The 144,179-nt window shown below is 41.6% G+C and overlaps 4 protein-coding genes across 6 annotated transcripts; 2 read left to right on the top strand and 2 right to left on the bottom strand.

Annotated features, from left to right (window-relative positions):
• Positions 1-52: 52 nt before the first annotated feature.
• LOC149468630 (saccharopine dehydrogenase-like oxidoreductase) lies at positions 53-12,136 on the top strand. Its single transcript, XM_089669679.1, has 4 exons — positions 53-120; positions 3,468-3,579; positions 9,460-9,541; positions 11,833-12,136. The coding sequence occupies exons 2-4, from the start codon at positions 3,468-3,470 to the stop codon at positions 11,936-11,938; spliced, it is 300 nt and encodes a 99-aa protein (XP_089525805.1). The 5' UTR covers positions 53-120; the 3' UTR covers positions 11,939-12,136.
• Positions 12,137-16,389: 4,253 nt separating this feature from the next.
• Positions 16,390-73,810, bottom strand: LOC149468631 (kinesin-like protein KIF28). Its single transcript, XM_089669828.1, has 21 exons — positions 73,697-73,810; positions 71,888-71,923; positions 67,486-67,710; positions 61,949-62,103; positions 58,101-58,212; positions 55,954-56,021; positions 54,104-54,246; positions 53,465-53,586; positions 49,622-49,712; positions 47,247-47,301; positions 45,385-45,508; positions 45,131-45,275; positions 41,749-41,867; positions 41,323-41,430; positions 39,883-40,154; positions 36,405-36,539; positions 35,183-35,349; positions 33,174-33,280; positions 30,987-31,137; positions 20,948-21,144; positions 16,390-16,734 (listed from the first exon to the last, which is right to left on the bottom strand). The coding sequence occupies exons 1-21, from the start codon at positions 73,793-73,795 to the stop codon at positions 16,573-16,575; spliced, it is 2,793 nt and encodes a 930-aa protein (XP_089525954.1). The 5' UTR covers positions 73,796-73,810; the 3' UTR covers positions 16,390-16,572.
• An 18,311-nt stretch (positions 73,811-92,121) lies between these two features.
• PDCD2 (programmed cell death 2) lies at positions 92,122-107,738 on the top strand. Its single transcript, XM_089669680.1, has 6 exons — positions 92,122-92,443; positions 95,777-96,022; positions 97,630-97,776; positions 99,215-99,336; positions 102,778-102,891; positions 103,914-107,738. The coding sequence occupies exons 1-6, from the start codon at positions 92,155-92,157 to the stop codon at positions 104,073-104,075; spliced, it is 1,080 nt and encodes a 359-aa protein (XP_089525806.1). The 5' UTR covers positions 92,122-92,154; the 3' UTR covers positions 104,076-107,738.
• Positions 107,739-115,703: 7,965 nt separating this feature from the next.
• TBP (TATA-box binding protein) lies at positions 115,704-139,550 on the bottom strand. Of its 3 annotated transcripts, none has more exons than XM_089669682.1 (8): positions 139,432-139,550; positions 130,206-130,350; positions 129,539-129,861; positions 126,227-126,314; positions 125,987-126,078; positions 124,550-124,717; positions 118,847-118,941; positions 115,704-116,533 (listed from the first exon to the last, which is right to left on the bottom strand). In XM_089669682.1, the coding sequence occupies exons 2-8, from the start codon at positions 130,254-130,256 to the stop codon at positions 116,454-116,456; spliced, it is 897 nt and encodes a 298-aa protein (XP_089525808.1). In that variant the 5' UTR covers positions 130,257-130,350; positions 139,432-139,550; the 3' UTR covers positions 115,704-116,453. The 3 variants fall into 3 exon arrangements, with proteins under 3 accessions (XP_089525808.1, XP_089525807.1, XP_089525809.1); XM_089669681.1 differs by having other exon boundaries at positions 139,438-139,548; XM_089669683.1 differs by lacking the exon at positions 139,432-139,550 and adding an exon at positions 132,956-132,978.
• Positions 139,551-144,179: the final 4,629 nt, after the last annotated feature.

Consider the following 144,179-nt stretch of genomic DNA (forward strand, 5'->3'; position numbering starts at 1 on the left):
CGTATGTACTAAAAAGAAGATAATCCTGTCTTACGTTTCAATTTGTGTTTATTGTTTTAACAGTACCCCAAATTTTTTTCCTTTGGCTATTTCTCCAAAGAGGGACCAACACCAAAACAGGTAACCAAAATGCGCATATATAATATATTGCGTTTCTTTTTCATGAAATCTGTTTAAAGTAATATATATATATATATTTTTTTTTTACACAAAATTGTAGCAGTTGCATGTTTGTTTTTTAATGAACAGCAAAATATTTTTTGCAATTTATGGCTACAATATTGGGACCAATTTGCTCTTGTCCTGGTGAAGTAAGGTAGCAATAGTAGTGCTGATGGCACATGCTGTTATCAGATAAAATATATATATTTTTTTTTCATCCTTTTTAGAAGTTCTCAGTTTCCAGTTTATTTAAATTGATATGTTTTGTGCCTGTAGAAGACAGAAGACCTGTATATTCTGACTAATTGTTTGCAGGCAAAATTTTGGAAGTTCTAGGAGTGGGGAGCGGTAAATAAACCGCAGGTACAACGTTTACACCATGTTTCTGTGCAGCTTGATTTTATTTATTTATTTTTTTCTTATGCAGCCAAGTACAGCAAGTAGGGAATGGTAAATGATCCCATGCACATTAAATGATAGTGTCTTGATCCATTAGTTTTCACTAAACTGTGGAAGAGGCTATCAGACAGGTTGGAAAACCTTATGCTTACCCTGGCTCTCTTTGGCTAAATGTCAATAATTCCACAATACCACTAGTTCATGCTTAGGGGAAGTGTGAGAGGATTTTGTTGTCTGAGGGTGGACAGATGGTGCTTTTCATCTGTTTGCCCCTATAATGAAATGGAAAATATTTTCATAACTATAGAGCAAAGAAATAAATACCCAACTATGTGTTGGGCAACCTCTAGTGCCTAAGCCTAGACTTGACCCTATGACAACCATCCTTGTTATGACTGATACTTGGCTCGAAATCCTGGTACTGAGGACATGTACTATTACCCCTATCCTGCCACAGCCCAGTACGCAATCCTTGAGGATTATTTGTTGGCATTTTTTTCTGGGTGGCAGCAGGCAGAGCAGAGGCCAAGTTGAAGCCCAACTGACCTTTCAGTCTCAATCAACTAAATATATTCTGGCTGCATCAATACACAAGTGATCAAAGTCTTACAGTTCTTTTACTTGAAAAATCAACTAAAGGCCAAGTAGAAAGTACTGAAAATTGGATGCTGGGGGGAGTTAAAAACGGATGGCTGAGCTGCGGTTTTACCACTCTCAGCCACCCACCTAAAGTGTAAAATCTTACCATAGGAGGCTGTTCACATGCCATGGCTGTGATGCTTTGTATTGCGAGCGTGGCAAATTGAATGAGAAACTTGCCTGTTCGTCGTCATGCACACTGGACATTTTTTACAGCTGCTGTTTCTGGCTTTTGACGTTTTTTTTTCTACAGCTAGTAAACCCCCCCAGCATGTTATCCTATGTGTCCATGTACACATAGACTGTAATCAAATTTTTTGGCTGGGTTTCTAGAGGAGCTTTTTAGCTGTAAAAACGCTCTTAATGCAGTAAATCGCAACAAACCAGTGTTTTTGGACGTTTAGAAACTGCGAAAGACGCAGCTAAACGCTGAAAAACTCACATTTTTAAAGTCTAGTCAATGAGGCTGTGTTCAGAAAAATAAAAAGGGCATTCAGGAGGTAGTAGCATCGCCTCCTTAAATGCATGACAGCAGCTGCTTAGCCAAACTCTGAAAAGCGATCAACTGTGGATCACTTTTCGGAGTATTGACTTGTGTTAAGCCAGCCTTACTGTCTGTGTTTACTCTGTGCAGAGGTCCTGCGTGCTCCCTGCTAAGTTAGACCTATAGCTGCGCAATCACCTTTGCTTATGCTCTCATCTGATTGGAGAACTCTAGCTCTAACTCTGCAGGAAGCATGGTGTGTGACTTTGCACCTCTTTGTTTTTATACACCCGGAATGTATTTAACGGATTCAAGCTGAAAGTTCAGTTGGACCTCTAGGTATGGCTACTTTCACACTGATCTGTAGCAAAAATGTGGCATTTGTGGTGCGTTTTTACAGGGCATGTGACTCCAAAACCGCACTAGAAACACAATGCAGGTGCGTCTTTGATGCATTTTCCATTAACTTCAACGGGGAGGTGCATTTTTTTTTTTAACCACACCAAAAATGCAGCAAACCCGCAATAGATCAGTGTGAAGAGTTCCATAGGATTATGTGGTCACGTGTTTTTCTTCCGCTTGTGGAAGGATGTGTACCCTTTTTTTTTTTTTTTTGCTCTCCCCACTACCCAATTGCAGGTTTTCTTTAACCCCTTCATTATGGAAGGTAAAACAAATTTTAATGTATGAACACAGTTTTGCAGCTTTGACATATCTTGGTAAAACTGGCACAATATAGTTTAAAGAAAACAATTATAATTTTTTTTAAAATGTAGTTGAATAATTCTTGCCAGTAGCATGACCTACCACCAAAGAACAACCCAAAATAAATTCCCCCTGCTCATGACAGTTGCAGCAATATTTTTTGTTTTTTGTATCCATAGTAGGGCCCATAAACAATAGTACTGTTTTTTTTTTTTTTTTGCTCTTATTTTAAATATCCTAACTAAAACACACTAACAATGATACTAAATTGAAAAATGTGTTTTATGCCTTTTTTTTTTTTTTTTTTAATCCTACCTAAAACATTGACCGTAATCTGAACAGTGACATAGACCTAGGTCAAGCCCTGATCTAGCCATTTTATGCTTTTTTTTTTTTTTTTTTCCTTGTTTTACATTTTTCTCTTCTAGCAAGGAAAAAGATGCATTGTATATTTTCCTTCATTCAAGAAGTGAAAAAACAGAGGGGTGGACTGTACAGCGACTGATCACTGTGATAACCAATCACAGGTTCTCACAGTGATCATGTGATTGAGAACTTGTATTTCCGGTTGTTAGTACGAGACCCATTTTTGTCAGTGACCGCTCGGTCTCTGTTCTGGGAGCAGCTGTGCAATGTGCTCTCAACACAAACACAGAAACACTTATATGCAGGCCTACGGATAATGAGCCACTTCCGTGAGGCCGCACATATGTGATTGCTTGGTGGGAAGGAGTTAAAACTAGAAAGTAACCCTCTGTGCTTTTACTTTAGTGATTATAAAGAAGAGATGGACTATTGATGTATTTTAGCTTAGTGTAGTATTTGTATAAATATCAGATTATATATAAGCAACAACAAAGAAGGGAAATCCTGAAACGATCAATCAAGCATGCAAAGGTGCCCAGGACTAGGAATGTTTGTTTTTGAATCCTGCTAACACTGTTCTATGCATTTCATATGCATGTGTGCTGATTTTTATGGTTTGGTCTGTATATTCATTTCAGCAGTTGCAACAAATTTAGCTTTTAAGTGTCCAAACAAAATGATTTTTGCAGTATCATATTTGATATGTTCACAGATGGCAGAATCCTCTTTTACAATGACATTCTTTGGTGAGGGCTACAGTCAAGACCAGGATCTCCAGCAAGGAAAGCCAAATATAAAAATATGTACACAGGTTTCGGGACCAGGTAAAACTTTGTTTCCTCCTTTTGTTTAGAAATGGCTTAGTAACGGCCAAATTCACTAGGAAGTGGCATCTTGCACACGACTAAAAAAAGGCAGGCAGCAATGGACTAGTCACAGAACTGGCTTTGGCTCCTCCACATCTCTTATTTTCCCCATTACTGATATACCATGATTTGTTCTGTGTGATGGAGACTTTCATGGTAGAGGGTGGGCTTTTCTTCTTGTCAGAGCCTTCAGAGAGGAGAGAAGTGAGCAGCACAGTAGTGACCTCACTAAATTCTACTCCAAATCTCCTGAGACTAGCAGATGTTGGCATCAGTGACTTGGATTTCACATTTGCATATACACTCACTGGCCACTTTATTAGGTACACCTGTTCAATTGCTTGTTACACAAATTGCTAATCAGCCAATCACATGGCAGCAGCTCAGTGCATTTAGGCATCCAGATGTGGTAAAGACGACTTGCTGAAGTTCAAACCAAACATCAGAATGGGGGAATAAAAGGCATTTAAGTGACTTTGAACGTGGCATGGCTGTTGGTGGCAGACGGGCTTTTCTGAGTATTTCAAAAACTGCTGATCTACTGGGATTTTTACGCACAGCCATCTCTAGGGTTTACAGGGAAGGGTCCGAAAAAGAGAAACTATCCAGTGAGCGGCAGTTGTGTGAATGGAAATGCCTTGTTGAGGTCAGAGGAGAATGGGCAGACTGGTTCGAGATGATAGGAAACCGTAACTCCAAAAACCATTTGTTACAACCAAGGTATGCAGAATAGCATCTCTGAACGCACAACACTTCGAACCTTGAAGAAGATGGGCTACAGCAGCAGAAGACCACACCAGGTGCTACTCCTGTCAGCTAAGAACAGGAAACGGAGGCTAAAATTTGCACAGCCTCACCAGAATTGGACAATAAAAGATTGGAAAACTGTTGCCTGGTCTGATGGGTCTCGATTTCAGCTGCGTCATTCAGATGGTAGGGTCAGAATTTGGCGTAAACATGAAGACATGGATCCATCCAGCTTTGTATCAACGGTTCAGGCTGATGGTGTGTTGGTGTGAGGGATTTTTTCTTGGCACACTTTGGGCCCCTTAGTACCAACTGAGCATCATTTAAACGCCACGACCTACCTGAGTATTGTTGCTGACCATGACCATCCCTTTATGACTACAGTGTACCCATCTTCTGATGGCTGTTTTGTTGGAACTATTCTGTGCTTACAGAATTCAACTGTAAGGCCTGAACATATCATTCCTACACAATGGAACATGGGTATACTGGAAGCCATTTTGTTCTTTATATTCTATTAGTATACAAGGTGAATTTAAGTTCATGGTTTCTGAGCAAAGACTCTCCCAGGTTGTAAATTTGGGGGGTATGGTTGTACCAGTCAGTCATGAGATGAGGACTGATCATGGTATCCGTTTGCAAGATTAATTGAGGAGGCCATGTCTCGGACTTAACAAAGAGGAGAGAAGTGTTCATGATGGGGGATTTTTTCATCAACATCTGGAAAAGAGCTCATAATAAAATTTACCTTGTATATGGTGTTCTTATTAGACAGGACTATTGTAATCAAAAATATCAATTTTATTATTATTGCATGAGGTGATGATTTACCAAATTAAGTAATTTGATTTTTATATTCCTATCTTATCTGTATTAATTGGTTTTAGCAATTAATACATATTGATATATTATGGATACATATTGGTATATATTTTGGATATTATGTTTTCAACATTATAATAAACTCAAAATAATTATTTGTTACATCTGTATGCAACGGAAGAATTTAGGTAAATAAGAAATCTCAGTACAAATGACCTCAGCGAATGTCTGTAAGATGTATAGATAGAAATGTTTTCATCATCTCTTAGGTAATACATTATATTTTAAGTGACACTAGTCCGAGTTTATCTAACCAGTTCTGTCAAAAGAGTGATTATCTCTTAAGTTTATAGCCTTCTAACAAGCTGAATGTTAGAAGTTTAACTCTTGACATGGAACAGGAGTTTTTAGGAAAAATCCAAAATTCTTATTATTGCCCGCCTAGGGTTTTTTTTGGTGATAAAAGCTAGGAGATAGTTGGAACAAGGGGAAGCAAAGACAGGAGACAACAGACACACACAAAAGTGAGCTGACCTAAAGCTGACATCACTATACTATAGAATCTATCTTGATAACGTGTAACTTTCATTTTTCTGCAGGCAGTTGGCACTCACTTTATATCTCCAGCTAAACCATTTAGACTGATAACGGTTATGGTTAGCACTGGAAGAATTTGAACTGCAGTATGAATTATCTTCATTTCTATCCTTTGGGGGGGGGGGGGGGGGGGGGGGGGGATTCTTTTTTAAATATCCTCGAAGCTGATTTCAGCTTCTAGTCAATGGTTTAGTTGGTGTTCTATAACAAAATAGACAACTTAGGGAACATTTGTGAGATCATGTGTTCAATATGCATACCCTTTGCTGAGTTACTGAGTTTCATGCGCTGCATTTTTTTTTTAGACAATGCAGGTGAAACTCCAAAAATTAGAGTATCGTGCAAAAGTTCATTTATTTCAGTAATGCAACTTAAAAGGTGAAACTAATATATGAGACTCATTACATGCAAAGCAAGATAGTTCAAGCCGTGATTTGTAATAATTGTGATGATTATGGCTTACAGCTCATGAAAACCCCAAATCCACAGTCTCAGAAAAATAGAATATTGTGAAAAGGTTCAATATTCTAGGCTCAAAGTGTCCCACTCTAATCAGCTAATTAAGCCATAACACCTGCAAAGAGTTCCTGAGCCTTTAAATGGTCTCTCAGTCTGGTTCAGTAGGAATCACAATCATGGGAAAGACTGCTGACCTGACAGTTGTGCAGAAAACCATCATTGACACCTTCCATAAGGAGGGAAAGCCTCAAAAGGTAATTGCAAAAGAAGTTGGATGTTCCCAAAGTGCTGTATCAAAGCACATTAATAGAAAGTTATGTGGAAGGGAAAAGTGTAGAAGAAAAAGGTGCACAAGCAGCAGGGATGACCGTAGCCTGGAGAGGATTTTCAGGAAAAGGTCATTCAAAGTGTTGGGGACTTTCACAAGGAGTGGACTGAGGCTGGAGTCAGTGCATCAAGAGCCACCACACACAGACGGATCCTTGACATGGGCTTCAAATGTCATATTCCTCGTCAAGCTGCTCCTGAACAACAAAGTCAGAAGCGTCTTACCTGGGCTAAAGAAAAACAGACCTGGTCTGTTGCTCAGTGGTCCAAAGTCCTCTTTTCTAATGAGAGCAACTTTTGCATCTCATTTGGAAACCAAGGACCCAGAGTATGGAGGAAGAATGGAGAGGCACACACTGCAAGATGCTTGAAGTCCAGTGTGAAGTTTCCACAGTCCGTGTTGATTTGGGGAGCCATGTCATCTGCTGGTGTTGGTGCACTGTGCTTCATGAAGTCCAGGGTCAACGCAGCCGTCTACCAGGAGATTTTGGAGCACTTCATGCTTCCTTCCACAGACTAGCTTTATGGGGAAGCTGACTTCATTTTCCAGCAGGACTTGGCACCTGCCCACACTGCCAAAAGCACCAAAACCTGGTTCAATGACCGTGGGATTACTGTGCTTGATTGGCCAGCAAACTCGCCTGACCTGAACCCCATAGAGTATCTATGGGGCATTGCCAAGAGAAAGATGAGAGACATGAGACCGAACAATGCAGAAGAGCTGAAGGCCGCTATTGAAGCATCCTGGTCTTCCATAACACCTCAGCAGTGCCACAGGCTGATAGCTTCCATGCCACGCCGCATTGAGGCAGTAATTGCTGCAAAAGGGGGCCAAACCAAGTACTGAGTACATATGCATGCTTCTACTTTTCAGAGGTCCGATATTGTTCTATGTACAATCCTTGTTTTATTGATTGCATGTAATCTAATTTTCTGAGATTGTGGATTTGGGGTTTTCATGAGCTGTAAGCCATAATCATCACAATTATGACAAATCACGGCTTGAACTATCTTGCTTTGCATGTAATGAGTCTATCTCATATATTTCACTTTTTAAGTTGCTTTACTGAAATAAATGAACTTTTGCACAATATTCTAATTTTTTAAGATTCACCTGTATTTGTTGCTTTGAATTTGTAACCATTATTTTTTATTAGATAATTGAACTGCTATTTTGATTTGATTATTTATCATCACTAATTCTATTTTGAATTACCATTTTGCACTGATGTTTATTATTAATATATTTTTGCACATTATTGCTTTTTATTTAGTCTTCAAATTAGCGCAAAAAAAGAACTCGGGTTATTGGTTGGTTTATGAAAATTTGTAGGGAATCTGCGTAATCAGTATATAATTTATGAAAACGGGAAGGGATCTGGAGTAATTTTTTTGTCAGAGCTAACGTTCTGACAACTTCATCAAGATAATGCACCATGTCACAAGGCTCAAATCATCTCAAACTGGTTTCTTGAACATGACAATGAGTTCACTGTACTCCAATGGCCTCCACAGCCACTAGATCTCAATCCAATAGAGTAGCTTTGGGATGTGGCGGAACAGGAGATTTGCATCATGGATGTCAAGCCAACAAATTTGCAGAACTGTGTGATGCCATAATGTCAATATGGACCAAAATCTCAGGAATGTTTCCAACACCTTTTTGAATCTATGCCACGAAGAATTAAGGCAGTTCTGAAGGCAAAAGGGGGTCCAACACGGTACTTGCAAGCTGTACCTAATAAAGTGGCTGCTGAGTGTACTGTGTACATTTATGAGACTGTAGATGCAGTAGTGCCTAAGCCCCCCCCCCCCCACATACCAGCAAGTGCACTGTGATATTCTTCAGGATGACATGGAGATAAAAATGTATTTTTAGGATGCTACTTAGGCATAGTTAACATTTCTGAATGCTCCCTATACTTATTGAGTTCAGGTCTACTTTTAACACTTTACCCACTGCTCTAAGAGAAATCCGAGGGCCAGAAGGACTGCTTCACCTAGAGGAGCCTTCTATCTATGTAACAGTCTTTGCAGCACTTAAAGTGTTACTAAACCGATAACAATAAAATCAGTCTGTATATGCAGTAAAGTATGCTTGTTATACTCTGTGGAACCAAAGGGGTTAATCCTCCATATTGTGTAAAAAGGATATTTGATCTTTTCTTCTTGGATCCTCCCTTTCTACTGTCCCCCATCCATCGGCTGATAGAACGGAGCCTTGGAGACAAGCTGCACAAGCTCAGTTTAGTGTGTATTGCTAGAGAGTTTTCTTGGGAGCATGTATGTGACCAGCACAGGGCCAATCAGCGCTGTCCAGAGAGAAGGTCAGGGGTTATGCAGCCTCATAAGGAAAATCGGGGGAGAATGAAAACTACTACAAGTGCTCTACTGGACACTGATAGCAGTCATAAGACTGCTCTTACTTCTGATGTTAAAAGGTATTTAGCAATTTATATTTACTAAAATGTTTACTAAAATAATTGCATTTCCATGTTCTGTGTACTGAGAGGTCACAGATATAGTGAATGCAGGTTCCTGGGTTTAGTAACACTTTGAGACGTATTGCTGTATCAGCACCGTGTACGGATAAATAAGGATTGCTCTGTCTTTGTCACATAAGGCTGAGGGTTTAAGATCAGTTGATCAGTAGACCCAATTTAGTTCACTGTTTTATTCAAATTTGATATGCCTGATGTAAAGAATGAAAATTTGTTCTCACAAGTTCAGATTTTCAATTCCGGATCTGATATTTCCTTAGGTAATTGAAAAGGCAAGGTTTATATTTGTTTTGGTCTTTTTTTTACTTAATACATATTCTGTAAAGCTCCCCAAGTGATGCATACATCATTTTATAATTGAATTCAATGTTTCTTCACTTCACAGAAGTTGCCTACGTTGCCACACCAATTGCAATGGTACAAGTTGGACTAACTATTTTAAAGGAAACAGACTCTCTTCCAAAAAGGTTTGTGTGTTGTCATGGGTAGGATTCTTCTGTGGCATTATTCCTTTTACAGAGCTGTGTGTTATTGGGTCATTTATTACTTCTCTTGTATGTACAGTTGTGGCCAAAATTATTCAACCCCCACTGAAATTGAGTGTTTTGGCCAGTTTGACATTGCTTTTGATCATTCAGTCATCTTGCTTACATTTACATTAAAGAGGCACTTGTAGGTCAGACAAATATAACATAACAGTTATAATGAAATAACCACAAATGTCTTTTCTGTGCTCACAGCATTATCAGTTTTATTCAACCCCCAAGTGACATTCAATCTTAGTACTTAGTACAGCATCCTTTTACAGTTATAACAGCTTTTAAACGTGAAGCATAGCTTGACACAAGTGTCTTGCAGCGATCTACGGGTATCTTCGCCCATTCTTCATGGGCAAAGGCCTCCAGTTCAGTCACATTCTTAGGCTTGCGCACTGCAACTGCTTTCTTTAAGTCCCACCAGAGGTTCTCAATCGGATTTAAGTCTGGTGACTGCGATGGCCACTCCAAAATGTTCCAGCCTTTCCTCTGCAACCATGCTCTAGTGGACTTGGAGGTATGCTTGGGATCATTGTCCTGTTGAAAGGTCCAACGTCTCCCAAGCCTCAGGTGTGTGACGGACTGCATCACGTTTCCATCCAATATCTCCTGGTACTGAAGAGAATTCATGGTACCTTGCACACGCTGAAGCTTCCCTGTACCTGCAGAAGCAAAACAGCCCCAAAGCATGATTGACCCTCCACCATGCTTCACAGTAGGCAAGGTGTTCTTTTCATCATAGGCCTTGTTCTTCCTCCTCCAAACATAGCGTTGATCCATGGGCCCAAACAGTTCTAATTTTGTTTCATCAGTCCACAGAACACTATCCCACAACTTTTGTGGTTTGTCCACATGGCTTTTGGCATACTGCAGTCGACTCTTCTTATTCTTTGGAGACAGCAAGGGGGTACGCCTGGGAGTTCTGGCACGGAGGCCTTCATTACGCAGTGTGCGTCTTATTGTCTGGGCTGAAACTTCTGTACCCACATCTGACAAATCTTTTCTCAGTTCCTCAGCAGTCACACGGGGACTTCTCTCCACTCTACGCTTCAGGTAGCGCACAGCAGTCGAAGTCAGCATCTTCTTTCTGCCACGACCAGGTAGCGTTTCAACAGTGCCCTTTGCCTTGAATTTGCGAATGATGCTTCCTAAGGTGTCTCTTGGTATGTTTAACATCTTTGCAATCTTCTTATAGCCATTGCCCTTCCTGTGAAGAGAAATCACCTCTTCTCTTGTCTTCCTGGACCATTCTCTTGCCTTCACCATGTTTGTAACCACACCAGTAAATGTCTAGAAGGAGCTGAGTATCACAGTCATTTTAAAGCTGCCTAATTGGTGCTTATTATGCTTGATTGCTGCTCGGTGACATCCACAGGTGTTTTCAATACCTGATGGAAAGCACCTGTATGAACCTCTGTTCTTCAGAGTGGTAGTCTTTAAGGGGTTGAATAATTGTGGCAATGAAGAAACCACATAAGAACCATTTACTACTGTATTACATAAACAATTGATGTCATTTTAGTTGCATTTGGGTAGTTACAACGTCCTTGTAGGATTTGATTCTGAATACAATTCCAAATGTACACTATAGTCCCTAAACCCCTTTACAGCATTGGGGGTTGAATAATTTTGGCCACAACTGTACAACAAATGCTGAGTTGTGTGGAGAGACATTTGTTAGAATTTGCTATTTTGTGATTTGTGTTTTACATTTGACCGGAGAAATTAAGCACATTTTTTGTTATATGAATCCTATTTCACATACTTTTTTTTTTTTACAAAAGTAGACCTGTAATTGTCCTGTTACACATCCAAGACCATGTCAACCAACTCCATCAGCCAAAGGCGTATGAGATAAAAACAATAAGTTGGAGGGATAAATGCCCAATCATGATCCTATACAAAATGCATATACAGTTAATACCATAACTGCAGAAGGCTCTTTGAGGCAGGATGCCCAAGGAGAAGGAAAACTCCTTACTTAGCTAGGACAGAAGTCCTAAGTCTAATTTCAATAACCTAAAATTATACACTGACCTTGTGTACTAAATCCACATTTTGTCTCGAGTGTATTTTCTGGAGAACAGGAGAGTGTCTTTGATGGGAGTAAGGTCTTATTCTATTTTGTATCCTCCCCTGTAGAAGAGACTGAAACTGACTGTGCTATATCTAAGTGCTATATCTGGTGAATTATTTTTGATAAAGTAAACTTTGTTTTCTAGGGGAGGTGTTTTCACACCTGGAGCAGCATTTTCCAAAACCAAGCTTATTGACCGACTGAACAAAGCTGGCATTCACTTTAATGTCATTAGCAAGAGTGAGATGTGAGCATTTTGTTGGCACTGATGCTACTTGCATGACTAGAGGGTAACTAGAGCACTTAGACTTAAATATGTATAATGCTTTCTGTCTTTTATATGTATGATGAAGCTAATTGCACTAATAAATGGAATAACAGAATGCTTTCTGTATTTTTCATACCTATGCTTTACAGTAATTGTTCAGCCTATAAAATATTGTAATATATGTTCCCGTGTGTGACGTCTTGTTTATTTCTTCTTATACGGTTGGCATTAAACAAACATACATATTTCCAACAGGCAATTGGTTGGGAACTCTGTCTGTCTTCATATGTTGTGACACTGACTGAAGCCCACAAACCTTATGTCTGTGAAGAGTGGTTAAGTACTGGGGCCCACTATGCAAATTTACTAGCAGGTGTAGTAGAGTAATAGAAATCCAACAGACCCAACAGTCATGACATGCATGCTGCTGATTCTGTGTAATTGAATCACTAATTGAAAGGGGCATGTTCAAAATAATAGCAGTGTGGAGTTCTATTAGTGAGGTCATTCATTCTTTGAAAAACAGGTGGCAATTATTGCCCCTATTTAAGGAAGGAAGGCAGCAAATGTTGCACATGCTGGTTACAGTGCATTTCTCTCTGAAATTTTGAGGAAAATGGGTTGTTCCAGACATTGCTCAGAAGAACAGCGTACCTTGATTAACCACTTGCCTACCGGGCACTTATACCCCCTTCTTTACCAGGCCAATTTTCAGATTTCAGCGCTGTCGCACTTTGACAATTGCGCGGTCATGCAAGATTATACACATATGAAATTTTTATCATTTGTTTCTCACAAATAGAGCTTTCTTTTGGTGGTATTTAATTGCCGCTGGGTGCTTTACTTTCTGCGCTGTAAACAAAGTGTGCAAAAAATTTGAAGAAAAAATGTTTCTTTGTTTCTATGATAACATTTTTCAGACAGGTAATTTTCCTCCTTCACTGATGTGCGTTGATGAGGCAGCACTAATGAGGCGGCACTTGTAGGCATCACTGAGGTGTCACGGATAGGCGGCACTGATGATGGGTACTGATAGAAAGCACTAATAGGTGGCACTGACTGATTTCACTGCTGGGCACTGACTGGTGGCACTGACTGGCAGAACCGTGGGGCACAGACTGGGCAGCACTGCTGGGCTGCATTGGTGGGCACTAGTGGGTGCCACTGCTGGGCACTGGTAGGTGGGCGGAGCTAGTGGGTGGCACTGCTGGGCACAGGTGGGCGGCGCTGCTGGGTGCCGATCATCAGGGCACTAATCAACAGTGCCCTGATGATCGGTGCCGATCCCTGCTCTGACAACTGCCGGTTCTTGGCAGTGCTTTCCTCACGCTCTGACAGCATGAGGAAAGTGCAGCCAAGAACTGGCAATTGCATTTCCCGGTGATCAGCGTGTCATTGGACACGGCTGATCATGTGGTAAAAGGCCGCTGTGATTGGCCTTTTACCACATCACGTGATCAGCTGTATCCGTAGGACCCGGGGCGCGCAGGAGAGCGCTTTCTGGGAGGACGTCATATGACGCCCTCCCAGAACTAGCCGGCCGCAATGTAGCCGTCATTCGGCTATCTGCGGTTGGCAAGTAGTTAAAAAGTTGATTGGAGAGGGGAAAACATATAAAGAAGTGCAGAAAATTACAGGCTGCTCAGCTAAAATGATCGCAAATGCTTTAAAATGGCAACCAAAACCTGAAAGACGTGGAAGAAAGCAAAAAACTACAATTTTGCCAAAGAGCACATTGACTGGCCTAAAGAGAAATGGCGCAACATTTTGTGGACTGATGAAAGTAAGATTGTTCTTTTTGGGTCTAGTGGCCGGAGACAGTTTGTCAGACGACCCCCAAACACTGAATTCAAGCCACAGTACACTGTGAAGACAGTGAAGCATGGTTGCGCAAGCATCATGATATGGGGATGTTTCTCATATTACGGTATTGGGCCTATTTATCGCATACCAGGGATCATGGATCAGTTTGAATACATCAGAATACTTGAAGAGGTTATGCTGAAGAGGAAATGCCCTTGAAATGGGTGTTCCAACAAGACAACAACCCCAAACACACCAATAAACGTGCAACGTCTTGGTTCCAGACCAACAAGATTGACATTATGGAGTGGCCAGCTGACAGTTGGCAAAGTGCTTGTGTCTGCACGTCAAGCTGAATACACTTTTTCACCCCTCTTATTTTGAGGAATGCTTGGGAGGCATGGCATGTCCCTTTTGGTGACCCTACACAGAGCTTAAATCAATTTTGTCTTGGATGAATTAGCCATTTCTCTTCTGGCATAGCTAGAGCTATACCAGGGGTAATATAGCCATCAGATGAATAGTACACTAAATGCCAGAACATTACTGAAATTACCCTCAGAGGTCTGGCTGTGCAGTGCCTCATGGGATTTGCAGTTTCACCACAGCTGGAATACAAAAGTTTCTTATCCCTGTAATATTTGTGGCATAGTTAGGAGGTTTGGCCATTATGTATTTCAAGGAGCTGCAGACATGTTCTCAAACATTCTGCCAGTTCTGATTCTTGGCCACAAATTTGTGCACACTGGCATTTTTTTCATTACGGCTTTTCTCCTTAACCGCATCCCACCCGCCATATAAGGTAATGACAGGCGCAAGGCGGTCCTCTCATTCTGGGAGGACGTCATATGACGTCCTCCCACTCTAACCGCACATGCGCGGCGATCGGTGGTGCACTGTGTCGCTCGGACACAGTGCACCACCGATCAACGGAAAGAGCCGAAAAGGTCGACTCGGTCATGTGATCAGCTGTGTCCAATCACAGCTGTTCCCATGTAAATAGGGAAATGCCGGTTATCGGCATTTCTCTCCTAACGAGCTGTCACCTGCCAGTGCCTCATCCATGCTACATATCAGTGCCTACCAGTGCACATCAATGCCACATATAATATTAATACCACCAAAAGAAAGGTCTATCTGTCTCAAAAAAATGCTACAAATTTCATATGGGTACAGTGTTGCATGACCGCACAATTGTCATTCAAAGTGCAACAGCTTTAAAAGCTGAAAACTGGCCTGGGCAGGAAGGAGGTATAAGTGCCCTGTAGGCAAGTGGTTAAACAATTAAAAAAAAAAAAAAAAATGCAAAAGCAGCTTTATTTAGCTTAGGACATCCCATGTTCCTCAGATGGAAGTCGGTCATCTTTGCCCTTTCTACCCACGCTCTAAAGCAGGGGTCCTCAACCTTTTAAACAGCGAGGGCCACTTAAGAGATTTGGTAACAGGTCGGGAGCAACAATGCATTTCACATTTTTTATTTTGAATAGCATAATGAACATTTTTTTTTCCTCTTGCAACTGCTGAATGCCAGCTTGAGGAGGAGGATGAGAAGCCAGTTTTTAGTAGCTTCAGGAGGAAAATGGAGAGGATCGGTCCTTTATATGTGGCCCCTCCTGTCCCAATGTAAAAGAGAATACGATGCCATTGTGACCCCTGATGCTACACCAGTGGTTGGGGGGTGATGGCGGCAATAACACGTCTCAACTGTAGGGTGGTTTTACTGACCCCCCCGACCGCAAATGTAAACAAAGTCTTACTGTCCTGAGCCGCCTACAAGGCTGCTTTCACACTGATGCAGTTTTTAAGCCTACCAAAACTCCTGCATTCAGGAGTTTTGGTGCACTTTCAGAACGTGCACCAAACCTGCACCATATAATAGGAAGCCTAATGCTCAGTGCAGCTAACCCGCCAGAGCCTGCGCTGCCCCCATTGATCAGTGTGAAAGCAGCCTTATAGTTGTTAACCCTTTTGTGCTAATATGCCCATTGCAAAACGCAGTGTATGTGTGGTTTAGTACATTGACCTTCTTTTCCAGCTTCTACTGGCATTGCTCTTCAGGCTGCCAAAAAGCTCCCAGGCAAAGTGCACTTGAAATTACTCCGCCTGGGACAGGAGCTGGTGCTACAAAGCAAGCATCCTCTTATGCTGCTCCTGCTCCCTCTGCACCTGCCTGCTTCCTCCGGTGCCAGTGCTGGCTTGATGCACTCTGATGCTCTGGGATGGTGAGTTGGCAAGCCCAGATTGCAATCAATGGGTTGCTGACCCTGGCCATGTACTTCCCTGGTTTGAGGTTGTGGGCCACATCAGAAGGCTTTGCGGGCCACAGGTTGAGCACCCCTGTTCTAAAGGTAAGAGTGTAAGCTCTGGCTGACTTTTCTCAGGTCCCCTTTACAGACATGCAGAGATACTTTTATATACCCTTTTCAATACCAAGGAGTTGCACAGACCTGTAGCATTTTTTTTTTTGCCTGACAATATAGATTCCTGTACAGTGTCTCAGTTGCTGCCAGCTTTTAACAGGTTCCTGAATTCCTAGCCAGACACTTTTAAAGGATAAACTCAAACCCAGTTAAACATGAGAACATTTCAATCAACCTGAGAGCCATTCAGCCAGTCTACAATACCCTTTATTGTCACCACCAGAAATGAGCACAGACCTTGTTACTGCGCCACCTGGCTTTTTCATCAGAATTGTTCTTTCCACTCAGAGCATGCTATTAATAAGTAAAGGTACTCAGTAGACTATTACCTGATGGGAATTTGAGAACATGTAACTAAATAAAATACTTGGTGGTTTCCCTTTTTGTTCTAAACTCAGCTTCTGCTATATGCCACCTCTTGTCTTTTTTTCTTTACAATGGCTGCAACATCGTTTTTCAGCTTGCAGATACAAGACTCAAGTTGTTGCCAAAAATCTTTGAACATTTGTGACTGCTTCTCTGTGAAAAGCCGCAGCAGATAAATGTTCTCTTCTTCCTGGAAAACAAAAGTGCTTTGAGTTTTATACACATATTCTCCATATAATGGCATTAAGTTAAGTGTACATATACAGTTGTGTTCAAAATAATAGCAGTCAGACATCACTAACCTGATCAGTCACTGTTTTTGGTAGAAATGATATTTCTACATGGCAAATAATTTATTAGCAGGTGTAGTAGAGTAATAGAAATCCAACAGACCCAACAGTCATGACATGCATGCTGCTGATTCTGTGCAATTGAATCACTAATTGAAAGGGGCATGTTCAAAATAATAGCAGTGTGGAGTTCTATTAGTGAGGTCATTCATTCTTTGAAAAACAGATGGCAATTATTGCCCTTATTTAGGGAAGGAAGGCAGCAAATGTTGTACATGCTGGTTACAGTGCATTTCTCTCTGAAATTCTGAGGAAAATGGGTCGTTCCAGACATTGTTCAGAAAAACAGCGTCACTTGATTAAAAAGTTGATTGGAGAGGGGAAAACATATAAAGAAGTGCAGAAAATGATAGGCTGCCCCGCTAAAATGATCGCAAATGCTTTAAAATGGCAACCAAAACCTGAAAGACGTGGAAGAAAGCGAAAAACTACCATTCGAATGGATAGAATAGCCAAAATGGCAAGGACTCAGCCAACAATCAGCTCCAGGAAGATCAAAGAAGGTCTAAAGTTACCTGTGAGTACTGTTACAATTAGAAGATGCCTATGTGAAGCCAAGCTATCTGTAAGAAGCCCCCGCAAAGTCCCACTGTTGAAAAAAAGATGTGCTGAAGAGGTTACAATTTGCCAAAGAGCACATTGACTGGCCTAAAGAGAAATGGCGCAACATTTGGTGGACTGATGAAAGTAAGATTGTTCTTTTTGGGTCTAGTGGCCGGAGACAGTTTGTCAGACGACCCCCAAACACTGAATTCAAGCCACAGTACACTGTGAAGACAGTGAAGCATGGTTGCACAAGCATCATGATATGGGGATGTTTCTCATACTACGGTGTTGGGCCTATTTATCACATACCAGGGATCATGGATCAGTTTGAATACATCAGAAAACATCTTGGTTCCAGACCAACAAGATTGACGTTATGGAGTGGCCAGCCCAATCCCCGGATCTTAATCCAATAGAAAACTTGTGGGGTGACATCAAAAATGCAGTTTCTGAGGCAAAACCAAGAAATAGAGAAGAACTGTGGAATGTAGTCCAATCATCCTGGGCTGGAATACCTGTTCACAGGTGCCAGAAGTTGGCTGACTCCATGCAACACAGATGTACAGCAGTTCTCAGAAACGGTGCTTATACAACTAAATATTAATTAGGTGATTCAAAGGAAAGCAAAATCTTCAAACATTTTTCAGTTTATATAGTGAATGTTTGAGTTTGTAAAGAAGAATACAAACACTGCTATTTTTTTTAACAGTCTAATATTCACTTTTCTTCAATTTGTTTAGAGGAACAACACAAATTTGATATATTTTTCTTCATGTTTTGATTTGGAATAGAATGTGTAGTGTTCCCAATGCATTTGCGTGTATGGGAATAAAAGCTATTAGAAGGATTTTGAGCTTTATTCACTTTTTTCAACACACTGCTATTATTTTGAACACAACTGTACCTTTTCCATTTACTGGTACACAAAGGTTGGTAGTACAAATGGACATGTTGATGTGGATTGCATTCTATTTGCTATAGCACATAAGTAGATAAAAGCTTCTAGTATTGAAATGAAAGTCCTGAAAGAAGACACAATCTAAAGGCAGCCTTCTCGACAATATTTTACACCGTTTGCTGAATAGAAGATTCGTAGTAAATAAAGCAACGTTCCTCATACTTTGTTTCTATAGATTGTCCATTGTTTCCCATGCATAACCATTTCTTTCATTGAAAGCAAATCACATTCTTAGTTGGAGTATATGCTGACTGAATTCTACAAAGTAAAACTGTAAAAATAAAGAGAATTGAGGATGCGGATCCTGGTTGAAATATAGTTATAGTACTCTGGTACTAAGTAATAAATGTGAAATGTCCCCCCCCCCCACCCCACCATTTGTGCGTATAGGGGATCCCACTCACAGCAGACACCCATTTATCTCAGTATCACTGTACAGCTCCAGATCTGCCAGTCAGGTTTCATTTGGACCCAGAAGTGCACCGTATGTCATCTAGGGACCTTTCTACTTCTGCATTCTCAGCTTCTGCTGATCTCCGTGCATTGAGTATGAATAGCAGTGGATCATAGTGAAAATTAGGGAGAAGCGATGGGTTGTTTAGGTCAGATCACCTAGCTATAGATTAAAGAATAACTAAAAGAAAATATTTTTAATTTTGGATAGCGTAAGGGAGGGTTATAACCCGTCCTAGTTTTTTTTTTTTGGCCATCTGTATACCATAGGGTGATTTCCTTTAACTAGCAGAAACAGGAAGTGAGTGGAATCCCTTCAAAGTGAGGGAATGACAGGTTGTCACCAGAACTCATGTCTCCATGAAAAGATTTCTGCTCTATTCTTATTCTGATGTCAGCTCAGAATTTGGGATTTTCTTTTTACTTTTGGTGATGATGGTAAACAGAACAAATAGGGGGGGTGAATTTCCCTAATGGGGGCACAGACAGAAATTATCCCTTCCCATTCTATCCAAAACTGGAAAAAAAGGTTTGCCTTTAGTTATACTGTACTTTTAAGTATTTAGTAGCTAATACATTAGGAAAAAAGGGTTGAAAATGACAATTTTTGCCATTTTAACACTGGATGCATGCTTATATTGGTGTCTCTTTTTTTATTTTTGTTCAAAATAAGTTAAGTAAAATACGACAAAAATATACAAAAAAAGTGACTGACCTAAAAGTTATGTTTATGTATGTAAAATATATTTTTTTAATTTACATTTTTGAATGGATTGGTTTGTTTTTAAGCAAATCCATTCATAGTTCTGATCTCAGAAAGGAATAGATCAGCTACCCTTGTTCTCACTTCAGCTTTCTACATTCATATGAATGGCTTTGTTTACCTTCAAACCCATTCATACATAATAATGAATGGGTCTTATGATAAAGCCTTTCATACCAGTGATTCCAGAGGACAGTGCTGCCAGCTTGTTAATACAGGCGCACTGTCAGACCAGTACTTTGCAGGGTTTGCTTAGACGCCTCCTACCTACCATTTTCTGCTGGACAGGAGCAGTCTGAAGAGGAGGTGGCCAGGGGTGTAAACTGACAAAAAGTGGATTAGGGTTGGAGGCAGGTAAACAAATCCCTGCACAGTCCTAATCTGCCAGCAATACTGTACTAACAAACTGGCAACCGTGTATACACCAACACAGGAGCACTGCACTGGCAGGAAGGAGGAGCTGGGTGGGGCTAGAGAGCACAACCCACACTTCCTCCTGGCTGTCTCCTCCTCTTCTGGACACATTTATTCTGCTGCGGGCTGTGTTCTTTCTCTCCCACAGCTTCTCCTTCCTGCCTCTGCAGCACTTTTGTATTCCTGTAAACACTTACAGTGACCGGATTGGTAATACTGCTGCGCTACAATGTGAGGAGGGAAGAGCTGGGGGAGGTAAAGAGAACACAAGTGGCACCTCCTCCCGGCTCTCTTCTCCTCTCCTAGGACCTGGCTGACAGGATTAGTGATGCTACCGTGACTATTCCAGTAAGCAGGTAGCACAAAGAACGTGCAACAGTGCTTCCTCCTCCCCCCCCCTCCCCCTTTCCACACTCACAATAAACTGCTAGTCCTCGCCCTGTTGCTGGCTGAATCCCTTGATTCCAAAAGAGGGTTTCATGTCTTCTATGGTTATTTGTTCCATATATTTTCAGTTCCTACTGCCTGCTCTGTAGAAGAAGAGTGGGGAACTCAAAGATGACAACCTCATTGGTGAGGTACTTGAGAGAGGTAAGCTTGCTTGTTCCTTCATCCTGCCTATGTCAACCTGTAACTCTAAGGGCAAGCTGATGGTTATGGGCAGATTGGTTTGGGATGCTTCTGAGAGGAATTGGAAATCACTGACAGGTGGATTTGACACTCTTGAACCTGCTTGAAAACTGCTTTTGCAATTCCATAGCCTTACCTGAGGAGAGATACAGCTCTGATGTGAACAAAAGCCCATCAACATGGTCTCTAATTTAAATTGAATGTGCTTCCTAAACAATAAAGTTGTATATACAGTAGTACATCCTTTTCTGCTCAGAGCATTTGCTAAATTAGTTTTAAATGTTCTTACTGGTGGCTTGTAGTGTTTCAACCGTAGGAAATGTCCTCGGATAGTGTTCATGCTTTGATAGAAAACTTTAAGAGCTTTAGCAAAATCTGCATCATAGCTGGCCCTGTGCACCTGAGTTCTCACAACTTCCTTCGAAGAACCTGCAGAATGAGAACTTGCAGCTGAGCTGTTGTGGCCTCTAACAGCCTTATCACAACCTGAAAAGCAGGAACAAAGCAAACACGTTTTAATAAAATCCAGAAAAGAAGAAACTATGTTACTGGATACATTGAATATTTGCTGCTTTGTGTATGTAACTGCAAAATGTTGAAACATATTGTATTGTAAGTATTCAGCCTGGTACTTTGTAAAATCTACTGAATATACTTCCATGGAGAAGGTCAGCTACCCATTCTAGGCAATCTTGTAAAATGTGAGTTGATTTAACTTCTAAGGATTACTGAGCCCTTATGATCCTTCCGCAAAGTCTCTTACCACCTTTTTTAATGATGTCATATACAGTTGTCTAGTTTGTTGTTTTGTAAATACTGAAGCGTTAGAACCAGGGGTGGACTGACAACTCATGGGGCCCCCGGCAATAGGGATCATGGGGCCCCTGTGTCCTTGCCCAAACTCAAAAAAGACTATGAAAAAGGTACCAGGGGCATCTCATGGGGCCCCCTACTGACCCCGGGGCCCTCGGGCAGTGCCTGAGTTTTCAAATGGTCAGTCCACCCCTGGTTAGAACGTACTACCACTTGGAGAATGTATATCTGCCAACAGATTAGATATGGACTCCCAGGCATATGTGACAGCAATTCATGAGTGAAGTTTAATTTAAAAAGAAAACCTATCCTAAGTGCAATACATGGGCTGTTATTTTCAGATTTAGGTGTGTCTTTCATGGCTTAACAAAGGAAAAATGTTACACTTTGCCCAAAAATCTAAAGTCCAAGAGACCAATTATAAACTCCTCACTCGGTATCGAGTACTCGCCAACCGTCACTGCATTTTGACACTGTTTTCTAGTACATGCTGGCGCTGTGGGGCAGATAGTGGCACATTTTTCCACATTTTCTGGCAATGCCTGAAGCTTCAACCGTTCTGGCGAGGGGTAGCTGGCATAATCAAACAACTTTCCAATGTGGATATACATGACGACCCAGCGGTCTGCCTCCTGCATTTGTCAGGGAGACCTATCAAGAAATATAAGGCCTACCTCACCATTCAGCTACTTAACATGGCCTTTATCCTCCTTCAGTGTAAGTATGCCCACCGTCCCACACTCTCTGGTTCTCCAAGGTGAATGAACTTAGGGACATAAAGAACGTCACAGCCACTCTGTGCAATAAAGAAGAGACCTTCCATGGCACTTGGCGCCTCTGGCAATACTTTGTATTTACAGATGCATATTTAACTGAACATAGGCTGCTATTGCTGATCTCCTTTTCATAATGTTAGCTGTCTCTAAATTACTTCCTGATTCACTGTCCTGGAAAATGCAGATTAGATTTCTGTTTAACTACTCTTATTTACATTGACTTAATTTACATTGATTAAGATGGCCCCCCTTAAAATAAATATGTTTTGACTTGTCATGCGACTTTATGGGTTTATTTACTAAAGCTGGAGAGTGCAAAATCAGGTTCACTTCTGCATAGAAACAAATCAGTTTCCAGGTTTTATTGCCAAAGCTTCACTGAACAAAGTTAGGTTAGAAGTGAGCCCAATTTTGCACACTCCAACTTTAGTAAATAAACCTGTGTGTCATCAGTGTCACCAGGGCTTAAACAATAATGCAACATTGTATTAAATATCTGGTTCTAATTAGGGACAAAATAATGGTATCTTCACACATACACAGCATTTGTGTTGTGTTGTGATGAGCTGGGCAACATTGTCCAACGCAGTCCTACAGCAAAGACAAGGCAATTCGCCTTTGTTTCTTATGGTGTCAGTTCACAAAACTGCATTGCTGTGCGTTGAAAAAAGTATTGCATGTCATACTTTTTATTTTCCCAGTGCAGTGGAAGTCACCACATTTCAGAGCTCCTCTGTGAATAATAATTAATGTAATGCCCCATGTGACATTTCAATAAGGTTCCAAAAAAAAAGTGGTCTGACAATTCCGGAGCTCTCCACGGACCAGGACAGAAAACCTGCCAGTAGAACCTCTCCGCCCAGCCGGTTTCTCATGCCAGGGGACCGGATGCCTCCCAGACCACCGGGAACGTTAGCGGAGGTGAAATCACACACTACTTTCTCCGGCAGCCTCTCCCATGGCCTGCTCTAAGATGGTGCCGCCATGGCTCAGCTCCACTGGCTCGGCCTCACGCAATCCATGGGCACCTCCTCTGATGCGGGGGTAACCGCAAACCCCCACCCGGTCTCCCTGATTCTGTCACTGGCTCGCCCTCAAGAGAACTCTCAAACAAACTCTGGTCAGGCTGGGGGACCGGACGGCCACATGGTGGACAGCCACATGGCGGGGACTATTAGAGATCTCATGGCGGACTTTCCAACTAACCTGTATTGTTAATGCCCTCTCACGTGAACTACATGACCTCCGCCAACAGGTTGACACAGTGGAGGAAAGGGTGACAGACCTGGAAAATTCCACTACTGCCACTGACACCAGACTGACCACCATAGAAGCCGACCAACAGGAATTCCACCGCCTTCTTATTAATGTGCACCTTCGCCTAGACAATGGAGAGAACCGCAATCGGTGGAACAATCTCCGGCTTAGTGGGATCCCAGAGGCCACCAGTGGGGCGAGCCTACATGCTACCGTGACAGCTATCCTCAAACAAGTACTGGGGAAGCCCCCCACAGCGGAATTGGAACTTGACCGGGTGCTGGGTCCCCGTTGGCCCCCATCATCTCAGGTGGTATCCACCTCTCTACCCCCACTGCAAGATGTCCTTTGTAGGGTCCACTTCTATACAGTGAAGGAGGAAATTCTACGGCAAGCCTGGACCACAGGTCCCATAGACTTTGACGGTGCCATGATCCGTGTATACCCAGATATTTCTAGTCAGATTCAGGCCATGCGGGGGATGCTTCGGCCCCTGTTAGAGGTGATACGGGAGGCAGATGTAACGTACTGTTGGGGCCATCCCTTCCATCTCATCGTACGCAAGCAGGGCACTGAATTCTTCCTGCGCTCTCGAGATCAACTGTCGAAGCTGTTCGATTTCCTGGGCAAGCAAGCAGTGGTGGTGCCTAACTGACTGGACTTTTTTCTACATCCTGACACACCAATTGCTTCCATTCCATGGTCCCAGAGGATCCGAAGACCCGCCTCCAGCCGCAAGACGTCAGACAGAGGCCTCCAAGGCCTCTCCTCGAAAGCCTAACTAGCCTTGCTGCTGATTTGAACCTCAGACTTGGCCTCAGGGGCAGGGGGGGGTTCTCTTCCTGTTTCCCAGACTCATTGCTTACCTTGAAGCTCTCCTCGTTCTGATGAGTCGGATTCCAAAATCCGGGCTGGGGCTTGAGGCTTGTGACCCTATCTGCTGTGGATGGTGTCTTGGGGATTATACTTACCTCTCCTTGCCGTGCCCCTCTGCCATTCCTGGCATGAAGGGGATAGTAGGTTTTCTATTGGGAAATGTCTTTAGGGCCGTGGGTGGACACCCTCTTCCCCCCTCTATTTTGCTTTTGCTGCACTCAGTCAGGTCTCTGGTTCTGACTTAGTGCATGCTTACTCCCCATTTTCCATTGTTTCCCCACCCTGCTTTCTCCCCCCTTTGTGTATTTCAGTGGGAAGTTTTATCTGGGGGTTATGGGGTCAACCCAGCAGTCGTCTCATTATTGTAGTTATGTTTTATGTGCTATATGTTTTCCCATATAATCTCTGATGTAATTGATTTATGATGTTCCATTCCTGTGTTCAGTCCGGGGGAGGGGGGGTGCATTACGCCTTTTGGCACCTGGGTGGTGGACGGTCGGCTGCACCTTGTTACCTCACAGTTGACAGTTTCCTCCTAGGGTTAGCAACATATGTAGAGTTTAGGAGAACTATCCGTGAGTGCTTTGTACCCCCGTTAGGGCAGTTCCTTGCAAGAGTGCCTTGTACTCTCTTCCATGGACCCAAGATTTGACTTCCTACTGTAGACATCTCCCATCCTTTCATACTCCACCTCCTTCCCCCCCTGCTCACACTCGTTCCCCCTTACCCCTCTCTCCATTTTCCTTCCTTCTTTCTTTTCTGGTCTCACTTTCCCTTGACTTTTCCATTTTTCTCCTTTTCCCTATTCTTCCCCTCTCTCTATCTGTCTTTCTTCTGTATCTCTAGGGGCTTCAAGTTAATTTTTTTCTGCGGTCTCTCTCTCACCTGGGGCCCCCGGATAAGTCCATAGACACCTGTTGGTAGTGGGGAGGCGTCCTCCCATTTTGCTATGGGCCTATTAAAGATTACCACTCTCAACACAAGGGGTCTGAACACTCCAGAGAAGCACTCACGGCTTCTGGCTGATCTCCGGAAAAATAAGACCCAGGTCGCTCTTTTTCAGGTAACGCATTTCAAAACAAAAGGAGTGAGTATCCTGACTGGCAACTCTGTGCCTTGGTTGTGTGGTTCAGTGCAGTCAGACCCCCGGGGCCGTTTCCTTCTGCTGAAAGGGATGATTCAGAACATACAAATCACCTTTGTAAACGTCTGTTTCCCCAAAGTGGACAAGGTCCAATCTTTACAGGACTTGCTACCATCCCTTTTAAATTTTGCCAAAGGCACTTTTGTCTTCGGGTGAGATCTCAATTTTGCTATGGACCCTTTATTGGATGTCTTATCATATCATATCTTTATCATATGCATACCTCAGACGTTTGAAAGGTGACTTACAGCTTCTTTGGCTAGTGGACCCACGGCGATTACTCAAACTCCCAGAGCCGTGACTACTCATTTTTCTCCCTGGTTCATCACACCTATTCTCACCTTGACTAACTTTTAATCTCCCATCAGGCACTTCCTTCTGTAGTCTATGCACAAATTGATGTTATCTCTTTCTCTGACCATGCCCCAGTTCACCTTACTCTTCAGCTATACTCGACTGTGCGTGGCCCAATCCCCTGACAATTGTGCCATGCTCCGAGCGGCTCTTGAGGAGTATTTTGCGGTCAATTGCGATTCTGTTGACAACCCTCTAGTAGTGTGGGAAGTGCACAAACCGGTAATTCGGGGCATTTTGATCCGTATCGGGACACACCTCAAAAAGGAACATTCCCGTCAGATCGACGGCCTCCTGACTGAATTGCGCACACTTGAACGATCTCATAAAGCAACGTTGGCACATACCACCTACCAAGAACTCTCAAGAGTCCTGGAGGACCTGCGGTCCCTCCACCATAAAACGAAGCAAAAACTGCCATGGGCCCATAGTTCTATGTATGAATTTTCTAATAAGCCAGGTACCCTGTTGGCTCAGGCTTTTCGAGGCCCATGGGCAAAAACCTATATTCTGCACATACAAACCTCCTCTGGACAGAAGCTGACGATCTCCACTGATTCCATAGATTCTATCACAACCTTTACAACCTAGCCCACTGTGCTTTGGCTGCTTCTCTGCCGCAAAGGCTGCCAACAATTCAATTTTACATTTCGGCCTAGGGCATGCCTCCTCTCCCTCCGGAGGTTTGTACAGAGCTGGAAGAGCTAATCACGATGGAGGAACTTGGAGTGGCGCTGGCTCAGTCCAAACCTAAAAGGGCCCTAGACCTAATGGCCTCACTCCTGCCTACTATAGGACCTTTTTTGATGTTCTCTCTTCCCACTTGGTCCCTGCATTAAACATCATCTTTCAGGGACAACCCATGCCAAGAGATGCTGTTCAGGCCTATATCTCGTTAATACCTAAAGAAGGCAAGAACCCCTCCAGGTGTGGAAATTTCCGGCCAATAGCCCTATTAAACTCTGACTTGAAATTATTTGCCAGGATGGATCCTGGCCAGTAGATTACTCTCACATCTGCAGCATCTTGTTCACCGGGACCAGGCGGGTTTTGTTTCTATACGGGAACCAAGATACAACACGATTAGAGTCTTCAATCTAATACATGCGGCCAAGACCTCCCGCCTCTCTCTTCTTTTGCTGTCTATGGACGCAGAAAAGGCTTTTGATAGGGTCAACTGTCAGTTCATCCAAGCAACTCTACAATATATTTTGTTGGGGGCCTGCTATGCTATCTTGGATCTCCTCCCTTTTATTCCAGCCTGTTGGCCGCTGTTAGAGTTAACGAAACCAGGCTTTCATTGGAACCTTTCCTCTGCACAATCAGACAGGGGCTTGGTATCCCTGCCTATGTGAAGGCTTCAGGGACTTATAAGGTGGCAGCCTTTGTGGATGACTTGATATTCTTCCTGACTGACCCTCTTACATCCTTGCCAACCCTGCTACACTCTGTGTGTTCGGGACCCTTTCATATCAATCTATCTAAATCATCGGCCCTCAATATTTCAGTACCACAGGATGTGGTGAGCCAGCTTCACCCTCTGTTCCCTTTCCATTGGGCCTTTGACTTCATTCGTTATCTGGGAGTCAATATTACCCCTGACCCGAACACTCTTTATCTGGCCAATTTTAAACCGTTAATGCAGCTTACACGTGCAGATTTGCTCTGTTGGCACTCACTCACCCTCACATGGTTTGGGTGCTGTAATGCGCTCAAAATGACTCTGCTTCCTAGGCTCCTCTACATTTTGCAGGCTCTCCCCATCCGCATCCGGCCCTCGTTCTTCAAAAGGATTCATGCTTTTTTTCAGGGAATTCATCTGATCACATCAGAAACCTTGTCTTCAACTTCAGCTTCTTCACCTCCCCAAGCGTCGGGGTGGACTAGGCCTTCCAGATGTCTGAGCCTTTTACAGAGCAATTCATTTGACGAGGTTGGTGGGTTGGCATTGCCATGCGGAGGCGAAACATTGGGTGGCAATGGAGTTGGAGGACTCCCAGGGCACCACCAAAAGTTGGCTCTGGATTTCATCGCAGGTGACTAGGGCTCTGGAGGACCATCCCACGCTTGGCAGCACATTGTTGGTCTCCCGGGAGACCTTTCGTAACTCCCCCCTCTCCCCCTTGCCATCTCCTATGATCCCCATTCTAGGGAATCGAGAATTTCAACCAGGATTGGATAACCCTCAATGTCAATGTTTGGCTTCCGCCGGACGTCTCCATCTCTGGGATTTCTTGGGGACCCGATGGCAATCTTGCCATCCCTGCACTGGCGGCTGCCGCCGATCCACTGTTAGATTTTTGCCACAATCTATAACTTCGGCATTTTCTTTATCAATGTTCTTGTTTCCCGGTGCCTTACAGAGCTGGAAAATATCTGTCATAAGCGGGCGCCTATCCGTCATTGTCTCTCCATTCTTTACTCTGCCCTGGTTAGTCCACAGGACAACTTTACTCCCACCTTTCTCTTTAACTGGGAAGCTGACCTGGGCATTCATTTTACGAACACACAGAAGTAGAAAATTCTCCACTTTGCACAGAAATCTTCCATTGCTTCTAAGGTCCAGGAAACTGGCTATAAAATTTTGACCAGGTGGTACAGGGTCCCTACGACCCTACATCGTATTTTTCCCCAGATCTTGGACCTGTGCTGGAGATGCGGTTCTGACCAGGGTACGATCCTGCATGTCTTCTGGGCTTGCCACAAGATTAAATCATTTTGGCAGATAGTGACCAGCACCATCAGGGATTTGATGAGGCAAATGACCCAGCGGCTTGCCTGTTGCACCTTACTGATCGTCCTATTAAAAAGTATAAGGCCTCGTTGACAATCCAACTGCTCAAGCTTGCATTCCTTTGTATTGGAGGTCTTTACACCCACCTACAAGGTCACTTTGGTTTTCCAAAGTTAACAAGCTAAGAGATATGGAGGACCTTACGGCCTCTTTATACGACCGCAGAGAGATTTTCCGAGACACCTGGAGACTGTGGCAATACATTGTATATACCGACCCCTATCTTCAGGAAACCCCTCGGCCTGTCTGACAGGCCCCATTTTGACTTGATGTGGGCCCGGGGTGGGGGAGACGTTTTGCTTTGCTTTGTTTTCTTTTACCCAGCTGGTTCTCTTTGTTTACTTTCTGCTCTACTCCTGTCGTCTCTGCGGATTCTTGACTGTGATCTTTTTTCTTGCTCTAGAACCCATTTCCCCACTTTCTCTCCCCCACACCTTCCCTTTTCTTACCCTCTTCCCTACTCCCTGCCTTCTCCTTTAATTTGTTCCCCTTTTCCACTCTAGTTCTGCTCATTGGTTCCCTACTTTATAGAGCGATTATATACCAGATGTGCCTTTCCTGTGCTGTGCCTGATTCTCTGAACAGGCCCCCCCCTTCTTTTTGGGTTTACAAGACACCTTCGGTGACCAGGCCACTCTTTTAGCTCTGTATATGGTTGTGTTCGCATGGTCCCTGTCCTCAGGTGCTTCCTGGTAGGCTATTTGGAGACACACATACTGATCTATTATGTTGTTGTTTTGTATCTGCTTGTAACATAATGCTGACAGTTTACTCTTGCACATAATTTGATTCATTTAATGCCATTTGTCTTTACCTTTTTGTATACATTGTATTGTGTAGTCCCTGGCTATATAACCAAATAACTAAATAAAAGAATTACAAAAAAAAAAATCACTTGATACAAATATTATGTGTTGAGTTAGAGTTCAGTTAGTAAAATAAGTATTTGATCCCCTACCAACTAACAATAATTCTGGCTCCCACAGATTGGTTATGTGCTCATGTGGTACACATTAGTCCTGTCAATTTAAGAAGGTGCTCCTAATGACAACTAGTTATTTGTATAAAAGATATCTGTCCACAGAATCTCTTTCTTCCATTCAAACTTCACCACCATGGGCAAAACCAAAGAGCTGTCAAAGGATGTCAGGGACAAGATTGTAGACCTGCACATGGCTGGAATGGGCCATCAGCAAGAAGCTTGGTGAGAAGGAGACAACTGTTGGAGCGATTATTCCCAAATGGAAGAAATACAAAGTAACCATCAATCGCATTTGGTCTGGAAATCCATGCAAGATTTCACCTAATGGGGTATTGATGATCATAAGCAAAGTGAGGGATCAGCCCAGAACTACATGGGAGGAGCTTGGAATGATCAAGGCAGTTGGGACCACAGTTACCAAACCATTGGTAACACAATACGCCACCATGGGTTGAAATCCTGCAGTGCCCGCAAGGTCCCCCTCCTGAAGAAGGCACATGTACAGGCCCATCTGAAGTTTTCCAATGAACATCTAAATGATTCAGAGAAAGATTGGGAGAAAGTGCTGTGGTCAGATGAGACCAAAATCGAACTTTTTTGCATTAACTCGACTCGCCGTGTTTGGAGGAAGAAAAATGCTGATTATGACCCTAAGAACACCATACCTAGAGTTAAGCACAGAGGTGGAAAACGGTATGCTTTGGGGCTGTTTCTCTGCTAAAGGTACAGGCCGACTTTGCCGCATTGAGGGGCCAATGGACGGGGCCATGTATTGTAAAATCTTGGATGAGAACCTTGTTTCCTCAGCCAGGATACTGAAAATTAGTCATAGATGGGTCTTCCAGCATGACAATGACCCAAAACATACAGCCAAGGCAACAAAGAAGTGGATCAAAAAGAAGCACATTAGTCCTATAGAAAATTTATGGAGGGAGCTAAAACTTCGAGTTGTCAGAATCTCTCCTGAGATGTGTGCAAACCTGGCAACCAACTACAAGAACCATCTTACCTCTGTGCTTGCCAACAAAGGTTTCTCAACCAAGTACTAAGTCATATTTTGCTTGGGGATCAAATACTTATTTTACTCACTGAACTGCAACTCAATTTATAACATTTTTATCATGTGTTTTTTTCTGGATTTTTGGTTGATATTCTGTCGCTATCATTTAAAATACACCTATGATAAAAATTATAGACCCTATGATAAAAATTATAGACCCTTTATTTCTTTGTCAGTGGGCAAACATACAAAATCTGCAGGGGATCAAATAATTATTTTCCCCACTGTATTATTGACCAAGGCAGCATGCAGATACATCCAATATAACTTACCTTGTAATTTCCATGTCTCTGCCTGTTTCAGTGACTCTTTCAGGAAGATGTTCTCTTCCCTTAGGGCTCGGTTGATGTCCCTTAAAAGCTCAGTCTCTTGTTCCAATTTTAGTAATTTCAAATAGATCTCAGACACATGGCTATCTGAATCCTGAAATCCAGAAAGAGAAGTATTCTTATACTAAGTGTATTGAATAAATCACAGCTGATCTGTGGAAACTGACCTGTTGATGGAAACTAAAAATAAATAAATAAATAAAGATTGCCAAGCGGTTATTTATGTTTGTACATCTGCAACCTGGGCAATATTAGATGGGTAATTCTGCCACTGCCAATACATCAGCAACAGAATCACCAAGGTGGAAGAACGATTTACCCAAATGGAGTCGCTCCCTCGTTGACCTGGAGTGCCCAAAAATCAGCCTAACCAGTGTAGGTAATCATCTCACCAGTCCAGCTTGCGAATGAGAGGCTTCATAGGAAAAGGTAATTGGTCTGATGAGTTGTTACTAGCAACGGATTATTTGTCCTCTGTCTGAAGTGGACTATATAATCTGATTGTACAATCTCTTTTAGAACAACCACCAACTATGCATTGTAAGAACCTTGCAATTAAACAAACTGAACAAATTGTTTAGGTTTGTCCTCATACTATGTAGTTATGGTAAATATAAAGGAGATCGTACGGAAATTGTCCAATCAGTTTGCAATGTTCCTGGCCACCCCAAAGCTTCACAACATTCTTTCAGTTTACTTTAATAGAGCATAAAGCAATATGCATACTGCAGTAGCCCATAGTAACCACCTAAACTATATGATTCCGGTAAACTAAAATGTGTTTCCATTTCATAATATCACTGCTTCTTCGCTTTCCTTTATTACATAAATGTAATGATATACTTTTAAATATTTAATATTGAAATACTTTTGAAAATTTGCCATCCTGACTCAATAATCCAGTTTATGCATGGTTAAGTTAAAATAATAAAAAAAAATTAACTTGATGGCACCTAATAATATTTAAACTCCTTTCATCTAATATTATTGATAGACTTGAACAATAAACTGCACTAGCATGGAAAAAAGTCTGCAGTCATGTATCTTTTCAGTCCCAAGCCCACTTTATTCTGTGTACAAGAGGAAGAGGGGTCCTCCTCTGGGTGTCCATGTGACCACCTGCATGATAGACAATTTCTTTCCTAGGGAATTTCTCCCAGAGCTTAGTGATTGTGGTTATATTTCACTTTGTAAAGAATACCCAATCATGAGCAAGAAAAAAATCTTGCTTTCACATGCTTGGATGAAGGAAGTTAGGAAAGGTTCACCTCTTTCAAAAGACTCTGGGGAAAATTCACTTGCAAAAAAATTACCAGTCTGCTTGCCTTTAGTAAATCATCCCCAACAATCTCCACATGCCCCTAAAGCTGCCCATAGATGAATAGTTTTTTTTTCTTCATTCAACCAGCATGCTGAACAGAAAAAAAAACAAAAGGATTCCCCCATCCACACAAGCGAGGTGGATGGAGGAATCTTCCTTGCTGGGCCATCTGCTGGCTTGTCAGAGTTTTCTGAATTGCTGCGTCCCCTGATCTCACATTGCGCTGGGAAGAAACTACTTTATGTCACATGACCGTGGTATGTGGCTGTGAAAAAAAACAGTATATATATATATATATATATATATATATATATATATTTTTTTTTTAAGTGTGCTAGAGATGATTGATTCTAATAGATTTCTGACGTTCCAACTGAAGTTGTTACAATAGGTTTAATGACACTTTAAGGCCATCTAAGATGGGGTAGTCATTAAAACCCTGGAGTTGCTTCCTTGCTGGCCTAGAATGCTTTGAATCTCACTCATTAGGAAACATTGTCTCATTGTTTAAGCCAGAGAGTGAAGTTCTTCGAAAAATGATCTTGTCACTATGGCGATATCTCAAGAGACAGGATCGCTTGTCCCCAGAATTATGTCCCTAACTCTTACAGAAGAAAAGAGGTCTAACCTTCACAAGAACACATTCCATGCAGTGTGTTTTCCCTGTGACTGTTTCTTGGGTTTATTCTGGGCACTCAGGTATTTGTGAAAATGACTTTAAAAGCTTTATACTAAAAATTCATGTATGCAGCAAGAAGTGATATTGTATTATGACTGTAATCAGTTAAACGTGAATTTAATGTACATACCACCAAAGTAGATGCAGGGAGTAACGTTTTCATGCAGTCAATTAGAATATAGTCTTCCTTGGTACATTCTATATCTGGCAGTGACCAGTCATGTTCAGGACAGCCTTCTGCAAATCCATAAGAACATATGTTTCAGTTTGAGTCTGTTAATTTTGGTTCTGGAGAAGTAATGTAGCCAGAGATAGTGAAGAATTGTCTACAGCCTCATCTCTTTACAGTTAGAGATGAATGAATAAATACATAAGCAATATATGTTTTTGTGATATCTCCTAGGTCCTAATTTACTGGTATTAAATATCTGGGCTTTATAGTAGAGTGGCTAGATGACCAAACAGTTCAGTCTTGCTTTCATCAGACCACAGAATCTTGTTCCACACAGTCTGAGAGTCCTTCAAACTGAGGAGAGGCTTCTGTCTAGCCATTCTGCCATTTAGCCAAGATCGTTGGAGGGCTGCAGTGATGGTCGTTCTTCTGAACTTTGTCCCGTCCACACACTGGATCTCCGGAGCTCAGTCTGAATGACCATTGGGTTCTTAGTCACCTCTCTTACAAAGGCCCTTCTCTCCCAATTGCTCAGTTTGGCTGGGTGAACAGCTCATGGAAGAGTCCTGGTTGTGCCAGGCTTCTTCCCTTTGAGAATTATGGAGGCCACTGTGCTCTTGGGAACCTTCAGTGCAGCAGAAATATTTTGAAGCCTTCCCCAGATTATTGCCTCACAATAATTCTGTCTCTGAGCTCTGCAGGCAGTTTCTTGGCTTTTGCTCTGATACAGTATGCATTGTCAGCTGTGAGGCCTTTTATAGAGAAGTGTGGGCCATTTCTGATCATGTCCAATCAATTTAATTTACCACAGGTGAACTCCAATCAAAGTGTAGAGACATCTCAGCAATGGTCAAGAGAAATGAGAGGCACCTGAGTTAAATTTCAAGTGTTGTTGCAAAGGGTCTGAATATGTAATGCAATGTGATATTTCAGATTTGTATTTTTAATAAATTCACAGACATTTATAAAATTCCGTTTTCATGTCATTATGTTGTCTTTATAGGGTACTGCATGTGGATTAATGATTCAAAATTAATTAAAACAACTGTAGTATCAGGCTGCAACATAATGAAATTGAAAAAATGAAGGGGTTTGAATACTTTTGAATGCACTGTGCATGTGTGTATATACAGAGTGTTTGTATGTATATATATATATATATATATATATATATACACACATATATGTATATATATATATATATATATATATATATACCTACATACATACACACACACACACTGTATTGCCAAAAGTATTGGGACACCTGCCTTTACACTCACATGAACTTTAATACTTTAAAAGCATCCCAGTCTTAGTCTGTTGGGTTCAATACTCAGACTATATGTGCATTTGCATTGCTCCCGATGTGCTACTGACGTTAGGCGAGCCAACCTGAGAGAGAATTAGTCACTGTTCTTAGAAAGATATATTTTCACATCTATGATGGGTCCCTGATAGCAGGAGGTCTGCTCTTCAGGCCTTCCCCAATATCAAAGAATCTTGAGCACATTTGAAGTTGCGACCTGAGGACATAAGGAGGTTGATTTCCAAAGGCAAATAGACTTTGCGCTTATTTTCCTCAGAGCTTAGCGAAAGTGGTGAAGCTCTGCTGCTTTTTCATCATCCAATCATGTATAGGAAAAAATGCAGTTTTTTTTTATTTTCCTTGTACCTGATTGGGTATTCTTTACAAAGTGAAGCTTCATCACATTCTCTAAGCTTTGGGGAAAATTAGTGCAACTGCACTTGCAAAGTGAATAGTCTATTTGCTTTTTGTAAATCATCCCCTGGGACTACATCACTTGATTCTTGACATGATCATAGTTTAAGGTGGTCCAAAAACATATATACAAATGTGTATGAAATGTACCAGAATTTTATCAATGCAACTATTTTCCTATTTCCATATCACTTCTAAGTTAATAATAACCAGTGAAAACAAAATATCTGTAGAAAAGCTTTACCTTGAAGGCCCCAGAGATCTACAACCAGTGCATTTTTCTGCAGGTAATTAAGAAATTCATTAGACACATTCAAGGCAACAAAGTGCAATCTGTGATCAATCACAGGATTTACTGTTTTCCAAACTGGCTTTGTATACAGCGGCTGAGGGACGTCATAAAAGCAATACCTTAAATACAAAATGAGAATAGATATTAGCCCAGATTCATTAAGGCTTCTTTAAAGTGGAACTTAACTCTCTCAATCAACATTGACTATTTTGAATCCACATGCTGCCAGCATTAGTAAATTGATAGGAAAATATATCCTATTTACTTGTTTTAAACAGTTTTTTATATTTCCTTACTTATTTCCTAGTTTCCATGCCTAGACAAATGATGTCATACATGCCAGGAGGGAGGGTTCTCAGCTCAGCCAATGCCTGAGCTAAGGGCAGATGGATTCCAGGAAGTAAATGCTACATTAATCATCTGCCCTTACTCAAGATGGGCACGGGCAGAAATGCCAGGGGGTGTTTTTCTAAGTGATTTCTCAGCAAAATAAAACATGGAGACATGGATGGAGGGGGAGTTTGTTTTGAATTCTAAAAATGAATTAAATAGCGCTTTTGGTGCTTAGATACAGTGTTGTTCCGCTTTAAGGCTCTTCAGGCATTCTAAAGTGGCCTCTCAATCAATATTATTGCATGACATTTTAGTATGACCTAAGTTCTTTTAACACAGCCTAAGTGCTATTGCAGTTTGATGAATCATGGCCATTACATTAAAGACATCATTATTATTATGCACTATGTTCTGATATAGAAACCATAGATGTAGGCTTATTAGCCTATAAGGCTGGATTTCTATCACTGTAGCCTTTGATACTGCACAGTGTAATAACCACTCCCAGGATCTATCTAAGCTAAAGAGCGGTGCCCAGTGACCGAAGCTGCAACCCATGTGTGGGAGCTGCATCATCAATGGCTCCCACATAGTTATTGAAGGAAGTTGTCGGAAGTGGAGACATTTTCACAAAAAATGTCACCAGTGGCCATGGAGCGGCATAGAAGCTGTTAATGATGGAATAGGGCAAATGCAGAGGTTTGTTCATATTGCAAGTTCTCCCCCCTCCCTCCCTCATTAACTTCTGCTTCAGCCAGCAAACTAAACCAAAAATATATCTTGTTGAAGACACTGTTATATTTCACATCATAACAATTAGGCCACCAAACATCTTACATACCCAAGTTGTATCCCTCTGTCTGTGGCTTCCTTTAACCATCGGACTCCAAGACACTGTTGGATATGAATTTGGAAAACTATGTTCCTTCCCAGCAATTCCAAAGGATCAATAACAATGTCTTCTTCACTTAAGGGCCTATACAAATATAAGATGAAGGTTTTAGCTGAAGCTACTTATTAATGGTTTTTAGATGACATGTTACCTTATCAGTCTGCCAAATTGAAATAAATAAAATCCAGAACTGTACTTTGCTCAATTTGGCTGAGAATTTTGAGAAACCAATTACATCTACAATTTCAGGGCCAGAATAATATAAAATCTCTGGAACTATCTCCATGATTTTTTTACTCTATAATACACTGTTCAGACAAATATAATAATAATTTTCTAACATACAGGTAAAGTAAGTATTGAACACATCACCATTTTTCTCAGTAAATATATTTCTAAAGGTGCTATTGACATGAAATTTTCACCACATGTTGGTAACAACCCATGCAATCCATACATACAAGGTTTTATTGGCCTCTTCTATGAGCGCTGATCTTTAGTTCTTTCCATAGATTTTAATCATGTTATGTCAATAGCATCTTTAGAAATATATTTACCTAGAAAAATGGTCACATGTTCAATACTTATTTTACCTGTTGTATGTTTATTTTTCCTGACATGTTTTGCATACTTTTTTTCTTTTGAATCTTAATGAAGTTTTAATGAGAAAAGATGCACTTAAAACATACTAAGACATACAACCAGACTAAGTACAGCATGTACACAAAATAGTGAGCTCCATCGTACATTGACTCCATATCACTGCACACGAACATATTAGCATTTTCGGCACTATGCCATGAATCCTCAATGGTAGCCGAGGACAGCATAACACCAACAACATATTCAGACAAGGGATATAGCAAAGTGATTAGTTCACAATATCCTATCCAAAATAAATACTACAGGGGACAACCCCAGCGTGTCCAACCATGGGAACCATGAAGTATTAATTTTACCAGATTATGTTGGTGAATGTATTTTTCAAGATGTTAACATATCGCCCATTTGAATTATCCATTCTTTCAACGAGGGCGGGTCAGCTGACTTCCAATGTTTGAGAATTAATTTACAGGCTTGAAAAAGAGCCCTAGCAATTGCTTGTTTAGACAGGTCTTCCACCTGGAGATCAGGCAGAATACCTACTATAAAAGGCATTGTTTAGGGTCCTCACTGAGGTTAACCTGAAATACCTTAAGGGTATTATTGACTCCCACCAATAAAGGTGTAGTTTGTGGCATCTCCATAAAAGGTGGATTAAATCCCTATGATCTCTACAGCACCTGGTACAGATAGGATCCTCTCTCACCCCCATTTTAAACAGCCTTGCTGGTGTAAGGTGGACCCGAAGGAGAATATAGACCTGTGAAAGACATTGGGTAACATTAAAAGAGCAAAGTTGCACTGCCTGCAGTGTCTCCCCCCACACCCCTTCCCGTTCCTCCTCAAAGACCACATCTCTTTCCCATCTACTTGCAGCTCTTGAGGGATAATCTTTCAAAAAGATACTCAGTAACATGGAGCAACTACTGGATATAAAGCCCTTATAAGAGATAACATCTGATATGAAGTTAAATATGGGAGAGGCAATTGAACCCAGAGGTCAATTCCTGACTGCACTCTAATAGCATGTTGTAATCGTAAAAAGTGAAATAGCATGTATTGTGGGAGGTGACATTTAGCTTGCAAATCAGGGAATGAACACAGGTTACCACTGGTAAAAATATGAAATGTGTAATGCCATAGCATTTCTACTTGGCCCCATATTTCAAGGATGTCAACTCCAAATAGCTACCATTACCGCTGATAGGGCTAGTGAATCTAGTGAAACCAGAAACATCCTGCAGTTGCCTCACCTTATTCCATATTTTGTGCATAAGAACATATGTAGGAAAGAGTTTATTATAGTTACAAAAGGATATTGCCTCTAAACCCCTATATCATCCACTTTTGCCACATGTTGTAATAAGCTAGTAGTAGGATCTACACAGATATCATCTGTGGTGGATATCTTAGGCATGATACTTGCTATATGGTGCAGCTGAGCCGCAAGGTAGCAAAGCCATGGGTTGGGCAGGGCCAGGCCACCCGCATCATTAGGTACTCGGAGCTGTTCGTATTTTACCCTAGGAGGCTTAGTATGCCATAGGAATGAGCAAAAGATGGAATTGATGAAAAAAAAACATTTTCAAAGGGACTTGTGTAGGATATATAAAAGCTGTGACATGAGGTTAGTTTTCCTCACTAAAGACAATTTAAGTCTATTCCATACCTTGACCTTGTCCCAGATATGGACCAATAAGGGCATCAGAATAAGATGGACATATTCAGAGACAGAAAATACTTCATCCAAATTGAAAACACTCTTCGAGTGTTAATAAAATTAAAATGAAATATTCAGAGACAGACAGGAATGTCATGTAGATCATGTAGATTTGAATTATTGTCCAACAGCATAATCAAAGATTTGGACCAATTAATAATTAGTCCAAAATATATCCCAAAATTTGTAATTACAGACATCACCTCTTGCAGAGACGTGGAAATGTCACCCCAGAGGAGGAGCACAGTGTTATTTGCATAAAGCATAATTTTATCCTGTATCTCTCCATATTTAATCCCACAGAGTGGGGCTGGAACAGATAAGGGCATCAAGTGACTTGATGGCAATGGCAAACAATAGATCGGGGCAATGGACATCCCTGGCTGATGCCTCTATGTAGGGAGAAAGTTGGATGTTTTGGATACTTATACAGCAATAACTACTACTCTCCAGAAGAGAATTTTGGGTGTTCCCACCCACCATTACACATTTCAGTATCTCCTGTTGCTTTCTCTATAATATAAAATATGTTGTACATTTACAAACCCAGGAAAAGTAAGAAACTCTTATAGTGACCATCTCATAAACTAAAGTCAGACAGTTTAAGCCTACATCACCAGCCAAAAACTGAAATAGTGGACTGACCCAAGAATGCATTTGGTAAGATGTTTTTAGATGCATTTCATTTCAAGTTTTTTGTTTCAGGAATGTTTGTTTTTATAATGGTTATTGAATGTTAAAAGCAAATAAAATTTTGAAGTACTTTCAAGCACAAATTTACTAAGAATTTTCGTATAAATGGTTGTCCATAAACTAATACTGTATGGCCAACTTTTGACCTATTCTATGCCCTGGTGGAAAAGTAATCAAAATGTATTACTGTGTCCATAACATAAACAATGTGTAGTATGCAGTTCTATCTCTTCAGGTAATAAGGTATTAATATGAGACTGCCTTACAGGTCTGTATGTGTTGCTGCTAACAAGAAACATTTCAGTTTATTGCTTGGATCAACTAAACAATGTACACGGGTTCACTCTTTGTAGCCCCAAAGATTTTTAAACATTATAATAATTGTGCACACCAACATGAGCATAAATGTACCTTCCACAGCTGGAACAGGGGGTAATATTTATCATGAGAACAGCTTCCTCTGCCCCTTCGGAGTCCAGTACTTCTGTCTGTTCCTCCAGTTTCATACTATAAGCTAAAGACTGAAGCCAGATGTGAGAAGATCCTAAATGTATAACCTCTACCGGGTCCCAGAATGGATCACTTTTGCGGTCAAAGTTGATGTCTCCATCCAGAAATCTCTGATACAACTCTTCCATCAGAAACTTCCTATTGATGAACTTGGATTTTGACCACATCCATACCTCAAACCCAACAAATACGATATTATTAATGTGCAGAAAATATAAAAGATAGCCTCTCTGTATATAGACTGTTCTATGAAAATGAAAGGGATGTTTAAAGGTTTGCGCTCTGTCTGCCTTGCATTGTCAGGAAGTCAGTCAATTTAGAGTTAGGAAAATCTGGTGCAATAAACAGTGGAAAATAAAAAAAAAATAGAGAGGTAAAGCTTGATTCCTTCTTTGGAGTTTTACTCAAATTTGAATAGATCAATCCTATGGTAATAGAAGAAAAAAACAAAAGAAAAAAATGAAATATAGAGTTGGGGCTCATTCAGATAAGAGTTGTGTTAAGTAACGTGCAGTAAAACAGCACCCCCAACGCATTGCCTAGTAGTGGAAAAGACAGCACAAAGCATATGATATACATTGCTGTGTGTTTTTTTTTGTTTGTTTTTTTTTTTTAGATGTCAGATTGTTGGCAGTACTATAGTGCACAGCCAGCTAAAAATTAATAGGTTGTCTTAATCCAGGGAAACCTAACGTATGGTAGCGCATCGGGTTAATGCGTGTGCTTTAAAGAAGCACAAACTCTAATGTATGAAAGACAATTATAAAAAATACAAAAGAGTATGAGAGTTATATAGGATATTGCAGGGCTTGAAAAAGCCACTCACCCGCTCGCCAAATGCGAGGAGAAATTCCTCTGTGGCGAGCGGCAAGCACAGATGAAGAAGCATGGAGCAACTGCACATGCGCTCCAAGCCACATTGTGAAGCCGAGTTCTGGTTTACAACTTCAGGTTTCCACGGCATCGCCATTACAGTGGCAGCGCCATTGAGGGGACACATGCAGAAGAGGCCCGCTCTCCACCGCCTTGGGGGACACGAGGCCCGCTCTCCACCGCCTTGGGGGACACGAGGCCCGCTCTCCACCGCCTTGGGGGACACGAGGCCCGCTCTCCACCTCCTTGAGGGACACGAGGCCCGCTCTCCACCGCCTTGGGGGACACGAGGCCCGCTTTCCACCGCCTTGGGGGACACGATGCCCGCTCTACACCACCTTAGGGGACACGAGTAAGGTTTGTGCTTGGCTAGTAGGTCTGGACTCAAAATTTTAACCCCTGGGATATTGTGCAGTGTGCTGTTTTCTTGCAAAGAGCAAAATATTCATAGATATATTGCACTGATACCTGTTGGGTTTTTGTGCTGGTTACTTTCACCACAATGTCTTTCTGCAGATCATAACCTCTGGAATCTGTCAGAGCCAGATTTTTTACCTTCAGCTCAAATTTCAGATCCTGCACAAAATGTAAAAATACCGTCATTCATACAATCTGAGTTCTAAACAGATATTATTTTCATAATTCCTTCTTTGTACATCTTCAAAACCTGTGCCAGCCTTACTGAAGTCTTGCTGTTCATGTAATACATGTTGCGGCATTCAGACGTACTGTATGCAATTTATGTTATACTTTTGTAATGTAGACTCCTCCAAAAATACAAATGAAGAGGAAATTAATACGTTAATATTACTTTCACCAAAGCCTTCAGTAAAGCTATAGTTAGCAGTATATAGTCTAAGCAGTTATTTGTTGTCATTGGCTTCCATTGCTTACCTTCATTAACTCTTCACTCATCTGATTTACTTCAGCTACCAAGGGCATCAGTTTAATATAGTCATGAAAGACAGCCAGGACACTTGGGTCAGGTTTGCCATCTTTACTGTTTATGGCACCTGGATCAAAAGAAGAATAAATCAGTTCAGAAATACTTAAAGCTACTTTCTTGCTATTAAAAAAAATGTAAAAGCCCAGACTGCAAAGTCAAGGTTCGTTTTTGCTGTCTGTGTCCCATTTGGGATATTGGCCTTATCTTTCTGTCCTGGAGACACAACAGGAAATATAACAACTAAACTTTTTGTTCTCTTCTCACAGTCTGTCTGTGACAGTGGTAAACAGAAACAAATACATATAGTTTACTAAATAATGCCCCCCACTCCAAACTCCACTGTCTTCAAGAGGTAAGCTTACTGAAGAACTGTCAGCATTTGCCCCACTTGCAAGAGTGTTGAATGCCTGCCTCCCTAGCTGTGCTCTGTGGTTTTGAACACCCCCCCATGACACTACTGTGTCCTGTTGGGAAAAGGGGTCAGCGAACAACACTACAGAACTCACCAGGGATCACAGGCACCAGACAATACCAAAAGTGCTAGATGCAGAAGATGTACCAGCATCTTTTTCAGAGAGACAGAGAAGTTCAATGACCAGGAGGTGGGACAAGCAAATAGTAATTATTTTCTTTGTCAACTGGGCATCTTTTTAACTTTTATAAAATAGCATCAGAGTTGTTTTAAAGGGACTACTGGGAGTATCTAAGACATATAAGAAGCCAGGGGCTCACTCAGGCCACCAGACTCCACCGATAACCACAGTCCAAAATCGCTTAGGTTACAATTGTGCTCAAATACTTACCCTTTACAGCAGCCTCTTATACTGCTTTCCTAAAACGCCATCAGATTGAGAAATACCAAACAGATACTGGGCATAGCTATAGAAGGAAAGAAAAATTAGCAGTGTTTAAGGAAGAGAATGAAAGCTTCCATCTAAAACCATTCCAGGGCTAATGTTAATGCAAGCAACTTGGACAATTATACAGGATGCTAGCTCTCTGCTAAGCCCCAGGCATGTATGTGCAGATATCAGGGCAGTATCAAAAGATGACAAGCGCATGCACCAATGTACAGAGCAAGGGTTATGCCCAGCCGATTGCCTGTATATGCATGTTTGCGGGAACATACAAATTCGTATGAGCATGCTAATTCACTTTGGCAAGCTGCATGAACAAATGGGCATGCAGGTCCATGGGTACGTACACCTAATACCAATTTTGCCACCGGACAGCCTACTTAACAATAGACCTAAGCTAAGACATTTTCAACTGTTAGTCTACAACTTGTTCCTGTGATATGCTGCTGCCTCAGCCTGCCCTACATTTGTCCCTGTTCTGATTTCCTGTTGTGACCCAGCTTGATTCTGACCCCATCTTTGTTTGCCTGCTCGTTGCCAACTAGGTTAGGACCTGACCACAGCTCTTTTCTTCTGACTTCCTGGTGTGACCTCGGGCTCCCTCCAGACCACAACTCTGCCTTCTCTCTTGCTTGCTGCCTGTCTCCTCAATTGCTGATCACTGTCTGTCTCAGACCACACTTTCAACCTGTCGTGGGTTCCAATGTTCCTGCCAGCTGCTGTTCTTGTCTGCTTCACCATGATGACCGCTCCTCTGGCCTTGCCCTGTATTGATCCTCTTAACAGTCTGCATGTGCACCTCACAGTCAAACTCACCTCTCTATGTCCCCTTCCTTCACTTGTTCTCCATTATACGGAAGTTTGGATAAGAGGTGTAAGAAAAGCCCTCTTATCATCTCGGCCTCTAACCAGGTATGTGATATCAGAGTGGTATCATTTTCCAGATATAGCAGAACACTACAGGTTGGGGTTGGAAATTAGGTGATGGAAGTGAACTTAGATCAGTGAGAAGCCTGGTAGATATAAAGGCTTCTGCCTAGGAGCTACAGATTTGCCTGCTGCCCGTTGCCTATTCATCCACTGCTGGGAGCATGAGACACAGTTAAGAAAAGCAGTTAGCCACCCACACAGGCAGAAAATTAAATTTTTGGATGAGTTCACAATATTGTACATGGGTACAAAGAAATCATAGCTGGCTGCAAAACAGCTTTAAAATTGTAGCTAACTACAGAACAGAAAGATAACATTTCTGTCTGCAGAAAATAACAAAATGGCTTATGTTCAAATCAATTTAATTTGATGCAGGTGTACGGTAGTTACTTTTAAAAGACTAGTCCTCCCAGAAGTGATATTCAATTATAGTCAGAAACTGGTTGTCTGTGCCACCTGCTGGTTTCTTATGGTTTTCTCTTGGTTATTCCAGTGGTGAGACATCCCTCTCCTATTTTCTGTCTAAATTGGCCTTAGTATGTGTATGTATGAATGTAAGTTAGGGACCTTCGATTGTACGGGGACTGATGTGAATGTACAATATATATGTAAAGCACTGCGTAAATTGATGGTGCTATATAAGTACCTGTAATAAATAAATAAATACATTTTCTGGCTCCATTCACTCCTACTTTGGAGTTTTTGGTGTTCACACCCAACTTAGGGTGTACCTATTTCTACTGTTGCATTCTGCAAAATATAAAATACATTGGAAAATCCAACTAGAAGAGATGGTTTCACTTGTAATGGCCTTAGCAGGAGAACAGACCTGAAAGCTCTAGCAGGGATATTTCTCCAGAAAAGTTCCTAAAAGACACAAGAAACTGAGAGCTTGTCCAATGTTGCAGTTGTAAGGGAATTGACACAGAGGAGCAGAAAGCTGATTCACACTGCTCACCGGGAATCTGCTAATTCAGTAGTGATATCAGTACATTAAAAGAGAAGTATGGCCAAAATTTTTGCCTATACTTCTCTTGTGGGTCACAGGAGTGCACTTATTTTTGCTCTACTGTGACCCAGAGTCAGCTTATAGCGGGCTATTGACCACTGTCAGCTGACATGGCAGTGCCGCTCCAGGTTCTGGAAGGATCCTGACAATATTGTTGGGATTCACTCAGCTGCCTGGTTGACAGCTGCCTCTGCCTCTCAGAACAAGTCTAAAATCCAAAGCCAGCTGCTCCCACCCCTTCTCCAGCCTGGTACTCCAGTAAGCGCTGGACAGGCAGAATGGTGAGCAGCGACTGACACCCACTGCTCCACGCTCTGAGCAGGCTGATAACTGAGTGATCAGAAGTCATGTGATCAGTTTGCAGTCTTAGAGCCAATGTAGGACAGCTGCAGCATCACACTGATGCTACAGCATAGAAGTGAGTAAGGATGTTTATAAACCCCATACTTCTCCTTTCATGTTCACACTTTGTAACCACTTTAATCAGGCCATAGTCATAAGCTATAAATGGTTATGAAAGGAAGAGATGCATACCTAGTTTATCTACACTAAAACCCTCTGCTGCTGCCAGTTCAGACTGAAAGAAATCATAGTCAAACTTCCCGATGTCCTCAGAGCCACGTTCTGCTGGAAACCCAATGTAAAGATATCCGCTGTTTGAACCAAGGATTAGACGGTCCTGTGGACATAAGTTTATATTAAAGAAAACCACAGTAATACCTCCAAACCAAAGATCAACTGGTAAAAATGTATAAACATTTTATTTTCTAGGAACCCAAAACACTTACCAGGTGTTGCAGTTTAGTGTCCATGACAATAGGGACTCCATTAACAACAACTTTAGCCTTGCCATAAGGTTTTACTAACACCTTGTTTTCAAAGTTAGTGAAAGCAGCGTGCTTTGGTAAAATTCTAAGCAAGAAAAAAGTTACATGTAAAACGTGAGATAATCATTACATGGAGATTAACCATTACCTTTTGATATCACATGCGCCATATACAAGACTTGCACATAATTATATTAGACAGCAAGTATTTACAATAAACTCTTTGCAAGGTACCCAAAGGTTCAGACTCCCAACTTGAGGGTACTGTACAATCCACTATAGAAGAACAGTACAACCATATGAGTAAACAAAGTCTACACTCAATTCAGTGGAAGTTGGTCTGTAAGTTTCTGGAATGGGATGGAAGTCTTACCAGCCTGGTGACTCCCAGTGCAGAGGAAGTAACTACAGGGTCTCTTACCCCCACCATTACCAGTCAATGTTCAAGGGATCGTGAAAGATACCCATCAGAGGACTCGCCCAACTTTCTGGGGTTTAGTACTGCCTGCACACACCATACAGTTCTCTCCTATATCACCGGATGTTTCATCCCACTTCTAGATACTGATTCATTTCCTTCACAGATCCAGCATGCCCAACACAACAGACAGCTGTTCCATGTCCTTTTTCACTTTTCTACAATGTTAAAATACTACAGAGGAGATTTACTAAAACTGGAGTGTGTAAAAAGTGGTGCAGCTCTGAGGAGAAATCAGCTTCCAGGTTTTATTGTCAAAGCTAAACTGAACAAGCTAGAAGTTAAAATCTGGTGCCACTGTGTGTGGTAGCCAATCAGCTTCTGAGTGCTTCTGTTTTAGTAACTCCCCCCATATCGCTTTATAGAGTACATAGATTTATTTACATAAATACCCACCATTCTTAAAACAATTACATACATACATCCTCATGTGCCAAAATATCACATGGAAACGCATGGGGAACATACAAATACAATGCAAATAATTCTCAAAGAGAATGTTAAAAAAATAAATATCTAAAGAAAGCTCCAAGCTTTGTATGTCTCAAAAAATTATATACAATTCATGTAGGTACACTTATGGGTGACTGAGCAATTGTCATTTAAACTGTGACAGTGCTGAAACTGAAAAATGGCCTGGGCAGTAAGAGGGTAGTCCAACTTTCAAGTGCTTAAATTCAGCATGATAGTTACCTTAAAGTGGTAGTAAACCGAAGATAAAAAAAAGGAAATAAAAAAATGGCATAATATGCTAGTATGCATAGCATACTAGCACATTGTGAAAGACTTACCTTAAAATGAAGATCTCCAGCGGTGCGCTGTCACTGCTGACAGGGCTTCCATCTTCACTGGTCTTCCTTCCAGGTTCGTGAGCTCCGGGCGTCTGACTGGCCAAGCCAAAATGACATCATGGTAGTGTTGGAACATGGCACAGTGCTCTGAAGGAACAATACGGGTATGCCGTTCCTTCAGAGCACATGCGCCGCCTGTAAAAAAGAGTGAGTATCTCATCAACGGTGCACGTTTAAGAGATATTCATTTTACCTACAGGTAAGCTTTATTATAAGCTGACCTGTAGATAAAAAGATACAAAAGTGGCTTACTTTCACTTTAAATGCAAATTTATATTGAGTTGCTTTAGAAGTGTAAATCATGCCTGCAGTGGAAGCACCTGCTCTGTAATCTATTAGCAGACATGTCACTATTCTGCTTCATTAAAAATATTTTGGAAGAGGTGGTGTTTTGAAGACAGTGGCTCTGCAACAGATCCAGGCACCCACCATTTTCAGAGAAGGTCGGTAGAGAGAATAGTGTACCAGCTTTTGACTAGCTACTTAATACATACCCCAGTCCCCTCAAGGTAATTGCATTGGAAGGAGCCTGGCCAACATCAGATGAACCTGAAGCAAGACAATGTAATAAACATTAGTATATGATACCACGTTTTGCTGAACAACAATAAAAGGTAAATTCTCTGATTTACTAGCCTGTGAAGTGAAATGGACCTGTGTACACTTTTAAAATCTAATATTTTTTAATTCCCTGCATATGATGGAATGTTTTAAGTAGTTCACTTCACTTAACTAACATAAATTAGAAATAGGCCACATCCTCCTCCTGGCAGCTTTCCACTATCAACTGACATGAAAAAGAAATTTGATAATGCAAATGAGAGTGAAATGTTTGCTCATCTCAATGTATCCCTCCAGTGCACATGTCAAGAGGAATTACAGCTAACTTTGAAGAGTATTTATTTTCACTTTTTTTTTTATAATTTTTAATCACCCACTCCCTTGTGCAAATTTATTATAGTTTCTGATTTTATATAATTCAGTCTTATTCTGATTTATTTCATATCTGTGTGTTCTGTTGGTTTCTTTCTACTAGGGGTCTAGTTTCTAATGTATTGATCCATTTTTATTTTTAAAATATGTAAACAAATTATTTTTCTGTATTTTCTTTATATTCTTTGAGTGATTCAGTGAATGTGTTTGTATTTGCCATTTTACCTATTTCATTTTTCCTTAGCATAGTCTTTTTTTTTTCATTTACTTTCATACTTCATACATTGTTCTCTTTTTACATACCTTGACATGCACTTAATAGGGGTTCATGGACATAAATAGCACTAAAACGCCATGCAAGGTAGAGCTGAACGCCAAAATACGTGTTAACAACCCAGACTCGTGGGATAATCATGCTTAAGATCTAGCTCCATGGTACTAGAAATGCAAAGCAATCTATCAAACTTGCAGGGTTTAGGACAACATTCTGGAGGATAGGAAAGCAAAGAAAGAGAAGGAGGACAAAGCGGGGAATCAGGGGGTCCGATGGTAGCTACCGCAAGCCAATTGTTGGCCAGGAGAACCACTTGGTACGTTCATGGGTCTTGATCAAGGTTCCAGTGTGGACTGAAGTCCTGCAGCAGGTAGTTGTCCACCCATTTTTGCCAAATTTGTGTTTGGGAATCTGGTCTAGCAGCATGGCCTCTATTTTGCTATAGATCATGGATTGCGTTATCCTATGCTTCATCTCAAGGAGATAGAGATTGGGGATTTTCCATGCCTTAGCTATGGTTTGCTTTGATGCATTTGTGACATATAGCAGTAGTTTAAACTGTGAAATAGTTATGTCAGGCGGTCGCTTATTTAGGAGTGCTACAGCAAGGTCAGGAGCTAATATTGCACCAACAAGCTCAGATAGCATGCGAAACACCTCAGCCCAGAAAGCCATCACAATAGGGCAAAACCAATCAATGTTATACTTTTTTCTTGAGAAACACAAGTTTCTCATTCATAATTTTATGTAGTCATGTGGCCCTGTAAATCAAGGGTCTCCAAGACTTGAGAAGGGCCAGTCTGTGGCCAGTAGGAGTAAAAAATAATTCCCTAGCATCAATGGAAATAAACAATGCTCCAGGCTCAATGGTCAGTGAGCAAAAATATGTGGTCCTTCTACTGTCACCTTTGTTGGTGACAGTAGAAAGATTATTACCCATTTTTGGTATCAGTGTTCCATCACTGGTGACAGTGAAACATATAGTCCCCCATCAATGGTGTCAGTATGAAGAACTGTGCTCCTTTGGCTGTGTGAGAGGGACGAATAGTGCCCATTGTACAAATTTTAAAATGACTGAGGCTGCTTTGCTAATATATTCACAAATAAGTTATATGAAAATTTAGCTCAAATATCCAATCATGAACAGATGAAAGAAGAAAACAGAGATATTCTTTTTAAATGATTGAATAATTTAAATGAATCATTGCACAATTTATTGTGTGAACATTCTCAAGAACTTAGTAATCGGGTATTAGAACAGTTTAGCACAATAGGAAAAACGCAGTTCACACACCCCGTAAGTGGTCACAGGAACCTCAACACATGGACCATTTCTTAGGCTGTGGTAATCAAATATTCAGTTATTTAAGAAAGCCTTTTCAAATTTTTTTACATTTTTTTCCTTTTACATTAAACACAGAGGGGTTTATTTACTCAAGCTGGAGAGTCCAAAATCAGACTCCCTTCTGCATAGAAACCAATCAGCTTCTAACCTCAGCTTGTTCATTGAAGCTTTGGCAATGAAACCTGGAAGCTGACTGGTTTCTATGCAGAAGTGAGTCTGATTTTGGACTCTCCAGCTTTAGTAAATAAACCCCAGAGGGTCAATAACAGAAGATTGGACCACAGCAATATATGCATTATAAAAAAACAGTATATTACCTTCTTGAATAAAGTATTTTAGCACTCCAGACAACTGTGGATCTTCATTTATGTTGAGGAGGTAAGGAAATGATTGCATCATTCTCCTCTCCTTGAAGAGATGTAAACTAAATTTAATTGAAAGTACGAGGACTTTTCGCATACAGCATAGAAATTTCAATGATACTGTAGTCTAGTAAAAAGAATTACTAGACTAGATTCAGCCTATATTTCTGGTTTAATTTGAATTCCCTGTTTTGGGTAACTAATCATATTAATTTTTGCATTTTGTATTACACATGTTATAATCAAAAACACAAGGTGGTTTTCTTCAAACAATCCAAATATATATACATTACAGTAGAAGAAGCAATAAAAATAATATTAAACATGTACTACAGTGCAGTACAGTGGCAAAGCTAGACATTCTTTCACCCAGGGCAAAGACTTAGTTCGGTGCCCCCCCACCCCTATCCAAGAGAAAAGTTCTCCATCCACACACCCTGCCCACTGCCCAGAGAGAGAACTTTGAGTGTAATAAATTCATAAATAACCCATAGGATGGTAATAATAATATATATTAGACATTTAAAAGCTATGGCATTTTTGGTAGTGACTTGCTGAATGTGAAGGCCTACACAATCAACACAGGTGAGGTTTAAATGAGGTGATTTCAAACCTCACTTCCATAGCGAATTAGGAGGGGTGCTGCTGGGAAAGAAAACGTGAGCCAAGAAGCGGATCTTTAATAAGGCCTGCTTCTGTGCGCTCTTCTTCCCTTCTGGTGGTGCCCCTCCTAATCCGCCGTGGAGGTGAGGGTTGCAATTGCCTCATTCTATAGTTATGGCTGGCTTATTAAAGGTCTGCCTCTGGGCTCTCTTCTTTTGTGGTGGAGGCAACCCTCCTAATCCGCATACACCGCAAAGATGAGGCTTGAAGCTGCCTCAAAAAGTGCCTCTGCTTTCTCCTGGCGCCGCAGCTATGGTTGCCACCTTTACTTCAAGCAAACCCAAACACTTTAGTGGTGCACAGCAATTTGTTTTGTAGTATACACTATGGCATTATAAAAGACCTGGGACACCTTTGGGAGCCCCAAGGAGAGTAGTAATGCTATACATCATGGTGAACAATGGTTGTGGCCAGATTGCGTTAACAGTGAAAGGGCCCAGTGGGAGTCATGGTTAAAAAAAACAAAAGCATTCTTGTAGCAAATAAATTATGCTAAGATTAATAAAACAAATATTACTGTAAAAATATTAACTTAGCCTACCTTAAAAGTGCACAGTACCAGTTAGTAGAACAGTGGACTTTGTCAGTAGGGCAGCGGAAGATGTGTGGACAACGTCAGTAGGGCAGTGGACAGTATCGGTAAGGCAGAGGTTGGTGTCAGTAGGGCAGTGAACTTTGTCAGTACAGCAGTGGACGGTGTCAGTAGGGCAGTGGGCGGTGTGTGGACAGTATCAGTAGGACACTGGACAGTGTCAGTAGTGAAGAGGTTGGTGACAGTAAGGCAGAGGCTTGTGGCAGTAGGGCAGTGGATGGTGTCAGTAGAGAAGTGGACGGTGTCACTAGGGCAGAGGCCGGCGTCAGTAGGCCAGTGGATGATGTCAGTAGTTTTTAATTTTTATTATTTAATTTTATTTATTTTTTTACAATTTAAAGAAAAAAAAATGTTTACAAATTTTTTTAGGACCCCGATGGGGAGCTTTGGTGAAATATCAGGAGTCTAAACAGACTCCTGATGTCTCACTTTTGAGGCAGAGACAGGAATTGAAGACAAAGATGGACAGTGAATGAATGGGAAGGGCTCTGTGCTAAGCCACTTTCTCACCCTGTTCGTTCAGAAAAGAAAGGGGCCAGTAAATGACATATTTATCGGCCCCTTTCCCTGCTCTCCATCCTTACACATCCCCTGCAGCAGCCTGTGGGAGTGGTGAGAGGGGAGAACCAGCAGTGCTGTGTGGGTGGGGGGACACGGGCAGCAGAAGATCATGAAGATCATTAACTTATCTACTCCCTGTTACACCTGTCACACGGGGACACCGGCAGCAGAAAGAAAGGAGAGGATGGGTGGCAGGGGCAACATTTATTAGAACAGATCGGCTGTATTTCCTCCTGCAGCCTCTGAATACTGGCTTTCAGCAGCTGCAGGAGGAAAATATAGCCAATCAGTTCTAGGAAATGCCCTGCCCCCCACACTGCCCCTCCTCTCCTCTCTTTCTGCTGTCGCTGTCCCGTGTTCCCTAAACTCCCACCCCCACACCAGCGCTGTGATAGGGAAACATTGGGAGGGTGGTGCCCCTCTCAATGTGGTGCCCAAGGCAGATGCCACCACTGCCCCCCTTAGTTTTGGCCCTGGTGCAGTACATTGACATGTGTAGTTACACAGATAATCACAAAGATATACATAAAATTGACAATATTTTTTCTTTTGAATGTTCTGCAGTGAAATGTGCACAAGCAAATCTAAAACTAGGTGCGATAAAAAAATGAGTGCATGAAAAAAGTGCACATTATTTATCAAAGGTGTCTCCTCTGAACAGGAAGGTTCAGGAACAGGAACCTAAACCCTGAATCCCCCAGGGTTCAAGACTTTTGACAGGGGTAGAGTACTCTTGGTGCACCCTGCTGAAATCAGACAGACCACATTCTCCAGGGGACCAGCTCTGACAAGGTCCACCTAAGTACTAATTGACATCACCACCCCGCCTCTCCACTGCATCCAGTCAGAGAACACCTTGCATTCATTGAGTGACTTCCTATATTCACAATGCAGAATGGTTTTCACTTGGCATAGGATCTAGAAGCTAGGGAAGGTCACTGTAGTAGTGATTCATACTGCAGTGGTTTTCAGCTTCCAGGTGGTCCATGATGGACCAGTGTAACTATGTAAAAATAACCATATCTGGGTCTCATCTTTAGTTTTGGTGATCTATTGGAACACATTTATTTTGACTAGGTGTGAGCATCCTGCTGTGAGCATCTTGTTATCCCCTGAAAAGTAGACCCTTTAGACCGAGAGGGAGGGCATCCCTAGGGACCAGTCAGGTGTGTTGTGTAAACACGTGGTTATATGCTGGCAGTAGGAGAGAGCAGAAACGAGTTCATCGTTTGCTGCTGATTCTTCATTGTCCAGTCATACTGGACCAGGGGTGTCAAACACTGTTTCATTGCGGGCCGTATCAACATTATGGTTGCCCTCAAATGCCGGTTGTATATTTAAGACTAGATGTCCAGAGCACTCCACCCCCCCATTACATTAGATGTCAAGAATCCCGCGCCCTCCCTAACACCACCGTGCACCCCCTTTGGGGACAGAGCTTCAAAGCAGAAAGTGCAGGGTCTGGAGGACCAGAGGAGGAGTGGAGTCAGTTACCAGAGTCTGCTGATTGCTGAGACCAGGGGAGGCAGAGATACAGGGGTGCTGCAACTGCACTGAGAGTTGCAGAAATTGGCTGAGGAGTTTCTATTCTCTCTGCTTCCGACTGCTAAGACAAGGTGGGGGTGGAGACAAGGGGGTACCCGCAGGAGAGGAGCAAGGGCCACGTGAAATGGCCTGGAGGGCCGGATTCGGCCCGTGGGCCTTGTGTTTGACACCTGTGCACTGGACAATGAAGGGAGCTGACAAAGCTGAATTGCTCAACTGCAGAACAGAAAAGCCAAGTCACCACCCTGGCTCTGCTTTCTAGCAGGGCTGTATAAATCACTGGAATGGCTGTACAGAAATACAAATCCTATGGCATATATGAATTCCAGCTATGCATTTAGCTGTTCCCTGGAGTTTGTCTGGATGCATTACATGGCATTTGTATAGATGGCCACAGTTCAACCCTGAAACAAGCTATAATTATATAGTATATTGACCTGTGTTATTGCAGCAAACTGTTGCTCCCATTCTTTTTTGGCTTCTTGTAGCTGCATTTCCCATGTGTTTTGAATTGCCTGTATTCGCAACTCATTTTCTGCAAGCAGTCGGCGTAGCTCTTCTATGATTTCAACACAGTTTAGAACATATCAGTTACAGAGCATTTGTGGCATGACAAGCAACAGATGTGGTCTAAAATATGGGTGTGGCATAAAGAAGATTTTATCAGTTGAGCAGGCAGCAATGCTAATGAAAGCAAAGCACATTAAACTTATAGGCTTGACAGTGTTTAAACGTATAAATTCTTCTTTTAAATTCACACCATTTTTTTTACCACATCTATCATTTTCACAGCAGGAAGAACAGCCTAATTTCCTTACATATATTTATCTTCATATCTCCATCTAGAAAAGTGTTTTTAGTATATGAACTTGTGGTTATGTATTTTTCTTTATATTCAATTTCAAGACTGGAAACATGATTGAATAAAAGGAGAACACAAAAGAATCCTCTGATTGTAGTTGTAAGGAGTGCAAGCTGTACAAAAAAGACAACCACATCAATCATACCAAATAAAAAAAAATGATAATAAAGATTATATAAAGTTTATAATAAACTAGTGTACACATTTAACATACTGGTCTCCTTTTCCACCCTCTTTCCTGAGCTCCCGAGTCCTGCCAGCCGTGATAAAAGCTTGTTGTTTTCTGCTTTCAGCTCCTTAATAAGGCGCTCTGTGGGGCTGGCATTGATAACTGCCTTGTTCTTAATCTTCTTTGCTCTAGTGCATGAGCAGAAATACAAATCAGTAAACCTATCATAAAACAATTAAGTAGAACATAAGGCAGTCACAACAGAATGAAGTATTTTAAAGTAGACAATAAAGACACTGAACATGCAGTCTGCTTTTACTGAGCTTTGAATTGTTTCACACTTAGATCTGGTTCACACTGATGCGGTGTGGAACTCGCAGCATTTTCTGTGCGAATTCCGCACCGCATCAGAATTGCACCCCGTTCATGCAAACCTCTGCGGGTATGTATGTTAAGTTGACAACACCCCGAAAGTGGCTTGCAAAACGCAGTGCGATGTGCAGAATCAGATCTCATAGGTGTGAATACCCATGCGATCCGATTCTAGTGCGGACCAAAAAAAGGGTCCGGCATGTTTCTGGTGCGGGTGCGGTGCGATTAGAGCCATACAAAATGTATGCCTCCAATTGCACCGCACACAAATCGCATGTGATTTTCACAGGAATGCGGTATGGTTCCTGTGGGAATTATATGTGATATACCACACTGCTTATATGTGAACCCTGGCAAACAGTAAAACCAGGCTGGAAAATAGCCAACAGTTCTGTGATCTTAGAGGGTCTCATTTGCTTTCCTTGCCTGAACAAGGAGAATATTGTATAACCCCCCATCCTCCTGACTTATTGAAGCTGCAAGAGGTCACTCTTGCCAAGTCAGGATAAGAGTAATGTTCTTGAAATGAACCTGACATCTTATTACAAATCTAATTACAGATATTTTTCCTGAGACCTTCCCAGTATGGTGGGCACCTTTAGGTTCCATGTTTCCCATTCAGACAATAAGTTATTTTGCGAATAAAAACTTTTGACTTCAAGCCTTGGGACAGACCATACCTTGCAAAAAGCTTGGAGAAGGAGTCATGCCTTCTCTCTTTATATTCTATGTTAGTGATGCTAGGCAAGAAGCAAACAGGAACCTTGATTTCCCATTTGGCAGGACTGTTTGGTGTCCATTAATCTGGGGGGAGGGGCTCAGTGTATCATTATTAGTAAGAAGGTAAGCTTGCTTTAAGGTGATTATAGCATCTCGCAGACCCTCACACTGACCTCTTACTGAGGCTCTAAATTAGGGGGCAAAAGAACACGTGAGCAGGGGCGGACTGACAACTCATGGGGCCCCCGGGCAATAGGGGATCATGGGGCCCCTGTGTCCTTGCCCAAACTCAAAAAAGCCTATGAAAAAGGTACCAGGGGCATCTCATGGGGCCCCCTACTGACCCTGGGCCCTCGGGCAGTGCCCAAGTTTCCAAATGGTCAGTCCGCCCCTGCACGTGAGACAATTCCTATGTTATCAACTTCATGTAGTATATTCCATGCTCAGTCTTCTCAAAGTTAGATAACATACTTTGTCCGTCACACAATCCCCACAAGCTCAAGTGATCACCACTGTACCACGTGCCTAGCAAGGGTCTACCCACACCTACACCATATCATTTGAGGCACGTGTATATGTTCTGGGTGTTGAACTATTTTCCAACATGCAGCAAACATATCCAGCATTACAGATGACTTGTGCTGTGTCCTGTGTCTCCATACATGCACTTCATACTGACCCATATTTTGTGCCAACAGTCTAAATGTCAGATCAACCATCAGGGACATGCCTGGAAACTGGCCCTTGTAACCAAAAGTTCTACCCGCGGGGAACCTATTCAATTTTACATGAACCTGCAATACCTTTCAGCATATCTGAGCGTTGACAAAGTCTCCTCATAGCAGATGTCTGCTGGACTCACTGCAGCAATCTATGGAAAAACATATATAACAGGTATCAAAATTTATATTAGGGCATTTTCAAAATGCAACAAGGAAATATGCATACTACATTCTAGAAAGGTTAAACTATTATGCTGTATAAAAAAAAGAGATGATATCAATAAATCTGTTGCAGAATTTGCTTTTACTTCTGGAATGTATAAAGGAGACCATGTCACCAACCAAAAAATTGCTGGTAAAAGCACACACAATTCAAGAATTTTAAATGCTCACTTGTTGCATTTTCCCTTTTTACAAATATTTTTATTGACATGCAATGTATCTGTGAATTTGCTAGAGAATTTGACTACTTCAGGAAGAGTCAATTCAATGAGTACACTTCTCCTGACGAATTTCAATCATGTTCGGGGGATATTTAAAAAAACAGCTAGCAAATGATTGGGTATTCAAAGTAAACTCAGCATTCACCATCTGATTTACTGAGTTAACAGCCTTCATTACTTTAGTAAATAAACCCCTTAATACAACAAAATAAGCTTGAAAAAATAGGAAAGTCATATCAAAGTTAATTTACAGAAGAATAAATCTGGGCACCGAATCTTTTATCAAATGTGCCTATTGCCCAAAGATGCATAAATACACCTTTTAAGTCTTCTAACCTGAAGCAGTGCTAAAGCTTTAATTAGATGAATACTAGTATTGGAAAATGTATACTTTAACTTACTTATATCATACTGTATAGTTTTATTTATATTTTTGTAAAATAACAGACAACAAAATATTGGTCGGTATGACAAGAACTCTACATTTTAGAAAAGCTAACTTCAATAAGCTGGGATCCTTACTGCACAACACTCAATGGGACCAAATATTTGCAACAAAAAAACACATTTCAATTTCCCTTTGGGATTAATAAAGTATTCTGATTTCGATTCACACAAGACAAGTGGAAGTGTTTTAAGTCCCTGAAGAGGACTGAATTGATATAAGAAGAAAGGGGGTTTAAACTTAGATTGCAGAAAAAGGTTCTTTACAACTAGAGCAGTAAAATATGGAATTCTCTCCCTCAGTAAGTGGTACTTGCTGAGAGTGTTGACAGCTTCAAAAAACATTTAGATGTCTTCCTCAGGAAGCAGAATATACAGGGCTATTGGAATTGTTAGAAGATAATAATCACACACGCACATACACACAGGTTGATTGGATGGACCTGTCTTTTTCAACCTTACAAACTATATAAGGCAGGGGTAAGCAACTTTAAAGAGGTGGAAATCTACCTGAACAACATGAGAGAAGTCAAAGATCACTGGGCACAGTGTCACCTCCTCACACCTGATTTAAACCTCTAATTTCTGTACTATCATGTTTCAGTAGCGTGCATTGTACAGCAATCGCGGGTTTAAATCAGGTGGCGAGGAGGCAACATTTCACTTCCTAACCACCTGTCAAATACACTCGGACCACTTTGCAGAGAAGCAGCAGTGCCTGCTGCACCTGTGAATGAGCCCTTAGTTGCACCCGGCAGCAGCACTCTTAGGGCTCATTCACATGTAAAGCTGGAGGGTGGAAAAACTCTGTTGTTGAGTCGCTGTTTTACCACCCCTACCCCCTACACATGCTGCAGCAGGAATTACACCCCCTATTAATTACCTATTATCTACCGACAATCAATCGAGACGCATTCACGTAAATGGGGTCTAAGGAGTAAAAGCAGGTGGTGAGAAAGCAACACACTGATACCTATTTAACCCCTTGTTTGCTGTACTGCACAAGGTTGCAGAACATTTGCAGAGCGGCCTGATTTACTTGAATGGGTCATGCTTGGCAGGTACATAACCCCACCAACCATGACAGGGCGTAGGAGCCAGCACTACAGAGGAGGCATCAACTTATGCGACTTTTGCTCCCTACTACAGCTGCACCTTTACAAGTAGTCCCTCTGCATTGCACTCTGTTTAATGCTCTGGGATGGTGGGTCAGCAAGCCCAGACCATGATCTACCAGTCACTAGATGGAGATCTACTGGTAGATCACGATATACTGGTTGCTGACCCCCGATATAAGGGATGTTAGACAAACATGTAGGTGCAGAGGTGGCTATAATATACCATGACAGTTCTGCTGTTTCCTCCGAGAGCAGACTGCAGAAGCTTTGTCAGAACAGAATCTCTGTATGGAATGTGAAGAACTTTCTTTCCCATGGCAGCCTCTGCAAGCGCACTGGAAGAGATGATGGACAGATTAGCAAAATAAATGTAAAAACGGTGCAACATACACACATTAAACCCCACCCCCCAAAAAAAATATTTTATATATACAGTTTTGTTCAAAATAATAGCAGTGTGTTGAAAAAAGTGAATAAAGCTCAAAATCCTTCTAATAGCATTTATTTCCATACACACAAATGCATTGGGAACACTACACATTCTATTCCAAATCAAAACATGAAGAAAAATAGATCAAATTTGTGTTGTTCCTCTAAAAAAATTGAAGAAAAGTGAATATTAGACTGTTCAAAAAAAATAGCAGTGTTTGTATTCTTCTTTACAAACTCAAACATTCACTATATAAACTGAAAAATGTTTGAAGATTTTGCTTTCCTTTGAAGACTTAATTAATATTTAGTTGTATAAGCACTGTTTCTGAGAACTGCTGTACATCTGTGTTGCATGGAGTCAACCAACTTCTGGCACCTGCGAACAGGTATTCCAGCCCAATATGATTGGACTACATTCCACAGTTCTCTATTTCTTGGATTTGCCTCAGAAACTGCATTTTTGATGTCACCTCACAAGTTTTCTATTGGATTAAGATCCGGGGATTGGGCTGGCCACTCCATAACGTCAATCTTGTTGGTCTGGAACCAAGATGTTGCACGTTTACTGGTGTATTTGGGGGTCATTGTCTTGTTGGAACACCCATTTCAAGGGCATTTCCTCTTCAGCATAAGGCAGCATGACCTCTTCAAGTATTCTGATGTTTTCAAACTGATCCATGATCCCTGGTATGCGATAAATAGGCCCAACACCGTAGTATGAGAAACATCCCCATATCATGATGCTTGCGCAACCATGCTTCATTGTCTTCATAGTGTACTGTGGCTTGAATTCAGTGTTTGGGAGTCGTCTGACAAACTGTCTCCGGCCACTAGACCCAAAAAGAACAATCTTACTTTCATCAGTCTACAAAATGTTGCGCCATTTCTCTTTAGGCCAGTCAATGTGCTCTTTGGCAAATTGTACCCTCTTCAGCACGTCTTTTTTTCAACAGTGGGACTTTGCGGAGGCTTCTTGCAGATAGCTTGGCTTCACATTGGCATCTTCTAATTGTAACAGTACTCACAGGTAACTTTACACCTTCTTTGATCTTCCTGGAGCTGATTGTTGGCTGAGTCCTTGCTATTTTGGCTATTCTTCTATCCATTCGAATGGTAGTTTTTCGCTTTCTTGCACGTCTTCCAGGTTTTGGTTGCCATTTTAAAGCATTTGCGATCATTTTAGCTGAGCAGCCTAAAATTTTCTGCACTTCTTTATGTTTTCCCCTCTCCAATCAACTTTTTAATCAAGGTACGCTGTTGTTCTGAACAATGTCTGGAACGACCCATTTTCCTCAGAATTTCAGAGAGAAATGCACTGTATCCAGCATGTACAAAATTTGCTGCCTTCCTTCCTTAAATAAGGGCAATAATTGCCACCTGTTTTTCAAAGAATGAATGACCTCACTAATAGAACTCCACACTGCTATTATTTTGAACATGCCCCTTTCAATTAGTGATTCAATTACACAGAATCAGCAGCATGCATGTCATGACTGTTGGATGTCTATTACTCTACTACACTTGCTAGTAAATTATTTGCCATGTAGAAATATCATTTCTACAAAAAACAGTGATTGATCAGGTTAGTGATGTCTGACTGCTATTATTTTGAACACAACTGTGTATATATATATATATATATATATATATATATACACATACATACATACATACATACACAGTGCTCAGCATAAATGAGTACACCCCTTTTTAAAAGTAAGATTTTAATCAAAATCTCTGAACATAACAATTTCCAAAATTTCGACAAAACTGAGTTTTATAGAACATTTGTTACACTCATTACATGAAAGTAAGGTTAATAATATAACTTAGGTTACAAAATCTTCAGTTTTACTCAAATTAGTTGATGTAAAAATGTATACACATCATAACAAACTTTACTACATCTAGTATTTTGTATTACGTCCACAATTTGCGTAGACAGCACCATGTCTTCTAGCCATGGAATGAACCATGTTGTTGACATGCTGCAAGATCTATCTTTTTCCATTCTTCAAGAATTACCTCTTTTAGAGCCTGGATGCTCAAATGGTCTCTTCAGAATTCCCCATAGGTGTTCGATTGGGTTCAGATCAGGAGACATACTTGGCCACTGAATCGCTTTCACCCTGTTCTTCTTCAGAAATGCAACAGTGGCCTTAGATGTGTGTTTTGGATCATTGTCATGTTAGAAAAGTGCATGTCGACCAAGGGCACGGAGTGATGGTATTATTTTCTCTTTCAATATAGAGTAGTACATCTGTGAATTTATGGTACCATCAATGAAATGCAGCTCCCCGACACCAGCAGCACTCATGCAGCCCCACAGAGTTTTCTTTGTACTCCTCACCTTTGTGACACCATACAGTTTTGAAACCATCAGTTCCAAAAACATTTATCTTGGTCTCATCACTCCACAGTACAGAATCCCAATATTCTTCTTCTTTTTCAACATGGGCCCTGGCAAATTGAAGGCAGGCTTTTATGTGCATGGGCTTTAGGAGAGGCTTCCTTTTTCGATGACACGCATGCATGCCATTCCTCTGCAGTGTATGCCATATTGTGTCACGGGAAACTAACACCCCAGTTTGGCTTTCTACTTCTTTAGCTAACTGCAGTGAACTTGCATGGCAATTTTCTTCAACCCTTCTCATCAGAAGACGCTCCTGTAGAGGTGTTAACTTCTGTGGATGGCTTGACATTCTGTGAGATGGTTGCAGTTCCATCTTAATTTTTTGTATCACTTTTGCTACAGTATTCTGACTGATAAGTAAAGCTTTACTGATCTTCTTGTAGCCTTCACCCTTCTTGTGTAAAGAAATTATTTTCTTTCTCAGGCTTTCTGACATTTTTCTACCATGTGGTACCATTGCTGACAGCATGAAATGGGAAGGGGTTTTCTTTGTTAATTAGCGCACTTTTATGATCAGGTGTGTGCTGTACACCTGTTTAATAAATAATTAGAATCACCTGTAGTTGAATTCTTGTTAATTAGATTTTTGTTGTCTAAAATTTGGCTTTGCTCCTAAGACTTTCATTGGGGTGTATTCATTTTTGCAACATGGTCTTGAATTAACTTTGTGTGTGCAAATGAACAAATGTTTGCAATCAATGGCCCACATTTGTGGGAGTATTTTGTAGTATAAAGTCCCATAGAAAATGTTGATTCTGAAAGTAAAGTAAAGGTTTTCTGACAAATCTGTTGCAGTGTAATCATTTATGCTCAGCACTATATATATACACATAGATGCACATAGTTATATGCAATACATTTTGTTTTACTGACCAATGGATATGTTGAGACACTTGACATAGACACCCAAAGAAGGACCTCAAAGAAGAACGCTTCAATTCTCCAGGGTGCAGAAGACAAAAGACTCAGGACCCAGCAGCAAAATAGGACATTTATTTTAGTTTTTTATTAAAAATCTAATTGTGGGATTAGCTAGAGTTCATCAAGCAGCAGGGCAGCCACTCGGTATGAGACCCAAGAGGCCTGCAATCAGCATTCCAGGTATGACTCATGCATACTTACAACGGTCCAAACTAGACCAGTGCCACAATAATCATACCTGACCTTTAGCTTTAACATTACATGCAATGCACATAATATTTTACTGGCTTCAGTGCAATAATAACCTGATGACATTTCCCAGGGTGGTCAAACTGAGGTTAACACAAGCTCCTTCCTTAAGACGATCCCCTTCAGATCCAGATGATTTTTGTCTCTCACTGCCGGCAAGATCCACCAGGTGTATAGTTGATTGTTTAGTAATATCATCTTCCAGGAATATCTGAAAAAACAAAACCAAGAATAGGAAATGTTTTACATTAAAATAAAGGAATTAAAATATATGGCACCTAATACGTAAAAAAAGTAAAACTATGGCCTAAAAAAAAATGTCAAATATGGGCTGTAGCACCTAAATATAATTGCATCTGGACTTACAGTTTTCTCTTAGTACCCCTGCAAAGTCTCACAATCACTTATTGAGCCTGCCAGGGTAGTCCACATAATGCATCTTCTTGCAATGGGGTGGCAGCAATGCTGAATGGCTCCTGAATACCCATAAAAAAGTTATAATTTTGTTCACACAAATAGAGCTTTCTTTTAGTGCCATTTAATCACCACTTTTTTTTTTTTCTAAATAAACACCAAAACTTTTGAAAAAAAAAATTAGTTTTCTTTGTTTCTGTTATAAAATTTTGCAAATAAATAACATTTCTTCATAAATTTAGGTCAAAATGTATACTACTACATTTCTTTGGTGAAAATACCCCAAATTAGTGTATATTATTTAGTCTGTAGGAAAGTTATAGAGTCCACAAACCATGGTATACATATCTGACAATCGATCATTCCTAACGGCCCATCTCATTTCTTGAGACTCGAAAACACCATTTTTGGAATATAGACAGTCCAAGGTATTTAGTAAGAGACATGGTGAGTTTTTTGGAGGTTGTAATTTTTTGTTACAATTCTTTGGAAAATGTACAAATTAAAAAAAAAAAAATCACAGAATTCAAATTTTCGTTTTATTTTACTTTTTTTTTTTTTCAACACACTGTGACCAAAGCAATACAATAGTAAAATTTAACTACTCTGGACAAGTGATCAGGATTTTTTTTAACATATTATGATTGCTAATACCAATGTATTTCATTGATATTTGCAATCATTGTTACTGAATAAAACTGATTAATTCAGTCTTTTGTTGTGATTAGCTGTGATTGGGAAAAGCTCATCACATGATACAGATGGGATGTGATTGGCCCTGTCTGTACCATATGACTGCTTTGACCAATCACAGCCAACAACACAATTGTATACAATGGATGAAGCCATCCATTGTACACAGTTGTCATGTGATCTGCTGTGATTGGTCACAGTGGTCACATAACACTGGCAACGGGCTGGTGTAGTGATATGTCATTGGCTGTGTCCCGTGGACACAGCCAGTGATAGAGCACAACGCTGTGCAGCCCTGCGGCCACGTGAGCGATTCTTTCTGACAGGGCGTCATATGACACCCAGTTAGAAGGAGAAGTGTCCTGCCTGGCTGCCAATCTGCTATAGGCTGAGCGGAAAGGTGTTAAAACCAAAACAACACACTATCATTCATTAAAAAAAAACATAATAGCAACATACGTGATATACATACAATGGGTAAAATACTTATTTGATCCCCTGCAGATTTTGTAAGTTTGCCCTCTTACAAAGAAATTAAGGGTCTATGATTTATATCATAGGTGTATTATAAATGATAGAGACAGAATATTTACCACAAATCCAGAAAAAACACGATACAAATGTTATAAATTGAGCTGCAGTTCAGTGAGTAAAATAATTATTTGATCCCCAAGCAAAATATGACTTAGTACTTGATGGAGAAACCCTTGTTGGCAAGCACAGAGGTAAGACATTTCTTGTAGTTGGTTACCAGGTTTGCATACATCTCAGGAGGGATTTTGGTCCACTATTCTTTACTGATCTTCTCTAAATCCTTAAGTTTTCTTGGTTGTTGCCTGGCAACTTAAAGTTTCAGCTGCCTCCATAAATTTTCTATAGGATTAAGATCTGGAGACTAGTTAGGCCACTCTGTGACCTTAATGTGCTTCTTCTGGAGCCACTCCTTTGTTGCCTTGGAGGTATGTTTTCAGTCATTGTCATGCTTCTTGCTGATGGTCTTGTAGCCCATTCCAGCCATGTGCAGGTCTACAATCTTGTCCCTGATGTCCTTTGACAGCTCTTTGGTCATTTGCCCATGGTGGTGAGGTTTGCAGAGAAGAAAGAGATTTTGTGGACAGGTGTCTTTTATACACATAACCAGTTGTCATTAGGAGCACCTTCTTAACCTCCCTAACGGTATTCCTGAGTGTAGCTCGGGGTAAAATGTCTATACCAAAAGCGGTAACCCCGAGCTACACTCGGGCTTACCATGCAGCGCTGCATAGGGAGTCCCTGCAGCACTTACCTTGTCCTTGGCTCCCGCGATGTGTCCCCTGCAGCGTCGCCGGCCATCTCCTCCAGCGGATGCCCGCATCCGCCTCCTGTGTTCCGGTCCCTGTGACGTCGGGACGTACGGGCGCCGGCGCCGGCGGGAAATTTTAAAATTTTTAAAAAATGTAATTTTTTTCAAAACGATTTTACATAGTAAAACATTGCTGTTTCAACCCATTTCACATACATTTTGTCCCTAGTGCTTTGTCCTGCCCCCTGTCTGCATTTTGATTGTTCTTTCTGCCTGGAAACGTAGAAAAGTCCATGGCGTCCAAAAAGTGTCCCTTTAGGTCAAAAGCGGGTTTAGATCAGCTAGAGAACAGTGATAGTAAATCAGAACCACTTGCAGAATTGAGTGATAATGATTCGTGGAGAAATTCGTCACTGAAAACAATTTTGCGACTTTGCTCAGCGATGTGCGAACTTGGCGATATATTTCAAATTTCAGTGTTTTTGGTTTGATTATATTATTGAATTAAATGTATGATTTAGAATCTTGTTCAGACAGATTTCAGTGAGTTATTCCTAAAAATTACAGCCTACAATAAAAAAACTACATATTTCCATGCAAAATAATGGTACCGCTTTCAGCACCAAAAATATGAAATAATCATACCGCTAGGGAGGTTAAATTGACAGGACTAATCTCTGTATAGCATGATCACATAGCCAGTCTATGGGAGCCAGAATTATTGCTGGTTGGTAAGGGATCAAATACTTATTTTACTCACAGAACTGCAACTCAATTTTTAACATTTGTATCATGTGTTTTTTCTGGAGTTTTGGTTGATAATCTGTCTTTATCATTTAAAATACACCTATGATAAAAATTATAAACTCTTAAGTTTTTTGTAAGCGGGCAAACTTACAAAATCTGCAGGGGGTCAAATAATTATTTTCCCCACTGCAGTTCTTTCACATTACTACATTTACTTCATATTCATTGCATATCATATTTTTAGCTTTATGATATTAACTAATTATTTATTTATTTTTAGGCTTTGTTCACACTGCTGTGACATAGGATCTGACTTGTGAGACCTCAAGTCGAATGACGTGAAATTCAATGTTTCCCTAAGAGAACTGTCTTAACTGATACTACACAAGTGGGTCCAACTTTAGAAAAGATTCCTGCACTTCTTTGGTCCAACTTTGATACAACTTCAGTGCCACAGAGTGAAAAAAGTCACAACAAAGTCAGACTCCAAAGTTGAAATTCGAGAGTCGGGCTAATATGAACCGAGCCTTAGCGCCTGAACAGCTAAAGCATGAATCGGTGTGAATTGTTGTAAGTTTATTTGTATTCACTTCAAAGATCAAATCATAGGAAATCTTTCAATTTCAAATTGTCCATGACTGGATGATTGTGTTTACTATGTTCATTCAATCACACTCACTCACTTTGCCCTTTAGTAAATAAGCCCATTAATCTCAATCTGTTGAAGAGAGCATGCATATATACTTAAACACCCCATTCATAGTTCAATCCACAAGGGAAACCAATGTATAGCAGAAATATCCTAAATATTTAAATATGTTAAACACCAAAAATATCCCCTTCTTGAGAAAATATCATATACCCTACAATCCAGACTCAATACGGGCACCATTTTTCAAAAAATATCCTTTATAGTAAATCAGGCACTTACTAAAGGCTAAGTTCACCTTTATGAACATGTTACATCCATATTTAGGCTCCACACACACTGGATTATTAAACACACCAGTGTTGTTGGCAAGAAAACCCCCCCCCCACTAATTTTGAGCGTTTTTTTGTACTAGTGTTTAGGAGCATTTAGCAGGGTTTTTTCTGGCAGAAAAATGCTCTCGAAAACACAAAACAGAAGGTTTTTTTATTTCTGCCTCTAAACACTGAATTTAAAAAAGCCTCTACACTACCTAATGTGCATGGACACATAGGATAACATTAGTTGCTTCGACAGGCAAAACGCTACACTCCCCTACAAGCAGCATTTTTTTAAGCCAGTTTGCATGGAGCCCTAGGGTGTAAAATGTTCAACATCTTCCCCCTCCCCCCAGTGAAAGCAGGCGGGGGGGATCCCTCCCCCACCCCCTTCACAGTCACAATTTGAAAACAACGCAGTTGTGCGGGACTCCTCACACACATCCCATCATTTATCTGTGCATAAAGGAACTACAATTACAGTTTGCCATTGTGGCCGAAGGCTTGTAGTTCTCAATGAACTGAGAAGGTGCTGATGAGCACTCTCAAAGTCCGTTGATTTTCCTGCAGTTCAGTAACTGCCTTCCCTTATGGGAGGTACGGGCAGATAGCTATACTGAAAGTCTGCAGGAGCCTGACATTGTACCCACAGTCTGCTGATCACTGGTGCAATGCTCTGCAGGTTTATCTGGGAAAAAAAGTGCATGAATTATTTTTTAAATTATTTATAAAGTGAACTTATTCTTTAAAAAGTCACCCCTTGATTTTCATACCCTCATTGCACTGGAAGTTTTCACCTCAATAAACACCGACCACCCAGACAAAAGTCCATAGAACTAATCAGACAATTCTGTATTTCCTTTTCCTTCTCTTTACACCACACACAGAAAAGTGACTTTGCTTCTATTTTCCCACACAAAGCAGTATAGAAATAGTACTGCCACCCTTTACACCAATGTTTGTCATCTCTTCACAAAGCATATTGTTACACAATTACATTTTCCTATCCTGTACTGTTTGTACAAGTATTACAATGTAATGGAGAAATGTACGTTGTTATATGATGAATGAAAAATAAAAAACATATTTCTTTCATTTTTTTAAATGGTTTTATTTTTTTTAGACTTGCTATGCCAACAGATAGCACACATCTAGTGAAATGTTAGCATTGTATAGTAATTAACTGGAACCTCACAATCCTTTTATTTTGTTCTAAAAAAACTCAAACTGCTTCAAATGTATATAAAAACATTAATGAATTGATCTACTTCTGAAGTATGGCTTATCCTTCGCAAAAAGTGATCCTTTTACAACTTCATGGAAGCTAATGTATACTAGAAACCAAAAGAATAAATTCCCAAAATTTGCCTAGTCACCCAAAATGTATCCCCTACTTTCCCATCACATTACAACATTTAATTTATGTCTTGATGTGAGTCCTGTATGTTCCACCAGACATGCAGATTATTTGCTGTAGTAAGTAAGCCGTACCTGCTTGAAGTGAATGGTGATGACCATATGGGAACGGCTACTGCTGGAGTTCATGCTGGTTGAGGCTGTTGTTCTTGTTTTCTTCCCTTGTTCGATCAGCCTTTCAATTTGTACATAGCTTTCACAAGGTACCAGTTTTAGACCATCAACATAAAACCCTTGATGCTGGTCTTCTCGCACCTTTAGGCCACCTGCTTTTTTGGTTTTAGACAGCAAATCTGTAACCTAATCAATGAATTAGTGAACATACTTGGTAATGAAGAGATTATCAGAATTAGTAATAACTGGGTGTAAAGGGTTAGCAGTAGACTGTTCTTACTTATGTTGCCTATAGTAACCAGGTAATGTGGAGGGTCAATGCAGTTTTCTCATAGACCAATATGTCTAGTTCATTTATACCAGGCATGCACAAGAATCTTTGTGTGCAACATTGTAGGTGACAGGTAGAGTCAAATGTACAGGGGCACATTTATAAAGCAGTAAAATAATTCAGAATCTGACATTCACAAAACATTAATTGGTGGTAAATAGGATGTTAAGATCACGATTTTGTTTTGAGAAGAAAGCTAAAGTATACTAAGTATATTGCACTGACTCTCCAAATTGAAACTGTATGAGAAAATACATGCAACAACCAACATACAGTACCTGCCAACCTTACAACTTCAGAATGAGGGACACTTTAGAGAGACTCTGACTAGTGGTGCAATCAGCACAATGCATGGAAAAGTGTGTGTGTTTGTGTGTGTGGGGGGGGTAAATTAATTTGTTCATTGGGCGTGGCTTAATAGATAATGAACAATGAAACAATGAAGAAACCTAAGATTTAGGCTGGCCATACATTATACAATTATCTTCCAATTTTCTGCCCAATTTCCTTTAGATTTACCTTCAACTGTGTAGTGCAAGGGCCTGCCTAATTGGATACAACCTAAAGTGTTGTTTAGGTTTGTCCTCCTATTATATGGTTTTTGGTAAATCTAAACCAAAAATCTCCAGATAATTGTATAATGTATGGCCAGCCTTACCACATTCACTGACTGTACACACTGCCCTCTTTTCCCTGCACATGTGTCCCCCCCCCCCAGACACATTACCCCCCCTTTTCCTCTGCACACACTGCCCCCCTGTTCACACTGCCCTTTTTAAAAATCCCCCAACACCCCAGCCTCCGCACACACTCTGTTGCCCCCGTATTTATACATTGCCCCCTCTGTGTAAACACTCTTGCCCTCTTCCACTCCCCTCAAACCTCTCCCAGCCCTGCAGAACATCAATCCTGCCCCCTCTCTTCCAGCTCTGCAGAACATCACTCCTGTCACCCCTCTCCCATCCCAGAAAAACTTCACTCCTATCTCTCCTATCCAGACCTGCTGAACATCACTTCAGCCATTCCTCTCCCAGCCCTGCAGAAAATCACTCTTGTCTCTCCTATCCAGCCCTGCAAAACATCACTCCTGTCACCCCAATCCCAGTCCTGCAGAACATCACTCCTATCACCACTATGCCAGCCCTGCAGAAAATCACTCCTATCACCCCACTCCCAGCCCTGTAGAACATCACTCCTATCAATCCTCTGCCAGCTCTGCAGAATATCACTCATATCCCCCCATTCCCAGCCCTGCAGAACATTACTCCTGTCACCTCATTCCCTGCTCTGCAGAACATCAATACTGTCACATCTACTTACACAGGTAGGAATGAATGTATTAGGAAGCTCTATAGGAACAGAATACAGTTAGATATGTATGAGTAGACTCTATATACAGAGTATACAGGTAGGTATATACACTATATTGCCAAAAGTATTGGGACGCCTGCCTTTACACACACATGAGCTTTAATGGCATCCCAGTCTTAGTCTGTAGGGTGCAATATTGAGTTGGCCACCCTTTGCAGCTATAACAGCTTTTCCTCTTCTGGAAAGCTGTCCACAAGGTTTAGGAGTGTGTCTATGGGAATGTTTGACCATTCTTCCAGAAGCACATTTGTGAGGTCATGCACTGATGTCTGATGAGAAGGCCTGGATTGTAGTCTCTGCTCTAATTCATTCCAAAGATGTCCTATCTGGTTGAGATCAAGACTCTGTGCAGGCAAGTCAGGTTCCTCCACCCCAAACGTGCTCATCCATATCTTTATGGACCTTGCTTCGTGCACTGGTGGGCAGTCATGTTGGAACAGGAAGGGGCCATCCTCAAACTGTTCCCACAAAGTTAGTAGCATGAAATTGTCCAAAATGTCTTGGTAGGCTGATATCTTAGGAGTTCCCTTCACTGGAACTAAAGGGCCAAGCCCAACACCTGAAAAACAACCCCACACCATAACCCCCCCTCCACCAAAATTTACACTTGGCACAATGCAGTCAGGCAAGTACCGTACTCCTGGCAACTGCCAAACCTAGACAAGTCATGTTTTGTGAAGGGGATCAAATACTTATTTCCCTCATGAACATGCAAATCAGTGCATCATTTGTTAGACATGCATTTCTTTTGAATTTTTTGTTGCTATTCTGTCTCTCGGTGTTACAATACACCTACCATTTTTAGATTGATCATTTTTAGACTGATCATTTCTTTGTGAGTGGGCAAACATACAAAATCAGCAGGGGATCAAATACTTATTTTCTTCACTGTTGTAGCAAGGAAGATACATGGATGGACTTATTGCACAGGTGGCAATCTATCACGGTACCACGCTTGAATTCACTGAGCTCCTGAGAGTGACCCATTCTTTCACAAATGTTTGTAGAAGCAGTCTGCATGCCTAGGTGCTTGATTTTATACACCTGTTGCTATGGAGGTGATTGGAACACCTGAATCCAATGATTTGGAGGGCTGGTCCCAATACTTTTGGCAATATAGTGTATGTACTAAAGGGCTCCATATACACAGTATACATGTATGAGTGGCTTCTATATACACAGAGAGGCATGTAGTATACACAGTACACAGGTAGGTATATATGAGCAGGCTCTATATACATAGGTAGGTGTGTATGTCAGGATTTTAATACACAGGGAGGTATGTAGTACACACAGGGATGTAGTGTATACACAGGGATGGAGGTATGTAGTACACAAAGAGATGGGTGTATGTAGTATAGTATAAAGAAGCCGAATGTTTACTTCCGGTGGTGGAGCTGGTGGCAGGTGGAAACCCCTGTATCTGGAACCATGACTGGCTGTTGTCTTGGAGCTGTTTCTGGAGGTGATATGAGCAGAGTGTGACTTGTGTGATAGCAGTACCATCCTGAGTGTCCATGTTATGCTTGATGACCCCGCAGCCCCTGCCCGGATCCAGACGACCCCTTACAGGATACATCATATAAGCGCAATACTAATGCGCTTCTGGTAAGTGCATAAGTTTACTGGTTCTCGTCACTGAATCTCACCAGCACAGAACACTGATTATTATTATTTCTCCTGGACCTGCAATATATCGATCTGAACAAACTATTTCACTCCTGTCACATTATTTATTATTTTCTTGTATTTTGATACGTCATTATCAGAAGGAATGTCACCTCACCACTAAATATGCGCTCCAGTAGCGCTCACTACAAAATATGATTCGTTTTATAGTATATTTTTAGCGATGCATATATTTATTATATATATGTAGTATATACACAGGGAGTGAGACCCCATTCCTATGGTGACCTCTGACACTGACATAGAGGTGTGCAGTGCAGTCAACACACAATATGAAAGCCAAGCCTGCCATCTCCCCATCTGTCACACACCCAGTGGACAGCAGTGACCCAGTTTCCTAAATACACAGCACTACACACACATAGAACACATATTTACTGATGGGCTCCTCATTCAGCTTCCCCACCTTCACCTCCTTTTTCCTGATTCCCCTATACATCCAGAACCTCACAAAGGACCCCAAAGGTCTGTCCTCACCACTACCTGATATGAAAGTAGCCACAGGCAGCTATCACAGTTACTTTAAATAGTAAAATTATAAAACCAGTCCATAGTAGTATAGATATCCAGCACAATATGTTTCCCCATTGAGATCTGATGTGTTTTCAAAGTGTTCATTTAATTTTTTTTAGCAGTGTAGTTCCAATCACTTGATGAGCAATGTATAGTTGACGGCTCCCGCAGCTAGTCACAGTTGCTCTCATGTAATTGCTCATGGAGTGATTACCTGCAATGGTCAGCCCTGGATGCAGACAGTCTGGGGCAGTAAAATTGCTGCTTGAGCCATTACATGTGAGTGCTCAAGATTAGCTGTGGGAGACTTCGATATCAAATGTAATCTTCTTCCCCAGCAGAGATCAATGTGCATATCATTTTTTAATGCAATTCAGCACCAATTTTCATACACAAAAAAACAGTCATTAATGTACAAAATAATAATTCCAAGCAAATACTGCTGAGAGTGACATTTACCTGTTCATTGTATATTTCCAGCATGCTGAATGTCACCTACGAAAAAAGGTCAATATCAATTATTACATAAAAGGTATTATATTGTGGAAAGTGCTTTACATTATCTGGGTTCACAAGTGGATAGTGTTATATTACATAGTGAACAGAAAACATATGAGGGTATATTCTCCAAAAACTTCCTGCTACAGTTTCTAAATAATAAGAGCTGCACAAGGAAGCTCCTTTATTGTCTGTCCTGGATGGTCTGTACAAACCCATCCATGTAACCTGTGATGTCTCCTTCAGGGAACTGAGAAAGATTGAGAAAGGAACATCCAATCTACCTGCACAGACACGCATGTCAGCAGTGGTGTATTTAGGTTTTGTGCTGCCCTAGGCAACACAAACATTGTCTGCCCCCATGGGCACTCACCAACAACACCCCCCCTTCCCCCTCCCACAGAGAGAGCTTGACATTGACCAACAACACTCTTTCTCCCCACCCAGAAGAGCCTTCCACTACCCCCCCTTCCCCCCCGTGATAGAGAGACACTCATCTTTATAGCTCAGGACATCCTCGGGAACAAAAGTCAGGCTCTACATACACCATCAAGCAGTCTCTCTCGGATCCCACTTGCGTATGTCCGTCCCTTCTTTTATCCCTTCTTCTGGGTGGCGTTGCCTCCCCCTTGAAAATTGCCACCCTAGGCAAGTGCCTTGTTTGCCTTGTGGTAAATACGTCTCTGCATGTAAGTATTAGCCACTATACCACTCATGATTTTTAGAATGGCATTGGCCACCTTACCCCCAATGCACACCTGTCCCTGCTGGGCCCTCTTTGCCCCCAGACTCCAAAGAAGTCAGCTGGGACATTATGCCTTTAAATGCTGGTCTAATATAGGCCCACATTGTCATGGCAGCAGTTCTTTACTTGGCCATACAATGGCAGATTTGTTAATGAATCTTTGCACAAATGTTTGTACTAATATTCATATGAAAAATCTCAGTACATTTAATGACTTGAATGTTGTTTAAATGTACTTTAAAATTTAGCTTGGTTTACCTTTGATTTTAGAATGAATGTAATTTTCAATGTGAAAAACTTTCCATTCTGGCTGTTTGAATTCTGTCATCCCTATGGTTGAAAATTGCTGGAATTTTTCTAATACACAGAGGGTCTGTGTACAGTGTGAGAAGTATAAGGTGAAGAGCCGACAACTCATTCTCCCAATAAAAGTAGTTTATTAATAAAGGGTACAGTGTGCAAGTTGCAGCATCTTACGTGTTTTGGTAAAAAAATCTTGGCTATGAATAAAGTTTTTACTGAAACGCTTAAGCTGCTGTAACTTGCACACTGTACCTTTTATTAATAAAGCACTTTAATCAGGAGAACAAGTTGTCGGCTCTTATACTCTCATGCTGTTTAAAGTGTCAGGAAGACACAGAGTTTTGAAGCACCATTGGCCTACCTCCAGGGTAAATCAACCTAGCTGTACACTTTCGAGTGTGAGAAATGTATAGATCAGTAAAGCATAAGACATGGGCAGCACTGAACTTGCTAAATAGTAAATAAGTGCAGCAAGGACCAGGGCAGTGGGGAGGGTGTTAAAATTGTAATTTTTTAATGCAAAAGTGGAATTAACCTTTAGTTTGGAGAGAGCAAGACAATTAGCATTTTCATCAGTAGTCCAGCATTGACATATTCATACGCATATTTATATTATGGAAGAGTCACTATAACATATTTTCACATTGATGAAAATACTTTTTTTAAAAACTTGACCATTGCCTTTTTGTTGCATTTTGTCTGTCCCTGTTGAGATTACTGACCTGATAACGTCTGTTATTATCTTGGTTACTTTCAATTGCTCTGAACAACTCCTCACAGACGATTGGAATGATGCCTCGATTTGCTCCATAGCCAATCATGGAATAGCTTTTCCCGGAACCTGTCTGTCCATAGGCAAGAAGTGTGGCATTGTAGCCCTGCCAGGCATTATCTAATACACTCTGGCCAAGATCACAGAACACAGTTTTCTAGGAAAGGAGAATAATGACTTTTCAGAGATCTAAATTTCAATACAGAAAAGTATTTCTTTTCTTTGACCAAGTCAATGTCATTTTACAAAGACAACTTATGAATGATATTATTATATGTATGTATACTAATATCAATATATATTCACGCTGTATACTGTACATATACAATAGTGGGCACTAAAGGCTTCTCTTTAAGTAGAATTATAGGAAAAACCTTTTTTTTTTCATTTTGGATAGAGTAAGGGAGAATTATAACCCCTTTTGCTTTTTTTTGCCATCGGTGTCCAGTTGCACAGATTTCCCTTCACTTCCTCTCCCATTACCAAAACAGAGAGTAAAATGAAATCCCTACAAATTAAGGGAATTCCTTGGGGACCCCCAGGTCACCAAACCTAGTGCCCCCATTGCAAGATTTCCCCTCTTTTACTTTTCTGGAGACAGCCCAAAATTTAGGATTTTCTTTTACTTTCATTTTCAATGATAATGGTAAACAGGACATATACAGAGGGTGAATCTCATTAATCCCTCTCCACACTATCCAATACAAAAAAACTAATTGCCTTTAGTTATACTTTAAGTATCAAACACTGGGCACTATTAACACTTAGACTATCCTTCAATGCAGGCTACAACACAGATAGTAGTAGGCATCATGTTTTACATTAATATTGGATCTATTATTATGTTTATCCAAATAGCAAAATTAAACACAATTTTAAAAATCACCGAGCAGCTTCATAGTATGACTACAGATGCTGAGTTTACTTTCAGTAAACAAATGATAATGATTCATATTTTGTTGCTTTTCTTTCTGCAGTAAAGCTCATTAAAATAAAGAGTTTTACCTGGCCAGCATATCTGCTGTCTGCACCATTTGGAACTAGAGTACCATCCACGTTCCTCAAGAATCCACTGTGAGACCAGTATGCAAGGTCAAACCTAAAAGTCTTTTCATGGCCAAGGTTCCTTGGGTCACAAATAGTTGTGCAGTTGGCTTTCATGGCAATTACACATTTACTTCCAGCATCCTTTTCTCTCTGAAGCAAAAACAGAAACTAGATAAAATCAAGACTTTAGCTAGCTCCAGATGGGCAGATGTATCTCTGAGGACTACACGTTTGGACATAGCTGATGTAGAAAACATTCATTATCAATTCATAGGAGGGACCCCTATATGGATCAGTATTTTACCAAGTGTAGCTATCTGAGTGCAGGATTGGAGTGGGGATCTGACACTTTATAACCATCCATTATTTTAATGAATAGATTTCTTTAAGTATAAAGCAGTACATGTATAAGGACAGGACAACAAATATTCACTCATGATTAGGCAGCCTTACAATCCAAAAAACAGGTCACAATAATAGTAAGTAATAAGAAATATAGCAAGCAGGCCATATGTTAATCTTTACATACCAAGAACCATTGTAAATGCTTCATACAAAGGAAAAATGTTTACTGCAATGTTTTCACTGTCACCAATTAAGTTAGCATGTTATAAATTGTTCCTGTATCACTCATGTAAGTCATTATACACGATAATATTATAACTGATATATTAAATGTGATATCACACAGGGAATCATTCAATGGGTATTATTCTGTATTCACAGCATTGTGTTGAACAGGGAGCCATCTATTGGGCATTCACTTCAGTTGCACTCTTTTGTACTTTTGTCAAAGAACAGGGAGTGCCTTATGCTTATTAAAAATAAAGATTTCTCATCTACCATTGCACTTTCACTTTAGCATCCAGAAGGACACACCATTGAGGCTTCCTTCCTCCCTTTAATATACATATGCCTGTAATTTCTTTCATTGTGTTTGTTGAAATCATATATCTACAGTATATCTAGATTGCATTTCAATATATTTAATGTGATTTGTAGGTAGCTGTTTGTGAGAAATGTGTTCTTTGTATGCATAAGAGATATTTGTACAAATATTCTGTAACTTCAGTTTATGTGATTTTATTGCAGTTTTACAGAGCTAGTCACAGAAGTAAATGCAGTTTTGGAATGTAACACAACCCTGCTTTTGCCACTTTTGTTAGCTAGTTGTCAGCTAATTGTTAGTAGGATAACATAGGTATGGTAGATTGCATTTTCAGTCAGCGAAAACAAATTTTGTCAAATTTATGTGGACAACCGTGTACTTTGTAGGTAAGTTTAACAACATTTGGATTGCCTACCTGCAGATCTGGCATTTGCAGGTAGGGGGCGCTCGCATTCGCACCCACTGCCCCTTCTGTGCTGTCCTTCACTACAGCACAAGTTAATCAGCAGGTCCCAGCCAATTATTTATAGCCAGAACCTGCTGATCGGCTTAGTGAATGACAGCAGGAGCCTTATGTTTACTGACAACGCAGGGCTCTGTACACGGAGAGCAGTGATGTGGCTGTTTTTATTTTTCTCCCTGTAAAGCAGGGAGACAAATCAGTCACATCTAGTAGTAAAAACAGCACATATTACACACATTGTTAGGCACACAGTTAACCCGCTGATTGCCCCTAGATGTTAATTCCTTGCTCATTAGTACAGTGACAGTGTATACTATCAGCACTGATCACTGTATTAGTATCACTGGAAAAGTCAGTGGCAATTAATCAGTTCCCACCCAGCATCAGTTAGTGTCAGATTGCCCACCGCAATATCACAGTCCCACAATAAGTCACCGATCACCACCATTAGTAGTAAAAAGAAATAGAAATTCCAGTATATACAGTTAGGTCCATATATATTTGGACACAGGCACAATTTTCATACTTTGGGATCTGTATGCAACCAGAACAAATTAAAATGAAACAATCCAAATGAATTTGAAGTGCAAACTTTCGGCTTTAATTCAAGGGGTTGAACATAAGTATCAAGTACAAATTTTAGGAACTGCAACCATTTTTATACGCAGTCCCTCCATTTTCAGGGGCTCGAATGTAATTGGACAAATGAATATAATCATAAATAAAATGTTAATTTTTTATATTTTGTTGAAAATCCTTTACTGGCAATGACTGCCTGAAATCTGGAACCCAAGGACATTACAAAAGACTGGGTTTCCTCCTTTCTGATGCTTTGCCGGGCTCTAACTGCAGCTAACTTCAGTTGTTCTTTGTTTGTGGGTCTTTCTGTCCTTAGTTTTGCCTTCAGCAAGTGAAATGCATGCTCAACTGGGTTGAGATCATATGATTAACTTGGCCATTGCAGAATATTCCACTACTTTTCCTTCAAAAGCTCATGGGTTGCTTTTGCAGTGTGTTTTGGATCATTGTCCATCTGTACTGTGAAACACAGTCCAATCAACTTTGCTGCATTTGGCTGAATCTGGGCTGACAGCATATCTCTAAACACTGCAGAATTCTTCTGGCTGCTTTTGTCTTCTGTCACATCATCAAAAAGCACCAATGACCCATGTAAGCCATGGGACCCATGTAAGCCATGCATGCCATCACACTGCCTCCACCATGTTTTACAGATGACGTTGTGTGCTTTGAGCCATGAGCTGTTCCAAGTCTTCTCCACACTTTTTTCTTCCCGTCTTTCTGGTTCAGATTAATCTTAGTTTCATCTGTCCAAAGAATGCTTTCCCAGAACTGGTCTGGCTTTTGTAGATGTTTTTTTGGCAAAGGCTAATCTGGCTTTTCTATTCTTCAAGCTTATGAATGGTTTGCACCTTGTGGTGAACCCTCTGTATTTGCTCCTGTGAAGTCTTCTTTTGATTGTAGACTTTGACACCTCCACCTCCTGAAGATTGTCCTTCACTTGTGTGGATGTTGTGAATGGGTTTTTCTTTACCATAGAAAGAATCCTGCGATCATCCACCACTGTTGTCTTCTGTAGACATTCATGCCTTTTTATATTGCTGAGCTCACCAGTGCATTCTTTTTTCCTCAGAATGTACCAAACTGTTGATTTGACCACTCCTAATGTTGCTGCAATCTCTCTGTTGGATTTGTTTAGTTTTTGAAGCCTTACAATGGCCTGTTTCACTTGCATGGACAGCTCCCTTGAATGCATTATGTAGGTTGACAGCAATAGATTCCAAATGCAAATACCACACTTAGAATCAACTCCAGACCTTTTACAAGCTTAATTGATGAAGAAATAACAAAGGAGTAGCTCACACCTGGCCATGAAACAGCTTTTGATTCAATTGTCCAATTACTTTTGGTCCCTTGAAAAAGGGGTGATGGCTAATCCTAAGAGCTGTAATTCCTAAACCCTTTGGATGTACATACCCTCAAATTAAACCTGAGAGTGTGCACTTTCAGCCCATATCCATTATATAACTATAGATTTAATATATTTTGGTAAATACCTGAAAAAAATTACAATTGTGCCTGTGTCCAAATATATGTGGAACTAAATGTATACCATAGCTTGTAGATGCTATAACTTTCACTTAAACCAATCTATATAAACTTATTAGGATTTTTTTTTACCAAAGATGTGTAGCAGAATACTTTTTTATTTATTTATTTGGATATGTTTTATGACAGAAAATAGAACATTTTGTTGTCTTTGTCTTTTTTCGTTTAGATAATAATAAAAAAAAACAGTATTAATCAATTACCACCAAAAGAAATCTCTATTTGTGTAAAAAAAATATATAAATTTAATTTGGGTACAGTGTTGCATAACCGAGCAGTTGCCAGTTAAATTAGCAAAGTGCAGAATAGCAAAAACAAATGCCCTGGTCATTAAAGGGGTAAACCCTTCCAGAGCCGAAGTGGTTATATAAAAGGATGACTTGGTCAATAAGCTTTTGCCAATGAGTTAATTTTGGAGGATCATGGGATTCATTTGCATAAAAAAAATGCAGAAGAAGTTTGGATTTGCAATTAGGCAAATCAGATTCTTCCAAATAACCTAATAAATATTTAGCTGGATTACAAATAATTTGTAAATTTAAGAGATTGCCTGTAATTACAGACCAAAATGCCCATGCAGATTTCAGTCCCATATCATGAAAGAAGCTACCTGGTAAATATTTGGGGCATTAAGAAGAAGGCAATTTGCCCATTTCAAATAATACATCTGATGTACAATAAATATGATGATAAGTATTTTACCTGAATTACATTGTCTCTAGAGGAGGATTAAGGTCATATAGGAGTCTAATACTGTATATCCTGCCATGCATCCTCTGGCAGGTGGGGCATATCCCTCTGTCACTGAAATTTCATTCAGGCAAGTTTTGGTCTTAGAGTGAAGTAAAGCCATGTAATATGTAGAAATTAGTTTATAGTAGAACCTTGGCTGAAGAAGCAACTGTTCCAGTTTAGAGACAGATAAGGTTACACCAACCAACCCTAACTGTGTGGCTGCTGTGTCTCTTATTTATAGATAATGAAAATATGCAGATTGTGGAATACCATATTTAATTTATAGATCTGCAGAGGACTGAAAAGTGCCAATTTTATATAAATTTGATATGTATTATCCATATATTCTTATGTAAATTGGCAGCTCCTAGAGCTGGTCTTTTCATAGAACTGAACTCTGGAAGCTGCTCCAAAAAAAGGTAGAAGAGCTAAAAAGAATTACTGTAGGTGGTTTTGAACATGGCAACAGATCCTGTCATTTACTAATTGGCTTAATCCAGCCCGAAAAATATCTTGCCTTACAAAAACTATAGTATTTAATAGTTATTAGGATTTTTGTTCCAGTATCCTACATTAGTGTCTGATAATTAAATAGTTATTGAAGAAAGGGAAGGATACATACATATACTATACGTCTTTCTAGTTGGTTTGATTACTTTAAGGATGAAATTCTCTCTTTGATAACACTAATTTATAATTACTTATTGTCAAATTACATTGTGAAAATATTATACTCATGGGAGTACCTGAATACACTACAGAAATTCTTGTATCATTATAATATAGGGCAACACTTAAAAAAAAATACAATATTACACTTATTCCAATACTTAGAGGGAATGTTTTATTCACGTCATATCAAACAGAAATAAAAAGTCTTCATAGCAGTAAAGGAAGAAAAACTGAAGGTAACATCTTACCTTACTGAAGGGCCTCACGCGTATAGCAACTTTCACACTGTCACAGTTTGGCATGCTTAAAAATGTTCAACTTACAGCAGCTGAAATAGGCACAGTAAATATCTCATAGGGTAATGTGCATTTAAAACCCTATCAATGAATGCCTTCATGTCACTTGTCAAGGATTCCTTCTGAATTATTTAATGGTCCGTTCATTTAAACTGTGGTATCCAATGAATGTCTCACATTACAGCACTTTTACTCTTTCAAACAATACATCTACTCTTGGATGTTTCATTTATGTTTAAGGCTATAATTACACTTATTTGAAAGTGATTTCATGGTGAGGGACATTTATACTCAGTTATCAGGTATGAAGGCCTTTCTTTGGCATGTTTATACACAAAGATAACATCAATGAAAATCACAATGTAGAAAAGCATCATGTTTTTTCAAGCGTTTTATTCAAGAATTTTTAGAGCAGAATTGCAAGCTTTTGCAGCTATTGTGAGGCATTTTTTCAACTAAAAGATGTGGAGTGCTGCTGAAAAGGGGCCATGAGCTGCTGTTTGAACAGCTTTGTATTGTGGGCAGCAACACAGCGATTCTGCCCGCAATCCCAAAATGCTCTACAAAACTGATAAATTGCACCACGCTTATTCAGGTACCATACATTTTCAATGGCAGCTAATGCAGGTGTGATCTTGCCGCAATGGTTGTACAATGTATCGTGCTGCAATTGCGGCAAACCACAACACACGAATCTTGTCACCCAAAAAGGAGCAGGAGCTTTTGTGGGGGCGACAAGCTTCGAGCAATGCAGTTTATGCAATTGTTGCGTGGCAATCATGGCAGAATTGCACCGTGTTTTAGGTACCACTGAAAATGAATGGCACCTTAACAAGCATGGTGCGGTAACTCAGTTTTGTAGAGCGTTTTGGGATTGTGGACAGAATCACAGCGATTCTGCCTGTGATACAAACAGGGGCAGACTGACCATTCGAGCACTCGGCCACTGCCCGAGGGCCCGGGGTCAGTAAGCGGCCTCAAGAAATGCCCCAGGTACATTTTTATAGGCTTTTTTTGAGTGTGGGCAAGGACATAGGGGCCCCATGATCCCTATTGCCCAGGGGCCCCATGAGTTGTCAGTCCGCCCCTGGATACAAAATGCCTAGATGTTAATAGAGCCTGAAAAAAACACTTGATAAAAGCACATGTTGCACTTTTCAGGCATTTCCATTGAAGTCTATAGGGACAAAAAAACTAAATTCTGCCTAAAAAGTAGTTCATGTACTTTTTGAACGATGTACATATTTCTACAAGCGACAGAATGCTCAGATGCGAACAAGGGCTATTGAAAACAATAGGATTTTGCTTGTTGAGCATTTGGAGCTTCAAGTTACAAAACGCTAAGGCCCCATTCACACTTGAATGTTTGATCTTGGGCAGAATTGCTGCAATCCCAAAACAACCACGCCTGTTTGGGTGCCATTAATTTTTAATGACACATAAACACATTGCGGTTCCACAATTGTCGTGTGATAAATTATGCTGCAAACCGCATGAAGCGAAGCTTGTCGCTCAAAAAGGGGCAGGAGCTTCTTTTAGGCAACAAGCTTTGCGTGATGCGGTTTGCGACCATTGAAGCATGATCTCAGCATGGCAGAACCACACCACATTTTGGTGCCAATGAAAATTAATTCTGCCCGAGATCACAAAAACTCAAGTGTAAAGAGGGCCTGAGTATTTTTGAGCTACCAGGTACAAAACTCTCAGGTGTAAATGGGAGGGTTGTTTTATATGGAGCCACTCCACTCATGTAATTCCCTGTTGGAAGAATCATGTTTCCCTGCATGGCAGTAGGAGACATTACAAACATGGCAGACATCGGGTGTCTTTGTTACATCTTACTTTTACAAAGAGATAGTAAATACTGTGAAAAAGAATCTACCTAACCTTTATTTGGACATTTCTTTGCTATTGATCTAACAAATTGTATCATTTCTGTAGCCATAGGGCCCCTACACCAGGTCCTATTTAATCTCCTAGCCTCTATTCATCTTACCGCAGTAGTAATAAGACATGGCATTCACATATGGGCTCCAATAGATGACTATACCTGTTAATACTGTAGGTTCCATATAAAAACAAATTCAGAAATGCATTCACTAGCTACTGGAGAGACTTTCCCCCATTAGGGATTAAATCAAATGTGGCACACATAATGTAATGTGTATCATTCTTTGTACAAAATGTTCAGTACAGTATGTAGGCTGGAATAATAGTGCCTTTACAACTAGAGTAGGGGAGCATTATACAGCTACAACCAATTTGAATGTAAAATAATTATCCTTTGTGTCCTGGCATTTCAGAGATGTCCATGGCGGGAATAATATGAGGAGTTTTCAGTTCTATGGATTTGACAAAGTCCCAAAACTTGTTAGGGGTGGTGACTGTTAGATCGTGAAGAATGGTGGATCCACAGACTGAATATCCTCATGCCTCATGGATTATCAAAGATAAGACATTTGTTTTTGAGATGTAGTTCTATCAGTTATTGACATCTTGCTTCCTTTTTCTTACCATTACCCATAGCAACCAATGCTGTTACCATTAGCAATCCTTGCCATTACTTATGGCAATCTGTTTGTATTTTAAATAAAGTTCTATTAGTTATTAACTTATTTTCTTTTTATTGGTCTCCTTCATCCTGTATGACAACATGCATCATTGTTATATATATATATATATATATTTCCTGGACCTCCCCATGTCAGCCTAACACGGGTCAGCTCCGCCCTCTCTGACCCCCTCCAGGACAACCTCTTTTCTAGCCTATAAGAGCGTCTGTCTCCCCTCACTCAGCATTCTTTTTTCATCCACGCTCCGTATACCTTGAAAAATCTCTCTCCTATGGCCTTCCCAGGTTCAGCCTCTCCTGGGTAAGAAGAACCCTCATTTGGGCTGTAACCTCCCTGTGCAGTGGGTTCCCTTGGTGCGAGGATTGTTGTGCATGTTTTTAAAAATTTCTAAGGAGGGGTGACTTACCTGTGCATAGATTGACTGGCTTGTAGTCCCATATCTCAGTGCGTTGGTCCATATTTCAGCAGGTCTGTGGGCTGATTGACACTTATGGTCCATATCTCAGCAGTCCATGGGCTGGCTGACACTTGTAGTCCATATCTCAGCAGGTCTGTGGGCTGGCTGACACTTGTAGTCCATATCTCAGCAGGTCTGTGAGCTGGCTGACACTTGTAGTCCATATCTCAGCAGGTCTGTGGGCTGGCTGACACTTGTAGTCCATATCTCAGCAGGTCTGTGGGCTGGCTGGTATCTGGGGCTGGTAATCCCCACATTCATGGTGGTTGTGTTTGTTCTGGCTACAGAGCAGGCTAGGTAGTGCATGTGCTAAGATGGCGGACGCTGAACTTCCCGGGTTGCCATGGAGCTGCCGGGACACTTTGTGACAGAGAAAGGTACTGCGTTATCTAGAGGCTGGCTCTCTCTCTGTCATGTTGCAGCTCTGTGGCTACTGCAGAGGCTGCCATGTCTCTATGAGCTCCACCTATTTACCTTATCACTCTATTGCTCCAGCCTGGGTCTTTCTGTTGCTCTGCTACCTCTAGGCCACCTCAGCTGTAGAAGGGGCATGTGACAAGGCTGTACATGCACAGCAAGTAAAATTGTACATTAGACATGCAGCAAAAAGAGTTCTCCACCCAAAAGACAGAGAAAAAAAATATGGCAAAGGGATGACAAATTATGGAATACAGTTCCCAAAGTAGCCACCTCTTTACAGAGATTGGCCAGCCATATGCTTCCACTTGAAGGTTCGGTGTCTTTTAGGGATCCAATGGACAGCAATATTGATATAGCTCTGAAGAGGATTTACAGTGTGGCAGGACCATCCTCTATGGCCCTCAAACTTTGGGTGGCAGAAATGGAATCCTGTGGTTTGGGAGAATTGCAATTCTTCAGGATAGATGTGGACTTCATTGCTGAAGTGGCAGTGGATCTAGCAAAGTTAATGGCTCACACAGTAACACCAAAAGAGCCTTATGGCTAAAGCATTAGTCTGCGAACAGTGCCACTAAACACAGCCTTGGCTCGATTCTGTTTGATGGGAAGCCCCATTTTGTCAAGACCTTTAAAGCTGCCATTCAGCAGGTATCCGGTGGGAAGTCAGGCCTTATCCTGAAGAGATGGCAACGTCAGTCCTTTCGCTCTTTCAGAAGAGTTAAGAATAGTTTCAAAGAAGCCAGTGCATACAGGCCTGGTGGGCCATTTTTGCAGACATTGGAACAATGTCAGTGCAGCATTTCTCAAGGGAGTCAAGTCCAAATCAAGCCAGCCAGTTAGGTTTTCCGACAAGGCCTTCGGAAGGAGTCTCCGTCCAGCCCTCTCAAGTGGGAGCAAAATCGGCTCTATTTAGGTAGGTCTGGGTGGAAGAAGTGGTGGATGCTGGAATTCTGGATATCATCCAAAGTGGATATCTGCTAGAATTTGCAAAAAGGCCCCTCACTATTACTTCGGGGGAATTTGGGTACCAATGTGTCCAGATAAACTGAATTGTTTGCATGCATATATAAAGGAATTCTTAACAGCTTAAGGTATTTTTCCTGTACCAAGACAAGAATGGGGCAAAAACAAGTGTTCCTCAGTGGATTTGACAGGCACCTACCTGCATGCCCCCATGGTTCTGGCTCATTATCGCTTTCTCAGGTGTGCACACAAGGGGCACCTTTCCAGTTCATTCTTTGCCATTTGGGCTTTGCACCGCTCCCAGAACCTTCACAAGGCTGCTGTCAGCCATCATAGCTGTTCTGAGATTTAGGGGTCTTCAGATATTTCATTACCTTGATGACACCCTTCTCTTGGCCTTCAAGGAGTCTTCTAATGGATCATGTGTCTCTAACCTGTAACACGCTCAAATGCTTTGGGTGGATAATCAACCATCCAAAGAGTCAACTGCAATTAACACAGTTCCAGCTATATCTTTCTCCCCCAGAAGAAAGTTCAGAAGATCCAGACTTGGACGAGGGAAGTAATGAGCAGGCCTTGCTTATCGGCAAGAGAGTGCATGCAGTACCTGGGCCTTCTGTTATCCACCATCCCAGTTGTTCCTTGGGTCAGATGCTGAAGAAGGAAGTTTCAATTCAGTATCCTTCACTAGTGGGATTATCATGTTTTGAAAAAGATCCTCATACCAGGTCTGATAGCCCATTTATTAACTTGGTGGACGGTTTTATGCAATCAGAAGGGCAGTGTCCCTCTTGAGCCTTCAGAACCAGGCTAGTGGGTTGTAGGAACCCACAGCTTTGGTCACCAGGATCAAGGTCATTAGAAGAGGCGTTCTACGCAGAGTTCCTATCTGCCTAGAGTTAGTAGCTTCTGATTCACTCTGCTAGCGTTCCAGTATATGTTACATGGGAAAGTGGTGAAGGTGCTTGCAGAAAATTGGACTACAGTGGCTTACTTGTCCTGTCAAGCGGGCACCAGAAGCTTTCCTTTCCTGAGAGTAGCCTGTCAAATCATCCTTTGAGCAGAAGGGAATTTACCATGTCTTCATACCTTCCAGGAATGGAGAACATTAAGGTGGGCCAGAGTCAGAGTTTTGTAGATCATGGCGAATGGGGCCTCAATTCAAAATTGTTGCAGAAAAAGCCTGGGCGACACCAGACATGAATCTGATGGTGTCAGCAAGGAACTTCCAGCTTCCCTCTACTTCCCCTAATTCGGGACTCACAAACCTTGGACCAAGATGTCCTTTCCAGGCCGTGGGGGTTTGACCTAGTGCACATTTTTCCTCCAATCCCTCTAATTCTCAGGGTTCTCCTGAAGATACAAGTGGGAGCAATAATAGCCCTGCTCTTTTGACCGAGCCGGCCTTGGTTTCTCCTTGTATAGAGGATAAGGCTAGAACAACCAAATCCACTCCCAGTTTGTTTGGATCTCCTGGTTCAGAACTGGGTGTTCTATCTGAACCCCACAAGTTGGAAATGAATGGCTTGGAAGTTGAGAGGTGGTCTCTAAGAAATCTGGAGCTGTCAAAGGGAGTAGTTGACACCTTGTTGCAAGCTAATAAAAGTCAACTATTTCGATCTTCCATTGGGTATGGAAAGTTTTCTTTTGGGGCTCTTTCTGGCAAAAATTGGAATGCTTCAACTCCCTCTGTATCTAATGTTCTTAAATTCCTGCAAAACAGTTTAAAAGCGGCCTGGCTTATAATTAGTTTCAGATTCAAGTTTCAGTCCTCTCGGACATGAAAGTAAAATATGGGCCTTTAACCCTTTGGTCATTTATTTTCTAAAGGCAGCAGTGAAGATTAGATCACTAGTGGGAATTTGTCAGTTGGTTTGAATGCCTTGCTGGCACCACCATTTTACCGGATAACTCCGAGTTCCTTATTCCATGTGACTCTGAGGACATATTTCTTGATGGCAATTGTTACCACAAGGAGAGTATCTGACGTGTATGCCTTTTTAGATAGAGGGCCATACTGCTGCATCCTCCAAGATGAGGTCATTCTGAGACAGGTCCCTAATTTCTTCCAAAAAATTTCAACTTCACCCCATATAAGTTGGGAGTCCATACTTTCACCTTTTCTAGAAGATGGGTCAAAGGATGAGTGTAAGACGTTAGATCTGGTTTATTCATTCTCAGTATATCTGAAATGAATTGAGGACATCTGTGAACGAGATAGTTTTTATACCTTTCATCAAGGTTCACGGTACTACCCAAGGTCACGTCTTCATGGATTGTCAAGACCATTCAGATTGTTTACAAAGTCCTAGGCTTGACGCCACCTTTGGAACTGAGAGCTAATTTAACTAGAAGCATCTCAGTTTCATGGGCAGCATATGCTAAAGTGCCAGCAAAGGTGGTTTGCAGGGCAGCAAGCTGGAGCATGGCAAATTAATTTATTTACCACCACAGAATGAGCATGGCTTTTCAATCGGTGAAGTCTTTTTTGGATCTACAGTCACTGCAGCGGCTGTCAGTAATAGAGGTTTATATGCAGCATTCAGTTTGTTTGTGTCTTGTTTTTTCCCATCCCTCTGTTCCTTTTGACATTGCTTGGTACATCCCATGATAGGCTGACATGGGAAGGTCCAGGAAAAGGGAAAATTGTATTTTTATACTTACCATAATTGTCCTTTCCTGGATTCTCCCCATGTCAGCCAGGAAATCACACCCAGTCTTTGTCATGAGGAGCAATATGTTGAACACTGAGTGAGGGGAGACAGCCGCTCTTATAGGCTAGGAAAGAGGTTGTCCTAGAGGGGTCAGAGAAGGCGGAGCTGACCCGTGGTAGGATGACATAGGGAGAATCCAGGAAAGGAAAATTATGGTAAGTATGGAATACAATTTTCCCTAATATATACAGCGGGTAAAATAAGTATTGAACACGTTACCATTTTTCTCAATAAATATATTTCTAAAGGTGCTATTGACATGAATTGTTACCACATCAGTAACAACTAATGCAATCTATACATACAAAGAAACCAAAACAAATAAGTTCAGAAATTAAGTTATGTATAATAAAATGGGATGACACAGGAAAAAAGTATTGAATACGCTAACTGAAATGTAATACTTCGTAAAAAATCCTTTGTTGCTAATGACAGCTTCAAGACGCCTCCTGTATGGAGAAACTAGTCGCATGCATTGCTCAGGTGTGATTTTGGCCCATTCTTCCACAAAAACAGTCTTCAAATCTTGAATGTTTCATGGGCTTCTTCTATGAACTCTGATCTTTAGTTCTTTCCATAGATTTTGTATTGGATTCAAGTCAGGTGATTGGCTGGGCAATTCTAGCAGCTTTATTTTCTTTCTTTGAAACCAATTGAGAGTTTCCTTGGCTTTGTGTTTGGGATCATTGTCTTGCTGAAATGTCCACCCTCGTTTCATCTTCATCATCCTGGTAGATGGCAGATTTTTTTTAAGAATGTCTTGGTACATTTTTCCATTCATCCTTCCTTCAAGGACATGAAGTTTGCCAGCACCGTATTCTGAAAAACATCCCCACACCATGATGTTCCCACCTCCAAACTTCACTGTTGCTATGGTTTTTTTGGGGTGATGTGCAGTGTTATTTGACCTCCAAACATGGTGTGTATTATGGCATCCAAAGAGTTCAATTTTGATCTCATCTGACAGACTATATTCTCCCAGTATTTCACAGACTTTAAATATTGTGCAGCAAATTTTATCCCCTTGGCGCCGGCGCCTCCCGGCCCTTTAAGGGTATCAGAAGCTGGGGGGCGGGGTTTTAGGGTCATGTGACCACCGTGATTCGCTGTCACATGTTCGGGAAAGGTCCCGATTGCAAGAGGAGATCGGGACCTTTCCGTGAGTACTGAGCATGTGTGCTGGGAGTGCGCAGGGCGCATGCTCTCAGTACATATGTTTTTCTGAATTGCATGCAAATGTACAGCCGCTTGGCGTCAAGGCCCAGATGCCGGGAAGCCGCACATTTGCATGAAGCCGGCGCCAAGCGGTTAAACAAGCTTCACCATGCTTTTTCTTCACAATGGAGCCTTGTGTGGTGAGCATGCATACAGGTCATGGTGGTTGAGTGCATTACTTATTGTTTTCTTTGAAACAATTGTACCTGCTAATTCCAATTCTTTCAGAAAATCTCCACAAATGGTCTTGGACAACTCTTCTGATAATTATTTCACTCCTCTGTCAGAAATCTTGCAAGGAGCACCTGGTCGTGGCCGGTTAATGGTGAAATGAAGTTCTTTCAATTTCTGGATTATAGCCCCCAACAGTTCTCACTGGAAAACTCAGAAGTTTAAAAATCCTTCTGTAACCAATGCCATCAGTATGTTTTGCAACAATAAGGCTGCGAAGGTCTTGAGAAAACTCTTTGCTTTTACCCATCATGAGATGTTTCTTGTGTGACACCTTGATAATGAGACACCTTTTTATAGGCCATCAGTTGAGACTGAGTTAGCTGATATTAATTGCACTGACAAGGGGCAGGATTGCTTTCTAATTACTGATAGACTTTAGCTGGTGTCTTGGCTTTCCTTGTCTTTTTGCACCTCCCTCTCATCATGTGTTCAATACTTTTTCCCTGTGTCATTACAATTACACATAACCTACAGCGGAGCTCCACTCAAAAGGGGAAGTTCCGCTTTAAGGACTGCTCCCCATTAAGAATTGGCACCTTTGGGGGGCAGGGGGGAGCGGGTACCTGAATTTGACAGATACAGGCTCCCAATTGCGGTCGGACCACCTAGGCGATCGGAGACGGAAGGTGTCCTCCCTCCTTCCCTCCCGTAGTCTTCTGGGACATGTGACAGGTCCCAGAAGACTACAGGACCATTCATGAAGTGTAGTGCTACTCGCGCATGCGCAGTGGGTACCCGGCTGTGAAGCTCAAAGCAGTCACAGCCGGATGCCCACACTGAAGATGCAGGCCTCCAGGAAGGCAGGTGAAACGGGCTGCGGGGGAGATACCACGGGACCGAGGGACAGGTAAGTGGCTGTTTTTTAAAAGTTAGCAGCTACAGTTTTTGTAGATGCTGGCTTTTATTATTTGACAGATGAGTGGAACTTCGCTTTAATTTCTGAACTTATTTGTTTTGGTTTCTTTGTATGCATGGGTTGTTACCGACATGTGGTGATAATTTCATGTCAACAGCACCTTCAGAAATATATTTACTGAGAAAAAAGGTGACGTGTTCAGTGTCACGATCGCCGCCCCCAACATGCAACAATCGCACGACCGCGACCAACAATAATACATCACGTACGCGGCGACAGATCCCAGACCTTCTCACCAAACTCTTGCCCAAAGGACCGGCCGATCTAAAACCGCAGTGTGATGCGCGTAACAAGGCCCCACCCAGCTGCATCCTGCACAGCGATTGTCCAGCTAATGAGCTACAATCGGTGCCTGCAGCCTGAATGCACTTGTTACTGGGTCGGGTTAATTATGCGACTAACCCTCTACTGCCACAACCACTTTTGTCGGAGACTGGGAAACTCCCGTTATCAAATATACACTATAATGATTGAAAAGTCGCCTGTCCAATACGGTCACCGCAGGCCGATTGGGCAGAGGATTAAACAAACACAGTAGCGTCTCTTCAAAGGCAGGAATTCGTGAATTGCAAGTAAGCGCTTAGAAACAGTTTAACACTTTCAGAAAGAAAGATTTATCACTAAAAGAGTCAAACAGGTGCAATAAAATATTTACAAAGAAAATGTAACTATATATATATATATATATATATATAAAGACCCACAACACAGCAAAGAGATAATAGGAAGGAAGTTAAAGGATTATGTTACTTGCCAATACGCCTTGGCTTGTAAGCAGATCCAAGTTGCAGAGCAGAAAGCGTCTTTGATCTCCTCTGTTATGATGTTAAGATCAGGAGATGTGTTTTGCTTAGCCTCAGGCTTGCTGTCAGGAATGGACTTGCCAGTAATGGTGGGACTCACCTGCCTTGTGGGCTGCAGTACCAGGGCTGGCCAGCGGGTGCTCCCGGCAATCAGAGACTCAACCCTGCAGCCAGCCAAACATCTGAAACTGATCATGCAGGTGTATTTAAGGGATGGCCAGACCTGCAGTCTCTGCCTTGGTGTGTGTTTTTCCTGGGCCCTGTATCTTGTTCCTGCATTCCTGTTCCTGTCTCTGTCTGATTCGTTGCTGACCCTGCCTGATTCCGGACCTCTGCTGACTTCTCCTGTTTCATCCCTGGCTTGTGACCCCGACCATTCTCTGCCTGACCCCCTGTTCCTACCTGCCCGATTGTTATTGACCCGGCCTGCCTGACAACGCTTGCATTGTATATATTGTTATCTGTGGGTGGTTGGTTTGGTTCGTTTACACTGTGTTATGTTTTAGTATTGCACTGCGTTTATGTTTGTATTGTTAGTCTTTAATAAATTGTCTTATTGTTTATAACTTATCTGAAGCCTGCGTTTCCCTGCGTCAGTCACATACCTCTGGTCACACCCCGGAGCCCTGACACTTGCCAGCCTGTCTTTTTAAAAATCCCCCTGCAAGGGGGGGAGTGGCTCTGAGATTGGCCAATACCCTGTTTTGGGCGGAATCGTCAGATGGACTCTGCATTAAAACTGACAGCTTCATAATCCATGATATGAAACATAGGTGACAGCTGACCTGAGGAATGTTCAATTAACTTCTGTCACCTGGCTGGTAGGTTTTATGAGGTTCCGACTTCTTTCAAATCTGGGAAAAGCTGCCTTATCTTGATTAGGAGGGATGAGTTTTCCCAGGCCTTGAAACTGAGGGGCTGCTGCTCATGGGGGGGCTTTGTAGCGCTGGGCCCCCTGCTGTTTTAGCCTGCCAGCAACTTTTAACACAAATCTGTCCCTGTGCCTCTCAGTAAGGGAGGGGGTAGGGAAGGAAGGATTGAGGAATACTTCTAATAAAAAGGGAGAACTCCGCGTCCAACTCTGATGAGCAAGTTTGCACTTATTTTACACTCTATATATATTACTGTACACTCCCTCCCCCCCCCAAAAAATTTTTTTATATATATATATGGATTTTTTCTTTTTTTTTTTTTTTTTCTTTAGGGGGGGGGGTGGGTTACAATGATTTTTGTACTTCTCTTTGGGGGAGTGGGGTGTCACAATGATTTTTACTCGGTTCACATCTTCGTGGGTGGTGCCGGTGCAGGACCCGCACAAATACCTGCAGCCACACCACCCACACAGAGGATTGCGGGACCTGCAGGCGGGTGCCATTCATTCTAATGGCACGCCACCTGCACTGGAAATTTCAACCGTACTGGGAATCTTCGATTTCCCAAGTACTGCAGGGACTTCTTCCCTGCACGTCCCGAGGTATGGGAGTCCATTCAAATGAATGGGCTCTCATGCCCACGCGAATCGTGGCCCGTACGGCTGCACAGATGTGAACCAGGGCTTCAGGAAAAAAAAATGCAGATTTTAACAGGTACAACAAATTAAAACAATTTCCCCAACAGACAAATGTTTAGCCCCTTTTCACTCAAATTTTGAAAGAATTTCAATACAGTGAATACATGTATAATATCAATTTCAACAAATTATGTGAATTTGCACCATGTAAAAATCGTCTGTTTATTTCATCGGCCCCGCCTTTCCACAGCCATCAGTAAACATGGTGGACGATGCTTCATGCCATTCTGTACTGCGCATGCCCCGACCGAGCCGCGCGTGCTCTGCGTAGCCTGTTGCCGTTTCCCCACACGTGGTAGTTGTTTGTGGTGCGAATGATGGCAGCTTCTGTCAAAGTCATTGAACTGGGCTTCGTCCAGGAGGCGGAATCATGGCGGCTGCGTAGCCTCCAGTTCCCCAGTAAGACGGGAGGTCGGCCGGCGTGGCTGGGTGAGGCGGGGGTCCCGGGCCCGGAAGCTGTACAGTGCGGGCTGTGCGGGAAGCCCCTGGCCTTCTTATTACAGGTCTATGCGCCGTGTACGGGCAGCTTCCACCGGACCATCTTCATCTTCTGCTGCCGGGACCCTCAGTGTCACCATGGGGCGGAGAGGCGGTGCTTTAAAGGTAACCAGAAGGTTCCATGTCCTGTGCTGTACGGGGATGGAAGAAATCCGCTTGTCAAGTAGGGTTGTCACCTCATCCCTTTAAAACCGGGTACCTCCTAATTACACAGATTCTGGGGATGATTAAAGTGGTAATTAACCCCTTGCCCTGCAGAGGATTTACCCCCCCTTCCTGACCAGGCCATTTTTTCTGTGTTACGGCGCTGTGTTAATTTAACTGGCAACTGCGCAGTCATGCAACGCTGCACCCAAATTAAATTTACGTCCTTTTTCCCCCACAAATGGAGCTTTCTTTCTGTGGTATTTGATTGCCTGTGCGGTTTTTAATTTTTTGCACTATAAATAAAAAAAGTCAACAATTTGGAGAAAAAAAAAATATTTTTGACTTTTTGCTATTAAACATGTCCAATAAAAAAAAAATGTAAAAAAATCAAATTTCGTCATAAATTTAGGCCAAAATGTATTCTGCGACATGTCTGCTAAAAAAAAAAAAAAAAATCCAGATACGTGTAAATTAATTGCTTTACATTTATTTTATTTATTTCAGGTACTTACAGCGCCGTCAATTTACGCAGCGCTTTACACACACACACACACATATATATTGTACATTCACATCAGTCCCTAACCCTCAAGGGGTGTACAATCTAAGGTCCCTAACTTACATTCACACATACACATACTAGGGACAATTTAGACAGGAGCCAATTAACCTACCAGCATGTCTTTGAAGTGTGGGAGGAAACTGGAGTACTCGGAGGAAACCCACGCAGGCACAGGGAGAAAATGCATGAAAGTGACAATAGAAATCACATTATTTTCATTAGTGCCTGCTCACATCAATGAGACTCAGCACAGCTTGATTTTGGAAAAGGTTCCTGTACTGCTTTGATGTGATTCCAGCACAGTTTTTGCCCCATAGAATATACAAACCTTATTAAAGCTGCGTCCAAGTAGCTCTACATAATCATACTGAAAATCGGATCAAAATCTTATCACAGAAGTATGAACCGAGCCTTAAGCCCAAAAGCAAATATTTTTTGCAGCTTAACAAATTTTTAGATGTAATGACTGCATTAGTTTTTTTTTTTTAGGTTTTCTTTCCTTTATTTTCATTCTGGTGATCCTGCCAGTAAGTCTGTTTTTCAAAAGAGAGAATTTGTCCTGCAGAGGGTTGACAAATATTTTTTTTTACTGATGGGTGCTTGCAATGATCAGCATTTATTTATGTAAAACCTTTACCAGAAGAGAAAAGCTTGTTTGCTGTAACTGATTATGAAGCATTAGCTGGAGTTTGGCTTCAGTTAGTGTATGCAAATCTGCTAGTATATCTAACACTTCCCTCTCCAGATTAACAAAGGTGCCCCCTCTGCTGCTCCTTCTAGAGTGGAAGCATTCTAATACAGGAGGTGTGTTACTGGCCAGATCACCAGGTGAAAATCAGTGCAGTCACCACCTCTGATTGGTAAGCTGCAATATAATACATTTTTTGTTTCATGTTTATTATAGCTGTGTACACTTGGGGGCAGCACAACATATGGGGAACTCCGCTATTCGCGTGTGTTCCACTGGACAGGATGTGAAGTCACTGGAAGTTCCCTCTGACGCGTTTCACTCCTCCCAGTGGGCGTGTTCAGAGATAGAGTAAATCGTACGGACAGGCAGTTTCACTCTGACAGGAATAATCAATAAACTACCACAGTGCTCAGCAGCACATGGTAGTTCATTGAAATTACAAGCTGACAGCCACAAAGGATGTCAGTACTTGTAGTTGATTCATTCTCAGTACTCTGTGAATTAATAATGTAACCATGTGGGCGGAGCCCCGGACAGGCCTTGCTCTTTTAAAAGTGTCAGATGGTACAGGGGAACTTCTCCCCGTACTGCAGTCACACAGAGAGCTCGGATCACTGAGCCACTGCAGGAGCAAGCACATGTTACATGCTCTGCCCTCAAAATGGGTGGAACATGTAACATATTCCCGAATTTGAACTTATCCTTTAACCACTTGACAACTGGCTATAGCTGACTGATGGCTACAGCTCAGTTGGCCTGTTCTGGGAGAGCGTCATATGACGTCCTCCCAGAACGTTCACCCCCAGCGGTGTGCACCTGGCGATCTCCGTGATCGCTGTTCCTACGGACACAGCTGATCACGTAATGTGGTAAAAGGCTAATCACAGCGGCCTTTTACCACGTGATCATCTGTATCCAATGACACAGAAGATCACTGGGTAAATGCAGCGGCCGGTTGTCGGCTGCACTTTCCTCACGCTGCCGATAACTGGCAATTGTCAGAAAACAGATTGGCACTGATCATCAGGGCACTGATGATCAGTGCCCACCAGTACCCTTCATTTGCCCATCATTGCTGCATATCAGTGCCAGCTCATCAGTACCCGTCAGTGTTGCCTATCCGTGCCACCACACATCAGTGTTGCCTATCAGTGCTGCCTGTCAGTACAGCCTCATCAATGCACACTAGTTCAAATTTTTTGCTCTTTTTTTGTTTATAGCGCAAAAAATAAAACACCCAGTGGTGATTAAATACCACCAAAAGAAAGCTCTATTTGTGTGAAAAAAATTAAAAAATTTCATATGGGTACATAGTTGCATGACCGCGCAATTATTCAAAGCGCAACAGCACTGAAAGCTGAAAATTGGCCTTGGCAGGAAGGGGGGTATATGTGCCTGGTAGACAAGTGGTTAAAGCAGAAATCCAGGCAAAAACATCTTTACATGTCCTTGTGTGTTTCCTATCTTCACTGAATATGTCGTCTGTCTTCTGATTCACTCTCTTTGGTTTCCTGTTTGTAAGACTGCTGGCTGCTATGCCTCCTATTCCCCCAGCCACTGGTCTTGGCACATCCCTTCTGTAGTTCTTTCTCCAGAAAGCAGGGAAGTAATTCAGCCCCACTTGCAGTGCTGGGCGGACCAAGACTTCGACACATTCAACATGTCCAGGTCTAGCGTACCCGCACACATTGACTACAATTCCCTGGCGATTGATGGGAACTGTAGTTTCCTTCTGCAAAGAGGAGCTGTAATCCCGGCTGATATACCCCCTCCTTGGCAGAGCAGATGCTGTTATCTTTTGAATTAGATTTGAGGTCATGAAAATTAAATTAGACTTTTCCCCTAAAAGGTAAGGATGTTCAAAATTGTATTAACTGTTTAGTGTTTTGTGTGGGGGGTGTACTAATAGGTGATTTTTTTTTTTTTTTTTACTCTTCCGGAGTTCTTCTTTAAGTTTAATGTGATCTAGGACAATTTGTAAACTGACGGGAACACCAGAATGAATTGTATGTCTCTAAACCAGATTTCTGTTCCTTAGTTTTTAGGAACCAGCTCCCTCGGAAAAATGATACTTATTCTTATGGCCCACCGCCTGATTCACCGCCACCTGCAAGTGAAGACTCCATAAGCTTTCAACTGAAGTGTGGCCTTCGTCTCTGCAGAGTATGCGGCTGCTTGGGACCAAAAACATGCTCCAAATGTCATAAAGTCAATTACTGTAGCAGAATACATCAGTTGATGGATTGGAAGTTACAACATAAACATCTGTGTAATGAGTCTTTTGGTAAGTTTAATTGGTATATTGCATTTCTTAACCCCTTGACGCTGAGCGCACGCAAATATGCAGCCTCTCGGCGTCTGAGCCTTTCGATCGGGGCCTTTTTCGATCATGTGACTGCGAGTCACAGCGGTCACATGGCCCTAAAACCCCGCCCACCACCTGGCTTCTCAAACTCCTAAAGGGCTGGGAGGCAGCGGCGCTAAGAGGTTAAAGTGTATCTAAAGCGAAAAAAAAAAATGTAATCTAGTCAAGCTTGCAGTCATTAGATGTGGTGGCTGCTTTAGGTTTCACTTTTCAGGCTAAAAGCATTTTTTAGCCAGTACAGAAAAGTCCAGTCAGTGTGACAATGCTGCCCCATCGATGGAGTAAAGACAAAGTGTTATTTACAGGGTTGTCAGGTGAAAGTATAGGGGAAAAAAAACCTAAAATAAATTCCACCACAACATCTAAGGATTGGTGCGCTGCAATATATTTAATATTTGTGTTCAGGTTTAGGCACGCTTTCAGTATTTGTGTTCCCTTAAGACCCCCCCCCCCCCTTTTACAGTATATAGTGATCCTCAGGTCCCGGTCTTTTCCGTGCCCTGGCTGGGCATCCTTTTAATGGCCCTGGTAGTGAGCCATGTAGCTGGTATCCTGTTCAACACCACTCCTTTGCTGCTGGTCTTATAGAAAGTCTCTCTGCAAAGAAAAATGAGCCACATTCAGATCCCAGGAGGTATGGGGCCACAGTCGGTGGAATAGCAAGTCTGAACAACTTTCCAGTCATATCAGTCTGTCCTTTCACCTTGGGGCTCAGATCTGATTTTAGCTGTAGCAGGTGGTTTTTAAAAAATAGACTCTTCCTATATATTTTGACAGTATTTATTAGGCTGGCTGTACACTAAGCCTAATACATACTGTCAAGAATTTTGTTCTTAGATTTCCATTTTTTGATCGTTACTGACATCAAATTGATAGTTTTCGACTGCAGTGATGAGAAAATTCGAAGGTATTTTGATTCTGGAGAAGTCCATGCATTCCAATTCAAATGATAAAAGCAAATTAAATGTTGAAGTACTTTCAAACAACATTCAGTAAATGTGCTGGTAATTTTTGTATAAGCCTGGGTTCACACTGATGTGGTGCGGGAAACACTGCAAATCCTGTGCATTTTCTGTACCGCATTGCAATTGCATGGCGTTCCTGTAATCTGGTGCAGGTGTGAATGATAAATTGACAACCCTGAAACAGATTGTAAAACATGATGCAATTGCCAGAAGTCGCATGGTTGAGAACAGCTATGCGATGCAGGTGCAGATAACAAAAAAAGGGTACTGCATACAGTATGGCTAAAATCGCACTGCACAGACGTTGCATGTAATTCGCACAGGAATGCGGTGCGATTCCTGTACGAATTAGATGAGGTGGCTCGTGCCGCATTAGTGTGGACCCAGACTGTTCTTTTGAAATCTTCTAGCTTTAGGAACACCAGAGACTATAAGTTAGGAATACCTGTATGATATACAGCAGACAATTTGAAAATTTCTTGAAGATACCATTAATGCTCTGAACAGACCTGACTGTACATTCATTGGATTTTGCAGCATGATCCTCTTTCTATTATTTAGATGCGCAGGGTGTTCAGGTTGCAGTTCACGGATTCCTGTTTCCAGAATATGAAATTGTCACAGAACCAGAGGAGACAGATTCTGATGATGACAGCACAGGAATGGAGTTGGACACTTTGACATCAGAGGACACATCTTCATGTATTGGTAAAATTACACCTGGGGGGGGGGGGGGGGAGATATTGTGTTGCATCAAAAATCTACATAAATTTTACTTCAGTGGTCTTGTTCTATTGAATGTTTGTTTATACCTTCTATGCGCATACAAATTGCTCAGCTTCTGCCTTTTATGATCTTGAAATGCTAATTGTTATAAAAATCTACAATTGTAATCCTTAGTGGCATTTCAGCCATAGAATGTTCTCAGCTTCCCTTGATGTTCCCCATGGCCGCCTATCAGTAGGTGTTTAAACTTGTATATATCTGAATATCCACACCATGTTTAAGGCTAGGTTCACATCTCCGCGTTCCTGTGGGCCGTGTTTTGCGTGGGCATGAGAGCACATTCATTATGAATGGACCTCCGTGCTCCAGGAAACGCAGTCAAGTCCCTGCACTTCTTCGGAAACGCAGCCCGCACAGGAACCTCGGTTCCCAGTACGGTTGCGATTTCCAGTGCGGGCGGCATACCATTAGAATTAATGGCACCCTCCCGCGGGTCCGCATCCCTCGGGTGCGAGTGGTGCGGCTGCACGGATTTTTGTGCGGACCGCAGCGGAACCATCTGCACAGATGTGAACCAGGAGTAAGTATGTAGCACTGCTGAGGATGCCTAGGGACCTCTGTGGAATAGAATTTTCAGTTGTTCCTCCATGACTCTAAGGCCTCTTTTTTACATGAGTGGCTGTGGGGTGGAAAAAACAGGCAGCTGAGCTCTGGTTTTACTGTACCTGGCTTTAGAACATCTGACTGATAAAGAGTACAGCTATTGCAGTCAGAACTCCTGAACTACAATCGTGTCCTGGTCAATGAGTGAAATTGTGGCCAGTGAATAAATTGGAGAGCCTCTCAGCATTATCATGAAGTCACCAATGTAAACCTGCGTATTTGCCAGCCTAGGTTCATACATATACCGTTCAAAATTGCTCTGGTTTGTAGTGTGATTTAAGGTAGCAGCTGCAGTGTGAATTACATGCAATTCTCCTCGAACAGCACAAAGCGATTTCACTTGGGGTTACCACTCAACTTCATACAGTGCAAATTCAGAACGGACTGCTCCAAACTCCCACATGACCCTTTTACAAAAATTGACTGCAGATTAAACGTTTATATCTAAACACCCTCCATAGGAACATGTTGCCTTTCTTTGTTCATGCAAATCTGTAAGCTGAAAACGCATCAAGAGCTACACATATGTGAACCAGTGCTCACTACATGTTTTTTTAGTATTTGTTTTCTTTTTTTTGTTTGTTTTTGTAAATTCTTTTTCTGTTTAGACTAAGCAAATAGGTTTACAAATACAGGTGTCCCTCACTGCAACATTACTGAAGAAAAAGAACAATATAACGCATCTCAAAAAGATCAGAAAATCATAGTATTTGTATGAACCATAGCTGCTCATAGCTAACGAGCTGTTTACTTTTAGAATCGTCCTTGGATGAATTAAAATTGGATGAGAATGAACTGAGTGCTATGGCAAAACAAGAAACCAAAGAAGACAAGATATTTAACAGCTTCAAGAAACGGATTTCTTCAGAACCAGAGCAGGTAAAGGTCTACTTTCCCCAGTATATACAATATAATCTTGAATTACACACCTATATACCAATGATATTTGTGCAGTTATTTATCAAAATGTACCTTTTGAGCCCTGTAAAAGTGGTCAGATGGATCTAAAGCTGTCCAATCACTTTTATTGGAAAGCCCTTCACCGGTATTTATAGCCAGTATCAAGCTCAGTGTGGTAAGGTTGTCCCAGGCTGATTTATGAACTATTGCCATTGTACTGAAAAATGCCTAATATTATTATTATTATACAGTATTTATAAAGCGCCAATGGTTCGCTCAGCGCTGTACATTACAAAGGGGGACAGAACATGTGACAGAACAATACCAATACAATGCAAAACATGAGGGGATTGAGGGCCCTGCTCTTTCGAGCTTACAATCTAGGAGGGAGGGGATGGTGGCACAGGAGGAGATAGCTGTGGGGGATGGAGTGGTAGGAGGAGTAGAGGAGGTCAGCAGGTTAGGAGGGGGTGGTGTAGGCTTCCCTGAAGAGATAGGTTTTCAGGGTGCACCTAAAGGAGAGGAGAGCAGGTGATAATCTGATGGGTTGGGGCAGGGAGTTCCAGAGGATGGGTGACACCCTGGAGAAGTCCTGGAGGCGGGCATGGGAGGAGGAGACCAGGGAACTAGAGAGAAGGAGGTCTTGTGAGGAGCGGAGTGTGCGTGCTGGGCGGTACTTGGATATTAGGTCAGTGATGTAGTTCGGGGCAGTGTGGTGGACGGCTTTGTACGTCGGTGTTAGGATTTTAAATTTGATCCGTTGTGCAATCGGAAGCCAGTGGAGGGATTGGCAGAGGGGGGTGGCGGAGATGGAGCGGTTGGAAAGGTGAATGAGTCTGGCAGCCGTATTCAGGATCGACTGAAGCGGGGATAGCCAGCGGCGAGGCAGGCCAGTGAGGAGGGAGTTGCAGTAGTCGAGTCGTGATATGATGAGGGAGTGGATGAGCTGGTTAGTGGTTTCTGGGGTTAGGAACGTGCGTATTTTGACGATGTTGCGGAGGTGGAGTCTGCACGAGTTTGTTAAAGATTGGACTTGGGGCTGGAAGGACAGGTTGGAGTCCAGAATGACACCAACTACTCTGGCCTGTGAATTCTAATATGTAGAATTGTAAAACATTTATCGACAGTGCTGATGATCGTATCAAAACTCTCACATATTTGGGGTCTCTGTACTTGGCACAAATAGAAGAAACAAATTTTGTGACAACTATTTGGAATTATTTGTTTAAATTTTGGTGTTGTGTTAAATCAAAATTTAGTACATAAACACTAAAGTGCTATATTGTTCACAATTAATAAGCCATAATAAAACAATCAATATTTTCAGTGCATGTGCACAAATCACCACCAAACTAGATGTGATCCAAAATAGTCCACAAAAAATCTCAAGTGATCAAGAAAAGCGTTTAGTTTCATAAAGGTTTTATTATAGAAACTTCAACATTGTACATGAACAGTGGAGGACCTTTCAGTGTCCTCCGATACAGAACATTGGTAAATACATCCATGAAGCAAATCTCCCATTCTACCACATCCCAAAGGTGCTCTATTAGATTGAGATCTGGTGACTGGAGGCCATTGGAGTACAGTGAACTCATTATGTTCAAGAAACCAGTTTGAGATGATTTCAGCTTTGTGACCTGGTGCATTATCCTGCTGAAAGTAGCCAACAGAAGATGGGTACACTAGTCATAAAGGGATGGACATGGTCAGCAACAATACTTAGGTAGGCCATGGTGTTTAAACGATGCTCAATTGGTACTAAGGGGCCCAAAGAAAATATCCCCCACACAATTACACCACCAGCAGCAGCATGAACCATTGATACAAAGTAGGATGGATGGGTCCATGCTTTCATGTTTTTATGCCGAATTGTGACCCTACCATATGAATGTCACAGCTGAAATTGAGACTCACTAGACAATGTTTTCCAATCTTCTTTTGTCCAATTTTGGTGAGCCTGTGCAAATTGTAGCCTCTGTTTCCTGTTCTTAGCTGACAGGAGTGGCACCTAATGTGGTCTTCTGCTGTAGCCCATTTGCTTCAAGGTTCAATGTGTTGTGCGTTCAGAGATGGTATGCATACCTTGGTTGTAACGAGCAGTTACTTGAGTTACTATTGCCTTTCTATCATATTGAACCAGTCTGACTGGCCCATTCTTCTCTGACATCAACAAGGCATTTTCGTCCACACAACTGCAGCTCACTGGATATTTTCTTTTTTTAGGGCCACTTTCTGTAAAGCCTAGAGATGGTTGTGTGTGAAAATCCTAGTAGATCAGCAGTTTTTGAAATGCTGATACCAGCCCATCTGGCATCAACAACCATGCCATGTGCAAAATCACTTAAATCCCCTTTCTTCCCCATTCTGATGCTCCGTTTGATCTTCAGCAAGTTATCTTCACCTTGTCTAGATGCCTAAATGCATTGAGTTGCTGCCATGTGATTGGCTGATTATCAATTTGTGTTACTAAGCAATTGAAAAGGTATACCTAATAAAGTGGCCGGCGAGTGTGTAAGTAGTATAATGGATCTCGAGGTTAGAGGGGGAATAATGGAGAAGGAACCAGTCCTTTCAAGTGTGGATCTTTCAAACATTTGCATATAATGACCGCGAATAAAGGAGTAAAGTTGATTGTGTGCATGATAGGGTTTCTCTTGAAGGCGACGTTTCAGAAAGAGAAGGTTTAAACTCCTCCTTGGGGGGGGGGGGGGGGGTTAAAGCATTTAAAACTATACTAGACCCCATGTATAGTTTATGTGATTTTTATTTGGGGTAAACCAACCCCTAAAGGGTTTGTGGAATTTTAAGTCCTGGGGTGAATGAAGGGTCATAGAGAACAGATTGTAATGGTAGTGGGAGAATGCAAGATATCCGTAAAGGGAGTAGTAGTGTCTTGCCTGTCTTTGGGCAGTAGCCAGAGCAGATCCATGAGATGAGGGTACAAGCCAATCGATTCAAGGCTAACCCAAAGGAGAGTTTCATAAGTACAATGGTATTTTGTGAATTGGGCCAGTTACAACACTTGGTAATATCTATGGGGAGCTCCAAAACCTCTGAAAAATGTTGGTAGGTAAATTGTGACTTTAGGGAGTCTGAAAGTTGCAAAGGACATGAGAAGGAACATTATCTGGGAGGATCCTAAAAGGATTTCATCGATTTGGGAGGGAGTGTATAGCGGCAATAGTATTTGTAAACTGGAGTAGAGCATCAAAGAGGCTTAGATTGTAATGTGTGCCCACCAAGTCTCTGTGCTGAATATTGCATCTAAATAGGTGTGCCAGGTTTTCCATGGCAAATGTAAATGGGGGAGGGGGGTGCAGCAGGCACCCTTGTCTGGTACCTTGTTCTGGGAAGGGAGCAGATTTGAATCTTGAGTCAGGTTGAAGGTGTTACTGATTTATATCTAATTTCCTACAGGTCCTGAGGTATTGTAAAGGTGGAGATCCTCTCTGGCTTTCACTCCAACATATCCCAGAAAAGGATGATATTCCTAAGTGTGCATGCGGAGCCAAAAGAATGTTTGAATTTCAGGTAAATAGAACTTTAGTAACGCGCAGTGTATTGGATGGTGTTGCATTGTGTGTTATTACTTCTTTTGTATTTTGTAATTCTTTTACAAAGGTTTTTACTAACAGATGGCATAGACATACAGAGCCAATTGGCTGAGACTATACGTTGGAGTGTGCAACACAGCTCAAAGTACAGTTTTAAAATCTAGCAAAATAGAGAATTACAATGAGCAGATTGTTGCCCTAGTCAAACTGATCCATAGCATGAAGATGATGATCTTGTTTATGTCAGCGGTAACAGAAAAAGTTCAAAATGACACTGGGGGGGACATTGAACCCCACAGCTGAGGAGATGCACTGAGCTACAGCAATTTCTTGACCACAAGGTGTACATTTTAATTCTATATTGGTTGTACATGAATGATGCTATCCTGCATCCAGTTCTTGATTGAACTGCTAAATAAAACGATCAAAAAACTAAAGCTGGGATTTGGACAAAAGCCAGTATTGTTTTTCCAGGGATCTGACTTGATTTCTATGTTTACTTTTCTGACCACATATAAGATCCAGAGTTTTCAGGCTCAATCCATTTTGAAAAATGTATACACCTTGGAAGAAAGGTGTGAGGTGTATGTGTGTTTAATTGACTTAAGTATATTATAGAGAAACCCTGTATAAAAGATACAGAAGAGATCAAATGTGTCATGTGATAACTGCTACAGCCTCCTTATCTTTGTGGAATGGCTGTGGCAGAGAACTCCAGAGATGTTTGTAATTTAGAATCACCATTCTGGCAAAGGAGAGCAGGGATGCCTATTATCTCTGGCTGGGTTGCCTTGTATGCAGATTCCTGGGTAGCTTTAGATCCCCTCTTTGAATGGTACCGAAGGAATCCACTTAGGCTAGGTCAACAGGAAAGTTTTGTGGAAACTTATTGCTGGGCTCTCATGTAGTTTGTTTTGCAATTTCAGTCGTCATAACTAGGTACTCCTAATGCACCTGTAAAATCTCAATTACTACTGAATATCATTACATTTATTCTAGGTAATGCCGCAGCTCCTGAACCATCTGAAAGTGGACAGCCTTGAAGAAAGCATTGATTGGGGTATTCTAGCAGTGTACACGTGTGCTGCCAACTGCAATGCAGAGAAACATTATGTGGAGGAATTCCTGTGGAAACAAGATGTGCCAGGAAATACCATGTGAAATATGCTCATTGAAAATGCTCACACAGCATTTTGGAGGATATTATTTTTTATTTATGGAAGGTGGTGTTTAATATGACAAAGTTTTTTTGTTAACTGCACTTTATTTTACAAAGTTATATTTTTTATAAGGTGCACCTGCACAGAAAGAGAGGTTTTCTCTGTAGTGCACTTAGAGTTAGGCTTTATCTTCAGGAAAACATCTTGCTAGGTTATTAGGTGATTAAAGCACCTTTCACATAAATAACAAGTATATGGTGCACCCACGCCTTTTCATTTAACATTGCTAGGTGTAAACAGGAAAAAAAAAAAAACTCTTGCTTTCAGTAGCCTTCCTAGGAAGGTCAAGGATCCCAAATCTTGAGAAAATGTACTTCTGCTTCTGTTTTTGTTTTTTTCTTCTCATTATATATTAATTTTACAAAATAGCCATTACAATTTTTATGTAAAAAGTCTATTTTAAGTACCAATTCACACTGTATCCGCACAGAAATGTGATTTGTGTTTCTGTTCAATTCCGTGTAATGCGATTTTCAGTCCATTCATTTGAAAGGGCTGAAATCGCACTGGATCGCATCAAAAGTACTACTTCAAAAAACACACTGCGACCAAATTGCATGGCCCTGTGGTACTATGCAATCGGTGCAGGCAAATGCTCTACATTTACATCCACAGCAGATCGCAGACCCAGTGTGTTTTGAACACAGTGTAGGAAACGCACACAGAACATTGGTTTCCCACATTGCATTCTGGTGTGAATGCCCCGTTTACACCTGTGTGACACGTTTTGATGGTTTTTGTTTTTTTTTTTTTTTTTGCACTGAGCCAAGCGCGGTTTGCATTCTACGTTTTGCTGCATTTTTCACACAAAATGTTGGACCTGTACCTGCGTTTTAGGTGCCATTAAGAAATTATGATGCCACCTAAAACTCAGACAGAAATGCATGATTCTGCCTGCATTTTCAGATCACACAGGTGTGAATGCAGCCTAAGGCATGTAGTTCTGCTATTTCTTATGTGGCTGACAGATTGGATATTCTTATAACTCACAAAACCTACCTTCTGTCGAGCACAGATAACTATAAAATTCCTTTTTTTTAATAATAAAAAAAAGTGATAATGTGACATGCTGAATAGATGACTGTTAATGGCTTTATGCATTCAACCCTAAAGTGCCTTACTATGCATATCTGGGGAAAGCAGATTCTGTTTAACAGTTATTTCTACAGGTACAGATTTAGACTTTTGCTAAAGGGGTGCCTGTTGCTGTCTGACCTGATGTGAGAAGGTGGCCATATATAGTCCAAATACAGCAATTGGCACTGTCAATGTTGATGATTAGGTTTATTTCTACACTCTCAAGGGGCCAATACTGAGTGTTTTCAGAGGGTTGAGGTGCTTGTTGATGCACTGGGAGATTTGATAGCATATTACCAAATCTCCCTGCCAGCTGGACAGATTCTTTACTTTTTTTTAAGGAGAAGAGTAAAGGAATAATAGTATTGCTTGTGTTTTTGCTCAGACAGAATTCTAGCAAGCTCAAGTCCACCATCTTGATGCTGTATAGGAACGTGCATTATAAAGTATCTCTGGTGAATGCAGGTAACAGAGCACACTGAATAGGGTCAGTAAGCTGAACACACCTTTTGATGTTTTTTGGCCGCATCAGAGATGCAGTCAGCTCATAATTGTCATGTATTAATAATTGCTTGCACCCAAGGTCCTTTTTCTGGGGTAGATGTTTTCATAAACTGCTGGAATCCTAATCAGAGGTACTTCAGTCACAGTGGGTACTGTTGGCAAAAGCCTGTATAGACCTTAAGAAGATGATGCATGTCTTCCTTGACATTCGGTTTTTCTAAGGCCCAATTCTCATCCCAAGGCCCTTTTTTTTTTTCAAAATGCATTACTGTACTCTTCCTGCCTTTTGATGCAAAATATTGAGAGTTAAATGTGTTTTTTGAAAAATGAGAAATGGAGATGAAGCCTTAATATGAAGATCTTGGACACTTTTTATGAGGTTTTTCTTTGCAATTTCTGTAGTGTTTGTGTTAGCAAGGCTGTTCTACAAGATCCGTGTAAAATAGTTTGACAGTGAAAATTGAACTGCATAGGAAGTAGAGCCTTACCCCTGTTGTAATTCAAGAGAAAATAACTTCCATCTGCTTTCCCTTCATGCTGCAGAGAAAGTGGGAATAGTAAAGCAATTGAGAGAGTATAGATACAGTTGTATGTAAAGTTTGGACACCCTTTTACAGAAACCACATCCTCCAAAGTTTCTTGAAGTCATTTGTCTTTCTGTTTTTGCTTTAGTTTTCTTTTCCTGCAGATTGCTTCTATTTCATAACTATTACTAGATTATTTTGTATGTACTTCATGTTTAAGGTCTGTGCGTAAAAATAATCTGTTACTTTGCATATTTAAAGAAAAGTTCTCATAGGACCCTTCCCCATTGAGCCTCTTTTTCCTCACATTGGTCTGTTGGAGCCCTGGCCTTCTAATCCTCTTAGTTCCACATTGGTATGTGGTGGAGCTAATGTGGGTTCAGTGATCCTCCCCTCACCCGTGCTATTTTATTCAGGCTTGGCATTGGACATTTAGGCCCAGGCACTGTGTGCTGGTGGCAAGGTGAAAAGGTTGCATGCTACCCATGAATGGGCAAAGTGACAGACCCTCTTTTAGCCTAGGTTCACACTTATGCTGTTTTCAGGGCATTTCCTGGTTTGAAGAAACACACTGCAATCCATTAACATGATTTGGATCATGGATCTAGTTCACATCTGTGGGTTTTTGAGCCGGTGTGGAGTTTTGACTTTTTATCACGCAGCGAATTGCGTTTTGCATGTGATAGGCTTCAATGGAACCGCATCAAAAACTCATGCAGAACATGTTACATTTGTTTTTGGTGTTTCCTGCATAACAACAGACACCTCCCCCTAGCAACATTACGTACATCCATAAAAATGTGTGGTGAAAATGCAAAACGCAACGCGAAAAATCAACTGCAACCTGCATAAGCGTTAACCTAGCCTTAAGGTTGCAGATATATCTTTTTGGTTTTTGTTACTTGTTTTTTTTTTTCCTTACTATTTCACAAAATATGTAATTTGATTTGAGGTATCCAAACTCTTCATGCAACTGTATTGTGACAGTCATGCTAGACTTTTTAGTTAGGTTGTTAGCTTGCACATTCTTTTTTTTTTTTCTTTTTTTTTTTTTTTAACAGTTGCGTAGCTTGCATGTTCTTACAGGGTTTGTGCCTGGCAGATAAAGCATAATGCTTTTAATTTATAATGGAACACTTCTTGATTAACTGTTTTGCATTTATTCACATTACAAGTGATATGCATATACATAGTTTTTGTTTCTGAATACAGACTAGCACTGTCAGTTTTAGTTACATGATCAAGTCACAGCTTAGCGGCACTTCTCAGTTTGAGCTCCTTGACCTAAAACATTACAATTACAAGAGCGGGAATTACAGCCCAACGCCTGGGCCATGTGGGTATTCAGCTTGTCCTTGTTTTACAAAGGGTATAAAATCCCAGGCACAACGTAGTAATACAAAATAAGACATGTGAAATCTTATGTCTGTGTTGTGAGCTGTTAGTGCTATTTCTTGCAAACCCTGTTAAAGACATTTAATAAATGTTCTGTTTTAGCAGCTTTTGTCATTAATTTTCTGTAATGTAAAACATACTTTAACCACTTGCCGACCGCAGATAACCGAATGATGGCTTCACTGCGGCTGGCCCGTTTGTGGGTGGATGTTATATGACGTCCTCCCAGAACGCGCTCTCCTGCGTGCCCCCCGGCGATCTCCGTGATTGCTGTGTCCTATGGACACAGCTGATCACGTGATATGGTAAAAGGCCAATCACAGTGGCCTTTTACCATGTGATCAGCCGTGTCCAATGAAACACTGATCACCGGGAAATGCAATTGGCGGTTATCGGCTGCACTTTCCTCACGCTGTCGCAGCGTGAGGAAAGTACAGCCGAGAACCGAGAATTGACAGAGGAGGGATCGGCACCGATCATCAGGGCACTGATGATTGGTGCCCATTAGTGCCACCCATCAGTGCTGCCAGTCAGTGCCACCTATCAGTGCAGCCTCATCAACGCACATCAGTGAAGGACAAAAATTACCTGTTTGCTAAATTTTATAATAGAAACAAAGAAACTTTTTTTTCAAATTTTTTTGCCCTTTTTGTGTTTATAGCGCAAAAAAAAAAAACACCCAGCTGCGAGTAAATACCACCAAAAGAAAGCTCTACTTGTGTGAAAAAAATTATAAAAATTTCATATGGGTACAATGTTGCATGACCGTGCAATTATCATTCAAAGTGGGACAGTGCTGAAAATTGGCCTGGTAAGGAAGGGGGTATAAGTGCCTGGTAGGCAAGTGGTTAAAGGTCCTTGCTTTGCAGGACATATAAAAAAAAGTTCTATAAAGAAAATACACCTACTACAAAATTTAAATGGTTTTAATATAAAAAATCAACCACTGGACCCAGCCATTTATGGATACTAGCTGGCTATTAGCCTTTGACGTTAACCTGAACTCAAAGTGAGAAAATATCCTAAAATTATTATTTTTTTTAATGTAAATTCTTGTCAAACATAGCCAAGCATTGTTATTTGAGTGTCTAGTCACTCGCATCTACAGCAGCCAACATTTCAACACAGAGGAACCCTTGAAATAACTTTCTGGTCTCAGGGAACCCCTGCTAAAAATGACATATATATTTATATTAACTCATGATGGTCAGTTGGAAGAATGCTGCCTATACTTGTTCTTATTGGGAAGAATACACCCTTACAGATAGCTAAAAAGATCAAACATATCTGAGAGGCAGAAATTGCCCATTCCTCAAGTAACCTCTGGTGGAACCCTTGTTGAGAAACCATGCTCTGCAATTTCATAGCTGCATATCTGCACTGCGAGATTTAAAGGATAAGTTCACCTTTCATAATTCAAACCCATATTCAGGGTGTAACTTTTAACATGTTATGAACATGACGTAGAGCTCCTCACCACAGGACCCGAAAACACGTTACACAACATAGAATAAAAGGCGGTCCTCCAGGCCCCAGCCTCAGTTATTAGTGTTTCCTCTGGATGGGGGCAACATGTTTCTTTGAACCGTTAGGAAAGTTCTCCATAGAGCTGGCTAGAAGCCCTGGTGGTGAGGCTTATATATGGCATCTTTTCTTACAACCTTGCAGCAATCCCCTCCTCGTGTACTAAGGGGGCATGCTGCTACATTCTTGAGCTTTTCCAAGGCCCAAGGAGGGTGGTGAGGACATTCCTCTGTCCAGTTTTCCCTCCTGCCTGTGGGGAAGGGGCTGGAAGAGATGGCTGTACCTTTTTTTTTTTATTATTTTTTTTTTTGGGGTGATTTGTGGCCTCATTCATTTGCAGTGTTTTCTCCTTGTGTGGTGTCGGGGGGGGGGGGGGGATGGGGGTTTAGGGGCGGCTTGGGCTTTTCAGGCTGACTCCAGAAATTGCTGTGGCATCATTTATGGGCACGAGGCAGACTGCAAGGGTGGCTTGGTGCAGGTGGTCATCATCCCCAGCAGAGGCTGAATAAGACAATTGGTGGAAATGGATCCTCCCACAGCTCCTATTCTGGCTGTTTGATTCTGGGCATGCATGCTCCTCACAGGTAAGTGCAGTGGGTAGGGCTCCCAGATGTATACTTGTGTAGCTTTTTTTTTTTTCTTCTCTCATTTGCAGCTCCTAGGGTGATTCTGAGAGTGCACTTTTCCTTTGTATGCTAGAGCACAGGGTGTGCTGTCTAGTTAGATGGTTACAGCCTGATGGTCTTGTTTTGTCATTATTTGCAGACTAAAGCCCAGGGACAAGGGTCTGGACCCTAAAACCCAGGAATAGTCAATGTGCTGTTTGTGTGGCCAAACTGGGATCTTCCTGGAACAAGCCCTAGGCTGCTATTGTGTTAGTAGTCTTGTAAAAGAGGACTCTACCCTCAGCTTGTGTGAAATTGCTGTTGTCAGTCGAGAATGAACTTGTAACCATTCAGTTCTTTTAAGACCTTTTTAGAGGATTTTAAGAATCTGACGCCACTCCTGCAGTCCTCAGGTGAATCCCAGCCTACCACAGGCAAGACCTGTTGTCCCATAGAAGTTGGGCAGGAGGACCCTGAGAGGACATGTCTGTGGCACATTCTTCAGCTTCTTCTGGGAATGAAGATAAGCGTAGTTCTTTGGAGGGGGAAGGGGCCTGCTCCTAGGTCTTCTAGGTACAAGCTCTCTGTAGATGAGGTAGACTAGTTGTTCAAGGCCATTTATGAAACTTTGGAAATAGAAGACGACAAGGTCCAGCTCTCTAGGCATGACTTAATGTATGGGGGCATACAGAGCAAAGCGCAGGGTTTTCCTGTTCATAAATCTCTGAGATGTTATTGGAATCGAAGAGCCAGGGTGCAAGCCTTCCTTTTCAAATAGTCTCAAAAGCAGATTCCCCTTTGAAGAGGGGGTTGAGCATCCATGGAATCAAATTCCTATATTAGATGTGCTTTTCTTAAAGCTTTCTAAGAAATCTGACCTTGCGTTTGAGGACATGGGTGTTAAGGACACAATGGATAAAAAAAATAGAGATGTTTTTCTTAAGAGGGCTTGGGATTCTATCATGGCTAGTCTCAAACCAGTCCTTGCTTCAACCTGTGTAGCTAGAAATTTAGATTTTTGGCTGTCCCAGCTCATCTACCTTAGTAGGGTTTACTTCTAGGGAAGAGATTTTGAAATTTTTTCCTATGCTTGTCAAGGCAGAAGTGGTAAGAATGGCTTCTAGATGGTAAAATCCGCTATGGGTTCACTTTGGCTGAAGACCTGGTTTGGGAACTCTGCCTCCAAAGAGCGTTTGTGCGCTCTGCCCTGGTTGAAGGAATAATTTGTTTGGCCCAGGATTGCAGGAAGCTTTAAAATGCACAGTGGAAAAGAAAAAGATTCTCCCCCCCAGATGATTGGGCGCTTTCCTCCCAGCATGGGAGTCTGTCACCTGTCACTTCCAGTCCATTCATCTGACTGGAGTTTGAGTCCCTGCCAGCTCTCTCCCCCCCCCAAATTTTTGGTCACAAAACTGCCACAGGATTGGGAAAAAATAAGGGCATTGTGTCCGCAAGCTGGAGAGATGGAGGATCAAAAGGCTTTGGTCCGAGTTTAGGTAGAAGAAAGGTCAAGCTTTTTATTATCACATTTTTTGTGGTTAAAAAAACCTTCAAGCAAGTTCCGCGTCATTCTGAATTTGCGACTTCTCAACAAATCAAAAAAATACAAACATTTTTGAATGGAATCCATATTTTTGCTGAGGCTCATCCTGCACCAGGGTTCTTTTTGATAACCCTAGATCTGAAGGATGCATATCTTCACATCCCCATCCATTCCTCTAATTAGAAATACTTGAGGATGGCCATCAAGTTGGGGTAAAGTGTTCAGCACCTTCAGTGCAGGGTGTTCACTTTTGGTCTATCCTTAGCTCCAAGAATTTTCTCAAGTCCTGGGAGAAGCTCTGATGCCATTGAGGCTAAAGGGCATTTTGATAGTTCCTTATTTAGATTATCGCCTGTTAGCTGCTCCTTCTGAACAGAAATTGTGGAAGGATCTCAAGGTTACTTAGAACCACCTACAATCCCTGGGCTAGGTGATCAAATGAGAAAAATAGATAGTCGATAAAGTTCCTGGGGTACAAAATAGATTTGGTAACACAAAAGGTGTTTCTCCTTGCAGACAAACAAGACAAGGTCAGGTAGCCTGGCTGCAGTCAAATCTCCCTGGGGAAGATTTCTGCAGTAATAGGTCTCATGACTGCATGCTTCCCAGTGGTTCCTTGGGCTCGACTTCATGGGAGGCCTTTGCAGTGCTTTCTCCTCAAGACCTGGAATGGCACAGGGGACACCCTGTAGAACAAGGTTCTCCCTCACAGGGTCAAGTAGTCCCTTTGGTGGTGGAGGATGGAAGGTTATCTCTCCAGGGGTCTAGATTACATCTGGCCAATTTCCCTGAAGATGACTATGTATGCCAGCACATGGTGGGGACACATGCAAAATAGTATGACCCAGGACTAGTGGTCAAGGAGTGAGACCAGGTTTTCTTCAAACCAAAGGTTCTTGGCTGTGGCAGGGGCTTTGGTAAGATTTGAGGGTCTTCATCTGCAAGTCCTCTCAGACAACAGTGGCTTATATCAACAGAGGGCAATACCAGGAGTCCCTGTTTGCAGGTAATGACGGAGAAGATCTGGCCTCGGTCTCACAATCAAGGGCTCTCATAATGTGTTAGTGGATTTCCTCAGCTGATAAGCAGTATGCTAGGAAGGAGTGGACCCTCACTGAGGAGGTTTTTTTCTTGGCTTACAGATAAAACTAAAAAAATTAGAATATCGTGCAAAAGTTAATTTATTTCAGTGATGCAACTTAAAAGGTGAAACTAATACAAGATAGACTCATTACATGCAAAGCAAGATAGTTCAAGCCGTGATTTGTCATATTTGTGATGATTATGGCTTACAGCTCATGAAAACCCCAAATCCACAATCTCAGAAAATTAGATTACATGCAATCAATAAAACAAGGATTGTACATCTGAAAAGTATAAGCATGCATATGTACTCAGTACTTGGTTTGGACCCCATGTGACAATTACTGCCTCAATGTGGCGTGGTATGGAAGATATCAGCCTGTGGCACTGCTGAGGTGTTATGGAAGACCAGGATGCTTCACTAGCAGCCTTCAGCTCTTCTGTATTGTTCGGTCTCATGTCTCATCTTTCTCTTGGCAATGCCCCATAGATTCTCTATGGGGTTCAAGTCAGGTGAGTTTGCTGGCCAATCAAGCACAGTAATCCCACGTTCATTGAACTAGGTTTTGGTGCTTTTGGCAGTGTGGGCAGGTGCCAAGTCCTGCTGGAAAATTAAGTCAGCATCCCCGTAAAGCTCATCTGTGGAAAAAAGCATGAAGTGCGCCAAAATCTCCTGGTAGACGGCTGCGTTGACCCTGGACTTAATGAAGCACAGTGGACCAGCAGATGACATGGCTCCCCAAATCAACAGACTGTGGAAACTTCACACTGGACTTCAAGCATCTTGAAGTGTGTGCCTCTCTATTCTTCCTCCATACTCTGGGTCCTTGGTTTCCAAATGAGATGCAAAAGTTGCTCTCATCGGAAAAGAGGACTTTGGACCACTGAGCAACAGACCAGGTCTGTTTTTCTTTAGCCCAGGTAAGACGCTTCTGACGTTTGTTGTGCAGGAGTGGCTTGACAAGAGGAATACATTTGAAGCCCATGACCAGGATCAGTCTGTGTTTGGTGGCTCTTGATGCACTGACTCCTGCTTCAGTCCACTCCTTGTGAAAGTCCAATGCTTTTGAATGCCCTTTTCCTGACAATTCTCTCCAGGCTGAGGTCATCCCTGCTGCTTGTGCACCTTTTTCTTCCACCCTTTTCCCTTCCACATAACTTTCTATTAATGTGCTTTGATACAGCACTTTGGGAGCATCCAACTTCTTTTGCAATTACCTTTTGAGGCTTTCCCTCCTTATGGAGGGTGTCAATGATGGTTTTCTGCACAACGGTCAGGGCAGCAGTCTTTCCCATGATTATGATTCCTACTGAACCAGACTGAGAGACCATTTAAAGGCTCAGGAACTCTTTATAGGTGTTATGGCGTAATTAGCTGATTAGAGTGGAACAATTTGAGACTAGAATATTGGAGCTTCTCACAATATTCTAATTTTCCGAGATTGTGGATTTGGGGTTTTCATGAGCTGTAAGCCATAATCATCACAATTATGACAAATCACAGCTTGAACCATCTTGCTTTGCATGTAAGGAGTTTCATATATTAGTTTCACCTTTTAAGTTGCATTACTGAAATAAATGTACTTTTGAATGATATTGTAATTTTTTTGAGTTTCACCTGTATGGAGCTAGCCAGAAATAGACCTATGGCACAGGTGAAGATGCCAAGATTTTTGTCTTCCCCTATCAATCTGGTGCATTGGCCATAGATGCTCTGGCAAATCCATGGCCCTACAATCTAGCTTATGCTTTCCTCCCCTTCAAGCTGATTCCAGTGGTATAATGGAAGTTTCAGCTAGAGAAGTTGTATCTTATTCTGATAGCTCCACATTGGCCAAAACACCCATTGTATATATACATATACACACACACACAACACCTGTGTGGAAGCGGCCTAAGTGGTATTATAACAAAGTGCAAGCAAGTGGGAACAACAGCAACTCAGCCACAAAGTGGTAGGCCACGTAAAATGACAGCAGGGTCAGCGCATGCTGAATTCCCCAACTGCACAAGCATTAGATAAAAAGATCGCCAAACTTCAGGTGGCCTTCACATTAGCACAACAGTGTTAATAGAGCTTCATGGAATAGCTTTCCATGGCAAAGCGGCTGCATCCAAGCCTTACATCACCAAGTACAATACACCTTAGTTCCAGTGAAGGGAAATCTTAAGGGGTCAGCATATCAAGACATTTTGGACAATTTCATGCTCTCAACTTTGTGGGAACAGTTCAGGGATCATCCCTTTCCTGTTCCAACATAACTGCTCACCAGTGCACAAAGCAAGTTCCACAAAGACATGAATTAATGCGTTTGGAGGAGTAGGAACTTGACTGGCCTGCAGAGTCCTGACCTCAACCTGACAAAACACCTTTAGGATGAATTAGAGCGGACACTGCAAGCCAGGCCTTCTCGTCCGACATCAGTGCCTGACCTCACAAATGTGCTTCAGGAAGAATGGTTAAACATTCCCATAGACACACTCCTAAACCTTGTGGACAGCCTTCCCAGAGGAGTTGAAGTTGTTATAGCTGCAAAGGGTGGGCCAATTCAATAATGAATCCCTACGACTGGGATGACATTAACTACTTGCCCTCCAGAGAATTCACCCCCCATCCTGCCCAGGCCATTTTTTTTGCAATACAGAGCTACGTTACTTTAACTGACAATTGCAGTCATGCATCGCTGTGCATAAATGAAATTTGTCTTTCCCCCACAAATAGAGCTCTTTCAGCTGTACTTGATCACCTCTGCGGTTTATTTATTTTTGTGCTATAAACAAACATTAAATAATGACAATTGAACAAAACCCAATATTTTTTACCTTCTGCTATAAAACATTCAATAAAATAAAATGTAAAAGAAAAAAAAAAAAAAAAATCAGATTTAGGCCAAAATGTATTCTGCTTCATGTCTTTGCTAAGAAAAAAAAAATCCCAATATGCATAAATTAATTGGTTTAATTGTTCCAGCCTGCACATTCCACCCACCCGCAGTAAATGTACTGTGGGCGAGAGACAAGTGGTTAATCAATTGTTCAACATCCCCCCTTCCCCCAATCCATCACAATATTTCCTCACAATTACTGCATTTTCCCTCATTTTTAGTTTCAGTGAAGGGTTGCCAGAAGAAATAGAGGGGGTTAAAAGTCCCAAAGCAGGGACACAAACGGCAAAATAATCTCGACAGAGGTCTCAACTCCCCCACACTAAGTTTTAGCTTTAGTTACACTTTAAATTGTGGTTAGAAGCTCTCAAAAGTCTGATTGCCCATGTCAGAGCAAACACCAGAATTTTCAGGAAAAACAAAAACAACTTTAGAATAAGCTGACAATTTATTTTACCAAGCTGAACACTGGAATCCAGGAATGTTTCTGGCACATAAGTATTGCAATAATCTTATAAAATAAAAAACAAAGCCTACTGTCAACACATAGCATCAAACTCATAAAACTTCAATAAAACGGTTCTGTAATATGGGACAGCTGAAAACGAGAAAGAAATATATACAGATTATGACCTGGACAACATTTAAATTAACATTTCTTACTACTCTCAAAATAAGATTAGATGGCCATAGACTAACTTTCGACTAAAATCTGTTTTTATTAAAAGTGAAATAGTGCCAAAAAATGTACCCTTCAGGAGGATTAATACAGAGTTCTTGATTAAGTGATATTTACAAAACCAGGCTTGGATCCCAATGCTACACTTGAGTTGCACGGTCTCCAAAAAAAGTTTTTGAAATACTTCCTGTTCAGTTAGACATCATGGTCCAAAACAGTTGCTCTTAAATAGTGTATAAATTCTGAACTACATGGAATAAAAGGAACACAGAACCATTTTGAAACAACGGTTAAGATCCTCCACATAAAACCTGCTTTAAAATAGAAACATTTGGCAAGTAAATAAAATGTGTGGCGATGCAAGATGTCATCGGATCATAGCAACATCAGTGGAACACCATATGTAACCGAAGTCCATGTCTTAACGGTGCACCATGTTAAAAAGGTCTTCATATTATATAACACATATACAGAAAAGTTAAAATGGCAAAAGCCAACTGTTATGAAGTTTTCCGAAAGCCTTTCAGAATTGGGTATATGTTCTCAAATGCTTCATAGATCTCTGCTCTAACTTTAGCGCCTGGGAAAAAAAAACAAAACAAAAAAAACACACCATCAAAGCAGGTTCTCCTAATATAGTCGGGAAACAAAGATCACATTGCAAGGTTTTAGGGTTATGTTACAGTAAACGTTGAATGGGATAGTAGACAAGGCAAATCTATTAAAATTGCAGAATAGATACAATTTTATGGTTTAGCGCAAGCAGCAAGGTTCACTGTCCACAGTACCTTTTGTTGTTTGCACTACAATGAAGTCAGATTTGGTTGCCATGAGTTACTGCACATCAGTATTCCCTGTATTCTCACAGTACACCGGTTTCAGGGTCATAAAAAACATCCACAACACACACCCTCTACTACCAAGCAGTACCTTCTAATCTACACGGTGCCCATTTTATTGTTCGGGTTTACATACACTTTAAAGTCAATCTATACTTTGCCCGTGTTATGCAAAGAAATAAGAGTTCTTGTCTGCGATTACCTTACTCGTGCTGCCTAGGTTGGCTTACCAGAGCTCCCAGAAATTCTGTCATTCTCACAGCCCAATTTACTATAAAACGGGTAGCAAATTTTGACCCTCTAGCAAGTCCATTGAGGCATTGCAAGACTATGAAGGCTACAAGCACAACTTCCAGAGGCAAAAAAGGGACTTTTAGTTTTGCTTTAGCTGGAAAGCCAAATGCCTCCACTTTAAAGCAAGCCTGTACTTTGCTAATGTTTTATATGGTAACAGTTCCGCTGCATGCACTTGCCTTCCCTGTAATCTGGCCCAATTAGCTACCAAAGTTCCCTTTGACTCCTGTACAAGTTTTGACTTTCTGAAAAGTCAATTTTAACAAACAGCGTCACTGCAAGAAGGATCACCAAAGCAACACATTTTCACCTTTAATGCTGAAATCAACTGCGACAGCGAGAAGGGGAGCAGCGATTTCACTCTGTGGGTCATGTCACAGTGCTCAGGGCTTAGCTGATGGCTGCTAGGCCTTGACAGTCACATGAGGAGAAAGTCACATGCTCCTCCATACTCTTAAGTGCTAACTATAATTACCAGCTGCAGAGGAGCAAAGAGCTGCAAGGTGACGTAGGGAAAGAGACTAAGTGAGCTGCAGGATGCCCTTTGAAAAGACACAGTCACTTTACCCTGCATAGGCACGGTGACAGCGTCTCTTTAAGCAAGTCCAACACCATATCCAAGTTTATCACTATGCAACAAAACTATCGTACAGGTTTGCTGCAAGGACGCATGCAGACACTCTAGTTGTAGTATAGTCATTTCAGAATATATTTTACAGAGATAAAGGCTACAATAGTTGTCACCTGATTGTATGACATGCCATGTTATTTTTTAAAGGAAATCTGTTCAGGGGAAAGTGTGGAAGTCATTGCTGATGACTTAAAAACGCTGGCTGCTTGGCTGTCTAGCTAAAGTACTCAGAAAACCACTAATATTGAACAAACATGCATTATCAGAAATAGTATTTAGTATCTGCATACTTATGCTAATCCAATGAATTCATAACTTTTTAATGCATTGACTATGTAGAACAGGCAGATAGCCATTTTCTTCAGGACAGGTAAGTTTTGGTACCCTCCATATTTGCTCAGTACAGGTTCCCTTTAAAAAAAAAAAAAAAATTCAAGTGCACCTACCCCTGTAACGCCCCTCTAACTGGGCAAAGATCGGATTGTGAATCCTTTGCCACTCCTGTACTGACTGCATACTGTTGTTCTAAGAGTAGCCTGCTTTACTAATCTGACAGGCTAAATATGCTCACATACAGTCACTACAGGCAGCAATATTAGAATTTTTAGACCATCTGGTAAGACCTGAAATAAACAGCAGCAGATTTTTGCAACAGGTCTGCTCTAAAATTGCAAATGGTAGAATTAAACAGAGAATGTATTTGCAGCTGCTCCATTATATTTCCATTTATAAAGGACAAGCTGTTCCTGGTTCACGTGCCTAATGAAGCCCAATATTGAATAACAGCATTACAAGTTCACCCCTTGGCCCTGGCACCTCCTAGCCCTTTAAGGAGTTTCAGATGCTGGAAGGCAGGGCGGGCTTTCTGATCACGTGACCGCCGCAATTGCTTTCAGATAGCCTCCAGTAACTGTGCCATGAGCGTATATTGTATGCACTCTCAGAACAGTTCTGTTTATCTTTAAGTATGTATTTATGTGGCCTCTACGCATTAATGCCCGATTGTTGAGAGGCTGCATATATGCATATGTCAACCGGGAAGCGGTTGAGGTTTTTGGTTGCAAGGAAAAATTATCCCTACATTGTACTAGTTCACCTGAAGTTATTTTTATAATAAATTACAACTTACCCGTCAATACAACTTTTCCAGAAACAAATATCAGGAGAACGATTCTTGGCTTGATCATTCTGTAAATAAGGCCAGGAAATAACTCTGGCTCGTAACTGGGGAATGAGAGAAAAAAATAATTTTTAAATAAAAGAAAAAAGGATATTAACACTTCAGTTGGTTAACAGAAAATGGTCTGCATCTGTCCATAAACATGCTCCGCATGGTTATTTAAAGACACATCTAATATAACCACATACATGCACAGCTGATGGATACTGCCACATAATTTTTTGGCTATTGTGGATTTATTGACCAAGAACATGTATACCTGTCAGAAAAATAAAAAAATCCTTCTTATTGTTCTGGGATAGTTGCTCAGAAGGGTTGATAAAAGGTCTTCTTGACAGCTGGCCACTAGCATTTGCAGAAAAAGTCAGGACTGACAGCCTCAATGTGTTTCTCAGGCAATGCTTCCCTTATCCACTTCCCAACCACGTTATAGCCGAAAGGATGGCTACAGCGCGGTTGTCTAGTTCTGGGAGGATGTCCATGGACGTCCTCCCAGAACACGCCCCCAGTGCCATCGGTGATATGGTAAAAGGCCAATCACAGCGGCCCTTTACTATGTTAGTAGCTGTGTCTTATGACACAGCAGATCACTGAGTAAATACCATTGCCGGTTATCGGCTGCACTTTCCTCATGCTGTCACAACGTGAGGAAAGTACAGCCGAGAATCGGCAATTGTCAGTGAAGGGATTGGCACTGATGATCAGTGTCCAGCAGTGTCGCCTACCAGTGCCCTGCAGTGCCACCCACCAGTGCTGCCTATCCGTGCCACCTCATCAGTGCCCATTAGTGCTGCCCATCAAAATTTTATAATAGAAGCAAAAAAACTTTTTATTTAAAATGTTTTGCTCTTTCAAAAAAAACCCAAAAAAAACAAAAAAACACCCAGCAGCGATTAAATACAACCCAAACTTTCATATGGGTACAGTGTGGCACGCAATTGTCATTCAAAATGCGACAGGGCTGAAAGCTGAAAATTGGCCTGGGCAGGAAGGGGAAATAAGTTCCCTGTAGGCAAGTGGTTAAAGATCGGCCATTGCCACATCTAGTGCTCATGGTCCATTTTGAGTTCCTTTCTATGCTGTTCACTTCCTCCATGTTGCATCTCAGCAGTCCATGTGATGAGTCACACATGTGGGCAGGTTGTAAGATGGTGATCAATGGAGGAGTAACCTCTCCCTGTTAGTCCCAGCACAAACACACAACAGACATGCTGGAGGGGCATCACACAGCCTGTTGCTTGGCAGTAGCTCCTCCAGATAACCACAGGCCCTCCAAAGGATTTACCCCCCTTCCTGACCAGGCCATTTTTTGTGTTACGGCGCTGCGTTACTTTAACTGACAATTGCACAGTCATGCATCGTTGCACCCAAATGAAATTTACGTCCTTTTTTCCCCCACAAATAGAGCTTTCTTTTGGTGGCATTTGATCACCTGTGCAGTTTTTATTTTTTGCACTATAAACAAAAAAAGGAAAATTTTGAGGGAAAAAACAAAACAAAAACAGTATTTTTGACTTTTTGTATTAAACATGTCCAATTTAAAAAAACCGAACAAAAAAAACAGATTTCGTCACAAATTTTGGCCAAAATGTATTCTGCTACATGTCTTTGCTAAAAAAAAAAAAAAAAAAAGACCCTATACATGTAAAGTAATTGTTAATTGGTTTACGTGACAGTTAACATTTAATAATGCAAAAAATTGAAGATAAGTGAGCGCTAAATTAAACACAATATGTTAGCAGCTATGCACCAAAGGCACCATATAAGACCTTAAGGTAAACAGTAATATAATGAAAGGGTGCAGCGCTAGTAAAATTCACAAAGATAATATATAAATAACCAAAAGCAATAAATTCATAAATAATCAATAAAGTGACATTGTGCAAGTATATATGCCACTATAATCTGTGGCTAATATTGTGAAAGATATGTAACCAATCAACTAAGTCCAAAGTGACAATGTGAGTAACCGTGGATGAGGTGAGAAAATAGGGTAAAGACTGCGCACACACCAGATACGCAATCTTTATGCGCATTTGTACAGTGGGGCAAAAAAGTATTTAGTCAGCCACCAATTGTGCAAGTTCTCCCACTTAAAAAGATGAGAGAGGCCTGTAATTGGCATCATAGGTAGACCTCAACTATGAGAGACAAAATGAGAAAAAAAATCCAGACAATCACATTGGCTGATTTGGAAAGAATTTATTTGAAAATTATGGTGGAAAATAAGTATTTGGTCAATATCAAAAGTTCATCTCAATATTTTGTTATATATCCTTTGTTGGCAATGACAGAGGTCAAACGTTTCCTGTAAGTCTTCACAAGGTTGGCACACACTGTTGCTGGTATGTTGGCCCATTCCTCCATTCAGATCTCCTCTAGAGCAGTGATTTTTTGGGGTGTCGCTGAGCAACACGGACTTTCAACTCCCTCCAAAGGTTTTCTATGGGGTTGAGATCTGGAGACTGGCTAGGCCACTCCAGGACCTTGAAATGCTTCTTACGAAGCCACTCCTTCATTGCCCGGGCAGTATGTTTGGGATCATTGTCATGTTGGAAGACCCAGCCACGTTTCATCTTCAATGCCCTTGCTTATGGAAGGAGGTTTGCACTCAAAATCTCACGATACATGGCCCCATTCATTCTGTCCTGTACATGGATCAGTCATCCTGGTCCCTTTGCGGAGAAACAGCCCCAAAGCATGATGTTGCCACCCCCATGCTTCACAGTAGGTATGGTGTTCTTTGGATGCAACTCCGCATTCTCTCTCCTCCAAACACGACGAGTTGCGTTTCTACCAAACAGTTCTATTTTGGTTTCATCTGACCATATGACAATCTCCCAATCCTCTTCTGGATCATCCAAATGCTCTCTAGCAAACTTCAGACGGTCCCGGACATGTACTGGCTTAAGCAGGAGGACACGTCTGGCACTGCAGGATCTGAGTCCCTGGCAGAGTAGTGTGTTACTGATGGTAGCCTTTGTTACGTTGGTCCCAGCTCTCTGCAGGTCATTCACTAGGTCCCCCCGTGTGGTCCTGGGATTTTTGCTCACCGCTCTTGTGATCATTTTGACCCCACGGGGTGAGATCTTGCATGGAGCCCCAGATCGAGGGAGATTATCAGTGGTCTTGTATGTCTTCCATTTTCTAATTATTGCTCCCACAGTTGATTTGTTCACACCAAGCTGCTTGCCTATTGCAGATTCAGTCTTCCCAGCCTGGTGCAGGTCTACAATTTTGTTTCTGGTGTCCTTCGACAGCTCTTTGGTCTTCACCATAGTGGAGTTTGGAGTGTGATTGTTTGAGGTTGTGGACAGGTGTCTTTTATACTGATAACAAGTTCAAACAGGTGCCATTAATACAGGTAATGAGTGCAGGACAGAGGAGCCTCTTAAAGAAGAAGGTACAGGTCTGTGAGAGCCAGAAATCTTGCTTGTTTGTAGGTGACCAAATACTTATTTTCCACCATAATTTGCAAATAAATTCTTTCCAAATCAGCCAATGTGATTTTCTGGATTATTTTTCTCATTTTGTCTCTCATAGTTGAGGTCTACCTATGATGCCAATTACAGGCCTCTCTCATCTTTTTAAGTGGGAGAACTTGCACAATTGGTGGCTGACTAAATACTTTTTTGCCCCACTGTATATACTTGCACAATGTCACTTTGATTATTGATTATTTATGAATTTATTGCTTTTGGTTATTTATATATTATCTTTGTGAATTTTACTAGTGCTGCACCCTTTCATTAAAATAACATTTAATAATGGCAGTATATATAAACTAAAATTTTTTTTTTCACTGGTAATGGCGGCGATCGACTTATAGCGGGAATTATGACACTGGGGGGAACTGACTTGGTGTGACTGACATCCCCAATGACACCAATACAGTGACCAGTGCTAATAAAAAGCACTGACACTGTAGTAATGGGACTGGGCAGGAAGGGGTTAACATCTGGGGTGATCAAAGGGTTAACTGTGTGCTATTTCACAGTATGCGGTGTCTGTGCTTTCCACTGTAAGTACACTGCTTTGTATGGCTCTGCTATGCAAAGCAGTGTGCAGGAGCTGACAGGAGAGAATTGTTTACATACAGTTCTCTCCCTCAATCAATAATACTTGGTGATCACCGGATGCTGGCGAGCAATCACCGGCCAGAACCCGGTAATTGACAGCAGAGGCCGCGAATGGTGGCGCGGGCAGGGTGTGCGTGTCCATTGGTCCTGACGAAGCTGAGTGAGATACGCCCATCTGCAAAACGCGTTAACGTCATACGTCAGATACGTCACTTACGGTCATGCGCACTGGTGATACACTCGCCGACCTACAAGGAGGTAGCCATGTTCACATGCCATGAGTCATGCAAAGGCTGTACAGGCGCCATGGAGAGGTCGGAACCCGCGAAATGTCGGCTGATGTAAGCGGTGGTTCCCTGGATCAACATGGCAGTACCTATGAAGGAATTATTTTCTTCTTTTTTCTACTACCCATTGCACAGGTGGTGAGTGGACTGTTACAGGACATTTGAAAAAGGTCCCTTACGATCTATATGATACAATATATATCTACTACAGAGTGAAAGCTCTTACAGTGACTTATATCGTTTGTCTTATTACAGGATGGGGACATTATGGTGTTTTACATAGAAACAAGGCATACTACATATATTACAACAGGCGGAAGATCTACTGGGTCTTATCTTGTTTCCAACACTAAAGTGGTTTGCAGTCCACATGCTGTGGTGAAGAAACCATTTAAAGCAAATTTCTGCTATTTTGCATCTATGTTTCCATCAAGACAACAATAGGGACTCTTTCAATTATAAGAATCCTTACAACCATTCACGTCTATTATAGATTTATGGGCCCCAACCACGTGTGCTGGTATAGGGTTGTACTGCATATATATTATTTTTTACCCATATATTGCCTTCTATAGGCTTAAGGTCATGCCTCTCTTTTGACGAATACTGTATCCGTCGTTTTGCATGCATGTGATATGATATACCCTTGGTATAATTTTTGGAAAATCCCCTTTATGGGGTGTAACCTATATGGTAATGAGATATGCTTATATATATATATATATATATATATATATATATATCATGTGATATTGCATACCTATGGTATAATTTTTGAATATACCTCCTTTGGGAAGTGTTACCTATGTGCCAGTGCTGCAAATGCTTTAGACTATTGTGGTCATAGCTTTTGTAGCACATATACCTAGACCGGTCTTGGTGTGACTTTTATGGTTTTAGGTCTGTGTGTATTGTCTCATACTGAGGTGATGGTAAACCAGGGCGATTGCCCATATGTCAATCATTAATGTGAAATAAAGCATAAATTTTTGGAAATTTTTCTGAGTATCGCATTCTGTTCATAATGTAGCCGCTTTCCTGTGAATCTCTTTTCACAAACCCCATTTTTTGTCAGGGTGGGCGTGTCCCCTACCCAGAACTGCAAAAATATATATATTTATATACCTACCTCTTTAAAGAATGGGATGCACAAAAAGTTTATTTGCACTCCGACCGGTACTGTTGGAGGTAAAGGTTTGAACAGTTTGTACTAGGGATTACATTCATTGTACTTCTATTTTGGCCACAGGAACAAAAATATTACAATCACAAAGTTTGGAATTTACCTGCTAAACTGTTGATGTGTAAGGACCAAGCCTTCTAATCTGATTGGGAACTTCACATCACAGCTCCCTACCATATTTTGAATTTTAAAATCTAGAAACTTTGCTGGAAATCCCAACTTCTGCACAACTCGAGCATACTTTCTGGCTGCCAAACGCGACTGCTCCTCACTATTAAGAAAGGAAAGCAAAATCAGTAATAAGCATGGTTTATATGGCAGTACTGATACTTCACATCTATGCCAACTATCATGTCGAATAGCTTTTTTTTTTCCCTTCTGCACTGATATTATGTATAAACAGTGTGACCTGCTCTATTATTTAGAGTTGTGCTAGTCAACTCACAAGTAATAGGGGGCCTCAAATGTGGCCCCAGATGTCACCAAGGGACTGCAAAATGTAATATTCTATCAGAAGGCTCTCAGAATGCATATATGCACATAATAATATACAGGGATGTTGGATTCCTATCGCCAGACGTCCAGGATATGTAGTTCTGGGCGCCAGGTAGGTAGTTTCTTTCTACCTTTAGCCCTGCTGTCAGGTGAAGCAATTGAAGGCAGCAGTACCGCCGATTGCTTCCACACAGTGCCAGCCTCTCCGCGCCCCCCGTTTGAGGTCTCCCGGGCTCCGCTTGCCAGGTTCGCCATCGGCTAGAGGGGAGGGAGAAGAGTAGACATGTCAACTCCCCTCCCCTTCTTGTGCTGACCCGGAAGTGACGTTATGTCACTTCCGGGTCCCCAATGAGGTGTTGTTTTTTTTTTAAAATTATAAAAAATAAGTTACACCCAAGCACATACCATCACCTCCAAAAAAAATATTGTGGCCCCCACCACCACATATACGCACATACAAATGTAAAAGAACAGGAGCTTTAAAAGTGTCGACCTATAGAAAATATAGGGTACTGAAGTTCGTCACCATTTCACAAGCACTCACAAATTTAAGGTTTGACAAGTTGGATATCTATTTTCTCGCTGCAACCTCATCTTTTATATTTTACAAAACAATAAGGCAATTTATTGCTTTTTTGTGCCCTAAAATTAACTTTTGTCTTTTTGTGTACATGTTAGCAGATATAGTGAGTGTTTACGTACCTCCAACTGTAATCTTACATGCAAAACATTAGATTCTAAAAAGCGAAAGTTATTACTGTATTATAGTTATGATCGTATAGGAGTTGTCTGTATATTGCCACTCATATGATTTCATTTTTGCAGATCGAGTTCTGTAGAAGTTCTGGCTACTTTTTTATGTTTTTTTATGCTACAAGGAGATTAAATAAAACACTATTAAAAATATCCTTATGGGCAACACACAAAAATTTTTTCATTGAAATTAATTTCAGACCTATTTAGCATTCCACTAATGTAGCAAATTGCTTTAAGATGGAGAATGTCAATCTTCCTCCACTCTGACAGTTGAGAAGGTGAAGACTACCTTTTAGCTCCTGTGCAGACCATTTTTCCAGAACTGAATATAAGTGCTGTTGTACGTGGCTCTCTTATTCTCATGATAACAGCAGCAAAACGCTGGGGGACAGAACAAAAATGTTAGTTAGAATTTTATATAGTTTGCAACAGAATTATGCCAACCTAATAAAAGCTACTTCCCCTCCCCGTTAGTTACAATCAGTGGTATACGCTTTCTAAATTACATACTGAAAATTTAGGTACTCACCTTCGGATTATACTCAGCATTTCGCGCTCTAAGTGCAATTGTTTTCAGATCTAATTTGCAGCCAAGATTGACGGTAGACACTATATTTCTGGAGAGAAGAAAATACCCATGATTATGGCATATTTTACCTATACCAACCTGGAATAAAACATGCAAACCAGGAGCTCTAACTTTACTAGTTGAATGCTTGTTCCAGGTTAGTTAGGAAATAGCAGCCTCCATATCTCAAAGTGTGTTCTTTGAAGTTTAATTAACCACTTGCCCTCCAGAGGATTTACCCCCCTTCCTGACCAGGCCATTTTGTGCTTTACAGCGTTGAGTTACTTTAACTGACAGTTGTATGGTCATGCAACGCTGCACCCAAATTAAAATTTCCCCCCACACATGGAGCTTTCTGTGGTATTTCATCACCTCTGTGGTTAATTTTTGTGCTATAAACAAAAAAAGACCGACAATTTTGGAGGGGAAAAAAAATTTTTTTTTTTTACTTTTTGCTATTGAACATGTCCAATAAAAAAATGTTTTAAAAAAATCTAATTTCGTCATAAATTTAGGCCAAAATGTATTCTGCTACCTGTCTTTCCTAAAAAAATACCAATACATGTAAATTAATTGGTTTATGTGAATGTTAGTGTCTACACATGGCGGTATATACACTGCAATTTTTTTTTTTTAATACTAGTAAAGACGGCGATCAGCGACTTATAGCGGGACTGCGGCGGGAATTCTGACACTGGGAGGGGGGGGGGGGGGGGACTGACTAACCATCACTGACATCCCCAATGACAGAAAGGGGTTATCTGTGGAAATCAAAGGGTTAACTGTGTGATGTCTGTGTTTCACTGTGTAAGCACATTGCTTTGTATTGCTCTGCTATGCAATACAAAGCAGTGTGCAGGAGCTGACGGGAGAGATCTGTATTGGTTTCATACAGACCTCTCCCCTGTCAGCGATACACGGCAATCGCCGGGTGCCGGTGGGGAATCACTGGCCGGGACCCAGTGATCGACAGCTGAGGTCGCCAATGGCAATGCAGGTAGGGTACACGCGAGTTTGCGCAGCCCTGCAGCAGTATTTCTGCTATAGGGCAGGCGGGAAAGCAATTAAACTAAAAATATTTAAAACCGCTAAAATATACGGCTACAAAAACCTGTCCCCCATCTAACATGCTCCAGTGCAAGACCCTTGCTCTCTATGTGGAAGCAGTGGTCTATCTGTAGAGGTCAGACACACCCTCTGCCAAGTCAGAACTCCAGCTCTGCAATCAACAAAGCTCATGCTTTCTGCTAATTGAGAGGTCGAATCCAGACTTAGCAGAACACAGGCTGTTCTACTTAGGCTGTTTGCTGCTTTCTAAAGATTCGGTCACACAACAATGCAATTCAAACAGAAGCAGCAAGAGAGAGATTTACTATGATATTACAGCTCAAGTCAAATTCCTCCTACTACTGCTCTAAAAGCATCACTGTGACAGAATGAGACTTGTCCCAACAACTTCATATTGTGAGTCTGAAGGGAAATACTGTCATCTACAGAGATAAAACTATCACAGAACCCTGCAAATCTGTCATACTTGGCTGCCCAGGATTACAGGCACAGGGGTCACAAAAGAATAGATAAAAACTTTAACATAGACTTAACCTAATTTGTGTCGAACTGTGTTAATTTGCTTGACCAGTGTCACCAAATATGTTTTGATACATGTGGAACATATTCAGCCAGTTTAAACTGAAGGCTCAGTTGGGCTTTAAAAGTGTATTTGTATACTGCCCCCAAAAATAAATAAAATTTTTAAGCGGGTTTAGAAATACAGCAAATCTGAAAAAGTTAAAATGTCAGAACAGTAATGTACTGCAGCTGTCAAATGTTTGTGATGATGCAAGCTCAAGAACAGTGATCTTTTTCCTTCTTTTAGTACCTGAACAGTCCCTGATGCAGACAAGAAGCATGTCATGTTGGGTGTCCAGAAACTTCTCTACTCTTGTTCCAAACAATAAAATTGGTCCCCAATAGGGTATATGCTTCAAAAAAAAAAAAAAAACCCCAAAAAAACAACCAACCAGCAACAACACTAAAAAGAATTAGAGAACCTTTTATTTATTTATTTTTTTTTTATAAAGTTTGGCATTCAATACTACCTTATACAGTTTTTATCTTTGGGATTGATCTGTGTTTGTTTCAGCTTAGTGACTCATTAGGTAGCAAAACAAGAATAAGGATGAAAGCCCCAGAGCAAGCAGTTATTATACTGCTATTCTGAAGTTCTCCCTTTAATCATAGTCTTTAACCGCCTCCCGCCCACCATATAGTACAATGACAGGCGCAAGGCGGTTCTCTTGTTCTGGGAGGACGTCATATTAGTGATGCCTGCCAATGCCCATCAGTTTTACCTATCAGTGCCACCTATCAGTCTCCATCAGTGCAGCCTATCAGTGCCCATCACTGCAGCCTCATTTGCACACATCAGTGGAGAAAAATCATTTACAAAATTTTATAACAAAAACGAAGAAAAAACATTTTTTTTTCCAAAATTGGTTTTTGGTTTAAGAAAAAAATAAAAAACCCAGAAGTGATTAAATGCCACCAAAGGAAAGCTCTATCTGTCTCAAAAAAATGATAAAAATTTCATATGGGTACAGTGTTGCATGACCGCGCAATTGTCATTCAAAGTGTGACAGCGCTGAAAGCTGGAAATTGGCCTGGGCAGGAAGGGGGTATAAGTGCCCTGTAGGCTAGTGCTTAAAGCGGAACTTCACTCCATCTGAGCACCACAAACCAAAAACATTGTTCATTCAATTCATTTTAAATACCCAAACAAAACTCACCCATTCATCAGTGTGTTCATGTTTTATTTTGCTCAGAAATCACTTTAATAACATAAAAAAAAAACAAAAAAAAACACAACACCCCCTAGCATTTCTGGCCATGGCCATCTTGAGTAAGGGCAGATGATTCACGTAGCATTAACTTCCTTGAATCCATAAGCCCTTAGCTCCGCAATGCAGGCAGGGGGGTGTGCTTAGCTGAGAAAACCCCTCCTGAAGACTCCTGGAATGTATTCCGTTTGCATAAGCATGGTAACCCAGAAGTAACTGAAGAAATGTTAAACTTTTTTTTAAATCAAGTAAATATGATATACTTTCCTATCTATTTACTAATGCTAGCAGCATAAGGATTAAATAATAGTCAATGTTGACTGAGAGGGTGAAGTTCCACTTTAAGTTCAACATATGTTCCCACCTAAAAGCAACACATTTTGTCCATCTCCATTATCTAGGTCTTCCACTTTAAAAACAAAAAAAAGTTGCTTACTGCAACTGAGGTACGATCCCAGAACTTTCTGAAGCAGGAGTGGCTGGGGTAATAGGAGTCATCGGAGTCATGGGTGATGTATAAAGCGGTGTATTGCCTGGAAGTGGTGCTGTTGTTAGAGTCTGTGAGTGAAAAAGCTGTGGGGTCTGTCCGGTCCCCTGAGCAACCTGCTGGGATGTGGACTGCTGGGCCTGTTGTTGCTGTTGTCTTTGTTGTTCCTCCAGAATCGATAAACTATTTGCAGTTTGTACAGGTTGTGGTGTCAAGCCAGTGCCATAGGGCATCATAGGGCTAAAGATGGGAATTCCTGGAGTCATTGCGCCCTATAAAATAAAAAAAAACAAAATAAAAACAAATTTTTTTTATAAATTTCATGTTGTGCCACCTTGAGAAAAAACAGAAAATAAGACTAGGTGAAATTTTGAAATTTCCCCATTTATCAATTATGCCATGGTTTGTAACTTCAGTTTTTTTCTGATCTGTCTTTCTGGATGGTCCAATTGGGCACTGAACTTCTGGAACACAGAATGATTCGGCAAAAAATCCCCCCAAAAAAACAACACAACACGCACAAAGTAGTTGCTCCCAGAAATTTACCCCAATACATGTTATAGAATGGTATTGCTCCCATACCATTGCTAGATAAACCAAATGATTCTTTGTTTACCTGTGGGGAGGCCAGACCCTGGAAAGTCGATATACTGTTATTCTGATCCATCTTGTTCCTTGCACCTCTCTCCAAGTTCAGAAAGAAAAAAAAAACCTTTGTGTGTTTATATGTAGTTTCAAATCATCCCAAAATCTTCTGAAAACTGCAAAAATACAAAAAAAATTGTCACAATTCTATAAAAAAAAACCCAAACAAAAAATCCCACCACAGAAAAGAGCTTAAAGTGGAACTGCACTGCATTTCAGAACCACAAGCCAAAAATGCCATTTAATTAAATTTTAATATTCAAAGCAATCTCCCCCATCCATCCATGTCTCCGTGCTTTATTTTGCTGATAAATCATTCTGAAAAACACTCCCTGGCATTTCTGACAGTGGCCATCTTGCATAAGAGCAGATGATTCATGTATCATTTACTTCCTGGAATCCATCTGCCCTTAGCTCAGCATAGGCTGAACTGAGAACCCTCCCTCCGCTCATGAAGACTGCTGGGATGTATGACATTATTTGCCTAGGCATGGAAACCAGGAAGTGACCAAAGAAATATAAATATGATATACTTTCCTATCTATTTACTAATGCTAGCAGCATATGGATTAAAAATAGCCCATGCTGACTGAGAGAGTGAAGTTTCACTCTACATAGTTAATCTGGCTGAAAAAAAGACAAAAGTCCATCCAGTTCAACCATAGAAAAAAAAAAAAGTTCAAGTTCAACATATGTTCCCACCTAAACGCAACACATTTGCCCATCTCCTTTATCTAGATCTTCTTCAGAAGTTTGAATAGATAAAGTGCAGATCTCACAGAGCTCAAACTGATCTCCAATTCTATGCTAGCTCCATACATAAAATGTACAAAAGATGAATAAGCTGTATAGGAGCCCTCGTCTTTTCCCTATCCTTACACAAAGACATTAGTATAAATACTACCAGGAGGAACACAAAATATGGATTAAAAAAGGTAATTTATCTATTCAGTCACGTTTGTTTCTGCAAGAAACCCCATTTTCCACTATTTCTAAGAGTAGTTCAAGTCCAGCTGGGGTTGGATGCATTCATTGCTATAGAAAATAGGAAATAAAGATACAAAGTCATTTTATAAAATACAAGATATTATAAACTAATCCTCCTATCTTTTTACAACCAAAGACAGTGCCATCTTAGCCTCCTGTTTAGATCCACAATTGTACCAGCCATTTGAGGGCTTGAACGTTTGGTTGAGAGCTGGAATAAGCACACTGCACTCTGTACATGCATAAGCATGTAGCATGCAAATGAAAACCCAGCAGAAAACACGGGTACATTTCAATTAAGGATTTAAATTACAAGGCTTGGATCCAATAGGCCTTTGGTCAGTTCACTACATTTGAAACAGATTAGGAAAAAAGAAATCCAGGAGGATCTCCTATATTTTGAACATAAAATTGTAGAAAAGCTAAAACCAATGGCCACTACTTCATACGCTTACTACTTGATCTCTCTGCGGCTTTTGATACTGTTGACCATCCCCTCCTCCTCAAAAAAATCCACTATCTTGGCCTCCGAGACTCTGCTCTCTCCTGGTTCTCCTCCTACCTATTGCAGCGCTCCTTCAATGTTACCTATAACTCTGTCTCCTCCTCTTCACTTCCTCTTTCTGCGAGGTTCTGCCCTTGGACCCCTTCTCTTCTCCATCTACACCTCCTCCCTTGGTCGCCTGGTAAACTCCCATGGCTTCAAGTACCATCTCTATGCTGATGATACACAAATTTGTCTTTCTACTCCTCACCCCTTCAGTCTCCTCTCGCATTACTAGCCTACTAAGTGACATATCAGCATGGATGTCACTCCACTTCCTCAAACTCAGTCTAAAACAGAGCTCATACTATTCCCTCCAGCCCATGCCCCCTTCCCTGACTCCTCCATCAAGATCAATAATACAACCATCAGTCCCTCCCCTCATACCAGGGTGCTAGGTGTAGTCCTGGACTCCCATCTGTGCTTTCAGCCCCAAATCCAATCACTGTCTAAATCTTGTAGATTTAACCTCTGTAACATCTCCAAGATACGCCATTTTTTAACCACTGAAACCACTAAGCAACTTATTCACTCCCTGGTAATCTCTCGCCTTGATTATTGTAACTCCCTCCTCATTTGCCTACCTAATCGCAGGCTATCCCCTCTTCAGTCTATCATGAATGCTGCTGCCAGACTCATCCACCTTACCAATCGTTCTATGTCTGCCATCCCTCTCTGCCAATCCCTCCACTGGCTTCCCATTGCCCAACGAATAAAATTCAAAACATTAACAAGAACATATAAAAGCCATTTATAACTCTGCCCCACATTACATCACCAATCTTGTCTGCATATATCACCCAAACCGTCCTCTCCATTCCTCCCACGACCTCCTGCTCTCTAGCTCCCTTGTCTCCTTCCATGCTTTCTCTAGAGCCTCCCCCATCCTCTGGAACTCTCTACCCCAATCTATGGCCTACTCTGCCCACTTTCAGGCGATCTCTGAAAACCCTATCTCTTCAGAGAAGCCTATCCTGCCTTCAGCTAATAACTGAATCCTCTATTTCTCCTATCAGTCCATCCCCCACAGTTATTACCTTTTGTACCACCAGCCCCTCCCTCTTAGATTGTAAGCTCCAAGGAGCAAGGCCCTAATAACCCTCTTGTATTGAACTATATCGTTGCTGTATTGTTTCCCTTTATATTGTAAAGCTGTCAGGAATGGACTGGCCAGCAATGGTGGGACTCACCTGCCTTATGAGCTGCAGTACCAGGGCTGGCCAGCGGGTGCTCCCAGCAATCAGAGACTCAACCTTGCAGCCAATCAAACACCTGGAACTGATTATACTGGTGTATTTAAGGGATGGCCAGACCTGCAGACTTGGCCTTGGTGTGTGTTTTTCCTGGGCCCTGTATCTTGTTCCTGCATCCTGTTCCTGTCTTGTTGCTGACCCTGCCTGATCTGACCTCTGCTGACTTCTCCTGCTCTGACCCCGGCTCGTTCCTGACCATCCCTCTGCCTGACCCTCTGTACCACGCTGCCCGCTACCTGCTGAACCTGGCTTGTGACCCCGACCATTCTCCGCTTGCTCCCCCTGTACCTACCTGCCCGATTGATATTGACCCGGCCTGCCTGACGACGCTTGCATTGTATGTACTGTTATCTGTGGGTGGTTTGGTTCGTTTGCACTGTGTTATGTTTTAGTATTGCACTGCGTTTATGTTTGTATTGTTAGTGTTAATAAATTATATTGTTTATAACATATCTGAAGTCTGCGTTTCCCTGCGTCAGTCACACACCTCTGGTCATACCCAGGAGCCCTGACAAAAGCACTGAGCAAACCGTTGACGCTATATAAATTAAGATAATAGAAAACAAGACAGTAAGTGTAGAGAAAGGTAGGAGGGAAAAAAAAAGGGTAGAAAATGAAAGCAGGGAGAAAAGGTAGGGAGGAGCACCGCAGGAGCCATGGAGGAAACATCCTGTTATCAAAGGAGAAGAGAAATCTCACAAATCCAGGAGCGGTTGAAGTCAGATGGCGAAAAAGCACGAAATCCACGGGTCCCATGTTTTGTGAAAATTATGGGCAGTTTTTCATTAGTACGCATCCAGTGCACCTTATATTTATTTTTTTTGCCACTAAAGAAAGGGAATTCAAACAGCTTCAACTTGCTCTGTTGCTGTAAAAACATGATTTGTTAGTCTAAATTGACACTTCAAAAGCACATCTGGTTTCAAATTGAGTAATGAGGCTCCAGTGCAGGATATCAACGTTGATTAGCATTTTCAACATATTGTAGATTTAATCTTAGACTTAGCTTATTGTACACAAGCCCACCATATGTGCATATAAGGTTAGGCTGTGACACACACAGTCTCTAAGAGTGGTAGAAAATAGGGTCCTTGCATGAGAGTCAACAGGCAACTGACTTGGAGTATCCACATCTGCATTAACTTCAAAAACATGACCCTGCCCAATAAAACATGCTCACAGCATGGGGAGAGGGCCTATTCAAGCCAGTCTGAACAATGGTATACCTGAGAAATAACTTTTTAAGAAGGCTTATTATTCGGAACTGGCTGCAGCAGAGAAGCTGAGGGACTAATGTGAAGGGGTGTTGTTCACCCCAGGGCCCTTGAACTTTGATGAAGGTGCTCAGTAGGGTAATTCCCCTGGTGCGGAGGTCTGGGAGGTGGAGCAGCAGGTCTGCCATCTCCGGCAGTGGAGGCCCTGTAGCATAAACTCTAGGAAAACTGGTCAGGAGACACGGAGGCCAAGGTGAGCTGAATATCATCCAGATAGTGTTGGATCTCCGGTAGGGTGGTTCCATAGTACTGGCAGTTGCGGTAAGTGAACAAAAGACAGAACGGGAACCACCACCTATAAGGAATGTGATGCACCTGCAATATCTGCAGGGCAAGTGTTTGGCGATGGTAGAGGGGGTCAGGTCTGCAAATACTTGATAGGCATGTCCCTGGTAACTCAAGGGTTCTCTTAGGTTTGGGAAGCTCTCCTTAGTGTGATAGCACAGGAACAGCACCTTATTGAGGATATCCCTGGGACCATCAGATGTTTGGATTCAGTCATGTACAATGTACCCTCAATCATCAAAGTGTTCAATCAGGATGGAAGGGACAAGTTCCTGTAATAGAGTGGTCATAGTTGCTTGCAAATCAAGAATCATTACAGATATACTGCGGAAATGAAAGTTACTGCATCTTGACCAATTCTCCAGGTCCTCCACCTGGGTCTGCAATTGCAGAATTTCCTCCTTCAAGATTATCAAGCTCTTTATTTGACCTTCAAAGGCAGATACTGCATAATCCAAGCAAAACTCAAGATCAGCTGTCCACTGACCTACCTCCTATATCTCCCGTGTAAGTTTGTCCATGAAGTGTCTTTCAGTTTGTTTGTACAGCTTTCTACAACAAAGTACAACAAAGTGCAGAGCAGTTAAACTTGGTCATGATACTCTGGGATGGGTGATGGCGAGCCCATGCAGCTGTCTGAATAGTCTTCTCCAGAGTGATGTGTGAGACAGGTTGCTCCAGTTAAGGCAACTCCATCTTGGAGCCAAGAGGAGCAGAGCACAGTCAGGGACCATCATTCATTGTTAGATGAACACAGGAGCCCAGTTTCCATGGTACTCTAAACTTAAAATTAGGCTAGGTTCCCATTGGTGCAATGCAGGAATGTGCGCAAAAATTGCATGCTTTCCTTCAACAAAAAAAACAAACAAAAAAAAACCCCACACATTCCCTTTGCAGATAACAGGTAAACCTATAACAGAGCTTACCTGTAGGTACCATGAATATCTCCTAAACTTGTTTCATTTAGAAGATAATCACACTGGATGCAGCCAGTGATGTCACCGATGCATGTGCTCTAAAGTAACAACATACCCATACCGTTCCTTCAAAGCTCTGTGCCGTAAACCGTGACTCCCATGTGCAGGAGTGAAGTAATTGTGGCTCGGCCATTCAAAGTGCTGGAGCCCATGAACCTGGCAGAAAGACCAGGGGAAGATGGATACTAGCACATTATGACAGTGCCTTGTTTTTCACTCTAAGATGCCATAGTTTACGTGTTTGTTTGTTTTTTATATTATCATTATAGATATTGCCATGTCAGGGGGTACTTCGTGCCCAACTCTTTTTGTTCTGATCATGGGCACTCACATGTAATCACTTATGCAACAATTACCTGTGAATGATCAGCTTTGGACACACTCAGCACCCAGGACCAATCATTTGCAGGTAATTGATGTTTAAAGTGATTCTAAAGGCTTAATGAAAAACAAAACAAAAAAAAACATGTCTATACTTACCTACTGTGTGCAGTGGTTTTGTACAGAGCAGCCCAGATCTTCCGCTGCTGTCTCAGCCAATGAGGTGAGTGAGTCCCGGGATAGCCGAGACTCCAGTGCACATCGCTGGAGCGAGAGGGGGCTTAGGTGAATAATAGGGGGGTTGGGGGGGGGGGGTGCATGCTGCACAGAGAAGGTTTTTTACCTTTATGAATGAAGGTAAAAAATCTTGAGCCTTTACAACCACTTTAAAGGGATTACATGCAAGTGACCATTGTTAGTTGCGGGAGCTGTCAGCCTCCTATTACAGCCCTGACCAAAAGATTTGAGAATTACACAAATATTTTTCCCAAAGTCTGCTGCTTCAGTGTTTTTAGATCTTTTTGTCAGATGTTACTATGGTATACTGAAGTATAATTACAAGCATTTCATAAGTGTCAAAGGCTTATATTGACAATTACATTAGGTTTATACAAAAAGTCAATATTTGCAGTGTTGACCCCTCTTTTTCAAGACCTCTGCAATTCGCCCTGGCATGCTGTCAATCAACTTCTGGGCCACATCCTGACTGATGGCTGCCCATTCTTGCACAATCAATGCTTTGAGTTTGTCAGAATTTGCGGGTTTTTTTTTTTTTTGTTCACCTGTTTAAGGTCTGGGGAGTTTCCTGCCCATGGACCCAAAATTTTGATGCTTTGTTCTCCAAGCCACTTAGTTATCACTTTTCCCTTATGGCAAGGTGCTCCATCATGCTGGAAAAGACATTGTTCCTCACCAAACTGTTCTTGGATGATTGGGAGAAGTTGCTCTTGGAGGATGTTTTGGTACCATTCTTTATTCATGGCTGTGTTTTTAGGCAAAATTGTGAGTGAGCCCACTCCTTTGGCTGAGAAGCAACCCCACACATGAATGGTCTCAGGATGCTTTACTGTTGGCATTACACAGGACTGATGGTAGCGCTCACCTTTTCTTCTTCGGACAAGGGTTTTTACGGATGCCCCAAGCAATCGGAAAAGGGATTCATCAGAGAAAAAGACTTCACCCCGGTCCTCAGCAGTCCAATTCCTGTACCTTTTGCAGAATATCAGTCTGTCCCTGATGTTTTTCATGGAGAGAAGTGGCTTCTTTGCTGCCCTTCTTGACACCAGGCCATCCTCCATAAGTCTTCGACTCACTGTGCGTGCAGATGTACTCACACCTGCCTGCTGCCATTCCTGAGCAAGCTCTGCACTAGTGGTGCCCCGATCCTGCCGCTGAATCAACTTTAGGAGACAGTCCTGGTGCTTGCTGGACTGTCTTGGGCACCCTGAAGCCATTTTCACAATTGAACCTCTCTCCTTGAAGTTCCTGATGATCCAATAAGTGGTTGATTTAGGTGCAATCTTAGTAGCAGCAATATCCTTGCCTGTGAATTCCTTTTTGTGCAAAGCAATCATGACTGCACGTGTTTCCTTGCAGGTAAATTCATATTTGTGTCATTCTGAAAACTTTTGGCCAGGACTGTACTAACAATGAGCCTGCAGCAAATCATAGAGAACCCCCGCTGGGTCTTCTGGGTGTGAATGGGGCATAAATGAGCTCTGCCTGCGTCATTCATTTACAAAATTCTGTGAATAGGAATCTACAAGTACCGACAGTCTTTCCAGATTCTAGTTCTCAATGAACTACCACAGTGCTGTTGAGCACTGTGGTAGTTCATCATCTGTTCCTGCCAGTGTGTATCTGCCTGCCCATATGAGCAGACAGATACACTGACAAGTCTTTGAGAGTCCTGCACAGCACCCACGATCTGTTGATCGCCAGTGAAATGCTTTACAGGTTCCAAGTAAAAAAAAATAAAATAAAAAAATAAGTGCACGTTTTTACCACGCACATTTTTTTTTTTAAAAAAAGGCTAACTTATCGTTTAAGAATTCAAGATTTTTTTTTTTAAGAATTCAGCTTTAAAACAGATGACCTGCACCAGAAGATGCCTGCTAATATTGGGAAGGGCAAATACCCACAGGTCCTGAGACAGGCCCAACCACTTTCATGTGTGAGCATATACACCGATCAGCCATAACATTATGACCGCTACCAAGTAAAGTGAATAACATTGATTACTGTATTTTGGGACAATGGCACCTAAAAGTGAATGGGATATGTTAGGCTACAAGTGAACATGTTGTCCCTGAAGTGAATGTGTTAGAAAAAAAAAGGGGCAAGCGCAAGGATGTCAGTAACTTTGACACAGGACAAATTTTAATGGCTAGATGATTGGGTCAGAGCAATTCCAAACCTCTTGTGAAATGTTCCCAGTCTTAAGTGGTCAGGACCTAGCAAATACAGTCCAAGGAAGGAAAACTAGCAAACCAGTGACATGGTCATGAGTGGCCAATGCTCACTGATGCACATGGGGAGCAAAGGCTTGGCCTGTGTAGTCCAATCCATCAGAAGAGCTACTGTATCTCAAATCCCTGAAAAGGTTAACGCTGGCTATGACATAAAGGTGTCAGAACACACAATGCATTGCAGTTTGTTGTGTATGGAGCTGCATAGCCAGATTAGTTGGGGTGCCTATGCTGACCTGTGTCCACAGCCAAAAGAGTCTACGATGGGCATGTGAGCATCAGAACTGGACCACGGAGCAATGAATGAGGTTTTCTATTACATCATGTGCATGGCAGGCTGTGTGTGCATTGCTCACCTGGGGAAGGGATGGCACCAGGATGCAGTATGGGAAGAAGGCAAGCTGGCAGAGCCAGTGATCTGCTACTGAAGTCTTGGTGGCAGATACCACAGGGGCGGACTGACAACTCATGGGGCCCCCAGGCAATAGGGGATCATGGGGCCCCTGTGTCCTTGCTCAAACTCAAAAAAAACCTATGAAAAAGGTACCAGGGGCATCTCATGGGGCCCCCTACTGACCCCAGGCCCTCGGGCAGTGCCCGAGTTTCCAAATGGTCAGTCCGCCCCTGCAGCATACCTTCACAGATCCAGCGGTGTCCATGCCTTGACGAGTCAGGGCTGTTTTGGCGGCAAAAGGGAGACCTACCCAATATTAGGCGAGTGGTGATGTTATGGCTGATCAGTGTATAGGCCTGAACAGGTCACTACTGTGTGAATGACAACAACCACAGAACAGACCTGGGCCACTGTCATGGTGAAGGAGCCATGGACTGGGAGGCACGGGGTCCTTGTGGCTCCTGCTATGACGTGAAGTCTAACCCAGGCACACTACTGGCTGCTTTGTACGTAATGTGAGTGTGAAGAGATATGTATCGGGCGCAGTATGCTCTATGTAGTGGAATGTGGATGGACTGAGGGGAATAGGAGGGACTCCTTACCGCCCAGTGGAGGAATACACGAACAATGCTGACAGAGCACACTACAACACCCGGCTGACCACTCAGCAATATCTATCCTCACCACCCCTCACCGTTACCTTCCTCTCCACTTAGCCCGGGCTCCCCGCACCGTTCCGAACCCCTCACACCATTCCACCAGCGCTACTACCGTCCGCGCATGACACAACACACCGTGTACTCCGTCTCAGCCAATCAGCTTTAGAGATTGGCCTTCCCTACGTCACGTGCTCCCGTTCCCGGCGCTCTAGTACGACCCGGAAGTTCCGGTTTCGGCTCAGTACTGGCAGTACTGGTTATTGTGGTCGGAAGGGTTGTGTATTTTAGCTCATTTGTTTTGTAGAAGTCACAGTTCTCTGACGCTTTTTCTTATGGTAATGGCTTGGATAGATGTAATGGGCCATACAGCCGGAAGAGTTCTATCCCCCGGTATCCTCAATGAGAGGAAGCAGAGGGTTATAACATACAGCTCCAGGTCTAAGGGTGTGATCTCAAGTCATGGGCGCCGATCATAATGGGCACCGATCACACGACCCCCCAAAGGCTTCCAGGATGGTGCACTCTTGTTAGGGCAGATTTCCATTACAGGTGATATGTTGCAATGCCATTCATTTAGTAGTACCCTAAAACAGGAAGGTGACCCACAATGCACCCCTCTGTGTATACATTGTGCAGCCCAGCTGATGCACGCTAACAAGTGTGTGTTAACACGAATGTCCATTGGCCTCCACAGTATTGTGAGGATATAAACCGCTGGCGTTGAATGACGATGAATGGGTCCAGTCAATGAAAGATCCAGAGGACGTCTGAATCTCATGTTTGTGCTATGACTCCGACCCTTCACATCATGGTCTCCCTTCACGTCACAGTCCCCTCTTCACATCAGTGTCCTCAGTCCTTCATTCACATCACAGTCCCCCTTTTATGTCATTGTCCTCAGTTCCTGATTCACATCACAGTCCCCTCTTCATATCAGTGTCCCCTGTTCCCCATTCACATCACAGTCCCCTCTTCACATCAGTGTCCCCAGTTCCCCAATCACATCACAGTCCCCCTTTTATGTCAATGTCCTCAGTTCCTTATTCACATCACAGTCCCCTCTTCACGTCAGTGTCCTCAGTCCTCCACATCACATTCCCCTCTTCATATTAGTGTCCTCAGTCCTCCATTCACATCATGGTCCCCCCTTCACATCAGTGTCCTCAGTTCCCCCTTCACATTACAGTCTCCATAGCAGTGTCCTCAGTCCCTCCTTCACATCACAGTTCTCTTCACATCAGTGTCCTCAGTCCCCAATTCAGATCACAGTCCCCCTTTTCACATCAGTGCCCTCAATCCCCTCTTCACATCACAGTCCCCCTTTTCACATCAGTGTGTACTCAGTTCCCCATTCACATCACAGTCGCCTCTTCAAATCAGTGGCCTCAGTCCGCCACTCACATCACAGTCCCCTCTTCACATCAGTGTCCTCAGTCCCCCATTCACATCACAGTCCTCTCTTCACATCAGTGTTTTCAGTCTCCCCTTCACATCACAGTCCTCAGTCTCCTATTCATACTACAGTCCCCCTTTTAACACCGTGTCCTCAGTTTCACATCACAGCCCCTTTTCACCTCAGTGCCCTCAGTCCCCTCTTAACATCAGAGTCCCCATTTTCACATCAGTGTCCTCAGTCCCCCCTTCACATCACAGTCCCTTCTTCAAATCAGTGTTCTCAGTTCGCAAATCACATCACAGCCCCCCTTTTCACATCAGTGTCCTCAGTTCCCCATTCACATCACAGTCCCCCATTTATATCAGTGTCCTCAGTTCCACATTCACATTACAGCCCCCCTTTTCACATCAGTGTCCTCATTCCCCCATTCACATCACAGTCCCTTCTTCACATCAGTGTCCTCAGTTCCCCCTTTACATCACAGTCTCCCTTCATATCAATATCCCCAGTCCCCTCTTCACATCACAGTCCCTCTTCACATCAGTGTTCTGAGTTCCTCATTTACATCATAGCCACATTTTCAGATCAGTGTCCTCAATCCCCCCTTCACATCATAGTCCCTCCTTCATATCAGTGTCCTCTAGACGGGAATTTGTTTTGTTACTAATACAAATTCTGCCAAAAATTTGGTTATTTAGAGATTCAGATGTATACGAATTTCTGAATCAGAATAGTAACAAAATTCAGCAAAACAAAAATAAAATGAATTAAAATTCCAAATGGAACATATCTCAATAAATACAGTAAGATATAAAAGTGAAATAAGATGACTCCAACTTAGGCTTCGTTATAGAATAGAATAAAACAGAATGGAATAAAAAAAAACAGACTGGAATAGATAATAAAATAGAACATTCAAGAACAGAGTAGAATAGAACAGAAAAAAATAGAATGGATTAGAATAAAAAGAACGCATATAGCTGTCTTCCAAAATTTGAATTTCAAATTAAAATTTCAAACTCATAATAATGAATATATGACATGAATTCCAAAAACGAATCATTGTAACATAATAATGAATATGACAAAACAAAATTATTAGCCTAACAAATGAATCTGAAGTGAAACAAAACAAACTTTTCTGTTGTGCACATCTCTAATGTCCTCAGTCCCCCCTTCACACCAGTGTCCTTAGTTTCCCTTCACACCACAGTACCCTCTTCACATCAGTCCCTCCTTCATATCAGTGTCCTCAATCCCCTTTCATATCACAGTCCCCATTCATATCAGCGTCCTCAGTCCCCTTTCACATCACAGTCCCCATTCATATCAGTGTCCCCAGTCCCACTTCACATCACAGTCCCTCTACATATCAGTGTCCTCAGTCCTCCATTCACATCACAGTCCCCTATTCACATCAGTGTCCTCAGTCCTCCATTCACATCACAGTCCCCTGTTCACACCAGTGTCCTCAGTCCCCCCTGCACATCACAGTCCCCCTTCACATCAGTGTCCTCAGTCTCCCTTCACATCATAGTCCCCCTTCACATCAGTGTCCTCAGCCCCCCTCTCACATCACAGTCCCTCTACATATCAGTCTCCTCAGTCCCCCTTCAAGTCACAGTCCCTTCACATCAGTGTCCTCAGTCCCCCTTCACATCACAGTTCCCCTGCACATCAGTGTCCTCCGTCCTCTTCTCACATCACAGTTCCTCTTCACCTCAGTGTCCTCAGTCCCCCCTTCAAATCACAGTTCCTTGTTCACATCAGTGTCCCAAGTCCCCCCCCCAATCCTTCTACATCATTGTCCCAGGAAAGAGGGTGTCCTCTTTGGAAGATTTACTTTCACATACGGTGATAATGGTAAACAGAACAAACCAAAGGAGGGAATCTCCCTAACATGGACCCAGAAGACAATAAATGTGACAGGTGTTATAAAATACAAATTTCTAATATAAAGTGAAAGAAAGAAGGCGATTGATTGCTATGTACAGCTGCTCCAGTTTTGATAGATTCCCCTCCTAGAGGCACTTTTCTGGTGGTATGGCTCTTTATAATGGCCTGTATCAGGTTCAAAGACATTTCGGTAGCAAATCTTGGTAGTTCTTAATAGTACCATTTTACAAAATATAACTATAACTGTACCACCATTCAAAAATAATTTCCCCCAGTTTGTGAATAAGGAAACTAGTAATTAGCGCCAACTGTACATGACAGGCAGAGTGTTTTTTCTCTAATAAACAGCCTGCCTGTCTACAAATATATTTGAGCGAAGTTCCATGTTAAAACAGATGCTTACCCTCATTCACTTTTATAAAAATACTCCTTGTCCCCTCTTTATACAGAATAATTAAATCCAGGCTGCCACCACTTCCTGTATTCTGGCCTAGGTGGAAATGATGTACTACAGCTGCCCAATGCCTCCTGGGATGCTCGTACGTCATGCAACCCAGGAGGCTTTGGGCCAATGTAGGAAACTCTGCACATGCCCCTAGGGATATTCCTCATCTGCTCATGATTGGCTTTGTACAATGACAGCTTCTTGGTTGAATAGCTCAGGTGTGTTGGGAGTTTCTCCCTAATTTTGAGAATACCCCAGTTAACAATGTACAGTGGGGAAAATAATTATGTGATCCCATGCAGAAATTATATGTTTGCCCACTTACAAAGAAATTAAGGGTCTATAGTTTTTATCATAGGAGTATTTTAAATGATAGAGACAGAATATCAACCAAAAATCCAGACAAAACACATGATACAAATGTTATAAATTGAGTTGCAGTTCAGTGAGTAAAATAAGTATTTGATCCCCAAGCAAAACATGACTTAGTACTCGGTGGAGAAACCCTTGTTGGCAAGCACAGAGGTAAGACGTTTCTTGTAGATGGTTACTAGGTTTGCACAAATCTCAGGAAGGATTTTGGTCCACTCTTCTTTACAGACCTTCTCTAAATCCTTAAAGCGGAGTTCCACCCAAAAGTGGAAGCTCCGCTTGTTTGCCTCCTCCCCCCTCTAGTGCCATATTTGGGGGGGAGCGGGTACCTGGTTTTGACAGGTACCTGCTCCCCCTTTCAGCTCAGCACGCTGCGGCAAAATGAGCCGGAAGATCAGCCCCCTCTTTCCTCCTGCAGTCTCCTGGAAACCTTCACTGGTCCCAGAAGACTGCCGCACCAATCAGGAGACGCAGTGGGCACCCAGCTGTGAAGCTAGCTGTCACAGCCTGGTGCCCACAGTTGAGATGCTGGCGCCATGGAGAGAAGAAGAGAAGGCACGGGTGGACCCTGGGACAGGTAAGTGTGTGTTTATTAAAAGTCAGCAGCTACAGTTTTTAAAGCTGCTGACTTTTAATAAACACAAAAATGGCTGGAACTCTGCTTTAAGGTTTCT

This window comes from Staurois parvus, unplaced genomic scaffold, assembly GCF_062004578.1.
Source record: "Staurois parvus isolate SC_StPar_1 unplaced genomic scaffold, SC_StPar_1.0 ptg000081l, whole genome shotgun sequence".
In the NCBI taxonomy this organism is placed as follows: Eukaryota; Metazoa; Chordata; class Amphibia; order Anura; family Ranidae; genus Staurois; species Staurois parvus.

Excerpts from the sequence above, each read along its gene's own strand:
- LOC149468630 (XM_089669679.1), top strand. The coding sequence starts at position 3,468 with ATGGCAGAATCCTCTTTTACAATGACATTCTTTGGTGAGGGCTACAGT. Across the intron at positions 3,580-9,459 it reads TACACAGGTTTCGGGACCAG|AAGTTGCCTACGTTGCCACA; the intron begins GTAAAACTTTGT and ends TTCACTTCACAG. Across the intron at positions 9,542-11,832 it reads ACAGACTCTCTTCCAAAAAG|GGGAGGTGTTTTCACACCTG; the intron begins GTTTGTGTGTTG and ends TTTGTTTTCTAG.
- PDCD2 (XM_089669680.1), top strand. The coding sequence starts at position 92,155 with ATGATGGCAGCTTCTGTCAAAGTCATTGAACTGGGCTTCGTCCAGGAG. Across the intron at positions 92,444-95,776 it reads GGAGAGGCGGTGCTTTAAAG|TTTTTAGGAACCAGCTCCCT; the intron begins GTAACCAGAAGG and ends TCTGTTCCTTAG. Across the intron at positions 102,892-103,913 it reads AAAGAATGTTTGAATTTCAG|GTAATGCCGCAGCTCCTGAA; the intron begins GTAAATAGAACT and ends CATTTATTCTAG.
- TBP (XM_089669682.1), bottom strand. The coding sequence starts at position 130,256 with ATGGATCAGAATAACAGTATATCGACTTTCCAGGGTCTGGCCTCCCCA. Across the intron at positions 126,315-129,538 it reads GGGATCGTACCTCAGTTGCA|AAATATAGTGTCTACCGTCA; the intron begins GTAAGCAACTTT and ends TCTTCTCTCCAG. Across the intron at positions 126,079-126,226 it reads ATGCTGAGTATAATCCGAAG|CGTTTTGCTGCTGTTATCAT; the intron begins GTGAGTACCTAA and ends TCTGTCCCCCAG.
- LOC149468631 (XM_089669828.1), bottom strand. The coding sequence starts at position 73,795 with ATGATTGGCTATGGAGCAAATCGAGGCATCATTCCAATCGTCTGTGAG. Across the intron at positions 67,711-71,887 it reads TGGAAATATACAATGAACAG|GTTACAGATTTGCTGTCTAA; the intron begins GTAAATGTCACT and ends TTCATTGATTAG. Across the intron at positions 41,431-41,748 it reads TGAGTGAAGAGTTAATGAAG|GATCTGAAATTTGAGCTGAA; the intron begins GTAAGCAATGGA and ends CATTTTGTGCAG.